This window comes from Meleagris gallopavo, chromosome 29, assembly GCF_905368555.1.
Source record: "Meleagris gallopavo chromosome 29, MGAL_WU_HG_1.1, whole genome shotgun sequence".
NCBI classification, from domain to species: domain Eukaryota; kingdom Metazoa; phylum Chordata; class Aves; order Galliformes; family Phasianidae; genus Meleagris; species Meleagris gallopavo.
The window spans coordinates 425,949-562,791 of record NC_139432.1 but is presented as its reverse complement, the minus strand read 5'-3'; the positions used below and the strand labels follow the sequence as shown (position 1 = coordinate 562,791).

At 48.2% G+C, this 136,843-nt stretch overlaps 14 protein-coding genes, 8 pseudogenes and 1 gene segment (V, D, J or C); 12 read left to right on the top strand and 11 right to left on the bottom strand.

Moving 5' to 3' along the window:
- Window positions 1-1,115: 1,115 nt before the first annotated feature.
- LOC146542548 (feather keratin Cos2-3 pseudogene) lies at window positions 1,116-1,917 on the bottom strand (annotated as a pseudogene).
- Window positions 1,918-11,142: 9,225 nt separating this feature from the next.
- Window positions 11,143-11,942, bottom strand: LOC100543858 (feather keratin Cos1-2). Its single transcript, XM_003214174.3, has 2 exons — window positions 11,846-11,942; window positions 11,143-11,469 (listed from the first exon to the last, which is right to left on the bottom strand). Exon 2 carries the CDS (start codon window positions 11,446-11,448, stop codon window positions 11,143-11,145), a length of 306 nt encoding a protein of 101 aa, XP_003214222.3. The 5' UTR covers window positions 11,449-11,469; window positions 11,846-11,942.
- Window positions 11,943-17,375: 5,433 nt separating this feature from the next.
- On the top strand, window positions 17,376-18,175 carry LOC146542547 (feather keratin Cos1-2 pseudogene; annotated as a pseudogene).
- A 5,933-nt stretch (window positions 18,176-24,108) lies between these two features.
- LOC109364797 (feather keratin Cos1-1/Cos1-3/Cos2-1) lies at window positions 24,109-25,296 on the top strand. 3 transcript variants are annotated; one of them, XM_085210841.1, is made up of 2 exons: window positions 24,109-24,205; window positions 24,970-25,296. In XM_085210841.1, exon 2 carries the CDS (start codon window positions 24,991-24,993, stop codon window positions 25,294-25,296), a length of 306 nt encoding a protein of 101 aa, XP_085066967.1. In that variant the 5' UTR covers window positions 24,109-24,205; window positions 24,970-24,990. The 3 variants fall into 3 exon arrangements, with proteins under 3 accessions (XP_085066967.1, XP_085066966.1, XP_085066968.1); XM_085210840.1 differs by having other exon boundaries at window positions 24,949-25,296; XM_085210842.1 differs by lacking the exon at window positions 24,109-24,205 and adding an exon at window positions 24,563-24,604 and having other exon boundaries at window positions 24,982-25,296.
- Window positions 25,297-30,994: 5,698 nt separating this feature from the next.
- LOC146542546 (feather keratin Cos1-1/Cos1-3/Cos2-1 pseudogene) lies at window positions 30,995-31,822 on the top strand (annotated as a pseudogene).
- Window positions 31,823-36,328: 4,506 nt separating this feature from the next.
- Window positions 36,329-37,167, bottom strand: LOC146542545 (feather keratin Cos1-1/Cos1-3/Cos2-1-like). The gene is made up of 2 exons (XM_085210847.1): window positions 37,069-37,167; window positions 36,329-36,655 (listed from the first exon to the last, which is right to left on the bottom strand). The coding sequence occupies exons 1-2, from the start codon at window positions 37,165-37,167 to the stop codon at window positions 36,329-36,331; spliced, it is 426 nt and encodes a 141-aa protein (XP_085066973.1).
- Window positions 37,168-40,322: 3,155 nt separating this feature from the next.
- Window positions 40,323-40,628, top strand: LOC109364790 (feather keratin Cos1-1/Cos1-3/Cos2-1). The gene has a single exon (XM_019611390.2). It carries the CDS (start codon window positions 40,323-40,325, stop codon window positions 40,626-40,628), a length of 306 nt encoding a protein of 101 aa, XP_019466935.1.
- A 4,521-nt stretch (window positions 40,629-45,149) lies between these two features.
- LOC146542544 (feather keratin Cos1-1/Cos1-3/Cos2-1-like) lies at window positions 45,150-45,988 on the bottom strand. Its single transcript, XM_085210888.1, has 2 exons — window positions 45,890-45,988; window positions 45,150-45,476 (listed from the first exon to the last, which is right to left on the bottom strand). Exons 1-2 carry the CDS (start codon window positions 45,986-45,988, stop codon window positions 45,150-45,152), a joined length of 426 nt encoding a protein of 141 aa, XP_085067014.1.
- Window positions 45,989-49,130: 3,142 nt separating this feature from the next.
- On the top strand, window positions 49,131-49,436 carry LOC146542543 (feather keratin Cos1-1/Cos1-3/Cos2-1 pseudogene; annotated as a pseudogene).
- Window positions 49,437-53,952: 4,516 nt separating this feature from the next.
- Window positions 53,953-54,791, bottom strand: LOC109364503 (feather keratin Cos1-1/Cos1-3/Cos2-1-like). The gene is made up of 2 exons (XM_085210846.1): window positions 54,693-54,791; window positions 53,953-54,279 (listed from the first exon to the last, which is right to left on the bottom strand). The coding sequence occupies exons 1-2, from the start codon at window positions 54,789-54,791 to the stop codon at window positions 53,953-53,955; spliced, it is 426 nt and encodes a 141-aa protein (XP_085066972.1).
- Window positions 54,792-57,947: 3,156 nt separating this feature from the next.
- On the top strand, window positions 57,948-58,253 carry LOC146542542 (feather keratin Cos1-1/Cos1-3/Cos2-1 pseudogene; annotated as a pseudogene).
- Window positions 58,254-62,774: 4,521 nt separating this feature from the next.
- Window positions 62,775-63,613, bottom strand: LOC146542541 (feather keratin Cos1-1/Cos1-3/Cos2-1-like). The gene is made up of 2 exons (XM_085210843.1): window positions 63,515-63,613; window positions 62,775-63,101 (listed from the first exon to the last, which is right to left on the bottom strand). The coding sequence occupies exons 1-2, from the start codon at window positions 63,611-63,613 to the stop codon at window positions 62,775-62,777; spliced, it is 426 nt and encodes a 141-aa protein (XP_085066969.1).
- A 3,151-nt stretch (window positions 63,614-66,764) lies between these two features.
- On the top strand, window positions 66,765-67,070 carry LOC146542540 (feather keratin Cos1-1/Cos1-3/Cos2-1 pseudogene; annotated as a pseudogene).
- Window positions 67,071-71,600: 4,530 nt separating this feature from the next.
- On the bottom strand, window positions 71,601-72,439 carry LOC109365351 (feather keratin Cos1-1/Cos1-3/Cos2-1). 2 transcript variants are annotated; one of them, XM_085210808.1, is made up of 2 exons: window positions 72,341-72,439; window positions 71,601-71,927 (listed from the first exon to the last, which is right to left on the bottom strand). In XM_085210808.1, the coding sequence occupies exons 1-2, from the start codon at window positions 72,437-72,439 to the stop codon at window positions 71,601-71,603; spliced, it is 426 nt and encodes a 141-aa protein (XP_085066934.1). The 2 variants fall into 2 exon arrangements, with proteins under 2 accessions (XP_085066934.1, XP_085066933.1); XM_085210807.1 differs by having other exon boundaries at window positions 71,601-71,935; window positions 72,346-72,439.
- Window positions 72,440-75,584: 3,145 nt separating this feature from the next.
- Window positions 75,585-75,890, top strand: LOC109365291 (feather keratin Cos1-1/Cos1-3/Cos2-1). The gene has a single exon (XM_019611955.2). The coding sequence runs from the start codon at window positions 75,585-75,587 to the stop codon at window positions 75,888-75,890; it is 306 nt and encodes a 101-aa protein (XP_019467500.1).
- A 6,169-nt stretch (window positions 75,891-82,059) lies between these two features.
- LOC109364791 (feather beta keratin-like) lies at window positions 82,060-83,018 on the top strand. Of its 3 annotated transcripts, none has more exons than XM_019611391.2 (2): window positions 82,060-82,231; window positions 82,692-83,018. In XM_019611391.2, the coding sequence occupies exons 1-2, from the start codon at window positions 82,160-82,162 to the stop codon at window positions 83,016-83,018; spliced, it is 399 nt and encodes a 132-aa protein (XP_019466936.1). In that variant the 5' UTR covers window positions 82,060-82,159. The 3 variants fall into 3 exon arrangements, with proteins under 3 accessions (XP_019466936.1, XP_019466937.1, XP_085067022.1); XM_019611392.1 differs by having other exon boundaries at window positions 82,153-82,231; window positions 82,711-83,018; XM_085210896.1 differs by having other exon boundaries at window positions 82,153-82,242; window positions 82,704-83,018.
- Window positions 83,019-90,089: 7,071 nt separating this feature from the next.
- Window positions 90,090-90,862, top strand: LOC146542539 (feather keratin Cos1-2-like). 3 transcript variants are annotated; one of them, XM_085210996.1, is made up of 2 exons: window positions 90,090-90,252; window positions 90,545-90,862. In XM_085210996.1, the coding sequence occupies exon 2, from the start codon at window positions 90,566-90,568 to the stop codon at window positions 90,860-90,862; it is 297 nt and encodes a 98-aa protein (XP_085067122.1). In that variant the 5' UTR covers window positions 90,090-90,252; window positions 90,545-90,565. The 3 variants fall into 3 exon arrangements, with proteins under 3 accessions (XP_085067122.1, XP_085067121.1, XP_085067120.1); XM_085210995.1 differs by having other exon boundaries at window positions 90,154-90,226; window positions 90,516-90,862; XM_085210994.1 differs by having other exon boundaries at window positions 90,154-90,229; window positions 90,510-90,862.
- A 3,552-nt stretch (window positions 90,863-94,414) lies between these two features.
- LOC109364792 (feather keratin Cos1-2-like) lies at window positions 94,415-95,187 on the bottom strand. Of its 3 annotated transcripts, none has more exons than XM_085211125.1 (2): window positions 95,025-95,187; window positions 94,415-94,732 (listed from the first exon to the last, which is right to left on the bottom strand). In XM_085211125.1, the coding sequence occupies exon 2, from the start codon at window positions 94,709-94,711 to the stop codon at window positions 94,415-94,417; it is 297 nt and encodes a 98-aa protein (XP_085067251.1). In that variant the 5' UTR covers window positions 94,712-94,732; window positions 95,025-95,187. The 3 variants fall into 3 exon arrangements, with proteins under 3 accessions (XP_085067251.1, XP_019466441.1, XP_019466939.1); XM_019610896.1 differs by having other exon boundaries at window positions 94,415-94,767; window positions 95,048-95,123; XM_019611394.2 differs by having other exon boundaries at window positions 94,415-94,761; window positions 95,051-95,123.
- Window positions 95,188-102,258: 7,071 nt separating this feature from the next.
- Window positions 102,259-111,044, bottom strand: LOC109365157 (feather beta keratin-like). 3 transcript variants are annotated; one of them, XM_019611837.2, is made up of 3 exons: window positions 111,016-111,044; window positions 103,046-103,139; window positions 102,259-102,585 (listed from the first exon to the last, which is right to left on the bottom strand). In XM_019611837.2, the coding sequence occupies exons 2-3, from the start codon at window positions 103,115-103,117 to the stop codon at window positions 102,259-102,261; spliced, it is 399 nt and encodes a 132-aa protein (XP_019467382.1). In that variant the 5' UTR covers window positions 103,118-103,139; window positions 111,016-111,044. The 3 variants fall into 3 exon arrangements, with proteins under 3 accessions (XP_019467382.1, XP_085067013.1, XP_019467383.1); XM_085210887.1 differs by lacking the exon at window positions 111,016-111,044 and having other exon boundaries at window positions 102,259-102,573; window positions 103,035-103,124; XM_019611838.2 differs by lacking the exon at window positions 111,016-111,044 and having other exon boundaries at window positions 102,259-102,566; window positions 103,046-103,124.
- A 2,270-nt stretch (window positions 111,045-113,314) lies between these two features.
- Window positions 113,315-113,646, top strand: LOC100544787 (feather keratin Cos1-1/Cos1-3/Cos2-1 pseudogene; annotated as a pseudogene).
- A 6,568-nt stretch (window positions 113,647-120,214) lies between these two features.
- On the top strand, window positions 120,215-121,156 carry LOC109365175 (T cell receptor alpha variable 4-like). The segment is given in 2 exon segments: window positions 120,215-120,408; window positions 120,639-121,156. Coding segments are annotated over 2 exon segments (600 nt in total).
- A 1,628-nt stretch (window positions 121,157-122,784) lies between these two features.
- On the bottom strand, window positions 122,785-123,638 carry LOC109365174 (feather keratin Cos1-1/Cos1-3/Cos2-1-like). Of its 2 annotated transcripts, XM_085211128.1 has the most exons (3): window positions 123,556-123,638; window positions 123,354-123,360; window positions 122,785-123,207 (listed from the first exon to the last, which is right to left on the bottom strand). In XM_085211128.1, the coding sequence occupies exons 1-3, from the start codon at window positions 123,636-123,638 to the stop codon at window positions 122,893-122,895; spliced, it is 405 nt and encodes a 134-aa protein (XP_085067254.1). In that variant the 3' UTR covers window positions 122,785-122,892. The 2 variants fall into 2 exon arrangements, with proteins under 2 accessions (XP_085067254.1, XP_085067252.1); XM_085211126.1 differs by lacking the exons at window positions 123,354-123,360; window positions 123,556-123,638 and having other exon boundaries at window positions 122,785-123,222.
- Window positions 123,639-134,395: 10,757 nt separating this feature from the next.
- LOC109365173 (feather keratin Cos1-2 pseudogene) lies at window positions 134,396-134,701 on the bottom strand (annotated as a pseudogene).
- Between the last annotated feature and the right edge of the window lie 2,142 nt (window positions 134,702-136,843).

Sequence of the window (136,843 nt, the reverse complement as noted above, 5' to 3'; positions counted from 1 at the left end):
GATATCTGGGTGTCTGAAATCTCAAATCTCCCATGAGGATGAGAGCCTGTGAGCATGAGAACTCTTGCATCTCAAGCACCAGCATGTTCCCCTTGATCAGGCAACCTGTAGCAAACCCCCTGTCCACCAGATGTTCTTTATTGGTCCAGTCCCTAATTTTAACCTATAAGCTCTCAACTTGTTTGTAACTATTTCTCAGAGACTGCTCTTTGTAGTTTATCCCCTTCCTAACAAAGAGATCCTCCACCTCTCCTACCTTGCCTATCCCTTGTAAGCCTTATAGCCCTGAACGATGGTATTCCAGTTATGTGAGTCATTCAACCACATTTCTGCAATAGCAATAAGATAGTTTTCCAGTTCTTGGACTCCTCATCTACATGTCATACTCTGAGTCCAGGGAAATGTTTCTGGGCCCAAATGCATCAAGGGAAAGGTGATTGTCACTGGCAATAAGTACCCTAAAGTGTCATCCTCAGCTCTAAGGAACAGTGCCTTAAAGGGATTGAATGCACTGAGTCTCACCATTCTCGTCTAGGAATGATGAAGAGGTGCCCTTGTGCACCTTTTTTACCTTTCCCAGAGTAATTCCTTTCTACTTGGACAGCTTCAGAGAGTGCCCACAGATGCAAGGACCACACAGAGCCACAGGCTGTGATGCAGCAGAGTTTAATGAGTCTAGTGGGAAAAGAGATGGCTCCAAGGGGTGGTCTCAGGAAAAGATCGCCATAGGCAGTTAAGAGAGTCAGTGCTCCATAATGAAAAGGGAGTTCTCACAGGATAGACAACTGGCTTCCCTGCAGAAAGAGAGGAACCAGGAAGTGCCACCTTATGCTGACTTTGGGAAACCTCATGGCCCTGAGGAGCAGTAAACAACAAAGAAAAAGGAGGGAAAAGAGAGAGTAGAGTAAGGGAAAGAGAGGCACTGGACATATTTTCAGAGAGTCCAGGCTCATTCTTCTTAATGAGTGACCATCATTTGTAGAAGCAGCAGGGGGTGTTCAGCCTCTCTTGAAAGCCAATGACCTCTCTTGAAATGACCAAGATCTCAGTCGTCAATCCAGCATCATCTTCTGGGTTCCTTGTATGTAGGCATCCTTCTCTGAGCTGTTACAGCTCTAGCAGGGAGGGCACCTTCTGCCACGATAGCAGCTGGTAATACAGGAAAGGTCACAGCACCCAGAGTTGATGGGGACTCCGTCACAGCTGAGGATGCTGCCTACAGCAGCAGAGGTGGAGGATCCCACAGCGGAGTTCTGTGGGAAAGAGGTGAGAATGGGGCCAGGGAAAATCACCACCACAGTAGGGGGCTCAAGAACAACAGTAGAAGATTGGCACTGTCTGACACAGTGCTCACTGCAACTACTGGCAAGAGAGGTTGGGCCACAGCGCAGACATGGCTGACAGGGCTCACACAGCAGGCAGTTGTCAGAGCAGGACATGTCCTGGGACTGGAGGTACACCTGGGGACAAGGGAAGGGAAGAAACAGAGCACAGGATAACTTGAGGAACAGATTGCAACCTACGCCAGTCAGAGAGGAAAGGTAAACATTGCAGCATGTCATGAGGATTTCTTTGTCTGAGCCCACCATAGCCCTTCAAATAGCAACGAGCCCCAGGAATGTTTCTGCCCAGAATCAGCCTTTTTACTATACAGATGATCTCTTGTGTTCCTTCTCCCCTGACAAGGATATCAGAGAACTAACAGAAGACAAGGATCAGCTATTGCCTAAGATGTCCTTGAAGGCTACAGAAGAAGGTGAAGGACAAAGGAGATTCCAACTCACCTGGTTTGAAGGAGAAGGAGGTGAGAGAACTGGTTGAGAGAACAAAGAGTTGGGCTGGCTTTTATACTGGTCCTGCACTGCCTCAGGCCTAAAGGCAACCTTTGCATAAGTGACAATTTTGTAATATGCTCATAAGGAACGGAAAACTTCTCAGTTGATGACATGGAATGTGCTGCTGTTTCCCTCTACGCTGCTTTTGCATTTCCTGGTTTATGTCATGCCCATTCCTTCACGCACAATTTTTTTGAATGCTGCAATGAGAGGCACCAGGATTTCCGGGATATGGATGCGTCAGTGTAGTCAGAAGACATGGATTAAACACTAAGGGGTCCAGAGATATCTGGTCTCTGGTAGGGCTATTTGCTATGCTGTTCACAGTAGGAGGTCCAGATGTTCACAGCCCTGCAATGCTCATTTGGTCACATGAGAAATTACATTGGTTCCAAATCAGAACCATAGAGCATAAAAGGAGAAATAACACTTTGTGCATTACTTTTTATAGTTTCAAATACTTTTTTGTGTATTATTTTTACATCAGCCTTTAGAGAAATACACAACTTCTATGGAAGAGAACATACTGCATTCAGACCTTATCTCCCAAAATAATTAAATGAGGTTTAGATAGGTAGGAGGAGACAAAGTCTTCTAAGCCACACAAGGAAGTCTGGGTCAATGCAAAGATAGATGAAATACTGCAGAAGGCCCAGGAAGGAATTATGGAGAAAATATTTGCTAAGAAGTATGAAAAGAAGGAGAAGCAGGAAAACTTACCTCTCCTTCAAGTGAAAAACTGGCTGCTACAACAGGTCAGTAGAAGATATAGAGACAACTGATGGAGTTAGTGCTTCATGAGATACTGCTGAAAGCAGTATAAACTGGCAGACTGTCGTATGGGTTTTGACACAAGCCTACAATACATGGCATGGATCAGATTTATTAATTTTTTTTAGATTATAAAAAGGGAGATGGATGGTGGGGAAAGGGAAGAGCTGATGTAGTGACAGAGGGATGTATGGTCAGGCAGTATAAATATGAGTTCTCATATCATGCACATTCTCAATGCAGTCACCTTGGTGTGAGACGGCATAATGATGCAATTAAACTTCTCCAGCAACAGCTCCAATCCCTGTTCTAATGGCACATGTTCTGATACATGATGAGTATACCTGAGCCCCTTAAGTGCTACTGCTGGTGGATAGCCACCAATCCAGACTCAGATCTAGGTCAGACTCAGTGAAGTTCTTCTTTGCACTGTCTGCAGAGAGCGCCCTGTCCATCTTTGTAAGCTGAGCCCACATAATTGCCTGTAGTGTGTAACACAAGGGTGCCTTGGGAATGATTATGTCTCTGCTTGACTGGTTGGATCTCTGGTGAATCTGGATCTCTGCCTCCCCATTCTATGCAGCAGAGAGATCATTAAGAACACGCCATGTGACTTTTACAGCTGAAATCAGACTTGAAGTCTTGGGAAATGAGCAAAATGGTCCAGCAAAACTGACATGGGTTCAAAAGGAGACTGAATTTGGGGAAACTGATGATTCGTACTGGAGAGCAGGATCCTTGGTAGGAGATATGATGGTGTTTGTACTTTCCATCCTGCATATTCCATCCTGTTCAACACAACCCAAGGAGGGGAAATGTCTTCCTGGACCTGACATGTGAGGATGAACTAAATCCTTAGCAGATGAGTAAGATCTATGAGCCAAACAGGTGAGAAGATTCCCTGTTCAAACCCTGGAGCTATTCCATGGCTTTTCATATCTCTTCTCCAGCTCTAAGTAATCACCATTTCTTTGTGGGAAGATTCCCTCTGTTCTTGCTTTCTGCTCAAGAAAAAACAGCTGGCTGCCCAGGAGGCCATTTTTTTTTTTCTCCACTCAGCTCCTGTGTTGTAGTGCCTGCTTTGGGAACTGAAGAACTAGCCCTGGGGAGCAGCTGTGGTAGAAGCTGAGAAATCCAGACATGGTCCCTGAAAATTTTTCTTCTCTGAGGGAATAAACATGAAGGCATTTACAGTGAGACATTCTGAGTTGAGGTACATTTCTTTGTGCTGAGGATGGTGGTGGGTATTGAGGAAAAATGTCAGAAGGAGAGACAAGACATTCAGATAAAGAAGCAGGCAAAGCATGAGAAGAAAAAAGAGGGTCTGTGCTTATGGGGGATGGGAAGGTGGGCAAAGTGAGAAAGTGAACATTTGTATCTTAGTCGGAGGTTAATTTTGGTTCTCTGCTTGTGCTTGGGAAACACAAGGAGACAGCAAGACACTAGGATTCAGAGTTTTCCAAGAAAAGCCACTTCAACAATAAATAAACTGGAATATGTGGGCAATACTAATCCCCAGCATAATGATACTTCATATAGTTCCAATGCTTCTTGTACTCAGAGTACCTGTGATAAGGTGATTGTGGAAGATATTTATCTTTCCCTGTTCACTGACCCTTATAACTTCCTGAAAAAATGAATGCCTTAGTCCTCCTGTAGATTTTAGTGGGAGACTATTCAATAGCTTCTCAGTGATGGAGTACCGTGGGAAAAAGATATGAAAGAACCTGCTCAGTTAACATGCTCATTGTTTCTGTTTTCTTTGCCACAGATGGGGCTGGAGAGCTAGAAGAATCTTGTGGCTGAAGGAAACTCAAAGATGAGTTCTTTGTGTGCCCATGAATGTGACTTCTGCCACAGCCTGTTGCCATGAATGGATTATTTTGGCAGATAGCAGTGAAAATTGCTGACCAGAGGTCAATGGCCAGACTTCCTGTCAACATATGATTTTGAAGAAAGTGAGAAACTGCTCAACACAGTACTATCCTCTGAAGGCCTGACTCAAGAGACATGGTTTCCTCTGGGAATGGGTACCTTTCATCTTAATGTAATGCTGACAGCTGCTTCGGGCAGCAGGAGAACAGGAACTGAAGACAGCACTTCTTGGGAAGTATTCCTGTGGGAGGTAATGGGCATCATTTTATTATGGATCCGTGCCAATCTGTAGTCTCAGTCTTCCTGTCCACTGATTTGCTGTTTCCATTCCTGGGACTCCTGTTGTAAACCAAAGGTCCAGGATCTTTCTCTTCCACCACCTTGTATGTCCTCTTGATTTCCCTGCACAGATGTTGAACTTTGTTTTTTTTTTTTCAAGGTGCCGAGGAGCAGAACATCACCACTCATCAAGAAGGACAAATTACAGTAGAGGAGAGGGACACCTTTCATACCTTCTGTAGCTTCCAGCTCTCTAACTTCAATGGCTTGCTCTAAAGGCCTCCAATGTATCCTGCAGTTTGAATGAACAGTTTGTAATAACCTCCTTTTGGATATTTGCAGGTCTGCAAAGGACAAATGCTTGTCAGACATTGGTGTTTTAATCCTGATTGGACCATGCCTGTGTGTGAGCACACCAGACCTGACTGAAGTGTTTGGGGAGCACCTCTTCTCTCAGGGACAGATCTCAGTTGAGCAGGGCTTTTGTTACCATAGAAATGTTGCTGACATCTCAGAAGAGATGTGAAGGATAGCATGGCTGGATGAGGAGCAAAAGAGGACTGTAGAGTATTCTGTTCATGGAGGGAAGTTTCCCAGGAAGGCACCTTCCTTCACTTACTCCCATGGTGGTCCTTCAAGCTGCCAGGGAACTTGTTATCTGATCCTCGAATATCCCCAGGAAGGAACTGCTCCCTTGCACTGTCTGCAGAGGGGCTTAGATCTTCTCCCACTGAAGCCCCCACTTTCACCCTTCCCTTGCCTCAAGGGCCTTTCTTAACACCACTGGTTATGTGGCTAACTTCAGCCCAATACCGTGGGGAGGCAATGGGCAATGCAGGAGTTAGGGGTCATATATGCAATTATTACTTTATGCTTCTTGTTACTTTCTGATTTTCCCTGCTGCAGTGTTTTTGCATGTGTTCCTACTGGTGTGTCTGCTGGAGTATCTGCTCCATGATGCCACTCAGAGGTGACACTTAACAAAAAGATTAAAATCATAAATAACTTGCAATATTCCTCCCTGGAATTACGTGATTACAAAAACTTGGGTTAATTCTCCATATCAACATGTGGACTGCTACTGCATGGCTATGTGCTGGGAGGGTGCACTATCCTCAGTGCACTCTGTCCAGCCCTGGAGTTTTCCTCCAGCACTGCCTCCTGGGGTTCCCCCAGCTCTGCCTCACTTCTTCTGCAGTGACACCAATCTGTATGACTCTATCAAAGACCTCAGTGGGGGATCAGATCACCTGGCAGAGACTGACCGAAGGTCCATACAAGAAAAGAGCTGGATTCAGGGAAACTGCTTCATGCCTGGGAAAAGCAATAGGCACCACATGGTGGAGTTCAGAGAATCACAGAATAACAGAATTGTAGGGATTGGAAAAGTCCTCTAGATATCATCAAGTCCAACCCTCCTGACAAAGCATGTTCTCTACTGTAGGCTACATAGGAAAGTGTCCAGATAAGTCTTGAATGTCTCCTGAGAAGGAGACTCTGCAACCTCTCTGGGCAGCCTGTTCCAGTGCTCTGTTACTTTCACAGTAAGGAAGTTCTTCCTTGTGTGGCTATAGCCTTGGATACTGTCTTAGAAGGCCCTGTCTGATAGGAGCTGGATGTGTGCAAGGGGAGTGAAGGCTCTTGTGTGTGATCTGGATGGCTAATTTCAATTAATTATCAGTGAGTCCTTTCAGCTTTGCAACACTGTTTTACTTCTGGGCTGTGCAGGGCACTCTCTGGGGTGTGGAGGGTACATAGAATCATAAAATCATGTAGAACCATAGAATGGCTTGAAATGGAATAGACCTTAAATGTTATCTAGTCCTAACCCTCCTGCCATGGGCAAGCTCACTACCCACTAGATCAGATTGCCCAGGACCCCAGTCAACTTGGTCTTGAGCATCTCTAAGGACGGAACAACCACAGTTTCTCTGGGAAATCTGTTCCAGTGTTTCACTACCCTCTGACACTGTCCCTTCCTTCTTTGCTCTCAAACCATGCCTCCAGATTCTGCATAGATATGGGAGGATGAGGAGGAGTTAGGGACTGCTGTAAAGAGTGTTTAACGTGCCTTCTACACTTCTGGATCATTTGGTGCTATCTTATGACCGAGTCTCTTTCCCCAGGACACTGCTGTTTAGAGCAGAATTCCCTTCTGCACAAGCTTGTGATGTGCTGGCTCTGGTAGAACTGGAGAACTCTTCCTGAGCTCCAAAGGGCAGTAACTGAAAGGGTTTCACAGCAATGTGTCCTACTACTGTATACCTCCAGGAATGATACAATGTAGAATAGTTTGTGGTGGAAAGAAAATACACTACCATGGGTAGGGATGCCTTTCACTAGATCAAGCTGCTCAAAGAGCACCTCTTAAGCCAGTCAAGGTTCTCCTGAGTGATATCCTTTCTCTCCAGTATGTCAGTAATACCACACAGCTTGGTGTTGTCAGCAAACTTGCTGAGGCTGCCTTCAATCCCATGATCCAAACCCACTGACAAGTTGTTAAATAATGCCACTCCCAGAATTGACAGCTGTGGAACACCACGTGTCACTTCTCTCTACCTGGACATCAAGTTGTTTACCACAACATTTTGAGTGCAACCATCTAGCCAGTTCCTTATCCACTGAGTGACTCATCTGTTAAATACAATTTAGAGATGAGGATGCTGTGTGAGACACAAATACTTTGCACAGCACGAAAGGCCCTCACCCCCTGCCAAAAAGAATCTTCCTTTCCTAGCAACTTGAGATTAAAGGAATTGCATGAAGGCCGAGGCTGGGGCAGAAAAATTTAGTGACTATGAGAAAGGCAGTGAGCTCGCTTCTAGAAGGTGTCTGTCTGTGCAGGTAGCACTTAGAGATGACAAAACTGCACCAATCACACATGATGGAGATGCCATAGAGCATCCATCTTCCTGCTCTACAGAAAGAGAGAGGCCAGCAGATCTCCCAGTTTGCAAATTGAGTACCTTACAGCCTGGAAGAACAGAAGACTTAGAAGAGACTGGAGCTGGTAACAGATACAGAGATGAGCTTAGACCATGATTACAGGTAGTCCGTTCTTCCCTCTTTTGGAAAGGGAACACTGGAAGCTCAGCCCTTCTGATATCAATGACCAGGAGCTCAGTCCTCAGTCCAGCACGAGCTTCTCAGTTCCTGGGGTTCCTTATCTGGACTATCACCTGTAGTTTTAGTGTAAGAAAGACCTTCCTAACCTCATGTATCAGTACAGATTGGGGGATGACCTGCTAGAGAGGAGCTCTGTGGAGAAGGACATGGGGGATCTGGTGGATGACAAGTTGGCCATGAGCCAGCAGTGTGCCTTTGTGGCCAAGAAGGCCAATGGTATCCTGGGGCGCATTAAAAAGAACATGTCCAGCAGGTCAAGAGATGTCAACCTCCCCCCCCGCTCTGCCCTGATCAGGCCTCACCTGGAATACTGCAACCAGTTCTGGGCTCCCCAGTACAAAAAAAGACGGGGATCTCTTGGAAACAGTCCAGTGGAGGGCCACAAAGGGCATGGAGCATCTCCCCTATGAGGAAAACCTGGATGACCTGGATCTGTTCAGCCTTGAGAAAAGAAGCCTCAGAGGGGATCTTATTAATGTTTATAAATATCTTAAGTGTGGGAGACAAAGGGACATGGCCAACCTCTTTTCAGTGGTCCGTGGGGGCAGGGCAAGGGGAAAAGACCATAAACTGGAGCATAAGAAGTTCTGCACCAATATGCATAAGAACTTCTTCATGGTGAAGATGACAGAGCAGTGGAATGGGCTGCCCAGAGAGGTTGTGAATTTTATAGTGACTGCACTCTGTCCCAGCCCAGAGGTAGCCTCTACAGAAGTGACAATTTCCCAGGCAGCTCATGATGAATGGAAAACATCTCAGCTAATGACATAGTATATGTGGTTCTTTTCCCTTACACTGCCACTTCATTTCCTGGCTTATGCTACACCCATTCCTACATGGAGGCTTCTTCTGAGTGCTGGGATTGAGAAGCCCCAGGAATTCTGGTCAATGAGTCAGTGATGGCAGAGAACTCAGCTGCAGTGTCAGATGGTTCCAGCAAAAACAAGTAATGTTTGCCTGGGGCACTCTGGAGGCATTGTTTCTGGCCACAATGGCAGCAAGGGCCCAGCAGCTCCCAGCCCTGCAATCCTTGACTGAACACACAAGAGCTTCCCTGCATGACATCGTGCCATATCTTTGTTTTACCTCCCTCCCAACTTGCTCTAGGAGTCACCTGTGGGCCTGTGGTTGGCTTCCCAGGCAGTTGGGTGGCATTCATTTCTCTTCCTTCCCCAGCTGCTCTCTGGAGAAATTGCTTGACATCCTTGGACTCTTCTGAGCAGTCCCTACACTTTCACAAACTGTACTGTCAACTCATCTGGAGGCTTGTCCTGCTCAGAGCACTGCAGAGATTTGCCCTGCCAGAAAGGTCCCCTGTGTCTACTCAGTCAGCTCCCCATGGCCTCCGTCCATTCCAGAGAGTGAGTGCATATGTGTGCCTTATATGTCTAGGCATGCACGTGCATGAGGTCATGTTTCTATGCACGCATTGTTTGCATATGCATTTGTGTGTTCATTGATGTAACTACACCTGCATGCAGGCGCAGGTATATTTTGTCCTGCCTATGTATCTGAGTGTGCAGTGTTTGTACACACAATGCTAGTGCACATTTGCACAGAATTGTCTTGATCCTATGCCCAGTTCCAGCAAGACCCAGAACATGCAGTGTCACCTCTCTGTGTTGGTGTCAGGTGCTGGTGTAAGCTCATCCATTCTTAGTTTGATGGGATGGAAGAAAGGCTGGAGTGTTTGGATTTCATCTACCCTTTCTCTGGTGCCTTCCAGCAGTTTTCAGAAGCTAATCTGTTTCCATGAAGCAACCCCAGCTCCTGGCACATCTGAAAGGACTTTACTATGAGACTTTGCCAACTCCTTGGGGTGCAGTAACTTCGAATTTCAGAGGGCCCTTTGTCAGGGGATTCAGCAATTAGGAGAGGAGGGAATGCCTAGAGAGACCAATAAGAGGGAGCTGGTGACACTGCATCTGGGATCAATGGCTTCAACGTAACAGCAGTGACACTGTAAATGTTGTGAGCCACCCCTACCTGCAAAAACCATCCAAATCCAGTACTACCATCATCCCGCAAATGCAACCTCAAAAGAGACGTCCCAGGAGAAGGCTTTCCCCATTGTTCACGCTTGGGTGAAGAGCAGGAGGTCTGACTGCAGGATCCCTTTGCCCAAGGGAAAACAGGGGAACCTTCAGTACCAATTTGCATCACCCCGCAGGGAGAAATATACATATGCTATGCTTTGAAAAGTTTTCATTAAAAAAAAAAAAACAAAACAAAAAAAATTGAGACAAAAAGGTTTGGCATTTGCCAGATTTAAGATTTCCTTTGGAAACATTGCATGTACTATATTCAGTGTGATCCACTACTAAGTCCAGTGAGCTTTTGCCAGAGTTGCAGAATTGCCATGCACCATAGAATATCCTATATACCACAGAATTCCACAAACATCAATCAGGATCCCTAGGGGTGTTTGGAAGAATTTCAGATTTTCTGTGAAAGGTATATGTGAGCAGAGCTGCAGAAAATCTCTTCTACACAAACCTGTGATCTGCTGCCCTCAGGCCTAGGTTGAATGAGCCTCAAACCAAGGGCAAACTCTGAAGTGACCCGGCTAGATGCTCCATTCAGCAACTGTCCTAGACTAACAAGGAGCCTGGCGAGGCCTTGTGGGCAATAGACAAGGCTGCTCTAGACGTGGCTCTAGACGTGGCTCTAGACGTGAATGAAGGATGAATGTCTACAGTGTGCCCCACCCTCCAGTGCTTAGGGGAGTGATGGATTTGTGCTAATTCCCATCAGAGCAAGAGTTTTCTCATCTGATCATAGTAAGCAGAAGTAGAAAAAATCACAGAGGGACACAACAAAGGATGCAGAAAAAGTTTATTGAGTCTAAGGAGGGAAATGACGTCACTCCAAGGTGGAGGCCCCAAGTGTGGGGAGCAGCAGGAGCAGCCAAGAATCTGTTCCCCTTTTCCTATGGCAGAGTTGCCAGGGGACAGCTATCTAGGTGCTCATGAATGAGAGAGGCTGGCAGTTCACTCAGTTGGTTTCTGGGACCATCACAGACAGTTTTAGGGAGAGCAGAAGACAACAAAGAGAAGAGTGAGAAAGAGTGAGTGGAAGAGAATATTGGTAGACATTGGCCGTGTTGTCAGAGAAGCCAGGCTGGCCCCTGCTGTCTGTTCTGACAGAGCAAGCCAGTCATGGTCATCTGCTCTGAAAACTGCGGCACAAAGCCTGTTCTGTCCAGCACATGTCCTGAGATCGTGGGGGTCCTTGTCTAGGGCAGTGTCCAGTACCTTTAGCAGGGGGTGCACCTTCTGCCACAGTAGCGGTTAGAAATGCAGGAGAGGTCAAAGCCCCCCGAGGTGATGGGCACGCCCTGACAGCTGAGGATGCTGCCAACGGCAGCAGAGGTGGAGGAGCCCACAACGGTGTTCTGTGGGAAGGAGCTGAGGATGGGTCCGGGCAGGATCACCACCACTGGAGAGGGCTCAATGGCGATGATGGAGTCCTGGCACTGCCTGACGCAGGGCTCATTGCAGCTGCTGGCCAGAGGGGTCGGGCCACAGGGCTGGCATGGCACACACGGGTTGCAGCAGGACATGACTTGGGTCTGGATGTGCACCTGTTGGAAGAGAGGGTTGGGCGAAGAAGGTGGAGAGTGTGGAACAACCTGGTATCCCACAGTGAGGGAACCAAGGCGCATGCAGTGCAGGGAGCTGGAGCCATTCTGGAGAGGGCCAAGGCTATCTTGGCCTCCTCCTGTGAGGACCCAGATAGACCCCCCACTGCCTGTTCAGCTACTGCTGAGACCCCAGCCCAGGAAGCCCCTGAGTGCAGGCCCAGGCACCCTCCCAGAAAAACTCTCTCCCCTCTTCCCTCTTCATTGACAAGCAGTTCCAAGATTTGGCATGGAAGAGAATTGACAGCAGATGAGAGGTTCACAGGGCTCAGACCTCCTTTGGAAGAGTGAGAGAGACAAGAAGGGGATTTGCACTCACCTGGTTCTGAAGAAGAAGGCGGCTAGAGTAGTGGATGAGAAGGCAAGGACCTGGGCTGCCTTTTATAATGGTCCTACTGCCCCATATCCAGAGGCATCACTTATAGCAGTGGTTATTTTCTGACAAGCCCCTCCTGAATGCAGATTGTCCTGCATAATGACATGGTCCATGTGTTTTCTTCCTGTGCTGCTGTGTTTCATTACCAGCTTTAGATCATGCCCATCCCACACTGAAGGCATCCACTGAGTAGCAAGAAGGGAGGCCCAAGCATTTCCGCTCAACAAAAATCTGTGGCTGGGCAACAGCCTCAGTGAACGTGCTGGAAGAGTCCAGCAAAGACAAATGATGTCAGTCTGGGCCACTCCTTAGGGATTCCTAGTTTCCTTTCTGGTAAGACATGTGCCTCCTCCTGAGTGTGACTCTATCCCACCTGCTCTTTGAAATATTTTGCTTTCCTCTTTTGTCTCCTCTTTTTTCCTCTGTACTCTTGGTATGATGCAGGGCGTTTTGTGATGTTCTTTCCACTTTTTAAGAATGACCCAACAATAAATGGCGTAACACTTGGCCTCCTTCAATATGAAAGAGTTAGAGGAGCCACGGATCCACCGGGTGAAACTTCTATCCTTTCTGAGGATGGCAACACTGACTTTGTGAGGAATTGTATAAAGCAACGTAGATTTTTCTGAAATTACAATTGCCTAGATCCTATCCATACGGAGCTCTTTCTTTCTTTCTATATCATGGTGCCTTTTGTTTTTTTTGTACAAGAATATATTGTACATATTTTCCTTAAGTGTTAAAAGCATATTTCTGTGATTATTCCCAGCAGTACTCAGCACAGGTTAGTACAGCTCAAACTGGTGGACCAACAGAGCAAGCATGTCAACATCAGTGGTTCCAATGTTTTCTTCAGGTCTGTCAGTGCGCCCTTCATCTCTGTGCTGTCTCTCAGAGTACCATGCAATCTCATTAACAGATAGAGGGCCATTAGCATACACTTGTGCCTTCTCTGTGTTGGATTTGTGCAAATGTCTGTGAGTGCAGAAATGTGCATGATTCCCTTCTTGTAGGCATGAGCAGGTGCCCTGTGTTCCAGGCTGTAGCCCATGACCTATTGCCACTGCTGATTTTCCAGGTCTGCATAGTTCCATGTGACCTGCATGGCAGCTCATCATACTCTCACCCATGTCAGGCACATCCGAGGGACCAGGGCTCAGCAACACCATCTCATCCCATCTTATCCTATCTCTCTGCTGTCCTTCCAACCCCTCTTGATGGGGATGCTGCAGATGCTCAGCTGCCTTCTCCTTTTCCAAAGGTTTTTTGCAACCATTCCCCATCCATACCCAAAATATGCTGCATGGTGGGAGGAGCAGAGCTCACAGCAGACAAAGCACTGGATGTGCAGACTTGCCCAGCAGTCACATTTCAATCCAACTTTATTAAGAAATTGAGTAAAAATGGCAGGAGATCTGCATGGATGAGAAAGAAATACCAGGAGAATGTGCAAGTCTATGCAGTGTGGAAAAAGAGCCTGACAACCTGGGAGGAATGTATGAATGGTGTCAGGGACTGCAAGGATACAATGATGAAGGTTAAAGTCCACTTAGAATTAAATCTGGTGAGGGAGATGAAACATAATATGAAAGGCTTATTTAAGTATGTCAACAGCAAAAGAAAGATGAGAGAAAATGCGGGTTTTCTGTTTAACAGGGAGACTGCCCTGGTAACAGCGAATGCTGAGAAGGGGGAGATGGTGAATATTGACCTTGCTTCAGTCTTCACTTCTAAAACTGCCTTTTGGACATTCCAGATCATGGTGGCAAGAGATAAAGTCTGGAGAAAGGATGCTTTCCCCATGGTTGAGGAAGGCTCAGAAATCATCTACACAAAATCAATGCACACAGATCCATGGGCCCCGATATGATTCACCCTTGAGGGATTACAGAAGTGGCAAGAGTGATTGCCAAACTGCTCTTTATCACCGTTGAAAGATCTTGGAGAATGGGATAGGTGCCTAAACTTTGGAGGATAGCCAGTATCACTCTAGTCACACAAGTACATTAACATTTGTAGGGTCATCAGCATGCACTCGCATCTTCTGTGTGTTGGATTTGTGCAAATGTCTGTGGGTGCAGGGTTTTGAATTATTCCCTTCATGAGTGCATGAGAAGGTGCACTGTGTCATGGGCCACAACATAGAACTCATTCCTGTGACTGAGTTTCTGTAGTTACAGTAGTGCTGGGTGACCTGTGTCATCCTACATCATCCTGCTCTGACCCATGTCAGGTGCACCCAGGGGTCCAGAGCGCTACACTACTGTTCATTATTACCTAAGAGAGAGTGTTAGAAGGAAGCAGGGCAGATGGGTATGTGTAGAGCAGCCTGGAAATTCTTTCCTAAGGGAGCCATGGCAACTCCTAAAGAAGGAGGTGGAGTCTGTGACATTAAGTCATGTCCTTTTGTCATGCTAGGACCTTACAGGGAGCAGTCTTTTCTTCTCAGCAGTGGCTGTGAGCAAAGACCAATTGCAGCAGGAGCTGCCAGCCAATACCAGTAAGGGAAGTGGCATCAGTATCACCTACTCACTTCCCAACATATAGTCCAGTGATTACATCCACTAGTACTGTCAACTCCGGGGCCAAGGCCTTGCATTCCTCATGAGTGCAGTACAGTATTAGCTGCAACTTAGAGGAGTCCCCATACTCATTAAACATCCACTGAGGCAACAAAAATATTTGTATAACTGAACATCAGCAGTAAGCCACTTTCCTTTCCAAACTAGATAAATAGACATTTAAATTTAAGCATGTTGTAAGAAAAACAAACAAGCAAACCAAATGTTAACAACTGTCCAGATTTTAGAAGGGACAAAGTTGAATTTCTTCAGGGTGTCTCGTGTGATTCAGTGTTTTTACTTCAGAAAAAAAGCAATGTTGATAACGTATCAATGATTTTAGTTGTTGCTGAACAGTGCTGCACAGAGCCAAGGATGTTTCTGTTTCTCAGCTTCTCATACTGTCCTGACAGAAACGGGAGTAAGGGGCATAAGGAGCTGGGAGGGGACCGAACCAGAACAGCTGACTTAAACTGGATGAGGGCTATTCCAAACCGTATGACATCATGTGATGAAACTGTGAAAATGAGACAAGTTGCCCTTGGGGGACAGACGCTTCTCGGGGGCTGGCTGAGCATTGGTCAGTGGGTGGTGAACAATTGCTTTGTGCATCGCTTGTTTTGTATTTATATATATTTTGTTATCTTTACTTTATTTATCTCTTCCTTTACTGTCTAAGTAAATGATCTTTATCTCAACCTACTAGTTCTAACTTTCCTTCCAATTCTCTCCGCTATCCCACTGGGAGTGGGGAGAGTGAACGAAAGACTATGCAGTGTTCAGTTGCATGTTGGGTTAAACCACAACAACAACCAAACACAACAACAAAACAAATATTTTTACTCTTTTTCTCAGTTCAGCTATTACTGCATTGTGTTGCTGGAAGGGTGGGATAAGATGAAGGGACAACAGTTTTAAACATGTACCTCCTCACTCAGAGCGATACTGTTAATCTTTGTTAACAGTAATCTATTTGTTAGATTTTCCAACATAAATTTCAGTATACTACTTCTCAAAAGGAAATGTTAATGTACCCTGATTAGGCCCAGCCTCTCACTCAGCATCTCTATGCTTGACTATGCCTGTATTACTAAAACGGCAAAATACACTCTCTTACCTAGAATAGCTTGGTAATGTCTAGAAGGAATCAAGCATTGAAGAGCTTAGGAAAGTAAATCCTGCTGAGAATACAATCCACAAAACTGAGTGAGCAGATTGTTTCAAAAGGAAAGGAAGAAAATAAGAGCTGCTGGGATAGTGGTAAAGGTGGCCCCACAAAGTTGAGTCAAAACCTTGCATGTCCAGGACGTCAAGTGCTTGGCAGCAGAGCAGGGGAAGAAGGACAACAAATGAGGGATTCACACATGATGCTCCCAAGCAATACCAATGATGTTAGAATCTGCCCACAGAACACCAGCTCAGACTTTCCTGTGCAAGGATGTTGTGGGAGACTATGTCAATAGCTTTGCTGAAATCAATATCCACTGATCTCCTTTATCTTGACAGCTGAGGATGACATTATAGATGGCTATCAGGCTGATCAAGCATGATTTCCACCTGGTGAATCCATGCTGACAACACCTGATAGCCTTCTTTTCTTTCAATTGCTCAGATATGGCATCGAGAACAAGTTGCTCCATCACATTTTTCAAGGATGGAGATGAGACTAATTGATCCATAGTTTACTGAATTGTCCTTCTTTTCTTGAAGTCTGGAGTGCCATAGGCTATTCTCCAGTTTTCAGACACCTCTTCCATTCTCCAAGACCTTTCAAGGATGATAGAGAGTAGTTGTACAATCTATCAGCTCTCTAATCACTCATGGATGAATTCCATTGGGGCCCATGGACTTGTGTGCATTAATTTTGCCTAGATGATCTCTGACCAGCTCTTTCTCAAACATGAGGAAATTATCTTTCCACCTGACTCTCTCTTACCCACAAGAATGTAAGATACGATGGTTGCCTATGAGGATATTCTTGTTCTTTCTCAGTCAGAAATGATCTGCCTGTAATGAAGCAATCCTGGAAGGCTTGGATCAGAATCACAGAATCACAGAATCACAGAATTGTAGGGGTAGGAAGGGACCTCTAGAGATCATCGAGACCAACCCCCCTGCCAAAGCAGGTTCCCTACACCAGGTCGCACAGGTAGGCGTCCAGGCGAGACTTGAATATCTCCAGAGAAGGAGACTCCACAACCTCCCTGGGCAGCCTGTTCCAGTGCTCCGTCACCCTCACCGTGAAGAAGTTCTTACGCACATTCGTGCAAAACTTCCTATGCTGCAGCTGATGTCCGTTTCCCCTCGTCCTGTCTCCATGTACCACTGAAAAGAGACTGGCCTCACCACTATGGCCGCCACACCTCAGATATTTATAAATATCATATATAAATAAATAAATATCATATATTTATCAGCTTTCTTATTGAAACAGCCCTTTTGTTACAGCCTTTATTGCTGTACATTTCTTTAAAGATGTGGAAAGGGCTCTGCAAAATTCTTGCCTCAGATAAAAATCACTGAAGCAAAATGAGTAAAAACACAGAAGGGAAGCAGAATATTCCACAGAGCAGAGTCAAGTAGGATAGGATCACACCCAGGAGCTGCTACAACTCTTGCTGGAAAGGAAACTAAGAATCCCTAAGGAGTGGCCCAGACTGACATCATTTGTCTTTGCTGGACTCTTCCAGCACGTTCACTGAGGCTGTTGCCCAGCCACAGATTTTTGTTGAGCGGAAATGCTTGGGCCTCCCTTCTTGCTACTCAGTGGATGCCTTCAGTGTGGGATGGGCATGATCTAAAGCTGGTAATGAAACACAGCAGCACAGGAAGAAAACACATGGACCATGTCATTATGCAGGACAATCTGCATTCAGGAGGGGCTTGTCAGAAAATAACCACTGCTATAAGTGATGCCTCTGGATATGGGGCAGTAGGACCATTATAAAAGGCAGCCCAGGTCCTTGCCTTCTCATCCACTACTCTAGCCGCCTTCTTCTTCAGAACCAGGTGAGTGCAAATCCCCTTCTTGTCTCTCTCACTCTTCCAAAGGAGGTCTGAGCCCTGTGAACCTCTCATCTGCTGTCAATTCTCTTCCATGCCAAATCTTGGAACTGCTTGTCAATGAAGAGGGAAGAGGGGAGAGAGTTTTTCTGGGAGGGTGCCTGGGCCTGCACTCAGGGGCTTCCTGGGCTGGGGTCTCAGCAGTAGCTGAACAGGCAGTGGGGGGTCTATCTGGGTCCTCACAGGAGGAGGCCAAGATAGCCTTGGCCCTCTCCAGAATGGCTCCAGCTCCCTGCACTGCATGCGCCTTGGTTCCCTCACTGTGGGATACCAGGTTGTTCCACACTCTCCACCTTCTTCGCCCAACCCTCTCTTCCAACAGGTGCACATCCAGACCCAAGTCATGTCCTGCTGCAACCCGTGTGTGCCATGCCAGCCCTGTGGCCCGACCCCTCTGGCCAGCAGCTGCAATGAGCCCTGCGTCAGGCAGTGCCAGGACTCCATCATCGCCATTGAGCCCTCTCCAGTGGTGGTGATCCTGCCCGGACCCATCCTCAGCTCCTTCCCACAGAACACCGTTGTGGGCTCCTCCACCTCTGCTGCCGTTGGCAGCATCCTCAGCTGTCAGGGCGTGCCCATCACCTCGGGGGGCTTTGACCTCTCCTGCATTTCTAACCGCTACTGTGGCAGAAGGTGCACCCCCTGCTAAAGGTACTGGACACTGCCCTAGACAAGGACCCCCACGATCTCAGGACATGTGCTGGACAGAACAGGCTTTGTGCCGCAGTTTTCAGAGCAGATGACCATGACTGGCTTGCTCTGTCAGAACAGACAGCAGGGGCCAGCCTGGCTTCTCTGACAACACGGCCAATGTCTACCAATATTCTCTTCCACTCACTCTTTCTCACTCTTCTCTTTGTTGTCTTCTGCTCTCCCTAAAACTGTCTGTGATGGTCCCAGAAACCAACTGAGTGAACTGCCAGCCTCTCTCATTCATGAGCACCTAGATAGCTGTCCCCTGGCAACTCTGCCATAGGAAAAGGGGAACAGATTCTTGGCTGCTCCTGCTGCTCCCCACACTTGGGGCCTCCACCTTGGAGTGACGTCATTTCCCTCCTTAGACTCAATAAACTTTTTCTGCATCCTTTGTTGTGTCCCTCTGTGATTTTTTCTACTTCTGCTTACTATGATCAGATGAGAAAACTCTTGCTCTGATGGGAATTAGCACAAATCCATCACTCCCCTAAGCACTGGAGGGTGGGGCACACTGTAGACATTCATCCTTCATTCACGTCTAGAGCCACGTCTAGAGCCACGTCTAGAGCAGCCTTGTCTATTGCCCACAAGGCCTCGCCAGGCTCCTTGTTAGTCTAGGACAGTTGCTGAATGGAGCATCTAGCCGGGTCACTTCAGAGTTTGCCCTTGGTTTGAGGCTCATTCAACCTAGGCCTGAGGGCAGCAGATCACAGGTTTGTGTAGAAGAGATTTTCTGCAGCTCTGCTCACATATACCTTTCACAGAAAATCTGAAATTCTTCCAAACACCCCTAGGGATCCTGATTGATGTTTGTGGAATTCTGTGGTATATAGGATATTCTATGGTGCATGGCAATTCTGCAACTCTGGCAAAAGCTCACTGGACTTAGTAGTGGATCACACTGAATATAGTACATGCAATGTTTCCAAAGGAAATCTTAAATCTGGCAAATGCCAAACCTTTTTGTCTCAATTTTTTTTGTTTTGTTTTTTTTTTTTTTTAATGAAAACTTTTCAAAGCATAGCATATGTATATTTCTCCCTGCGGGGTGATGCAAATTGGTACTGAAGGTTCCCCTGTTTTCCCTTGGGCAAAGGGATCCTGCAGTCAGACCTCCTGCTCTTCACCCAAGCGTGAACAATGGGGAAAGCCTTCTCCTGGGACGTCTCTTTTGAGGTTGCATTTGCGGGATGATGGTAGTACTGGATTTGGATGGTTTTTGCAGGTAGGGGTGGCTCACAACATTTACAGTGTCACTGCTGTTACGTTGAAGCCATTGATCCCAGATGCAGTGTCACCAGCTCCCTCTTATTGGTCTCTCTAGGCATTCCCTCCTCTCCTAATTGCTGAATCCCCTGACAAAGGGCCCTCTGAAATTCGAAGTTACTGCACCCCAAGGAGTTGGCAAAGTCTCATAGTAAAGTCCTTTCAGATGTGCCAGGAGCTGGGGTTGCTTCATGGAAACAGATTAGCTTCTGAAAACTGCTGGAAGGCACCAGAGAAAGGGTAGATGAAATCCAAACACTCCAGCCTTTCTTCCATCCCATCAAACTAAGAATGGATGAGCTTACACCAGCACCTGACACCAACACAGAGAGGTGACACTGCATGTTCTGGGTCTTGCTGGAACTGGGCATAGGATCAAGACAATTCTGTGCAAATGTGCACTAGCATTGTGTGTACAAACACTGCACACTCAGATACATAGGCAGGACAAAATATACCTGCGCCTGCATGCAGGTGTAGTTACATCAATGAACACACAAATGCATATGCAAACAATGCGTGCATAGAAACATGACCTCATGCACGTGCATGCCTAGACATATAAGGCACACATATGCACTCACTCTCTGGAATGGACGGAGGCCATGGGGAGCTGACTGAGTAGACACAGGGGACCTTTCTGGCAGGGCAAATCTCTGCAGTGCTCTGAGCAGGACAAGCCTCCAGATGAGTTGACAGTACAGTTTGTGAAAGTGTAGGGACTGCTCAGAAGAGTCCAAGGATGTCAAGCAATTTCTCCAGAGAGCAGCTGGGGAAGGAAGAGAAATGAATGCCACCCAACTGCCTGGGAAGCCAACCACAGGCCCACAGGTGACTCCTAGAGCAAGTTGGGAGGGAGGTAAAACAAAGATATGGCACGATGTCATGCAGGGAAGCTCTTGTGTGTTCAGTCAAGGATTGCAGGGCTGGGAGCTGCTGGGCCCTTGCTGCCATTGTGGCCAGAAACAATGCCTCCAGAGTGCCCCAGGCAAACATTACTTGTTTTTGCTGGAACCATCTGACACTGCAGCTGAGTTCTCTGCCATCACTGACTCATTGACCAGAATTCCTGGGGCTTCTCAATCCCAGCACTCAGAAGAAGCCTCCATGTAGGAATGGGTGTAGCATAAGCCAGGAAATGAAGTGGCAGTGTGCACTGTAGATATTCATCCTTCATTCACGTCTAGAGCCATGTCCAAAACAGCCTAGTCGCACATCTGCTGCTTGTGTGCCTATTTGTTTGGAGGCCTCCTGTTGTCCACAAGGCCTTGCCAGGCTCCTTGTTAGTTTAGGAGTGTTGCTGAACGAAGCATTCAGCCTCCTCACTCCAGAGTCTGCCTTTGGTTGAGCGGTAGTCCACGCTCTCACCCTGGAACTGAGTCAGACTACGCATAAGACATCTCCCCCCTGCACTCCAGCAGAAATTGATAGATGCTTCTCATATGGAATTAACTGACATTCTAAAGCTAATTTCTTGACTGATTGCCTGACTCAAACTTCAGGGTTCCCCTTCTTGTGATAATGGCATGACCTTTTGAATGCCAGAATCAAGATAACTGAGAAAGCTAATCAGTCCAAAAGGGAAGGGAAGAATGAAACACCTGCTTCTATGAAGGTGAGGTTGACTGATCTGCAGTTTCCTAGATTGTCTTTCTTGCCCTTTTGGAAGACTATGGATGGTCAATGGCTATTCTCCAGTCTTCTGATATCACTCCTTTTCACCACTACCTAAGTTAAGAAAGGCTGGTTTGGCAGTCACTTCTGCCAGCTCTTACAATAAGCATGAATTCTTGCCATCAGGGTCCATGTATGTGTTTATTTTGGCTAGACGATCTCTGAGAAGATCCTCTTCAACCAGGATGAAGTCTTCTGTTCTCCGGACTCTCCCTTTTATCTCCATGATTTGGGATTCTTGTGGGGTAGTCTTAGAATTATAGTCTGAATCAAAGAAGATATTCCATTTCTCTGCCTTCTCAGGGTTTCCCATTACTAGAGTACCCATCTAATTCACCACAGTAAACACGTTTCCCTTAGTCCACTTTTTTCTACTGACATACTTCAAAAAGCTTTTCTTGTTATTCTTGACCTCTCTTGCCAGATAGAATTCTCAGTGGGCCTTAGCATTCCTCATTGCATCCCTTCAGACCTTGTCACCATTCATATGTCTTTCCCAAATGTGTAGGTTTTATTTCCACATTTTATGGACCTTCTTCCCTTTGAGTTTCTTCATGAACCTCCTTGCTCATCCATGCAGGTCTCCTGCCAATTTTGCTCAATTTCTTAAAAAAGCCAGACTGGAGTGTGCAGCTGGTCACCTGCTTTCTCCTCAGATGAAAGATCTTTTGCAGTCATTTCCCAGCTCTCCATGCACAATGGCTGTATCCCAGGCAGTTCTGCAAGATGAGAAGAGCACATCTTGCAGCCGACAATGCTGCACCTGTACAGTGGTGCTCAGCACTCACACTCCAATCCAGCTTCTGCTGTGCAGCTGTTTAGACTCCCTCCGCCCAGCTGCCCTGATGCTTAAGGCCTGATGAGATAGGACCAAGACTGGCCAGGGACTTCCATCTTCACCAACCATAAAAAGCACTCTATTTCCCCCTCAGAATCAAAACAAAAGCTTGGAAGAATCGCTGGTTCTCTAGGAAAGGCAGATGTGTACACAACAGCAGGAACTTCCTTTGGCATGAGCCTGTGATCAGACCACTCAGATCCTTCTCTTGGCCGTTGCTGCTGCTCCACAGATTCTGTGGGCACTAGTGCATGTGCATGTGTTCATCTCCTTCATCAACATCGAGAAGGACAAGTAACAGCCTTAATCCAAAATGTGCTATCATGATTTTCTCTGCAGCTCTAGCTCAAAGTCCCATGTCTCATTCTTGGAGAACTTCAGGGGACTAGACGTCTGCACAGGAAAGTCTGACTAGGTGTTCAGAGAATAGATTCTAGCACTATTGGTACTGCACAGGAGATTGATGTGTGTACTTGCATCTCCTGTCTTTTCCCTGCTCTGCTGTCAAGCACTGGATGAATCACAAAAGATTTCAAAAAAAAAGCTAAATGTATCAGGTAACCCATACCACTACCATAGAAGGTGTTTCATTCTTCCTTTCCCTTTTGGGCTGATCAGCTTTCTCAGTTATCTTGATTCTGGCATCCAAAAGGTCATGCCATTATCACAAGAAGGGGAACCCTGAAGTTTGAGTCAGGCAATCAGTCAAGAAATCAGCTTTAGAATGTTAGTTAATTCCATACGAGAAGCATCTATCAATTTCTGCTGGAGTGCAGGCAGAAGATGCCTCTGCACTCTTGGTATGAGGCAAGAAGACTTGCAGTATCCTTTGCAGTTTTCAAGAAATACCCAACAATAAACGGTGTAACAAAAGGTCTATTTTAATTAGAAAGAACATTAAGCATCATATCCATTGCAAGTAAATCTTAAATCCCTTCACCTGATAGGAATGCTGACTGTAGGCAATTACACTGAACTAGGTGTGTTTTTTTTGCCATATTTCACTGTGTTGTCCTATCCATAGAGACATTTTTTTCCCCTTGTATTTCATCTGTAGAAACAGAAAAAAATAAAATAAAAAAATAAATGCATGTATTCCTTATATGATGTAAGCTGAAAATAGGCTAGTGCCTACAGACTCTCTGTGGGGCAGAAGCAAAGGCTAAGAGAAGTATGTGAGATCAGCAGCTCATGCTGAAGAGTGTTCCAACAGCTCTGTACTGATCTGCCCTTTCTAGAAAACCTAGTATTCTTCCAAACCTCCTTAAGGATCCCGAGAGTGAGAAGCTGGATACTCTTTACAGTGGGTTGGAATGGAAGACAACTGCCTGACTTTGGGCTATCTCGTGAAGACAGAGCATCAAAGCAGCAGGGCTAAGGGAGTCTAACCAGCAGCACAGCAGAAGTCAGCAGAAGCTGGACTGGTGTGCAAGTATTGAGCACCAATGCACAGTTAGGGTGTTGCTTGCTGTGAGATGTGCTCTTCCCATCTTGCAGCAGAGTTTGGGGTATGGTCAAGTATCTCCAGGCAAGGGAACTATACAGTGTATTTTCAGAAAAATCTGCCGGGTTCTGTCAAACTCTGTAGAAAGTGCAGAACAGTTTTATCTGCAATCTAAACATCTTTTCTTACTATTTCATGCAAAAACAGCCCTTTTGTTACATCATTTGCAGTTGATGCTTTCTTTTAAAATGTGACAAGGACTCTGCAGAAATTCTTGCCTCATATTAAGATCAAAACAGTTGGACACAAAACAAGGCACAGAGCAGTCAAGCAGGGATAGAGTCACACTCAAGAGCTGGTACAACTGTTGCCAGAAGGGCCACTATGAGCCCCGAAGAAGTGGCCCAGGTTGACATCATTTGTCTTTGCTGGACTCTTCCAGCACGTTCACTGAGGCTGTTGCCCAGCCGCAGATTTTTGTTGAGCGGAAATGCTTGGGCCTCCCTTCTTGCTACTCAGTGGATGCCTTCAGTGTGGGATGGGCATGATCTAAAGCTGGTAATGAAACACAGCAGCACAGGAAGAAAACACATGGACCATGTCATTATGCAGGACAATCTGCATTCAGGAGGGGCTTGTCAGAAAATAACCACTGCTATAAGTGATGCCTTTGGATATGGGGCAGTAGGACCATTATAAAAGGCAGCCCAGGTCCTTGCCTTCTCATCCACTACTCTAGCCGCCTTCTTCTTCAGAACCAGGTGAGTGCAAATCCCCTTCTTGTCTCTCTCACTCTTCCAAAGGAGGTCTGAGCCCTGTGAACCTCTCATCTGCTGTCAATTCTCTTCCATGCCAAATCTTGGAACTGCTTGTCAATGAAGAGGGAAGAGGGGAGAGAGTTTTTCTGGGAGGGTGCCTGGGCCTGCACTCAGGGGCTTCCTGGGCTGGGGTCTCAGCAGTAGCTGAACAGGCAGTGGGGGGTCTATCTGGGTCCTCACAGGAGGAGATCAAGATAGCCTTGGCCCTCTCCAGAATGGCTCCAGCTCCCTGCACTGCATGTGCCTTGGTTTCCCCACTGTAGACAGAAGATTGCTCCATACTCTCCTCTTTCCACTCTCATCCACTACTCTTCCCTTTTTCTCCTTGGGAACCAGTTGAGTGTGAGGTTGATTTCGTCTAATTCATTCACCAATAGGTGGGCAAGGTGCAGAGTGTGTCTCAGCTTTTATGAGCTCTGTTCCATGCCAGATCATCGCACTGCTAGCTATGAGAGAGGAAAGTGGTGAGAAAATTTTTTGTGGATACAATCTGGGTCTGTTCTGAGGAAGCTTGTGGCTATGGTCTACACAGTAGCTAGATGCATCTCTGAGACTCTTCCTGGATTCTGAAAGAATGAAACAAGAAGGCAATAACTATTTCTGCAATACAACAACATTCCAGTAGAATATGTGCTTTGGCTCACTCCTGCCTTCTTGAGAATCTCCTCGTGCATCCCCATATTCAGTATCCACCATACTCTCCCCAGGTGAAACTTGAGATCCAAAACATGTCCTGCTGTAACCCGTGCGTGCCATGCCAGCCCTGTGGCCCAACTCCTCTGGCCAGCAGCTGCAATGAGCCCTGCGTCAGGCAGTGCCAGAACTCCACCATCGTCATTGAGCCCTCTCCCGTGGTGGTGACCCTGCCCGGACCCATCCTCAGCTCCTTCCCGCAGAACACCGCCGTCGGATCCTCCACCTCCGCTGCTGTTGGCAGCATCCTCAGCTGTCAGGGCGTGCCCATCACCTCGGGGGGCTTTGACCTCTCCTGCATTTCCAACCGCTACTGTGGCAGAAGGTGCACCCCCTGCTAAAGGTGCTGGGCACTGGTCCCGGTCAAGGTCCCCCTGGAAATCACAACACGGCAGTGGACAGTAGCACCAATGTTGTGCTGCTCTTTCTGCCCTGCAAGACACACAGCACGGGGCCAGCTGGGCTTCCCTGACCACATGGAGAAAATCTATCAATATTCCCTTTTGCTCTCTCCTCCTATCTAATATCTCAGCTGTCTTTTTGCCTCAGCGATCTCTGTTAGTACCCTCAAAACCAGCCTAAAGTGACCTGCAACCTCTCTTCCTTTCTTGGCCAAGACGTGTGGGCCTGGTGGCAACGCTGTCGTAGGACCGGGGAACAGGCTCATGTCTGTTCCTGCTGCTCCCCACCCTTGCTATCTGCACTTGCAGTGATGTCATTTCCCTCCTCTGACTCATTAAACACTTGCTGCATCCCCTTCTGTGTCCTTCAGTGTTTCTGTTTTTGTCGTTTGCGCACAGACGTCCAAAGGAGAAAGCCATGGCTTTAGTGAGAATCATCTAGGGAGATTCCATCGTTCTTCTAGATATGGGAGGCCAGCCAGCGCACACTGCTGCAATTTCATCTCTCAGGCGCCCTCTTTTGAAGCAGAGGAAGTTATCCGTGATTACTCTTGAACCAATGGCTGTTAGTCCTTGCCTCGATGTGTCTCTGTGTAGACTTATCCCTTCGAGCCTGGAGCACATCATGTGACTGGGAATCTTGACCAATGAGAGCCTGTCTCTGGCCTGGGCTTCTGTTGACCTCCTGGCTTGGCCAGGCTCCTTGTTGGTCCGCTGTAGTCACTGTGTGGAGCCTTCAGCCAGGCCACCCTTGGGCCTGGCCCTGGCCTGGGTGCCAGCTCCTGCTCTCACCCTGGCACCAAAACCTTCCACGCATAACCCACGTGCTGCTTGCCTCAGGGCAATGTCCTGTAGGTGCTCCTGGGCTAGAGTCATCTGCCAGTTAAAACCGAGATCTGTTGTGATGCATCTACAGAATCACATTGTCACCGTTCACCCTTCTCTTGATTATGTCAAAATCCTCCTAGCGAATAAGTTAGATTATTGATGTCGCCTCACTTATTCCCCGTCTGCATCCTGTATTAATTGAAGTATTCTGGGAGACTGTACTTAGGGACACAGGAACTGACCAGAGCAGGCAGTCCTTGAAGGACACCTTTCTGAGAGCAGAAGAGCTCTCCCTCCCACAGGGTAAGAAATGAGGCAGAGAAGGCAGGAAACCAGTATGGCTGGGCAAGGACTGGATGGTCAAACTGGGGGATAATGAGGAAAGGTATAGCCAGTGGAAGCTGAGATGGGTGGCCTAGGAAGTCTACAGGCCTGCTGTCCAGACATTGGTTTCAGAGGTCAGTTACTTCTATCTGAGAAGCATCTGTCAATTATTGCTTCAACACAGGCAGCAGATGTGTTACGTGCAGTTCATCTCAGAGGTGAGGTGAGCAGTGGGACTAGGGCTCAAGCCCGGGCCACACGTGTCAGTTCCCTGGCTGAATACTCCATTCAGCGACTCTCCAGGGCTTAGATGGAGCAAGCCCAGGCCACGTGGATGACACGAGGCCTGCAAATGTACAGGGACACATGCAGCAGAGCTGGGACAAGGCTGCTCTAGATGTGGCCTTCACTGAAGGCTGAATGTCTACAGTTGCCTCCCCATCACATCCCATTCCATCCCACACCGCCCCGCCCCCCCTTCCCACCCACCCCACTAGTAGGGAACTTATATACTTGTGCTTTGTCATTTCAGAGCAAGAATTTTCTCATCTGACCATATTAGCAGAAGAAGGACAAACCATGCAGGGACACAATGAAGGTTGCAGCAAATGTTTAATGAGTCTAAGGAGGGAAATGAGGTCAGACAAAATGGAGATCCCAAGGGCAGGGAGCAGCAGAAGCAGACAAGATTCTGTTCCCCTTTTCCTATGGCAGAATGGCCACAGGACGCCCTCCTAAATGCCCATCAGAGGAGAGAGGCTAGAAGGTCCCTAGGACCTGCTGAGAGAATTTTGGGGAGAGTAACAGACAACAAAGAAAAGAGAGAAAAGTGAGTGGAAGGGAATATAGTTAGACATTGGCCACGTAGTTAGAGAAGCCAGGTGAGGCCCTCCTGTCTGTCGTGACAGGGTAAGCCACAGATGGTCATCTGCTCTGAAAACTGCGGCACAAAGTCTGTTCTGCTGTCCAGCACCGTGTCCTGAGATCGTGGGGGTCCTTGTCTGGGACCAGTGCCCAGCACTTTAGCAGGGGGTGCACCTTCTGCCACAGTAGCGGTTGGAAATGCAGGAGAGGTCAAAGCCCCCCGAGGTGATGGGCACGCCCTGACAGCTGAGGATGCTGCCAACAGCAGCGGAGGTGGAGGATCCGACGGCGGTGTTCTGCGGGAAGGAGCTGAGGATGGGTCCGGGCAGGGTCACCACCACGGGAGAGGGCTCAATGACGATGGTGGAGTCTGGCACTGCCTGACGCAGGGCTCATTGCAGCTGCTGGCCAGAGGGTGGGCCGCAGGGCTGGCATGGCACACACGGGTTACAGCAGGACATGTCTTTGGGCTGGCAATGTACCTGTTGAGAGAGAGGACCGAGTGGAGAAAATAGAGAGTCAGGAGGAGCCTACATCCCACCAAGAGGGAATCACACACATGCAGTCCTGGGAGTTGGAAGCTGTGCAGGGATGATCATCGGCTTCCTGGTCTCTCCCTGCTAGGACCCAGAAAGAAGCACGCGATGCCTATCAAGCTACTTCTCAGACCCTAGCCCAGTAGCCCCCCCAGAAGCAGTGCAGTCCCAGCTACTGTCCAGGACCAACCTTCTCCCCTTCCTTCCAAACTTCCCTTTTCCATGAGCAGCAGCTCCAAGCTTTGTCATGGAACAGAGCTAGTAGATCTGCTCCATCTGCATGGTAGCAGATGAGAGGTCTATAGACCTCAGGCCTCCTATGAAGGGAGAGGGAGACAGGAAGGGGGCTCACGCTCACCTGGATCCCAGGAAGAAAGAGGCAAGAGAAGCGAATGTGAGAGTAAGGACCTGGGCTGTCTTTTATAGTGGACCAACGCTGACCCATATCCTGAGACATCACTTACAGTAGTGATTATTTTCTGACCAGCGCCTCTTGAATGCCAAACATCCTAGCTAATGATATGGACAGTGTGCTGGCTTCCTGTGCAGCACTGTTGAGTTTCCAGCTTTGTGTAATTTCCATTCCAGGCTAAAGGCATCTTTTGAGAGTAATGAGGGAGGCCCAAGCATTTCTACGCCACAGACACCAGCGTGGGAAACAGAGTGAATTAATGTGCCAGAGGAGTCCAGCAAGTGGAAATGTCGCCAGCCCGGGTCACTCCTTTGGTTTCTTAGGGGCCTTTCTTGCAGGAGGTGTACCATCTGCGGAGTGTGACCCGATTCCACTTGACACAAGTTTCCTGAAAATCCTGCCCTCCTGTTTTGTCTCCTCATATTTTGCCTTGGGGATCTTGGAATGGGGTAAAAAGACGTGTAGAGTCCTTTCCAGGTCTCAAAAGAAAGACCAAACGATAAATGGTGTATGAAGAGGGGTTTTCAAAATGAAAGAATCAAAAGGGTTGTAGACAGTGAGTTAATCCAGTATAGGAATGCAGATTCTGTGCAGAGTAACAGGGAATCAAGTGGATTTTCCCCAAGTAGCACTCTGGAGATCCTGTCCGTACAGGGCTCCTTCTTCTTCTTTTCCATACTGTGGAGTCTTTTATGTTCGGGGTGAACAACTGGAGAAAATCTTACATGTTTTCCTTTCCACGATTGAAAACATTCATTTCTGCCATTCTGTGCATAAATTCTCAGCACTGGTGAGCACTGCACACTCCATCTGATTCCCTTTCTAGCACGCCTCGGGATAACAGATGGCCTCCAATGCCTTTTTCAAGTCTCCCGGTGGATTTTTCCTCTCCGTGCAGTCTCACTGAGTACCGGAAAATGTCATTAACACGTGCATACGTTTGTGCCTCCAGTGTGCTGGTTCTGTACAAATGTCTGCCGGTGAAGATTTTTGCACAATTCCGTGAGCGTGTGCGTGTGCTGGGCCACTGCAAAGGAACCATTGGTGGCACTGGATTTCTGGAGCAGTGTCAGGTGACCTGCGTGATATCTCGTCCTATGCTCTGACTCATGTCAGGCACACTCAGGGGACCTGGGCCATTCTCTCCCATCCCGTCCTGTCCCGTCCCGTCCCGTCCCGTCCCATCCCATCCCATCCCATCCCATCCCATCCCATCCCATCCCATCCCATCCTGCACCATCTTGCTGCCCTCTGACCTTCTCCCTTTGCCTGGCACGTTGCAGGCAGGCAGCTGCTTTCTTCTCTGCTCAAGGAGTTTTGCAGCCACTCTCCGGCTAAGCGCACTCATGGCTGTAACCCAAAATGTGCTGCAGGTTGGGAAGAGCACAGACAAAACCCTGCACATGCAGATTTGCCGTGCAGTCACATTCCGATCCACTTTGGTGTAGAAATCAAGCATAAAGGGCAGGCATGGACAAGCATGGACAAGCATGGCACGCATGGAGAAACTCCAGGGGAAAATAGATGGTCTTTACAATGCGCGTAATGAGCCGGGTCTCTTGGGAGGGATATACGACTGGTGTCTGAGTCTGGAAGGATGCAACTAGGAAGGCTAAGGCCCAGACAGAACTAAATGTGGTGAGAGAGATCAAGGATAACATGAAAGTCTTCTTGAAGTATGTCATGGGGACAAGGAAGACAAGAGACAATGTGGATCCCCTGCTTGCTGAGGTGAGTGCCCTGGCCTTGTGGATGCTATGCCCAAGTAGTGGGAAGGAAAGAAGTTCATTGGAAGTAGTGAACATGGAATCACCAAAGGAGAAATCATGCTTGAGCAACCTCACAGGATTCGCGATGCCATCACCCGCTGGGTGGGTGAGGGGACAGCAGTGAATGACGTGTACCTTGACTCCAGCAAGGCAACAAACAGAAACGGCAACATAGGAAATTCCTAGATGATAAGTTCCTCTGAAGATGATCTCTAGAGGTCCCTTCCAATCCCTGCCAATCTGTGATTCCGTGATCCTGCTGGCTTTTGCTGGGCTTCTGTATGAACTCCCTCAGCTCTGATGCCTTGGAGCAGGATCTACACAGCAAAACATGGGAATCATCCTCTTAGTCCTGAGTCTAAATCAGCGTTCCCCGCACCTGGGAGGGTATATGGTTTACCTGCTGTCTGTATGGCTCCCGTCATTTTTTTTCTTATTAAAATAGCCCTCCTGTAACAGCATTTGCTCTTGAGACTTTTTTTTGAGGTCTGGAGAGGACTCTGCGCGACTTGGTGCCCCATTCCATGATCAGTGAGACAAAAAGGCAGGAGACAAAACAGGGCAGCAGAATTTTCCCAAGAGAAGGGTCAAGCGGGAGAAGGTCATACTCAGGAGCTGGTACACCTCTTCCCAGAAGAGCCCCTAAGAAACCTTCAGGAATGACCTAGGCTGACATCTTCCGCCTTGGCTTTGTGGACTCTTGCAGCACATGAAATGAGTCTGTTGCTCTCACTGGTGTTTGTTGTGCAGAAATGCTTGGGCTTCCCTTCATGCCTCCCAAAAGATGCCTTCATTCAGGAAGTGACATGGCATAAAGCCAGAAATGAAACAGAATTGCGCAGGAAGCCAGCAGACCACCCATATCATTATCTGGGATGATTTGCATTCTGGACAAGAAAAGCTTGTCAGAAAATAATCACCTCTATAAGCAGTGCCTCTGGATATAGGTCATCTTAGGTCCAGTATAAAAGGGAGCCCAGCTCCTGGCTCTCTCATCCACTGTTCTTCCCTTCTTCTCCTTGGGAACCAGGTGAGTGTGAAGCTCCTTCCTGTCCTTGCCGCTCAACTAAAGGAGGTCTCAGCACAGCGAAGGTTTGAGATGTTATCACCGCTGTTTCATGCCAAGTTGTGGGACTGCTTGTCATGGGGAAGAGAAGGGCAGAATTGTCCTGGACTCAGAGCCTGTGTGTAGGTAGTGTGGGGGCTCAAATTTAGCTGGATAGGCACGGGAGGGTATTTCTGGTCAGCAGATAGCTGGATACGTGGAGTCCAAGAATCCTTTGACTTCCTCTTCACATCCTTCAGATGCCAATAGTGCATGTGCTTTGGTTTATTCATGGCCGGTTGCACGTCTGTTCCTCATGAATGCCCATGTTGTGCTTCCTTCCTGCTCTCGCTCCCAACAGGTGTACCACCAGTCCCGAGACATGTCCTGCTGCGACCCATGCGTGCCATGCCAGCCCTGCGGCCCAACTCCTCTGGCCAGCAGCTGCAATGAGCCCTGCGTCAGGCAGTGCCAGAACTCCACCATCGTCATTGAGCCCTCTCCCGTGGTGGTGACCCTGCCCGGACCCATCCTCAGCTCCTTCCCGCAGAACACCGCCGTCGGATCCTCCACCTCCGCTGCTGTTGGCAGCATCCTCAGCTGTCAGGGCGTGCCCATCACCTCGGGGGGCTTTGACCTCTCCTGCATTTCCAACCGCTACTGTGGCAGAAGGTGCACCCCCTGCTAAAGGTGCTGGGCACTGGTCCCGGTCAAGGTCCCCCTGGAAATCACAACACGGCAGTGGACTGTAGCACCAATGTTGTGCTGCTCTTTCTGCCCTGCAAGACACACAGCACGGGGCCAGCTGGGCTTCCCTGACCACATGGAGAAAATCTATCAATATTCCCTTTTGCTCTCTCCTCCTATCTAATACCTCAGCTGTCTTTGCCTCAGCGATCTCTGTTAGTACCCTCAAAACCAGCCTAAAGTGACCTGCAACCTCTCTTCCTTTCTTGGCCAAGACGTGTGGGCCTGGTGGCAACGCTGTCGTAGGACCGGGGAACAGGCTCATGTCTGTTCCTGCTGCTCCCCACCCTTGCTATCTGCACTTGCAGTGATGTCATTTCCCTCCTCTGACTCATTAAACACTTGCTGCATCCCCTTCTGTGTCCTTCAGTGTTTCTGTTTTTGTCGTTTGCGCACAGACGTCCAAAGGAGAAAGCCATGGCTTTAGTGAGAATCATCTAGGGAGATTCCATCGTTCTTCTAGATATGGGAGGCCAGCCAGCGCACACTGCTGCAATTTCATCTCTCAGGCGCCCTCTTTTGAAGCAGAGGAAATTATCCGTGATTACTATTGAACCAATGGCTGTTAGTCCTTGCCTCGATGTGTCTCTGTGTAGACATATCCCTTCGAGCCTGGAGCACATCATGTGACAGGGAATCTTGACCAATGAGAGCCTGTCTCTGGCCTGGGCTTCTGTTGACCTCCTGGCTTGGCCAGGCTCCTTGTTGGTCCGCTGTAGTCACTGTGTGGAGCCTTCAGCCAGGCCACCCTTGGGCCTGGCCCTGGCCTGGGTGCCAGCTCCTGCTCTCACCCTGGCACCAAAACCTTCCACGCATAACCCACGTGCTGCTTGCCTCAGGGCAATGTCCTGTAGGTGCTCCTGGGCTAGAGTCATCTGCCAGTTAAAACCGAGATCTGTTGTGATGCATCTACAGAATCACATTGTCACCGTTCACCCTTCTCTTGATTATGTCAAAATCCTCCTAGCGAATAAGTTAGATTATTGATGTCGCCTCACTTATTCCCCGTCTGCATCCTGTGTTAATTGAGGTATTCTGGGAGACTGTGTACTTAGGGACACAGGAACTGACCAGAGCAGGCAGTCCTTGAAGGACACCTTTCTGAGAGCAGAAGAGCTCTCCCTCCCACAGGGTAAGAAATGAAGCAGAGAAGGCAGGAAACCAGTATGGCTGGGCAAGGACTGGATGGTCAAACTGGGGGATAATGAGGAAAGGTATAGCCAGTGGAAGCTGAGATGGGTGGCCTAGGAAGTCTACAGGCCTGCTGTCCAGATGTACAGAGATGCAATCATGACTGCCAGGGCTCAGGTGGAACTGAACTGCTTGAGGGCTGTGATAAATAAAGAGACGAGGTACTAGATGTTCCTCGGTCAGAAGACGCAGCTGAAGTAGAATGTCCTACCGCTGATAAATGAGAATGGTGAAAAGTCTTCAACCAACACCGTAAAGGCTGCGATACTCAGCAAGTTCTTCAGCCCAGTCTTCACTGGTAATCAGGCATCCCAGGTCTCTCACATCCTTGAACCTGTAGGCAGGGGTCGGGGGAGCAAAATCCCTCCGACAGTAAGAGCAGAGCACATTGAAGGCCACCTGATGAGACTGAAAGTGCACCACCCTCTAGCACTGGTCAACGCAGCTTTTAGCTGTGACGTAGATAGTGTGATTGATTGTACCCTCAGCAACTTTTCCAATTGGACTAAGGTGAATGGGGCATGTGATGCGACAGAGGTAATTGATGGCATCCTTAGGGACCCAGACAGGCATGAAAATCAGCCCGTTTGAAATTCATGCAGGTCATGTGCAAGGTATTGCATTTGGGTGATTGCAATCCCAGGTGTGTCCACAGTCTGAGAGAACACACTGAGAGTAGGTCTGTGCAGAAGGACTGCTCATACTGGAAAATGACTTGTTAGCACGATGGGGTATTTTTGGATTCAGTATTTTTTGTCTCATCGGTTACTCTACACTCTTTTGATTGCGTGGGATATTTCTGGTCACTTGGTCACAGGAGAGAAGAATGAACTCCCAGGAGACTTCATTTTTCCGCTTCTGTTTTCTGCTTGGTGGAGGGAAAGCAAAAACAGACTGGGAATCTCAAAACTGCCCTCTTTCCTATCACTGCTCCCTTGTTTTCTAGGCTACAGCATTAAAGAAAGGAGTTTGGTTTTGGAAGCTCTCATTTTATTGGGTGTAATTGCAGTCGTACTGTATTCTATTGTATTATCTCACATTCTGATGTTATACTCAGAAAATTAACTTTATCCCTTAGGGGTTTGCCACTGTTTTCCTCATCTGGGCCCATCACCTTGCGTTTCTCTCCCCTCTTTCCCCCCTTCCTGGGGCCTGGGTCCTAGGGTCTCTTCACTTCCTTCTCTTGGATCTAGCCTGAACCAGGCCACACACTGACATGAATTATTCTAGCTGTGAGAGTTTGGTAAGAAGACCATTAAGGGAACCTTTCAAATGAAAAGGCTATAAGAGTCTGGGATGCAATGTTCTGCTTCCTCTCTACCCTCTCTCCCAACGGGTGCACCTTCAGCCCGATGATTAGACCTGCTGTAACCGGGGCCGGTCATGCCAGCCCTGCAGCCAGACCCCTCTGTCCAGCAGCTGCTGTGAGCCCTGTGTCAGGCAGTGCCCGGACTCCACCATCCTCACTGAGCCCTCTTCTGGGCTTGTGATCCGGCCTGAACCAATCCTCAAAACATTCCCGCCGAACACCCCTGTGAGATCTTCAACCTGCGCACCTGCTTAGAATCCCTCAGCCTGGTACCTCTGAGCTCTGGCCCTGATGCGATGGAGCAGGACTGGTCATGGGCTTCCATCCCCACCTACCATGCAGAACATCCTGTTGCCCACAGGATGCTGGAAACGCACCTCAGGATCCTTGGGGAGTCCTGGAAGAGAATCAGGTTCTCTAGGAGGGACAGATCAGTGCAGAGCTGCTGGAAATACCTTCCGCGTGAGCCCGTGAACTCCTGATCTCTCAAATCCTTCTCTTGGCCTTTGCTCCTTCTCCACAGGGAGTTGCTGGGTACTGGCCTGGGTGCGTATGTTCATCTCTTCCACTCGTATGCAGAAGGACAGAATGCAGCCTTACTGCAAAGTGTTCTCAGCCCTACTGCAAAGTGTTCTGTCAGGGCTTGCCCAGAATCTCTTGCTCAAAGCCCCACGTCTCATTCCCAGAGAGATTCAGGGGCCCTGACATCCGCACGGGAAAGTCTGAGGTGGTGTTCAGGAGGCAGATTCTGGCATTACTCATCTTTCTTGGGCGCGTGATGTGTAAACCTCCTTCTGCAGTCCTTCTTCTTCCCTACTTCTGATGCCAAGCACTGATGTCCTGGACACGGAAGATTTCCTGTCAACTGCTCAAGCATGTGGTCTCCCCTAACACTATTCCAGCAAGTGTTTCTTTCTTCCTTTTCCTTTTGGAGTCATCAGCTTCCAATTTTTGTGGATTCTGGCATCCAGAACAACTTGACCATTATCAAGAGAAGGAAGTACACCCAAGAGTAAGTCTGCCAATTCGTGCCAGACGTTGGTTTCAGAGGTCAGTTACTTCTATCTGAGAAGCATCTGTGAATTACTGCTTCAACACAGGCAGCAGATGTGTTACGTGCAGTTCATCTCAGAGGTGAGGTGAGCAGTGGGACTAGGGCTCAAGCCCGGGCCACACGTGTCAGTTCCCTGGCTGAATACTCCATTCAGCGACTCTCCAGGGCTTAGATGGAGCAAGCCCAGGCCACGTGGATGACACGAGGCCTGCAAATGTACAGGGACACATGCAGCAGAGCTGGGACAAGGCTGCTCTAGATGTGGCCTTCACTGAAGGCTGAATGTCTACAGTTGCCTCCCCATCCCATCCCATCCCATCCCCATCCCATCCCACCCCGCCCCCCCCTTCCCACCCACCCCACTAGTAGGGAACTTATATACTTGTGCTTTGTCATTTCAGAGCAAGAATTTTCTCATCTGACCATATTAGCAGAAGAAGGACAAACCATGCAGGGACACAATGAAGGTTGCAGCAAATGTTTAATGAGTCTAAGGAGGGAAATGAGGTCAGACAAAGTGGAGATCCCAAGGGCAGGGAGCAGCAGAAGCAGACAAGATTCGGTTCCCCTTTTCCTATGGCAGAATGGCCACAGGACGCCCTCCTAAATGCCCATCAGAGGAGAGAGGCTAGAAGGTCCCTAGGACCTGCTGAGAGAATTTTGGGGAGAGTAACAGACAACAAAGAAAAGAGAGAAAAGTGAGTGGAAGGGAATATAGTTAGACATTGGCCACGTAGTTAGAGAAGCCAGGTGAGGCCCTCCTGTCTGTCGTGACAGGGTAAGCCACAGATGGTCATCTGCTCTGAAAACTGCGGCACAAAGTCTGTTCTGCTGTCCAGCACCGTGTCCTGAGATCGTTGGGGGTCCTTGTCTGGGACCAGTGCCCAGCACCTTTAGCAGGGGGTGCACCTTCTGCCACAGTAGCGGTTGGAAATGCAGGAGAGGTCAAAGCCCCCCGAGGTGATGGGCACGCCCTGACAGCTGAGGATGCTGCCAACAGCAGCGGAGGTGGAGGATCCGACGGCGGTGTTCTGCGGGAAGGAGCTGAGGATGGGTCCGGGCAGGGTCACCACCACGGGAGAGGGCTCAATGACGATGGTGGAGTCCTGGCACTGCCTGACGCAGGGCTCATTGCAGCTGCTGGCCAGAGGGGTCGGGCCGCAGGGCTGGCATGGCACACACGGGTTACAGCAGGACATGTCTTTGGGCTGGCAATGTACCTGTTGAGAGAGAGGACCGAGTGGAGAAAATAGAGAGTCAGGAGGAGCCTACCATCCCACCAAGAGGGAATCACACACATGCAGTCCTGGGAGTTGGAAGCTGTGCAGGGATGATCATCGGCTTCCTGGTCTCTCCCTGCTAGGACCCAGAAAGAAGCACGCGATGCCTATCAAGCTACTTCTCAGACCCTAGCCCAGTAGCCCCCCCAGAAGCAGTGCAGTCCCAGCTACTGTCCAGGACCAACCTTCTCCCCTTCCTTCCAAACTTCCCTTTTCCATGAGCAGCAGCTCCAAGCTTTGTCATGGAACAGAGCTAGTAGATCTGCTCCATCTGCATGGTAGCAGATGAGAGGTCTATAGACCTCAGGCCTCCTATGAAGGGAGAGGGAGACAGGAAGGGGGCTCACGCTCACCTGGATCCCAGGAAGAAAGAGGCAAGAGAAGCGAATGTGAGAGTAAGGACCTGGGCTGTCTTTTATAGTGGACCAACGCTGACCCATATCCTGAGACATCACTTACAGTAGTGATTATTTTCTGACCAGCGCCTCTTGAATGCCAAACATCCTAGCTAATGATATGGACAGTGTGCTGGCTTCCTGTGCAGCACTGTTGAGTTTCCAGCTTTGTGTAATTTCCATTCCAGGCTAAAGGCATCTTTTGAGAGTAATGAGGGAGGCCCAAGCATTTCTACGCCACAGACACCAGCGTGGGAAACAGAGTGAATTAATGTGCCAGAGGAGTCCAGCAAGTGGAAATGTCGCCAGCCCGGGTCACTCCTTTGGTTTCTTAGGGGCCTTTCTTGCAGGAGGTGTACCATCTGCGGAGTGTGACCCGATTCCACTTGACACAAGTTTCCTGAAAATCCTGCCCTCCTGTTTTGTCTCCTCATATTTTGCCTTGGGGATCTTGGAATGGGGTAAAAAGACGTGTAGAGTCCTTTCCAGGTCTCAAAAGAAAGACCAAACGATAAATGGTGTATGAAGAGGGGTTTTCAAAATGAAAGAATCAAAAGGGTTGTAGACAGTGAGTTAATCCAGTATAGGAATGCAGATTCTGTGCAGAGTAACAGGGAATCAAGTGGATTTTCCCCAAGTAGCACTCTGGAGATCCTGTCCGTACAGGGCTCCTTCTTCTTCTTTTCCATACTGTGGAGTCTTTTATGTTCGGGGTGAACAACTGGAGAAAATCTTACATGTTTTCCTTTCCACGATTGAAAACATTCATTTCTGCCATTCTGTGCATAAATTCTCAGCACTGGTGAGCACTGCACACTCCATCTGATTCCCTTTCTAGCACGCCTCGGGATAACAGATGGCCTCCAATGCCTTTTTCAAGTCTCCCGGTGGATTTTTCCTCTCCGTGCAGTCTCACTGAGTACCGGAAAATGTCATTAACACGTGCATACGTTTGTGCCTCCAGTGTGCTGGTTCTGTACAAATGTCTGCCGGTGAAGATTTTTGCACAATTCCGTGAGCGTGTGCGTGTGCTGGGCCACTGCAAAGGAACCATTGGTGGCACTGGATTTCTGGAGCAGTGTCAGGTGACCTGCGTGATATCTCGTCCTATGCTCTGACTCATGTCAGGCACACTCAGGGGACCTGGGCCATTCTCTCCCATCCCGTCCTGTCCCGTCCCGTCCCGTCCCGTCCCATCCCATCCCATCCCATCATCCCATCCCATCCCATCCCATCCCATCCCATCCTGCACCATCTTGCTGCCCTCTGACCTTCTCCCTTTGCCTGGCACGTTGCAGGCAGGCAGCTGCTTTCTTCTCTGCTCAAGGAGTTTTGCAGCCACTCTCCGGCTAAGCGCACTCATGGCTGTAACCCAAAATGTGCTGCAGGTTGGGAAGAGCACAGACAAAACCCTGCACATGCAGATTTGCCGTGCAGTCACATTCCGATCCACTTTGGTGTAGAAATCAAGCATAAAGGGCAGGCATGGACAAGCATGGACAAGCATGGCACGCATGGAGAAACTCCAGGGGAAAATAGATGGTCTTTACAATGCGCGTAATGAGCCGGGTCTCTTGGGAGGGATATACGACTGGTGTCTGAGTCTGGAAGGATGCAACTAGGAAGGCTAAGGCCCAGACAGAACTAAATGTGGTGAGAGAGATCAAGGATAACATGAAAGTCTTCTTGAAGTATGTCATGGGGACAAGGAAGACAAGAGACAATGTGGATCCCCTGCTTGCTGAGGTGAGTGCCCTGGCCTTGTGGATGCTATGCCCAAGTAGTGGGAAGGAAAGAAGTTCATTGGAAGTAGTGAACATGGAATCACCAAAGGAGAAATCATGCTTGAGCAACCTCACAGGATTCCGCGATGCCATCACCCGCTGGGTGGGTGAGGGGACAGCAGTGAATGACGTGTACCTTGACTCCAGCAAGGCAACAAACAGAAACGGCAACATAGGAAATTCCTAGATGATAAGTTCCTCTGAAGATGATCTCTAGAGGTCCCTTCCAATCCCTGCCAATCTGTGATTCCGTGATCCTGCTGGCTTTTGCTGGGCTTCTGTATGAACTCCCTCAGCTCTGATGCCTTGGAGCAGGATCTACACAGCAAAACATGGGAATCATCCTCTTAGTCCTGAGTCTAAATCAGCGTTCCCCGCACCTGGGGGGGTATATGGTTTACCTGCTGTCTGTATGGCTCCCATCATTTTTTTTCTTATTAAAATAGCCCTCCTGTAACAGCATTTGCTCTTGAGACTTTTTTTTGAGGTCTGGAGAGGACTCTGCGCGACTTGGTGCCCCATTCCATGATCAGTGAGACAAAAAGGCAGGAGACAAAACAGGGCAGCAGAATTTTCCCAAGAGAAGGGTCAAGCGGGAGAAGGTCATACTCAGGAGCTGGTACACCTCTTCCCAGAAGAGCCCCTAAGAAACCTTCAGGAATGACCTAGGCTGACATCTTCCGCCTTGGCTTTGTGGACTCTTGCAGCACATGAAATGAGTCTGTTGCTCTCACTGGTGTTTGTTGTGCAGAAATGCTTGGGCTTCCCTTCATGCCTCCCAAAAGATGCCTTCATTCAGGAAGTGACATGGCATAAAGCCAGAAATGAAACAGAATTGCGCAGGAAGCCAGCAGACCACCCATATCATTATCTGGGATGATTTGCATTCTGGACAAGAAAAGCTTGTCAGAAAATAATCACCTCTATAAGCAGTGCCTCTGGATATAGGTCATCTTAGGTCCAGTATAAAAGGGAGCCCAGCTCCTGGCTCTCTCATCCACTGTTCTTCCCTTCTTCTCCTTGGGAACCAGGTGAGTGTGAAGCTCCTTCCTGTCCTTGCCGCTCAACTAAAGGAGGTCTCAGCACAGCGAAGGTTTGAGATGTTATCACCGCTGTTTCATGCCAAGTTGTGGGACTGCTTGTCATGGGGAAGAGAAGGGCAGAATTGTCCTGGACTCAGAGCCTGTGTGTAGGTAGTGTGGGGGCTCAAATTTAGCTGGATAGGCACGGGAGGGTATTTCTGGTCAGCAGATAGCTGGATACGTGGAGTCCAAGAATCCTTTGACTTCCTCTTCACATCCTTCAGATGCCAATAGTGCATGTGCTTTGGTTTATTCATGGCCGGTTGCACGTCTGTTCCTCATGAATGCCCATGTTGTGCTTCCTTCCTGCTCTCGCTCCCAACAGGTGTACCACCAGTCCCGAGACATGTCCTGCTGCGACCCATGCGTGCCATGCCAGCCCTGCGGCCCAACTCCTCTGGCCAGCAGCTGCAATGAGCCCTGCGTCAGGCAGTGCCAGAACTCCACCATCGTCATTGAGCCCTCTCCCGTGGTGGTGACCCTGCCCGGACCCATCCTCAGCTCCTTCCCGCAGAACACCGCCGTCGGATCCTCCACCTCCGCTGCTGTTGGCAGCATCCTCAGCTGTCAGGGCGTGCCCATCACCTCGGGGGGCTTTGACCTCTCCTGCATTTCCAACCGCTACTGTGGCAGAAGGTGCACCCCCTGCTAAAGGTGCTGGGCACTGGTCCCGGTCAAGGTCCCCCTGGAAATCACAACACGGCAGTGGACAGTAGCACCAATGTTGTGCTGCTCTTTCTGCCCTGCAAGACACACAGCACGGGGCCAGCTGGGCTTCCCTGACCACATGGAGAAAATCTATCAATATTCCCTTTTGCTCTCTCCTCCTATCTAATATCTCAGCTGTCTTTTTGCCTCAGCGATCTCTGTTAGTACCCTCAAAACCAGCCTAAAGTGACCTGCAACCTCTCTTCCTTTCTTGGCCAAGACGTGTGGGCCTGGTGGCAACGCTGTCGTAGGACCGGGGAACAGGCTCATGTCTGTTCCTGCTGCTCCCCACCCTTGCTATCTGCACTTGCAGTGATGTCATTTCCCTCCTCTGACTCATTAAACACTTGCTGCATCCCCTTCTGTGTCCTTCAGTGTTTCTGTTTTTGTCGTTTGCGCACAGACGTCCAAAGGAGAAAGCCATGGCTTTAGTGAGAATCATCTAGGGAGATTCCATCGTTCTTCTAGATATGGGAGGCCAGCCAGCGCACACTGCTGCAATTTCATCTCTCAGGCGCCCTCTTTTGAAGCAGAGGAAGTTATCCGTGATTACTATTGAACCAATGGCTGTTTGTCCTTGCCTCGATGTGTCTCTGTGTAGACATATCCCTTCGAGCCTGGAGCACATCATGTGACTGGGAATCTTGACCAATGAGAGCCTGTCTCTGGCCTGGGCTTCTGTTGACCTCCTGGCTTGGCCAGGCTCCTTGTTGGTCCGCTGTAGTCACTGTGTGGAGCCTTCAGCCAGGCCACCCTTGGGCCTGGCCCTGGCCTGGGTGCCAGCTCCTGCTCTCACCCTGGCACCAAAACCTTCCACGCATAACCCACGTGCTGCTTGCCTCAGGGCAATGTCCTGTAGGTGCTCCTGGGCTAGAGTCATCTGCCAGTTAAAACCGAGATCTGTTGTGATGCATCTACAGAATCACATTGTCACCGTTCACCCTTCTCTTGATTATGTCAAAATCCTCCTAGCGAATAAGTTAGATTATTGATGTCGCCTCACCTATTCCCCGTCTGCATCCTGTGTTAATTGAGGTATTCTGGGAGACTGTGTACTTAGGGACACAGGAACTGACCAGAGCAGGCAGTCCTTGAAGGACACCTTTCTGAGAGCAGAAGAGCTCTCCCTCCCACAGGGTAAGAAATGAGGCAGAGAAGGCAGGAAACCAGTATGGCTGGGCAAGGACTGGATGGTCAAACTGGGGGATAATGAGGAAAGGTATAGCCAGTGGAAGCTGAGATGGGTGGCCTAGGAAGTCTACAGGCCTGCTGTCCAGATGTACAGAGATGCAATCATGACTGCCAGGGCTCAGGTGGAACTGAACTGCTTGAGGGCTGTGATAAATAAAGAGACGAGGTACTAGATGTTCCTCGGTCAGAAGACGCAGCTGAAGTAGAATGTCCTACCGCTGATAAATGAGAATGGTGAAAAGTCTTCAACCAACACCGTAAAGGCTGCGATACTCAGCAAGTTCTTCAGCCCAGTCTTCACTGGTAATCAGGCATCCCAGGTCTCTCACATCCTTGAACCTGTAGGCAGGGGTCGGGGGAGCAAAATCCCTCCGACAGTAAGAGCAGAGCACATTGAAGGCCACCTGATGAGACTGAAAGTGCACCACCCTCTAGCACTGGTCAACGCAGCTTTTAGCTGTGACGTAGATAGTGTGATTGATTGTACCCTCAGCAACTTTTCCAATTGGACTAAGGTGAATGGGGCATGTGATGCGACAGAGGTAATTGATGGCATCCTTAGGGACCCAGACAGGCATGAAAATCAGCCCGTTTGAAATTCATGCAGGTCATGTGCAAGGTATTGCATTTGGGTGATTGCAATCCCAGGTGTGTCCACAGTCTGAGAGAACACACTGAGAGTAGGTCTGTGCAGAAGGACTGCTCATACTGGAAAATGACTTGTTAGCACGATGGGGTATTTTTGGATTCAGTATTTTTTGTCTCATCGGTTACTCTACACTCTTTTGATTGCGTGGGATATTTCTGGTCACTTGGTCACAGGAGAGAAGAATGAACTCCCAGGAGACTTCATTTTTCCACTTCTCCACTTTTCTGCTTGGTGGAGGGAAAGCAAAAACAGACTGGGAATCTCAAAACTGCCCTCTTTCCTATCACTGCTCCCTTGTTTTCTAGGCTACAGCATTAAAGAAAGGAGTTTGGTTTTGGAAGCTCTCATTTTATTGGGTGTAATTGCAGTCGTACTGTATTCTATTGTATTATCTCACATTCTGATGTTATACTCAGAAAATTAACTTTATCCCTTAGGGGTTTGCCACTGTTTTCCTCATCTGGGCCCATCACCTTGCGTTTCTCTCCCCTCTTTCCCCCCTTCCTGGGGCCTGGGTCCTAGGGTCTCTTCACTTCCTTCTCTTGGATCTAGCCTGAACCAGGCCACACACTGACATGAATTATTCTAGCTGTGAGAGTTTGGTAAGAAGACCATTAAGGGAACCTTTCAAATGAAAAGGCTATAAGAGTCTGGGATGCAATGTTCTGCTTCCTCTCTACCCTCTCTCCCAACGGGTGCACCTTCAGCCCGATGATTAGACCTGCTGTAACCGGGGCCGGTCATGCCAGCCCTGCAGCCAGACCCCTCTGTCCAGCAGCTGCTGTGAGCCCTGTGTCAGGCAGTGCCCGGACTCCACCATCCTCACTGAGCCCTCTTCTGGGCTTGTGATCCGGTCTGAACCAATCCTCAAAAACCTCTGTGAGGTTGAAGATCTCACAGAACACCCCTGTGAGATCTTCAACCTGCGCACCTGCTTAGAATCCCTCAGCCTGGTACCTCTGAGCTCTGGCCCTGATGCGATGGAGCAGGACTGGTCATGGGCTTCCATCCCCACCTACCATGCAGAACATCCTGTTGCCCACAGGATGCTGGAAACGCACCTCAGGATCCTTGGGGAGTCCTGGAAGAGAATCAGGTTCTCTAGGAGGGACAGATCAGTGCAGAGCTGCTGGAAATACCTTCCGCGTGAGCCCGTGAACTCCTGATCTCTCAAATCCTTCTCTTGGCCTTTGCTCCTTCTCCACAGGGAGTTGCTGGGTACTGGCCTGGGTGCGTATGTTCATCTCTTCCACTCGTATGCAGAAGGACAGAATGCAGCCTTACTGCAAAGTGTTCTCAGCCCTACTGCAAAGTGTTCTGTCAGGGCTTGCCCAGAATCTCTTGCTCAAAGCCCTACGTCTCATTCCCAGAGAGATTCAGGGGCCCTGACATCCGCACGGGAAAGTCTGAGGTGGTGTTCAGGAGGCAGATTCTGGCATTACTCATCTTTCTTGGGCGCGTGATGTGTAAACCTCCTTCTGCAGTCCTTCTTCTTCCCTACTTCTGATGCCAAGCACTGATGTCCTGGACACGGCAGATTTCCTGTCAACTGCTCAAGCATGTGGTCTCCCCTAACACTATTCCAGCAAGTGTTTCTTTCTTCCTTTTCCTTTTGGAGTCATCAGCTTCCAATTTTTGTGGATTCTGGCATCCAGAACAACTTGACCATTATCAAGAGAAGGAAGTACACCCAAGAGTAAGTCTGCCAATTCGTGCCAGACATTGGTTTCAGAGGTCAGTTACTTCTATCTGAGAAGCATCTGTCAATTATTGCTTCAACACAGGCAGCAGATGTGTTACGTGCAGTTCATCTCAGAGGTGAGGTGAGCAGTGGGACTAGGGCTCAAGCCCGGGCCACACGTGTCAGTTCCCTGGCTGAATACTCCATTCAGCGACTCTCCAGGGCATAGATGGAGCAAGCCCAGGCCACGTGGATGACACGAGGCCTGCAAATGTACAGGGACACATGCAGCAGAGCTGGGACAAGGCTGCTCTAGATGTGGCCTTCACTGAAGGCTGAATGTCTACAGTTGCCTCCCCATCCCACCCCATCCCATCCCATCCCACCCCCGCCCCCCCTTCCCACCCACCCCACTAGTAGGGAACTTATATACTTGTGCTTTGTCATTTCAGAGCAAGAATTTTCTCATCTGACCATATTAGCAGAAGAAGGACAAACCATGCAGGGACACAATGAAGGTTGCAGCAAATGTTTAATGAGTCTAAGGAGGGAAATGAGGTCAGACAAAGTGGAGATCCCAAGGGCAGGGAGCAGCAGAAGCAGACAAGATTCTGTTCCCCTTTTCCTATGGCAGAATGGCCACAGGACGCCCTCCTAAATGCCCATCAGAGGAGAGAGGCTAGAAGGTCCCTAGGACCTGCTGAGAGAATTTTGGGGAGAGTAACAGACAACAAAGAAAAGAGAGAAAAGTGAGTGGAAGGGAATATAGTTAGACATTGGCCACGTAGTTAGAGAAGCCAGGTGAGGCCCTCCTGTCTGTCGTGACAGGGTAAGCCACAGATGGTCATCTGCTCTGAAAACTGCGGCACAAAGTCTGTTCTGCTGTCCAGCACCGTGTCCTGAGATCGTTGGGGGTCCTTGTCTGGGACCAGTGCCCAGCACCTTTAGCGGGGGGTGCACCTTCTGCCACAGTAGCGGTTGGAAATGCAGGAGAGGTCAAAGCCCCCCGAGGTGATGGGCACACCCTGACAGCTGAGGATGCTGCCAACAGCAGCGGAGGTGGAGGATCCGACGGCGGTGTTCTGCGGGAAGGAGCTGAGGATGGGTCCGGGCAGGGTCACCACCACGGGAGAGGGCTCAATGACGATGGTGGAGTCCTGGCACTGCCTGACGCAGGGCTCATTGCAGCTGCTGGCCAGAGGGGTCGGGCCGCAGGGCTGGCATGGCACACACGGGTTACAGCAGGACATGTCTTTGGGCTGGCAATGTACCTGTTGAGAGAGAGGACCGAGTGGAGAAAATAGAGAGTCAGGAGGAGCCTAGCATCCCACCAAGAGGGAATCACACACATGCAGTCCTGGGAGTTGGAAGCTGTGCAGGGATGATCATCGGCTTCCTGGTCTCTCCCTGCTAGGACCCAGAAAGAAGCACGCGATGCCTATCAAGCTACTTCTCAGACCCTAGCCCAGTAGCCCCCCCAGAAGCAGTGCAGTCCCAGCTACTGTCCAGGACCAACCTTCTCCCCTTCCTTCCAAACTTCCCTTTTCCATGAGCAGCAGCTCCAAGCTTTGTCATGGAACAGAGCTAGTAGATCTGCTCCATCTGCATGGTAGCAGATGAGAGGTCTATAGACCTCAGGCCTCCTATGAAGGGAGAGGGAGACAGGAAGGGGGCTCACGCTCACCTGGATCCCAGGAAGAAAGAGGCAAGAGAAGCGAATGTGAGAGTAAGGAACTGGGCTGTCTTTTATAGTGGACCAACGCTGACCCATATCCTGAGACATCACTTACAGTAGTGATTATTTTCTGACCAGCGCCTCTTGAATGCCAAACATCCTAGCTAATGATATGGACAGTGTGCTGGCTTCCTGTGCAGCACTGTTGAGTTTCCAGCTTTGTGTAATTTCCATTCCAGGCTAAAGGCATCTTTTGAGAGTAATGAGGGAGGCCCAAGCATTTCTACGCCACAGACACCAGCGTGGGAAACAGAGTGAATTCATGTGCCAGAGGAGTCCAGCAAGTGGAAATGTCGCCAGCCCGGGTCACTCCTTTGGTTTCTTAGGGGCCTTTCTTGCAGGAGGTGTACCATCTGCGGAGTGTGACCCGATTCCACTTGACACAAGTTTCCTGAAAATCCTGCCCTCCTGTTTTGTCTCCTCATATTTTGCCTTGGGGATCTTGGAATGGGGTAAAAAGACGTGTAGAGTCCTTTCCAGGTCTCAAAAGAAAGACCAAACGATAAATGGTGTATGAAGAGGGGTTTTCAAAATGAAAGAATCAAAAGGGTTGTAGACAGTGAGTTAATCCAGTATAGGAATGCAGATTCTGTGCAGAGTAACAGGGAATCAAGTGGATTTTCCCCAAGTAGCACTCTGGAGATCCTGTCCGTACAGGGCTCCTTCTTCTTCTTTTCCATACTGTGGAGTCTTTTATGTTCGGGGTGAACAACTGGAGAAAATCTTACATGTTTTCCTTTCCACGATTGAAAACATTCATTTCTGCCATTCTGTGCATAAATTCTCAGCACTGGTGAGCACTGCACACTCCATCTGATTCCCTTTCTAGCACGCCTCGGGATAACAGATGGCCTCCAATGCCTTTTTCAAGTCTCCCGGTGGATTTTTCCTCTCCGTGCAGTCTCACTGAGTACCGGAAAATGTCATTAACACGTGCATACGCTTGTGCCTCCAGTGTGCTGGTTCTGTACAAATGTCTGCCGGTGAAGATTTATGCACAATTCCGTGAGCGTGTGCGTGTGCTGGGCCACTGCAAAGGAACCATTGGTGGCACTGGATTTCTGGAGCAGTGCCAGGTGACCTGCGTGATATCTCGTCCTATGCTCTGACTCATGTCAGGCACACTCAGGGGACCTGGGCCATTCTCTCCCAACCCGTCCTGTCCCGTCCCGTCCCATCCCATCCCATCCCATCCCATCCCATCCCATCCCATCCCATCCCATCCCTGCACCATCTTGCTGCCCTCTGACCTTCTCCCTTTGCCTGGCACGTTGCAGGCAGGCAGCTGCTTTCTTCTCTGCTCAAGGAGTTTTGCAGCCACTCTCCGGCTAAGCGCACTCATGGCTGTAACCCAAAATGTGCTGCAGGTTGGGAAGAGCACAGACAAAACCCTGCACATGCAGATTTGCCATGCAGTCACATTCCGATCCACTTTGGTGTAGAAATCAAGCATAAAGGGCAGGCATGGACCAGCATGGACAAGCATGGCACGCATGGAGAAACTCCAGGGGAAAATAGATGGTCTTTACAATGCGCGTAATGAGCCGGGTCTCTTGGGAGGGATATACGACTGGTGTCTGAGTCTGGAAGGATGCAACTAGGGAGGCTGAGGCCCAGACAGAACTAAATGTGGTGAGAGAGATCAAGGATAACATGAAAGTCTTCTTGAAGTATGTCACGGGGACAAGGAAGACAAGAGACAATGTGGATCCCCTGCTTGCTGAGGTGAGTGCCCTGGCCTTGTGGATGCTATGCCCAAGTAGTGGGAAGGAAAGAAGTTCATTGGAAGTAGTGAACATGGAATCACCAAAGGAGAAATCATGCTTGAGCAACCTCACAGGATTCTGCGATGCCATCACCCGCTGGGTGGGTGAGGGGACAGCAGTGAATGACGTGTACCTTGACTCCAGCAAGGCAACAAACAGAAACGGCAACATAGGAAATTCCTAGATGATAAGTTCCTCTGAAGATGATCTCTAGAGGTCCCTTCCAATCCCTGCCAATCTGTGATTCCGTGATCCTGCTGGCTTTTGCTGGGCTTCTGTATGAACTCCCTCAGCTCTGATGCCTTGGAGCAGGATCTACACAGCGAAACATGGGAATATCCTCTTAGTCCTGAGTCTAAATCAGCGTTCCCCGCACCTGGGAGGGTATATGGTTTACCTGCTGTCTGTATGGCTCCCGTCATTTTTTTTCTTATTAAAATAGCCCTCCTGTAACAGCATTTGCTCTTGAGACTTTTTTTTGAGGTCTGGAGAGGACTCTGCGCGACTTGGTGCCCCATTCCATGATCAGTGAGACAAAAAGGCAGGAGACAAAACAGGGCAGCAGAATTTTCCCAAGAGAAGGGTCAAGCGGGAGAAGGTCATACTCAGGAGCTGGTACACCTCTTCCCAGAAGAGCCCCTAAGAAACCTTCAGGAATGACCTAGGCTGACATCTTCCGCCTTGGCTTTGTGGACTCTTGCAGCACATGAAATGAGTCTGTTGCTCTCACTGGTGTTTGTTGTGCAGAAATGCTTGGGCTTCCCTTCATGCCTCCCAAAAGATGCCTTCATTCAGGAAGTGACATGGCATAAAGCCAGAAATGAAACAGAATTGCGCAGGAAGCCAGCAGACCACCCATATCATTATCTGGGATGATTTGCATTCTGGACAAGAAAAGCTTGTCAGAAAATAATCACCTCTATAAGCAGTGCCTCTGGATATAGGTCATCTTAGGTCCAGTATAAAAGGGAGCCCAGCTCCTGGCTCTCTCATCCACTGTTCTTCCCTTCTTCTCCTTGGGAACCAGGTGAGTGTGAAGCTCCTTCCTGTCCTTGCCGCTCAACTAAAGGAGGTCTCAGCACAGCGAAGGTTTGAGATGCTATCACCGCTGTTTCATGCCAAGTTGTGGGACTGCTTGTCATGGGGAAGAGAAGGGCAGAATTGTCCTGGACTCAGAGCCTGTGTGTAGGTAGTGTGGGGGCTCAAATTTAGCTGGATAGGCACGGGAGGGTATTTCTGGTCAGCAGATAGCTGGATACGTGGAGTCCAAGAATCCTTTGACTTCCTCTTCACATCCTTCAGATGCCAATAGTGCATGTGCTTTGGTTTATTCATGGCCTGTTGCACGTCTGTTCCTCATGAATGCCCATGTTGTGCTTCCTTCCTGCTCTCACTCCCAACAGGTGTACCACCAGTCCCGAGACATGTCCTGCTGCGACCCATGCGTGCCATGCCAGCCCTGCGGCCCAACTCCTCTGGCCAGCAGCTGCAATGAGCCCTGCGTCAGGCAGTGCCAGAACTCCACCATCGTCATTGAGCCCTCTCCCGTGGTGGTGACCCTGCCCGGACCCATCCTCAGCTCCTTCCCGCAGAACACCGCCGTCGGATCCTCCACCTCCGCTGCTGTTGGCAGCATCCTCAGCTGTCAGGGCGTGCCCATCACCTCGGGGGGCTTTGACCTCTCCTGCATTTCCAACCGCTACTGTGGCAGAAGGTGCACCCCCTGCTAAAGGTGCTGGGCACTGGTCCCGGTCAAGGTCCCCCTGGAAATCACAACACGGCAGTGGACAGTAGCACCAATGTTGTGCTGCTCTTTCTGCCCTGCAAGACACACAGCACGGGGCCAGCTGGGCTTCCCTGACCACATGGAGAAAATCTATCAATATTCCCTTTTGCTCTCTCCTCCTATCTAATATCTCAGCTGTCTTTTTGCCTCAGCGATCTCTGTTAGTACCCTCAAAACCAGCCTAAAGTGACCTGCAACCTCTCTTCCTTTCTTGGCCAAGACGTGTGGGCCTGGTGGCAACGCTGTCGTAGGACCGGGGAACAGGCTCATGTCTGTTCCTGCTGCTCCCCACCCTTGCTATCTGCACTTGCAGTGATGTCATTTCCCTCCTCTGACTCATTAAACACTTGCTGCATCCCCTTCTGTGTCCTTCAGTGTTTCTGTTTTTGTCGTTTGCGCACAGACGTCCAAAGGAGAAAGCCATGGCTTTAGTGAGAATCATCTAGGGAGATTCCATCGTTCTTCTAGATATGGGAGGCCAGCCAGCGCACACTGCTGCAATTTCATCTCTCAGGCGCCCTCTTTTGAAGCAGGAAGTTATCCGTGATTACTATTGAACCAATGGCTGTTTGTCCTTGCCTCGATGTGTCTCTGTGTAGACATATCCCTTCGAGCCTGGAGCACATCATGTGACTGGGAATCTTGACCAATGAGAGCCTGTCTCTGGCCTGGGCTTCTGTTGACCTCCTGGCTTGGCCAGGCTCCTTGTTGGTCCGCTGTAGTCACTGTGTGGAGCCTTCAGCCAGGCCACCCTTGGGCCTGGCCCTGGCCTGGGTGCCAGCTCCTGCTCTCACCCTGGCACCAAAACCTTCCACGCATAACCCACGTGCTGCTTGCCTCAGGGCAATGTCCTGTAGGTGCTCCTGGGCTAGAGTCATCTGCCAGTTAAAACCGAGATCTGTTGTGATGCATCTACAGAATCACATTGTCACCGTTCACCCTTCTCTTGATTATGTCAAAATCCTCCTAGCGAATAAGTTAGATTATTGATGTCGCCTCACCTATTCCCCGTCTGCATCCTGTGTTAATTGAGGTATTCTGGGAGACTGTGTACTTAGGGACACAGGAACTGACCAGAGCAGGCAGTCCTTGAAGGACACCTTTCTGAGAGCAGAAGAGCTCTCCCTCCCACAGGGTAAGAAATGAAGCAGAGAAGGCAGGAAACCAGTATGGCTGGGCAAGGACTGGATGGTCAAACTGGGGGATAATGAGGAAAGGTATAGCCAGTGGAAGCTGAGATGGGTGGCCTAGGAAGTCTACAGGCCTGCTGTCCAGATGTACAGAGATGCAATCATGACTGCCAGGGCTCAGGTGGAACTGAACTGCTTGAGGGCTGTGATAAATAAAGAGACGAGGTACTAGATGTTCCTCGGTCAGAAGACGCAGCTGAAGTAGAATGTCCTACCGCTGATAAATGAGAATGGTGAAAAGTCTTCAACCAACACCGTAAAGGCTGCGATACTCAGCAAGTTCTTCAGCCCAGTCTTCACTGGTAATCAGGCATCCCAGGTCTCTCACATCCTTGAACCTGTAGGCAGGGGTCGGGGGAGCAAAATCCCTCCGACAGTAAGAGCAGAGCACATTGAAGGCCACCTGATGAGACTGAAAGTGCACCACCCTCTAGCACTGGTCAACGCAGCTTTTAGCTGTGACGTAGATAGTGTGATTGATTGTACCCTCAGCAACTTTTCCAATTGGACTAAGGTGAATGGGGCATGTGATGCGACAGAGGTAATTGATGGCATCCTTAGGGACCCAGACAGGCATGAAAATCAGCCCGTTTGAAATTCATGCAGGTCATGTGCAAGGTATTGCATTTGGGTGATTGCAATCCCAGGTGTGTCCACAGTCTGAGAGAACACACTGAGAGTAGGTCTGTGCAGAAGGACTGCTCATACTGGAAAATGACTTGTTAGCACGATGGGGTATTTTTGGATTCAGTATTTTTTGTCTCATCGGTTACTCTACACTCTTTTGATTGCGTGGGATATTTCTGGTCACTTGGTCACAGGAGAGAAGAATGAACTCCCAGGAGACTTCATTTTTCCGCTTCTGTTTTCTGCTTGGTGGAGGGAAAGCAAAAACAGACTGGGAATCTCAAAACTGCCCTCTTTCCTATCACTGCTCCCTTGTTTTCTAGGCTACAGCATTAAAGAAAGGAGTTTGGTTTTGGAAGCTCTCATTTTATTGGGTGTAATTGCAGTCGTACTGTATTCTATTGTATTATCTCACATTCTGATGTTATACTCAGAAAATTAACTTTATCCCTTAGGGGTTTGCCACTGTTTTCCTCATCTGGGCCCATCACCTTGCGTTTCTCTCCCCTCTTTCCCCCCTTCCTGGGGCCTGGGTCCTAGGGTCTCTTCACTTCCTTCTCTTGGATCTAGCCTGAACCAGGCCACACACTGACATGAATTATTCTAGCTGTGAGAGTTTGGTAAGAAGACCATTAAGGGAACCTTTCAAATGAAAAGGCTATAAGAGTCTGGGATGCAATGTTCTGCTTCCTCTCTACCCTCTCTCCCAACGGGTGCACCTTCAGCCCGATGATTAGACCTGCTGTAACCGGGGCCGGTCATGCCAGCCCTGCAGCCAGACCCCTCTGTCCAGCAGCTGCTGTGAGCCCTGTGTCAGGCAGTGCCCGGACTCCACCATCCTCACTGAGCCCTCTTCTGGGCTTGTGATCCGGTCTGAACCAATCCTCAAAAACCTCTGTGAGGTTGAAGATCTCACAGAACACCCCTGTGAGATCTTCAACCTGCGCACCTGCTTAGAATCCCTCAGCCTGGTACCTCTGAGCTCTGGCCCTGATGCGATGGAGCAGGACTGGTCATGGGCTTCCATCCCCACCTACCATGCAGAACATCCTGTTGCCCACAGGATGCTGGAAACGCACCTCAGGATCCTTGGGGAGTCCTGGAAGAGAATCAGGTTCTCTAGGAGGGACAGATCAGTGCAGAGCTGCTGGAAATACCTTCCGCGTGAGCCCGTGAACTCCTGATCTCTCAAATCCTTCTCTTGGCCTTTGCTCCTTCTCCACAGGGAGTTGCTGGGTACTGGCCTGGGTGCGTATGTTCATCTCTTCCACTCGTATGCAGAAGGACAGAATGCAGCCTTACTGCAAAGTGTTCTCAGCCCTAATGCAAAGTGTTCTGTCAGGACTTGCCCAGAATCTCTTGCTCAAAGCCCTACGTCTCATTCCCAGAGAGATTCAGGGGCCCTGACATCCGCACGGGAAAGTCTGAGGTGGTGTTCAGGAGGCAGATTCTGGCATTACTCATCTTTCTTGGGCGCGTGATGTGTAAACCTCCTTCTGCAGTCCTTCTTCTTCCCTACTTCTGATGCCAAGCACTGATGTCCTGGACACGGAAGATTTCCTGTCAACTGCTCAAGCATGTGGTCTCCCCTAACACTATTCCAGCAAGTGTTTCTTTCTTCCTTTTCCTTTTGGAGTCATCAGCTTCCAATTTTTGTGGATTCTGGCATCCAGAACAACTTGACCATTATCAAGAGAAGAAAGTACACCCAAGAGTAAGTCTGCCAATCCGTGCCAGACGTTGGTTTCAGAGGTCAGTTACTTCTATCTGAGAAGCATCTGTCAATTATTGCTTCAACACAGGCAGCAGATGTGTTACGTGCAGTTCATCTCAGAGCTGAGGTGAGCAGTGGGACTAGGGCTCAAGCCCGGGCTACACGTGTCAGTTCCCTGGCTGAATACTCCATTCAGCGACTCTCCAGGGCTTAGATGGAGCAAGCCCAGGCCACGTGGATGACACGAGGCCTGCAAATGTACAGGGACACATGCAGCAGAGCTGGGACAAGGCTGCTCTAGATGTGGCCTTCACTGAAGGCTGAATGTCTACAGTTGCCTCCCCATCCCATCCCATCCCATCCCATCCCACCCCGCCCCCCCCTTCCCACCCACCCCACTAGTAGGGAACTTATATACTTGTGCTTTGTCATTTCAGAGCAAGAATTTTCTCATCTGACCATATTAGCAGAAGAAGGACAAACCATGCAGGGACACAATGAAGGTTGCAGCAAATGTTTAATGAGTCTAAGGAGGGAAATGAGGTCAGACAAAGTGGAGATCCCAAGGGCAGGGAGCAGCAGAAGCAGACAAGATTCTGTTCCCCTTTTCCTATGGCAGAATGGCCACAGGACGCCCTCCTAAATGCCCATCAGAGGAGAGAGGCTAGAAGGTCCCTAGGACCTGCTGAGAGAATTTTGGGGAGAGTAACAGACAACAAAGAAAAGAGAGAAAAGTGAGTGGAAGGGAATATAGTTAGACATTGGCCACGTAGTTAGAGAAGCCAGGTGAGGCCCTCCTGTCTGTCGTGACAGGGTAAGCCACAGATGGTCATCTGCTCTGAAAACTGCGGCACAAAGTCTGTTCTGCTGTCCAGCATCGTGTCCTGAGATCGTTGGGGGTCCTTGTCTGGGACCAGTGCCCAGCACCTTTAGCAGGGGGTGCACCTTCTGCCACAGTAGCGGTTGGAAATGCAGGAGAGGTCAAAGCCCCCCGAGGTGATGGGCACACCCTGACAGCTGAGGATGCTGCCAACAGCAGCGGAGGTGGAGGATCCGACGGCGGTGTTCTGCGGGAAGGAGCTGAGGATGGGTCCGGGCAGGGTCACCACCACGGGAGAGGGCTCAATGACGATGGTGGAGTCCTGGCACTGCCTGACGCAGGGCTCATTGCAGCTGCTGGCCAGAGGGGTCGGGCCGCAGGGCTGGCATGGCACACACGGGTTACAGCAGGACATGTCTTTGGGCTGGCAATGTACCTGTTGAGAGAGAGGACCGAGTGGAGAAAATAGAGAGTCAGGAGGAGCCTAGCATCCCACCAAGAGGGAATCACACACATGCAGTCCTGGGAGTTGGAAGCTGTGCAGGGATGATCATCGGCTTCCTGGTCTCTCCCTGCTAGGACCCAGAAAGAAGCACGCGATGCCTATCAAGCTACTTCTCAGACCCTAGCCCAGTAGCCCCCCCAGAAGCAGTGCAGTCCCAGCTACTGTCCAGGACCAACCTTCTCCCCTTCCTTCCAAACTTCCCTTTTCCATGAGCAGCAGCTCCAAGCTTTGTCATGGAACAGAGCTAGTAGATCTGCTCCATCTGCATGGTAGCAGATGAGAGGTCTATAGACCTCAGGCCTCCTATGAAGGGAGAGGGAGACAGGAAGGGGGCTCACGCTCACCTGGATCCCAGGAAGAAAGAGGCAAGAGAAGCGAATGTGAGAGTAAGGAACTGGGCTGTCTTTTATAGTGGACCAACGCTGACCCATATCCTGAGACATCACTTACAGTAGTGATTATTTTCTGACCAGCGCCTCTTGAATGCCAAACATCCTAGCTAATGATATGGACAGTGTGCTGGCTTCCTGTGCAGCACTGTTGAGTTTCCAGCTTTGTGTAATTTCCATTCCAGGCTAAAGGCATCTTTTGAGAGTAATGAGGGAGGCCCAAGCATTTCTACGCCACAGACACCAGCGTGGGAAACAGAGTGAATTAATGTGCCAGAGGAGTCCAGCAAGTGGAAATGTCGCCAGCCCGGGTCACTCCTTTGGTTTCTTAGGGGCCTTTCTTGCAGGAGGTGTACCATCTGCGGAGTGTGACCCGATTCCACTTGACACAAGTTTCCTGAAAATCCTGCCCTCCTGTTTTGTCTCCTCATATTTTGCCTTGGGGATCTTGGAATGGGGTAAAAAGACGTGTAGAGTCCTTTCCAGGTCTCAAAAGAAAGACCAAACGATAAATGGTGTATGAAGAGGGGTTTTCAAAATGAAAGAATCAAAAGGGTTGTAGACAGTGAGTTAATCCAGTATAGGAATGCAGATTCTGTGCAGAGTAACAGGGAATCAAGTGGATTTTCCCCAAGTAGCACTCTGGAGATCCTGTCCGTACAGGGCTCCTTCTTCTTCTTTTCCATACTGTGGAGTCTTTTACGTTCGGGGTGAACAACTGGAGAAAATCTTACATGTTTTCCTTTCCACGATTGAAAACATTCATTTCTGCCATTCTGTGCATAAATTCTCAGCACTGGTGAGCACTGCACACTCCATCTGATTCCCTTTCTAGCACGCCTCGGGATAACAGATGGCCTCCAGTGCCTTTTTCAAGTCTCCCGGTGGATTTTTCCTCTCCGTGCAGTCTCACTGAGTACCGGAAAATGTCATTAACACGTGCATACGCTTGTGCCTCCAGTGTGCTGGTTCTGTACAAATGTCTGCCGGTGAAGATTTTTGCACAATTCCGTGAGCGTGTGCGTGTGCTGGGCCACTGCAAAGGAACCATTGGTGGCACTGGATTTCTGGAGCAGTGCCAGGTGACCTGCGTGATATCTCGTCCTATGCTCTGACTCATGTCAGGCACACTCAGGGGACCTGGGCCATTCTCTCCCAACCCGTCCTGTCCCGTCCCATCCCATCCCATCCCATCCCATCCCATCCCATCCCATCCCATCCCATCCCATCCCATCCCATCCCATCCTGCACCATCTTGCTGCCCTCTGACCTTCTCCCTTTGCCTGGCACGTTGCAGGCAGGCAGCTGCTTTCTTCTCTGCTCAAGGAGTTTTGCAGCCACTCTCCGGCTAAGCGCACTCATGGCTGTAACCCAAAATGTGCTGCAGGTTGGGAAGAGCACAGACAAAACCCTGCACATGCAGATTTGCCGTGCAGTCACATTCCGATCCACTTTGGTGTAGAAATCAAGCATAAAGGGCAGGCAGGGACAAGCATGGACAAGCATGGCACGCATGGAGAAACTCCAGGGGAAAATAGATGGTCTTTACAATGCGCGTAATGAGCCGGGTCTCTTGGGAGGGATATACGACTGGTGTCTGAGTCTGGAAGGATGCAACTAGGAAGGCTAAGGCCCAGACAGAACTAAATGTGGTGAGAGAGATCAAGGATAACATGAAAGTCTTCTTGAAGTATGTCATGGGGACAAGGAAGACAAGAGACAATGTGGATCCCCTGCTTGCTGAGGTGAGTGCCCTGGCCTTGTGGATGCTATGCCCAAGTAGTGGGAAGGAAAGAAGTTCATTGGAAGTAGTGAACATGGAATCACCAAAGGAGAAATCATGCTTGAGCAACCTCACAGGATTCCGCGATGCCATCACCCGCTGGGTGGGTGAGGGGACAGCAGTGAATGACGTGTACCTTGACTCCAGCAAGGCAACAAACAGAAACGGCAACATAGGAAATTCCTAGATGATAAGTTCCTCTGAAGATGATCTCTAGAGGTCCCTTCCAATCCCTGCCAATCTGTGATTCCGTGATCCTGCTGGCTTTTGCTGGGCTTCTGTATGAGCTCCCTCAGCTCTGATGCCTTGGAGCAGGATCTACACAGCGAAACATGGGAATAATCCTCTTAGTCCTGAGTCTAAATCAGCGTTCCCCGCACCTGGGAGGGTATATGGTTTACCTGCTGTCTGTATGGCTCCCGTCATTTTTTTCTTATTAAAATAGCCCTCCTGTAACAGCATTTGCTCTTGAGACTTTTTTTTGAGGTCTGGAGAGGACTCTGCGCGACTTGGTGCCCCATTCCATGATCAGTGAGACAAAAAGGCAGGAGACAAAACAGGGCAGCAGAATTTTCCCAAGAGAAGGGTCAAGCGGGAGAAGGTCATACTCAGGAGCTGGTACACCTCTTCCCAGAAGAGCCCCTAAGAAACCTTCAGGAATGACCTAGGCTGACATCTTCCGCCTTGGCTTTGTGGACTCTTGCAGCACATGAAATGAGTCTGTTGCTCTCACTGGTGTTTGTTGTGCAGAAATGCTTGGGCTTCCCTTCATGCCTCCCAAAAGATGCCTTCATTCAGGAAGTGACATGGCATAAAGCCAGAAATGAAACAGAATTGCGCAGGAAGCCAGCAGACCACCCATATCATTATCTGGGATGATTTGCATTCTGGACAAGAAAAGCTTGTCAGAAAATAATCACCTCTATAAGCAGTGCCTCTGGATATAGGTCATCTTAGGTCCAGTATAAAAGGGAGCCCAGCTCCTGGCTCTCTCATCCACTGTTCTTCCCTTCTTCTCCTTGGGAACCAGGTGAGTGTGAAGCTCCTTCCTGTCCTTGCCGCTCAACTAAAGGAGGTCTCAGCACAGCGAAGGTTTGAGATGTTATCACCGCTGTTTCATGCCAAGTTGTGGGACTGCTTGTCATGGGGAAGAGAAGGGCAGAATTGTCCTGGACTCAGAGCCTGTGTGTAGGTAGTGTGGGGGCTCAAATTTAGCTGGATAGGCACGGGAGGGTATTTCTGGTCAGCAGATAGCTGGATACGTGGAGTCCAAGAATCCTTTGACTTCCTCTTCACATCCTTCAGATGCCAATAGTGCATGTGCTTTGGTTTATTCATGGCCTGTTGCACGTCTGTTCCTCATGAATGCCCATGTTGTGCTTCCTTCCTGCTCTCGCTCCCAACAGGTGTACCACCAGTCCCGAGACATGTCCTGCTGCGACCCATGCGTGCCATGCCAGCCCTGCGGCCCAACTCCTCTGGCCAGCAGCTGCAATGAGCCCTGCGTCAGGCAGTGCCAGAACTCCACCATCGTCATTGAGCCCTCTCCCGTGGTGGTGACCCTGCCCGGACCCATCCTCAGCTCCTTCCCGCAGAACACCGCCGTCGGATCCTCCACCTCCGCTGCTGTTGGCAGCATCCTCAGCTGTCAGGGCGTGCCCATCACCTCGGGGGGCTTTGACCTCTCCTGCATTTCCAACCGCTACTGTGGCAGAAGGTGCACCCCCTGCTAAAGGTGCTGGGCACTGGTCCCGGTCAAGGTCCCCCTGGAAATCACAACACGGCAGTGGACAGTAGCACCAATGTTGTGCTGCTCTTTCTGCCCTGCAAGACACACAGCACGGGGCCAGCTGGGCTTCCCTGACCACATGGAGAAAATCTATCAATATTCCCTTTTGCTCTCTCCTCCTATCTAATATCTCAGCTGTCTTTTTGCCTCAGCGATCTCTGTTAGTACCCTCAAAACCAGCCTAAAGTGACCTGCAACCTCTCTTCCTTTCTTGGCCAAGACGTGTGGGCCTGGTGGCAACGCTGTCGTAGGACCGGGGAACAGGCTCATGTCTGTTCCTGCTGCTCCCCACCCTTGCTATCTGCACTTGCAGTGATGTCATTTCCCTCCTCTGACTCATTAAACACTTGCTGCATCCCCTTCTGTGTCCTTCAGTGTTTCTGTTTTGTCGTTTGCGCACAGACGTCCAAAGGAGAAAGCCATGGCTTTAGTGAGAATCATCTAGGGAGATTCCATCGTTCTTCTAGATATGGGAGGCCAGCCAGCGCACACTGCTGCAATTTCATCTCTCAGGCGCCCTCTTTTGAAGCAGGAAGTTATCCGTGATTACTATTGAACCAATGGCTGTTTGTCCTTGCCTCGATGTGTCTCTGTGTAGACATATCCCTTCGAGCCTGGAGCACATCATGTGACTGGGAATCTTGACCAATGAGAGCCTGTCTCTGGCCTGGGCTTCTGTTGACCTCCTGGCTTGGCCAGGCTCCTTGTTGGTCCGCTGTAGTCACTGTGTGGAGCCTTCAGCCAGGCCACCCTTGGGCCTGGCCCTGGCCTGGGTGCCAGCTCCTGCTCTCACCCTGGCACCAAAACCTTCCACGCATAACCCACGTGCTGCTTGCCTCAGGGCAATGTCCTGTAGGTGCTCCTGGGCTAGAGTCATCTGCCAGTTAAAACCGAGATCTGTTGTGATGCATCTACAGAATCACATTGTCACCGTTCACCCTTCTCTTGATTATGTCAAAATCCTCCTAGCGAATAAGTTAGATTATTGATGTCGCCTCACCTATTCCCCGTCTGCATCCTGTGTTAATTGAGGTATTCTGGGAGACTGTGTACTTAGGGACACAGGAACTGACCAGAGCAGGCAGTCCTTGAAGGACACCTTTCTGAGAGCAGAAGAGCTCTCCCTCCCACAGGGTAAGAAATGAAGCAGAGAAGGCAGGAAACCAGTATGGCTGGGCAAGGACTGGATGGTCAAACTGGGGGATAATGAGGAAAGGTATAGCCAGTGGAAGCTGAGATGGGTGGCCTAGGAAGTCTACAGGCCTGCTGTCCAGATGTACAGAGATGCAATCATGACTGCCAGGGCTCAGGTGGAACTGAACTGCTTGAGGGCTGTGATAAATAAAGAGACGAGGTACTAGATGTTCCTCGGTCAGAAGACGCAGCTGAAGTAGAATGTCCTACCGCTGATAAATGAGAATGGTGAAAAGTCTTCAACCAACACCGTAAAGGCTGCGATACTCAGCAAGTTCTTCAGCCCAGTCTTCACTGGTAATCAGGCATCCCAGGTCTCTCACATCCTTGAACCTGTAGGCAGGGGTCGGGGGAGCAAAATCCCTCCGACAGTAAGAGCAGAGCACATTGAAGGCCACCTGATGAGACTGAAAGTGCACCACCCTCTAGCACTGGTCAACGCAGCTTTTAGCTGTGACGTAGATAGTGTGATTGATTGTACCCTCAGCAACTTTTCCAATTGGACTAAGGTGAATGGGGCATGTGATGCGACAGAGGTAATTGATGGCATCCTTAGGGACCCAGACAGGCATGAAAATCAGCCCGTTTGAAATTCATGCAGGTCATGTGCAAGGTATTGCATTTGGGTGATTGCAATCCCAGGTGTGTCCACAGTCTGAGAGAACACACTGAGAGTAGGTCTGTGCAGAAGGACTGCTCATACTGGAAAATGACTTGTTAGCACGATGGGGTATTTTTGGATTCAGTATTTTTTGTCTCATCGGTTACTCTACACTCTTTTGATTGCGTGGGATATTTCTGGTCACTTGGTCACAGGAGAGAAGAATGAACTCCCAGGAGACTTCATTTTTCCGCTTCTGTTTTCTGCTTGGTGGAGGGAAAGCAAAAACAGACTGGGAATCTCAAAACTGCCCTCTTTCCTATCACTGCTCCCTTGTTTTCTAGGCTACAGCATTAAAGAAAGGAGTTTGGTTTTGGAAGCTCTCATTTTATTGGGTGTAATTGCAGTCGTACTGTATTCTATTGTATTATCTCACATTCTGATGTTATACTCAGAAAATTAACTTTATCCCTTAGGGGTTTGCCACTGTTTTCCTCATCTGGGCCCATCACCTTGCGTTTCTCTCCCCTCTTTCCCCCCTTCCTGGGGCCTGGGTCCTAGGGTCTCTTCACTTCCTTCTCTTGGATCTAGCCTGAACCAGGCCACACACTGACATGAATTATTCTAGCTGTGAGAGTTTGGTAAGAAGACCATTAAGGGAACCTTTCAAATGAAAAGGCTATAAGAGTCTGGGATGCAATGTTCTGCTTCCTCTCTACCCTCTCTCCCAACGGGTGCACCTTCAGCCCGATGATTAGACCTGCTGTAACCGGAGCCGGTCATGCCAGCCCTGCAGCCAGACCCCTCTGTCCAGCAGCTGCTGTGAGCCCTGTGTCAGGCAGTGCCCGGACTCCACCATCCTCACTGAGCCCTCTTCTGGGCTTGTGATCCGGTCTGAACCAATCCTCAAAAACCTCTGTGAGGTTGAAGATCTCACAGAACACCCCTGTGAGATCTTCAACCTGCGCACCTGCTTAGAATCCCTCAGCCTGGTACCTCTGAGCTCTGGCCCTGATGCGATGGAGCAGGACTGGTCATGGGCTTCCATCCCCACCTACCATGCAGAACATCCTGTTGCCCACAGGATGCTGGAAACGCACCTCAGGATCCTTGGGGAGTCCTGGAAGAGAATCAGGTTCTCTAGGAGGGACAGATCAGTGCAGAGCTGCTGGAAATACCTTCCGCGTGAGCCCGTGAACTCCTGATCTCTCAAATCCTTCTCTTGGCCTTTGCTCCTTCTCCACAGGGAGTTGCTGGGTACTGGCCTGGGTGCGTATGTTCATCTCTTCCACTCGTATGCAGAAGGACAGAATGCAGCCTTACTGCAAAGTGTTCTCAGCCCTAATGCAAAGTGTTCTGTCAGGACTTGCCCAGAATCTCTTGCTCAAAGCCCTACGTCTCATTCCCAGAGAGATTCAGGGGCCCTGACATCCGCACGGGAAAGTCTGAGGTGGTGTTCAGGAGGCAGATTCTGGCATTACTCATCTTTCTTGGGCGCGTGATGTGTAAACCTCCTTCTGCAGTCCTTCTTCTTCCCTACTTCTGATGCCAAGCACTGATGTCCTGGACACGGAAGATTTCCTGTCAACTGCTCAAGCATGTGGTCTCCCCTAACACTATTCCAGCAAGTGTTTCTTTCTTCCTTTTCCTTTTGGAGTCATCAGCTTCCAATTTTTGTGGATTCTGGCATCCAGAACAACTTGACCATTATCAAGAGAAGGAAGTACACCCAAGAGTAAGTCTGCCAATTCGTGCCAGACGTTGGTTTCAGAGGTCAGTTACTTCTATCTGAGAAGCATCTGTCAATTATTGCTTCAACACAGGCAGCAGATGTGTTACGTGCAGTTCATCTCAGAGCTGAGGTGAGCAGTGGGACTAGGGCTCAAGCCCGGGCTACACGTGTCAGTTCCCTGGCTGAATACTCCATTCAGCGACTCTCCAGGGCTTAGATGGAGCAAGCCCAGGCCACGTGGATGACACGAGGCCTGCAAATGTACAGGGACACATGCAGCAGAGCTGGGACAAGGCTGCTCTAGATGTGGCCTTCACTGAAGGCTGAATGTCTACAGTTGCCTCCCCATCCCATCCCAATCCCATCCCATCCCATCCCACCCCGCCCCCCCCTTCCCACCCACCCCACTAGTAGGGAACTTATATACTTGTGCTTTGTCATTTCAGAGCAAGAATTTTCTCATCTGACCATATTAGCAGAAGAAGGACAAACCATGCAGGGACACAATGAAGGTTGCAGCAAATGTTTAATGAGTCTAAGGAGGGAAATGAGGTCAGACAAAGTGGAGATCCCAAGGGCAGGGAGCAGCAGAAGCAGACAAGATTCTGTTCCCCTTTTCCTATGGCAGAATGGCCACAGGACGCCCTCCTAAATGCCCATCAGAGGAGAGAGGCTAGAAGGTCCCTAGGACCTGCTGAGAGAATTTTGGGGAGAGTAACAGACAACAAAGAAAAGAGAGAAAAGTGAGTGGAAGGGAATATAGTTAGACATTGGCCACGTAGTTAGAGAAGCCAGGTGAGGCCCTCCTGTCTGTCGTGACAGGGTAAGCCACAGATGGTCATCTGCTCTGAAAACTGCGGCACAAAGTCTGTTCTGCTGTCCAGCATCGTGTCCTGAGATCGTTGGGGGTCCTTGTCTGGGACCAGTGCCCAGCACCTTTAGCAGGGGGTGCACCTTCTGCCACAGTAGCGGTTGGAAATGCAGGAGAGGTCAAAGCCCCCCGAGGTGATGGGCACGCCCTGACAGCTGAGGATGCTGCCAACAGCAGCGGAGGTGGAGGATCCGACGGCGGTGTTCTGCGGGAAGGAGCTGAGGATGGGTCCGGGCAGGGTCACCACCACGGGAGAGGGCTCAATGACGATGGTGGAGTCCTGGCACTGCCTGACGCAGGGCTCATTGCAGCTGCTGGCCAGAGGGGTCGGGCCGCAGGGCTGGCATGGCACACACGGGTTACAGCAGGACATGTCTTTGGGCTGGCAATGTACCTGTTGAGAGAGAGGACCGAGTGGAGAAAATAGAGAGTCAGGAGGAGCCTAGCATCCCACCAAGAGGGAATCACACACATGCAGTCCTGGGAGTTGGAAGCTGTGCAGGGATGATCATCGGCTTCCTGGTCTCTTCCTGCTAGGACCCAGAAAGAAGCACGCGATGCCTATCAAGCTACTTCTCAGACCCTAGCCCAGTAGCCCCCCCAGAAGCAGTGCAGTCCCAGCTACTGTCCAGGACCAACCTTCTCCCCTTCCTTCCAAACTTCCCTTTTCCATGAGCAGCAGCTCCAAGCTTTGTCATGGAACAGAGCTAGTAGATCTGCTCCATCTGCATGGTAGCAGATGAGAGGTCTATAGACCTCAGGCCTCCTATGAAGGGAGAGGGAGACAGGAAGGGGGCTCACGCTCACCTGGATCCCAGGAAGAAAGAGGCAAGAGAAGCGAATGTGAGAGTAAGGAACTGGGCTGTCTTTTATAGTGGACCAACGCTGACCCATATCCTGAGACATCACTTACAGTAGTGATTATTTTCTGACCAGCGCCTCTTGAATGCCAAACATCCTAGCTAATGATATGGACAGTGTGCTGGCTTCCTGTGCAGCACTGTTGAGTTTCCAGCTTTGTGTAATTTCCATTCCAGGCTAAAGGCATCTTTTGAGAGTAATGAGGGAGGCCCAAGCATTTCTACGCCACAGACACCAGCGTGGGAAACAGAGTGAATTCATGTGCCAGAGGAGTCCAGCAAGTGGAAATGTCGCCAGCCCGGGTCACTCCTTTGGTTTCTTAGGGGCCTTTCTTGCAGGAGGTGTACCATCTGCGGAGTGTGACCCGATTCCACTTGACACAAGTTTCCTGAAAATCCTGCCCTCCTGTTTTGTCTCCTCATATTTTGCCTTGGGGATCTTGGAATGGGGTAAAAAGACGTGTAGAGTCCTTTCCAGGTCTCAAAAGAAAGACCAAACGATAAATGGTGTATGAAGAGGGGTTTTCAAAATGAAAGAATCAAAAGGGTTGTAGACAGTGAGTTAATCCAGTATAGGAATGCAGATTCTGTGCAGAGTAACATCAAGTTACAAGAATCAAGTGGATTTTCCCCAAGTAGCACTCTGGAGATCCTGTCCGTACAGGGCTCCTTCTTCTTCTTTTCCATACTGTGGAGTCTTTTATGTTCGGGGTGAACAACTGGAGAAAATCTTACATGTTTTCCTTTCCACGATTGAAAACATTCATTTCTGCCATTCTGTGCATAAATTCTCAGCACTGGTGAGCACTGCACACTCTATCTGATTCCCTTTCTAGCACGCCTCGGGATAACAGATGGCCTCCAATGCCTTTTTCAAGTCTCCCGGTGGATTTTTCCTCTCCGTGCGGTCTCACTGAGTACCGGAAAATGTCATTAACACGTGCATACGCTTGTGCCTCCAGTGTGCTGGTTCTGTACAAATGTCTGCCGGTGAAGATTTTTGCACAATTCCGTGAGCGTGTGCGTGTGCTGGGCCACTGCAAAGGAACCATTGGTGGCACTGGATTTCTGGAGCAGTGCCAGGTGACCTGCGTGATATCTCGTCCTATGCTCTGACTCATGTCAGGCACACTCAGGGGACCTGGGCCATTCTCTCCCAACCCGTCCTGTCCCGTCCCATCCCATCCCATCCCATCCCATCCCATCCCATCCCATCCCATCCCATCCCATCCTGCACCATCTTGCTGCCCTCTGACCTTCTCCCTTTGCCTGGCACGTTGCAGGCAGGCAGCTGCTTTCTTCTCTGCTCAAGGAGTTTTGCAGCCACTCTCCGGCTAAGCGCACTCATGGCTGTAACCCAAAATGTGCTGCAGGTTGGGAAGAGCACAGACAAAACCCTGCACATGCAGATTTGCCGTGCAGTCACATTCCGATCCACTTTGGTGTAGAAATCAAGCATAAAGGGCAGGCATGGACAAGCATGGACAAGCATGGCACGCATGGAGAAACTCCAGGGGAAAATAGATGGTCTTTACAATGCGCGTAATGAGCCGGGTCTCTTGGGAGGGATATACGACTGGTGTCTGAGTCTGGAAGGATGCAACTAGGAAGGCTAAGGCCCAGACAGAACTAAATGTGGTGAGAGAGATCAAGGATAACATGAAAGTCTTCTTGAAGTATGTCATGGGGACAAGGAAGACAAGAAACAATGTGGATCCCCTGCTTGCTGAGGTGAGTGCCCTGGCCTTGTGGATGCTATGCCCAAGTAGTGGGAAGGAAAGAAGTTCATTGGAAGTAGTGAACATGGAATCACCAAAGGAGAAATCATGCTTGAGCAACCTCACAGGATTCCGCGATGCCATCACCCGCTGGGTGGGTGAGGGGACAGCAGTGAATGACGTGTACCTTGACTCCAGCAAGGCAACAAACAGAAACGGCAACATAGGAAATTCCTAGATGATAAGTTCCTCTGAAGATGATCTCTAGAGGTCCCTTCCAATCCCTGCCAATCTGTGATTCCGTGATCCTGCTGGCTTTTGCTGGGCTTCTGTATGAACTCCCTCAGCTCTGATGCCTTGGAGCAGGATCTACACAGCGAAACATGGGAATAATCCTCTTAGTCCTGAGTCTAAATCAGCGTTCCCCACACCTGGGAGGGTATATGGTTTACCTGCTGTCTGTATGGCTCCCGTCATTTTTTTCTTATTAAAATAGCCCTCCTGTAACAGCATTTGCTCTTGAGACTTTTTTTTTGAGGTCTGGAGAGGACTCTGCGCGACTTGGTGCTCCATTCCATGATCAGTGAGACAAAAAGGCAGGAGACAAAACAGGGCAGCAGAATTTTCCCAAGAGAAGGGTCAAGCGGGAGAAGGTCATACTCAGGAGCTGGTACACCTCTTCCCAGAAGAGCCCCTAAGAAACCTTCAGGAATGACCTAGGCTGACATCTTCCGCCTTGGCTTTGTGGACTCTTGCAGCACATGAAATGAGTCTGTTGCTCTCACTGGTGTTTGTTGTGCAGAAATGCTTGGGCTTCCCTTCATGCCTCCCAAAAGATGCCTTCATTCAGGAAGTGACATGGCATAAAGCCAGAAATGAAACAGAATTGCGCAGGAAGCCAGCAGACCACCCATATCATTATCTGGGATGATTTGCATTCTGGACAAGAAAAGCTTGTCAGAAAATAATCACCTCTATAAGCAGTGCCTCTGGATATAGGTCATCTTAGGTCCAGTATAAAAGGGAGCCCAGCTCCTGGCTCTCTCATCCACTGTTCTTCCCTTCTTCTCCTTGGGAACCAGGTGAGTGTGAAGCTCCTTCCTGTCCTTGCCGCTCAACTAAAGGAGGTCTCAGCACAGCGAAGGTTTGAGATGCTATCACCGCTGTTTCATGCCAAGTTGTGGGACTGCTTGTCATGGGGAAGAGAAGTGCAGAATTGTCCTGGACTCAGAGCCTGTGTGTAGGTAGTGTGGGGGCTCAAATTTAGCTGGATAGGCACGGGAGGGTATTTCTGGTCAGCAGATAGCTGGATACGTGGAGTCCAAGAATCCTTTGACTTCCTCTTCACATCCTTCAGATGCCAATAGTGCATGTGCTTTGGTTTATTCATGGCCTGTTGCACGTCTGTTCCTCATGAATGCCCGTGTTGTGCTTCCTTCCTGCTCTCGCTCCCAACAGGTGTACCACCAGTCCCGAGACATGTCCTGCTGCGACCCATGCGTGCCATGCCAGCCCTGCGGCCCAACTCCTCTGGCCAGCAGCTGCAATGAGCCCTGCGTCAGGCAGTGCCAGAACTCCACCATCGTCATTGAGCCCTCTCCCGTGGTGGTGACCCTGCCCGGACCCATCCTCAGCTCCTTCCCGCAGAACACCGCCGTCGGATCCTCCACCTCCGCTGCTGTTGGCAGCATCCTCAGCTGTCAGGGCGTGCCCATCACCTCGGGGGGCTTTGACCTCTCCTGCATTTCCAACCGCTACTGTGGCAGAAGGTGCACCCCCTGCTAAAGGTGCTGGGCACTGGTCCCGGTCAAGGTCCCCCTGGAAATCACAACACGGCAGTGGACAGTAGCACCAATGTTGTGCTGCTCTTTCTGCCCTGCAAGACACACAGCACGGGGCCAGCTGGGCTTCCCTGACCACATGGAGAAAATCTATCAATATTCCCTTTTGCTCTCTCCTCCTATCTAATATCTCAGCTGTCTTTTTGCCTCAGCGATCTCTGTTAGTACCCTCAAAACCAGCCTAAAGTGACCTGCAACCTCTCTTCCTTTCTTGGCCAAGACGTGTGGGCCTGGTGGCAACGCTGTCGTAGGACCGGGGAACAGGCTCATGTCTGTTCCTGCTGCTCCCCACCCTTGCTATCTGCACTTGCAGTGATGTCATTTCCCTCCTCTGACTCATTAAACACTTGCTGCATCCCCTTCTGTGTCCTTCAGTGTTTCTGTTTTTGTCGTTTGCGCACAGACGTCCAAAGGAGAAAGCCATGGCTTTAGTGAGAATCATCTAGGGAGATTCCATCGTTCTTCTAGATATGGGAGGCCAGCCAGCGCACACTGCTGCAATTTCATCTCTCAGGCGCCCTCTTTTGAAGCAGGAAGTTATCCGTGATTACTATTGAACCAATGGCTGTTTGTCCTTGCCTCGATGTGTCTCTGTGTAGACATATCCCTTCGAGCCTGGAGCACATCATGTGACTGGGAATCTTGACCAATGAGAGCCTGTCTCTGGCCTGGGCTTCTGTTGACCTCCTGGCTTGGCCAGGCTCCTTGTTGGTCCGCTGTAGTCACTGTGTGGAGCCTTCAGCCAGGCCACCCTTGGGCCTGGCCCTGGCCTGGGTGCCAGCTCCTGCTCTCACCCTGGCACCAAAACCTTCCACGCATAACCCACGTGCTGCTTGCCTCAGGGCAATGTCCTGTAGGTGCTCCTGGGCTAGAGTCATCTGCCAGTTAAAACCGAGATCTGTTGTGATGCATCTACAGAATCACATTGTCACCGTTCACCCTTCTCTTGATTATGTCAAAATCCTCCTAGCGAATAAGTTAGATTATTGATGTCGCCTCACCTATTCCCCGTCTGCATCCTGTGTTAATTGAGGTATTCTGGGAGACTGTGTACTTAGGGACACAGGAACTGACCAGAGCAGGCAGTCCTTGAAGGACACCTTTCTGAGAGCAGAAGAGCTCTCCCTCCCACAGGGTAAGAAATGAAGCAGAGAAGGCAGGAAACCAGTATGGCTGGGCAAGGACTGGATGGTCAAACTGGGGGATAATGAGGAAAGGTATAGCCAGTGGAAGCTGAGATGGGTGGCCTAGGAAGTCTACAGGCCTGCTGTCCAGATGTACAGAGATGCAATCATGACTGCCAGGGCTCAGGTGGAACTGAACTGCTTGAGGGCTGTGATAAATAAAGAGACGAGGTACTAGATGTTCCTCGGTCAGAAGACGCAGCTGAAGTAGAATGTCCTACCGCTGATAAATGAGAATGGTGAAAAGTCTTCAACCAACACCGTAAAGGCTGCGATACTCAGCAAGTTCTTCAGCCCAGTCTTCACTGGTAATCAGGCATCCCAGGTCTCTCACATCCTTGAACCTGTAGGCAGGGGTCGGGGGAGCAAAATCCCTCCGACAGTAAGAGCAGAGCACATTGAAGGCCACCTGATGAGACTGAAAGTGCACCACCCTCTAGCACTGGTCAACGCAGCTTTTAGCTGTGACGTAGATAGTGTGATTGATTGTACCCTCAGCAACTTTTCCAATTGGACTAAGGTGAATGGGGCATGTGATGCGACAGAGGTAATTGATGGCATCCTTAGGGACCCAGACAGGCATGAAAATCAGCCCGTTTGAAATTCATGCAGGTCATGTGCAAGGTATTGCATTTGGGTGATTGCAATCCCAGGTGTGTCCACAGTCTGAGAGAACACACTGAGAGTAGGTCTGTGCAGAAGGACTGCTCATACTGGAAAATGACTTGTTAGCACGATGGGGTATTTTTGGATTCAGTATTTTTTGTCTCATCGGTTACTCTACACTCTTTTGATTGCGTGGGATATTTCTGGTCACTTGGTCACAGGAGAGAAGAATGAACTCCCAGGAGACTTCATTTTTCCGCTTCTGTTTTCTGCTTGGTGGAGGGAAAGCAAAAACAGACTGGGAATCTCAAAACTGCCCTCTTTCCTATCACTGCTCCCTTGTTTTCTAGGCTACAGCATTAAAGAAAGGAGTTTGGTTTTGGAAGCTCTCATTTTATTGGGTGTAATTGCAGTCGTACTGTATTCTATTGTATTATCTCACATTCTGATGTTATACTCAGAAAATTAACTTTATCCCTTAGGGGTTTGCCACTGTTTTCCTCATCTGGGCCCATCACCTTGCGTTTCTCTCCCCTCTTTCCCCCCTTCCTGGGGCCTGGGTCCTAGGGTCTCTTCACTTCCTTCTCTTGGATCTAGCCTGAACCAGGCCACACACTGACATGAATTATTCTAGCTGTGAGAGTTTGGTAAGAAGACCATTAAGGGAACCTTTCAAATGAAAAGGCTATAAGAGTCTGGGATGCAATGTTCTGCTTCCTCTCTACCCTCTCTCCCAACGGGTGCACCTTCAGCCCGATGATTAGACCTGCTGTAACCGGAGCCGGTCATGCCAGCCCTGCAGCCAGACCCCTCTGTCCAGCAGCTGCTGTGAGCCCTGTGTCAGGCAGTGCCCGGACTCCACCATCCTCACTGAGCCCTCTTCTGGGCTTGTGATCCGGTCTGAACCAATCCTCAAAAACCTCTGTGAGGTTGAAGATCTCACAGAACACCCCTGTGAGATCTTCAACCTGCGCACCTGCTTAGAATCCCTCAGCCTGGTACCTCTGAGCTCTGGCCCTGATGCGATGGAGCAGGACTGGTCATGGGCTTCCATCCCCACCTACCATGCAGAACATCCTGTTGCCCACAGGATGCTGGAAACGCACCTCAGGATCCTTGGGGAGTCCTGGAAGAGAATCAGGTTCTCTAGGAGGGACAGATCAGTGCAGAGCTGCTGGAAATACCTTCCGCGTGAGCCCGTGAACTCCTGATCTCTCAAATCCTTCTCTTGGCCTTTGCTCCTTCTCCACAGGGAGTTGCTGGGTACTGGCCTGGGTGCGTATGTTCATCTCTTCCACTCGTATGCAGAAGGACAGAATGCAGCCTTACTGCAAAGTGTTCTCAGCCCTAATGCAAAGTGTTCTGTCAGGACTTGCCCAGAATCTCTTGCTCAAAGCCCTACGTCTCATTCCCAGAGAGATTCAGGGGCCCTGACATCCGCACGGGAAAGTCTGAGGTGGTGTTCAGGAGGCAGATTCTGGCATTACTCATCTTTCTTGGGCGCGTGATGTGTAAACCTCCTTCTGCAGTCCTTCTTCTTCCCTACTTCTGATGCCAAGCACTGATGTCCTGGACACGGAGATTTCCTGTCAACTGCTCAAGCATGTGGTCTCCCCTAACACTATTCCAGCAAGTGTTTCTTTCTTCCTTTTCCTTTTGGAGTCATCAGCTTCCAATTTTTGTGGATTCTGGCATCCAGAACAACTTGACCATTATCAAGAGAAGAAAGTACACCCAAGAGTAAGTCTGCCAATCCGTGCCAGACGTTGGTTTCAGAGGTCAGTTACTTCTATCTGAGAAGCATCTGTCAATTATTGCTTCAACACAGGCAGCAGATGTGTTACGTGCAGTTCATCTCAGAGCTGAGGTGAGCAGTGGGACTAGGGCTCAAGCCCGGGCTACACGTGTCAGTTCCCTGGCTGAATACTCCATTCAGCGACTCTCCAGGGCTTAGATGGAGCAAGCCCAGGCCACGTGGATGACACGAGGCCTGCAAATGTACAGGGACACATGCAGCAGAGCTGGGACAAGGCTGCTCTAGATGTGGCCTTCACTGAAGGCTGAATGTCTACAGTTGCCTCCCCATCCCATCCCATCCCATCCCATCCCATCCATCCATCCCACCACCCGCCCCCCCCTTCCCACCCACCCCACTAGTAGGGAACTTATATACTTGTGCTTTGTCATTTCAGAGCAAGAATTTTCTCATCTGACCATATTAGCAGAAGAAGGACAAACCATGCAGGGACACAATGAAGGTTGCAGCAAATGTTTAATGAGTCTAAGGAGGGAAATGAGGTCAGACAAAGTGGAGATCCCAAGGGCAGGGAGCAGCAGAAGCAGACAAGATTCTGTTCCCCTTTTCCTATGGCAGAATGGCCACAGGACGCCCTCCTAAATGCCCATCAGAGGAGAGAGGCTAGAAGGTCCCTAGGACCTGCTGAGAGAATTTTGGGGAGAGTAACAGACAACAAAGAAAAGAGAGAAAAGTGAGTGGAAGGGAATATAGTTAGACATTGGCCACGTAGTTAGAGAAGCCAGGTGAGGCCCTCCTGTCTGTCGTGACAGGGTAAGCCACAGATGGTCATCTGCTCTGAAAACTGCGGCACAAAGTCTGTTCTGCTGTCCAGCATCGTGTCCTGAGATCGTTGGGGGTCCTTGTCTGGGACCAGTGCCCAGCATCTTTAGCAGGGGGTGCACCTTCTGCCACAGTAGCGGTTGGAAATGCAGGAGAGGTCAAAGCCCCCCGAGGTGATGGGCACGCCCTGACAGCTGAGGATGCTGCCAACAGCAGCGGAGGTGGAGGATCCGACGGCGGTGTTCTGCGGGAAGGAGCTGAGGATGGGTCCGGGCAGGGTCACCACCACGGGAGAGGGCTCAATGACGATGGTGGAGTCCTGGCACTGCCTGACGCAGGGCTCATTGCAGCTGCTGGCCAGAGGGGTCGGGCCGCAGGGCTGGCATGGCACACACGGGTTACAGCAGGACATGTCTTTGGGCTGGCAATGTACCTGTTGAGAGAGAGGACCGAGTGGAGAAAATAGAGAGTCAGGAGGAGCCTAGCATCCCACCAAGAGGGAATCACACACATGCAGTCCTGGGAGTTGGAAGCTGTGCAGGGATGATCATCGGCTTCCTGGTCTCTTCCTGCTAGGACCCAGAAAGAAGCACGCGATGCCTATCAAGCTACTTCTCAGACCCTAGCCCAGTAGCCCCCCCAGAAGCAGTGCAGTCCCAGCTACTGTCCAGGACCAACCTTCTCCCCTTCCTTCCAAACTTCCCTTTTCCATGAGCAGCAGCTCCAAGCTTTGTCATGGTACAGAGCTAGTAGATCTGCTCCATCTGCATGGTAGCAGATGAGAGGTCTATAGACCTCAGGCCTCCTATGAAGGGAGAGGGAGACAGGAAGGGGGCTCACGCTCACCTGGATCTCAGGAAGAAAGAGGCAAGAGAAGCGAATGTGAGAGTAAGGAACTGGGCTGTCTTTTATAGTGGACCAACGCTGACCCATATCCTGAGACATCACTTACAGTAGTGATTATTTTCTGACCAGCGCCTCTTGAATGCCAAACATCCTAGCTAATGATATGGACAGTGTGCTGGCTTCCTGTGCAGCACTGTTGAGTTTCCAGCTTTGTGTAATTTCCATTCCAGGCTAAAGGCATCTTTTGAGAGTAATGAGGGAGGCCCAAGCATTTCTACGCCACAGACACCAGCGTGGGAAACAGAGTGAATTCATGTGCCAGAGGAGTCCAGCAAGTGGAAATGTCGCCAGCCCGGGTCACTCCTTTGGTTTCTTAGGGGCCTTTCTTGCAGGAGGTGTACCATCTGCGGAGTGTGACCCGATTCCACTTGACACAAGTTTCCTGAAAATCCTGCCCTCCTGTTTTGTCTCCTCATATTTTGCCTTGGGGATCTTGGAATGGGGTAAAAAGACGTGTAGAGTCCTTTCCAGGTCTCAAAAGAAAGACCAAACGATAAATGGTGTATGAAGAGGGGTTTTCAAAATGAAAGAATCAAAAGGGTTGTAGACAGTGAGTTAATCCAGTATAGGAATGCAGATTCTGTGCAGAGTAACAATCAAGTTACAAGAATCAAGTGGATTTTCCCCAAGTAGCACTCTGGAGATCCTGTCCGTACAGGGCTCCTTCTTCTTCTTTTCCATACTGTGGAGTCTTTTATGTTCGGGGTGAACAACTGGAGAAAATCTTACATGTTTTCCTTTCCACGATTGAAAACATTCATTTCTGCCATTCTGTGCATAAATTCTCAGCACTGGTGAGCACTGCACACTCCATCTGATTCCCTTTCTAGCACGCCTCGGGATAACAGATGGCCTCCAGTGCCTTTTTCAAGTCTCCCGGTGGATTTTTCCTCTCCGTGCAGTCTCACTGAGTACCGGAAAATGTCATTAACACGTGCATACGCTTGTGCCTCCAGTGTGCTGGTTCTGTACAAATGTCTGCCGGTGAAGATTTTTGCACAATTCCGTGAGCGTGTGCGTGTGCTGGGCCACTGCAAAGGAACCATTGGTGGCACTGGATTTCTGGAGCAGTGCCAGGTGACCTGCGTGATATCTCGTCCTATGCTCTGACTCATGTCAGGCACACTCAGGGGACCTGGGCCATTCTCTCCCATCCCGTCCTGTCCCGTCCCGTCCCATCCCATCCCATCCCATCCCATCCCATCCCATCCCATCCCATCCTGCACCATCTTGCTGCCCTCTGACCTTCTCCCTTTGCCTGGCACGTTGCAGGCAGGCAGCTGCTTTCTTCTCTGCTCAAGGAGTTTTGCAGCCACTCTCCGGCTAAGCGCACTCATGGCTGTAACCCAAAATGTGCTGCAGGTTGGGAAGAGCACAGACAAAACCCTGCACATGCAGATTTGCCGTGCAGTCACATTCCGATCCACTTTGGTGTAGAAATCAAGCATAAAGGGCAGGCATGGACAAGCATGGACAAGCATGGCACGCATGGAGAAACTCCAGGGGAAAATAGATGGTCTTTACAATGCGCGTAATGAGCCGGGTCTCTTGGGAGGGATATACGACTGGTGTCTGAGTCTGGAAGGATGCAACTAGGAAGGCTAAGGCCCAGACAGAACTAAATGTGGTGAGAGAGATCAAGGATAACATGAAAGTCTTCTTGAAGTATGTCATGGGGACAAGGAAGACAAGAGACAATGTGGATCCCCTGCTTGCTGAGGTGAGTGCCCTGGCCTTGTGGATGCTATGCCCAAGTAGTGGGAAGGAAAGAAGTTCATTGGAAGTAGTGAACATGGAATCACCAAAGGAGAAATCATGCTTGAGCAACCTCACAGGATTCCGCGATGCCATCACCCGCTGGGTGGGTGAGGGGACAGCAGTGAATGACGTGTACCTTGACTCCAGCAAGGCAACAAACAGAAACGGCAACATAGGAAATTCCTAGATGATAAGTTCCTCTGAAGATGATCTCTAGAGGTCCCTTCCAATCCCTGCCAATCTGTGATTCCGTGATCCTGCTGGCTTTTGCTGGGCTTCTGTATGAACTCCCTCAGCTCTGATGCCTTGGAGCAGGATCTACACAGCAAAACATGGGAATCATCCTCTTAGTCCTGAGTCTAAATCAGCGTTCCCCACACCTGGGAGGGTATATGGTTTACCTGCTGTCTGAATGGGTCCCGTCATTTTTTTTTATTAAAATAGCCCTCCTGTAACAGCATTTGCTCTTGAGACTTTTTTTTTGAGGTCTGGAGAGGACTCTGCGCGACTTGGTGCTCCATTCCATGATCAGTGAGACAAAAAGGCAGGAGACAAAACAGGGCAGCAGAATTTTCCCAAGAGAAGGGTCAAGCGGGAGAAGGTCATACTCAGGAGCTGGTACACCTCTTCCCAGAAGAGCCCCTAAGAAACCTTCAGGAATGACCTAGGCTGACATCTTCCGCCTTGGCTTTGTGGACTCTTGCAGCACATGAAATGAGTCTGTTGCTCTCACTGGTGTTTGTTGTGCAGAAATGCTTGGGCTTCCCTTCATGCCTCCCAAAAGATGCCTTCATTCAGGAAGTGACATGGCATAAAGCCAGAAATGAAACAGAATTGCGCAGGAAGCCAGCAGACCACCCATATCATTATCTGGGATGATTTGCATTCTGGACAAGAAAAGCTTGTCAGAAAATAATCACCTCTATAAGCAGTGCCTCTGGATATAGGTCATCTTAGGTCCAGTATAAAAGGGAGCCCAGCTCCTGGCTCTCTCATCCACTGTTCTTCCCTTCTTCTCCTTGGGAACCAGGTGAGTGTGAAGCTCCTTCCTGTCCTTGCCGCTCAACTAAAGGAGGTCTCAGCACAGCGAAGGTTTGAGATGCTATCACCGCTGTTTCATGCCAAGTTGTGGGACTGCTTGTCATGGGGAAGAGAAGGCAGAATTGTCCTGGACTCAGAGCCTGTGTGTAGGTAGTGTGGGGGCTCAAATTTAGCTGGATAGGCACGGGAGGGTATTTCTGGTCAGCAGATAGCTGGATACGTGGAGTCCAAGAATCCTTTGACTTCCTCTTCACATCCTTCAGATGCCAATAGTGCATGTGCTTTGGTTTATTCATGGCCTGTTGCACGTCTGTTCCTCATGAATGCCCGTGTTGTGCTTCCTTCCTGCTCTCGCTCCCAACAGGTGTACCACCAGTCCCGAGACATGTCCTGCTGCGACCCATGCGTGCCATGCCAGCCCTGCGGCCCAACTCCTCTGGCCAGCAGCTGCAATGAGCCCTGCGTCAGGCAGTGCCAGAACTCCACCATCGTCATTGAGCCCTCTCCCGTGGTGGTGACCCTGCCCGGACCCATCCTCAGCTCCTTCCCGCAGAACACCGCCGTCGGATCCTCCACCTCCGCTGCTGTTGGCAGCATCCTCAGCTGTCAGGGCGTGCCCATCACCTCGGGGGGCTTTGACCTCTCCTGCATTTCCAACCGCTACTGTGGCAGAAGGTGCACCCCCTGCTAAAGGTGCTGGGCACTGGTCCCGGTCAAGGTCCCCCTGGAAATCACAACACGGCAGTGGACAGTAGCACCAATGTTGTGCTGCTCTTTCTGCCCTGCAAGACACACAGCACGGGGCCAGCTGGGCTTCCCTGACCACATGGAGAAAATCTATCAATATTCCCTTTTGCTCTCTCCTCCTATCTAATATCTCAGCTGTCTTTTTGCCTCAGCGATCTCTGTTAGTACCCTCAAAACCAGCCTAAAGTGACCTGCAACCTCTCTTCCTTTCTTGGCCAAGACGTGTGGGCCTGGTGGCAACGCTGTCGTAGGACCGGGGAACAGGCTCATGTCTGTTCCTGCTGCTCCCCACCCTTGCTATCTGCACTTGCAGTGATGTCATTTCCCTCCTCTGACTCATTAAACACTTGCTGCATCCCCTTCTGTGTCCTTCAGTGTTTCTGTTCTTGTCGTTTGCGCACAGACGTCCAAAGGAGAAAGCCATGGCTTTAGTGAGAATCATCTAGGGAGATTCCATCGTTCTTCTAGATATGGGAGGCCAGCCAGTGCACACTGCTGCAATTTCATCTCTCAGGCGCCCTTTTTTGAAGCAGAGGAAGTTATCCGTGATTACTATTGAACCAATGGCTGTTAGTCCTTGCCTCGATGTGTCTCTGTGTAGACTTATCCCTTCGAGCCTGGAGCACATCATGTGACTGGGAATCTTGACCAATGAGAGCCTGTCTCTGGCCTGGGCTTCTGTTGACCTCCTGGCTTGGCCAGGCTCCTTGTTGGTCCGCTGTAGTCACTGTGTGGAGCCTTCAGCCAGGCCACCCTTGGGCCTGGCCCTGGCCTGGGTGCCAGCTCCTGCTCTCACCCTGGCACCAAAACCTTCCACGCATAACCCACGTGCTGCTTGCCTCAGGGCAATGTCCTGTAGGTGCTCCTGGGCTAGAGTCATCTGCCAGTTAAAACCGAGATCTGTTGTGATGCATCTACAGAATCACATTGTCACCGTTCACCCTTCTCTTGATTATGTCAAAATCCTCCTAGCGAATAAGTTAGATTATTGATGTCGCCTCACCTATTCCCCGTCTGCATCCTGTGTTAATTGAGGTATTCTGGGAGACTGTGTACTTAGGGACACAGGAACTGACCAGAGCAGGCAGTCCTTGAAGGACACCTTTCTGAGAGCAGAAGAGCTCTCCCTCCCACAGGGTAAGAAATGAGGCAGAGAAGGCAAGAAACCAGTATGGCTGGGCAAGGACTGGATGGTCAAACTGGGGGATAATGAGGAAAGGTATAGCCAGTGGAAGCTGAGATGGGTGGCCTAGGAAGTCTACAGGCCTGCTGTCCAGATGTACAGAGATGCAATCATGACTGCCAGGGCTCAGGTGGAACTGAACTGCTTGAGGGCTGTGATAAATAAAGAGACGAGGTTCTAGATGTTCCTCGGTCAGAAGACAAAGGATAATGTCTGACCTCTGAGAAGTATGAGGAGGGTAATTTCTTCAAAGGACATAATGTTATCTGAGTTTCTCTATAGATTCTTTATCCCAATCTTCTTTTGTAGTCAGACTTTCAATGTCCCTCGTGTCCTTGAACCTGTAGGCAGGGGTTGGGGTGAGAAATACCTCTGATTGTCCATTAAAGGCCATCTGTTGAGATTGAATGTGTACAAGGTTTTGAGGCCAGACTTTTAAGAATGCAAGAAATGTATACACAGGGAACTAGGGGTCAGAGAGCGTCATGTTTGTGCCTGTGGAAATCATAGAGTAGATCCTCCTGGAGTACATTTTAAGGCACATGTGAAAGGTCGCAATCTGAAACAGCTAGCATGGCTTCACCAAGGGAAGATCATGTCTGACCTATCTGGTGACACTGTGTGATGGAGTGATAACAACAGGGTTCCAAGGATGTCATCTGCCTGGTCTTGTGCAAGGCTGTTGTCATGGTCCTGTACCACATTGTTATCTCTGTGCAGGAGAAATATGGATTTGAAGGCTGGATTATTCATTGGATATGGAATTGGTTGAATGGTTTCAGACAGAAAGCTGTGGACAGTGGCTCTATGTCGAGGTGGAGGCTGGCAGTGAGTGGTGTTCCCCAGGGATCTGCCGTGGGATTGATGTTCTTCCAGATCTTTTATCAGTGCAGAATTAAGCGTACCCTCCAAAAGTTTGCTGATGACACTAGCTGTGTTGTGCACTTGATGAATGAAGGGATGCCACCCAATGGGACCCAGGAGAAGCTTGAAAATTGCGCCCATGAGAATTCAGCCCTTTTCCAACTGGGAGAAGAACTCATTGAGAGCAGCCCTGTAGTAAAGGACTTGGGGGGAGTCCTGGTGCTCAAAGAGCAGGACATGAGCCAGCAATGTGGACTTATATCCCAGACGGGCAAGAGTATCCTGGCCTGCATCAAAACAGAAGTGACTAGCAGAGAGAGGAAAAGCGTAGTCCTCTTTGTCTCTGCTCTTGTGAGGCCACATCTGAAGTAATCTGTCCAGGCTTGAGGTCCCCAGCAAAGGAAGGATGTGGAGCTGTTTGTGTGGGTCTTGAGGAGGGCCATGAAGATAGAGGGCTGCAGCATCTCTTCTATGAGGAAAGGTTGAGAGCTGGCTTGTTTCTCTTGGAGAAGAGAAAGTTCTGGGGAGACCTCATTGTAGCTAGAAGAGTACTAGAAGAGATCTTACAAGCGGAAAGGGGATCAACTGTTTATATAATCTGATAGTGATAGGACAATGGGGAATGGCTTTTATCTAGAAGAGTGGAAATCTAGGTTAGAGGTTAAGATGAAATTATTTACTCATAGTGCCTTGAGGACCTGTAACAGGTTGCCCAGAGAAGTTGTGGAGGGTCCAAGCCTGGAAACACTCATGGCCAGGGTGGATGGGGTCCTGAGCAGCCTGAACCAGTTGTTGGGAATCTTGCCCATGTCAAGAGGGCTTGGAACAAGCTGATCTATAAGGCCCCCTCCAACGTCTTTGATTGTACAATTGTTCTCTGCTTTGGTTCTCAAATTTAACTACTCCTGATGCTATCTGAAGTGATATTAGTTATGACTATGATATTGGAGAATATAAAAACTGCACTGATACAGATGTTCTTTGCTCATAACCTGATGCTACTTAAAGATTATGGAGATTATGAAGAGTATGGAATTCTCAAATAAAAGATATGAAACTTCCAAAGCAGGAAAACTGATATTTCAAAAGCCAATTATTTCATACTTTTGTCTGGCTGAGAAAGTTTTTTTAAGGTCGAAGCTCCTTGCTTTAAGTTCCAGATATCCAGCTTAACTAAGATAAAACAACCTTCTTGAATGTTTCTCCTCAAAGACCCCAGATGGCCATAAACAAGAAATTACAAAGACAGTCAGACTGAATTTCCAAGTTCTTACTCCTGTCAGGAAGGTGTCATAAGCTGGGCTCCATCATGCACCACAGAATTTTTCTGGGGACTCTCCTTGCTATTTTTTGGCAAGTGGGTAGTAGCTGTTTGATGTTCAATAGGGATACATTGTAGTTCTATGTATTGTAATTAATGGTGGCCAATGTATACTCAAGGAAAGTGGCTAGTAGATGATACTCTAAATTATAGTGCAATTTTGTAATTCATGTTATTTTGCAGAAGGACAGGCAGTGGACTTTTTAGGTCCTTCCACAAGATTGTCTGCATAGTCCTATCTATTGCTTCAACCTAACAGCTCAAGAACTGGGGCAAATCACCTGATGTGAAGTTACGTCATTACAGTGATGATTTAAGACTAACCTCAGCATCTCTTTCTGCAATAGGATACACTATAGACTCTTAGTCTTCTTATTTACAGGAGAAAGGCTGGGCTATCAATCTTCAAAAGGTACAAGCACCTGGATTATTTGCTACATTTCAGAGTGTTGTATGATTGGGTAAGTCAAAAGTCCTACCCAATGTGGTTATTGACAAGATACAAGCATTCTCTGTGCCAAATATATTAAAACATCTACAATATTTTTTAGGTATATTTGGATGTTGATGGTCATTAATACCACATTTAGCATAGATTTTAAGGCTCTTACACCAATTTGTTACAGAAGGCCTAGTGTGGGTCTGAGGCCAGCAACAGCATTGAGCAGGTGAAGCTAACAGTAAAGCAGGTACAGACATTGGGCATATTTTACCCCTCCTGCTAAGTTAGATACACATGTGATTCATGTGGGACATGGGTGGCAATTGCAGCAATGACAGAGCTCTATTCATGCAACAGTATGGTTTTGGTCCCAGATCTGGCACAGAGCAGGAAAACAGTACAGCATGATGGGTAGAGAGACAATATCCCCATATTCTGCATTACAAGCAGTAGAGCTAGTAACACAGACAGCTGAAGTTATAGTAAAAAAAACCCTGCCTATATAAAGGTATGTGAAAGACATGACATGTTTTCCTAAGACAGGGGTAGACCAATCTCAAAAAGTAGCATGCTGTGTTACGCATTTGAATCAACAGAGTTCTTTGTCCTCTTCTCTATAAAAAGAATTACAGAAAATATTAGGTTCCGTAATTTATCAAAGCCGTTTGCCAGAATGTACTCCAGCTACATCACCAGGAGGAAATCCTGTACGAGAAGGCAAATACCCCATTCCAGTGGGTGCATGGTATGCTGCCAAAGCTAGCAAAGGAAACCCACACCTGAAGCATGTAGTTGCATAACCAACCATTTACTGAAGCAATCAGGTTTGAAATAGGAAATGGACAAAGTAGCTGGTGGGTTGTTACAATCACCAGGCAATGGAGAAGCAGATGCAACCACACCCAGTACCCAAAACAACAGCCCCCTTTCCAGAGGACATAGTCTATTACAGTGATGAAAAATCAATGATAGAGGCTCTTTGCCCCAGTCTGAGGGGGCAAAATACACCTTGACATACATTGATGCTGTAAGTGGAGTTCTACAGGCCTATCTAGTGCCACAAGCTGATCAAATCAACAATACAGCATTGTATGTCACACCCCATGGAAAATGATCAAGAAGAACAATTTAATGTGAGTTTTGTACAGAAATGGGCCAAAGATAATAACACTGAATGACAGTTCTACCTACCATACAATCTCACTGGAGCAGGTCTTTGAGAACATTATAATGACATATTGAAACAGTGCTTCAGGCTGATAGTCCATGAAGGGATGGACAACATGACTACATGAGGTAGTAAGAGGCGTAAATGAAAGACCTTGAGATACCTGAGCCAGTGCTTTATATGTGCTACTCACCATCTAGGCTTCTCTATTAGGACACAGACAAGGGGGACAGAAAAACATGTGAAGTTGCACACTGGTATCATGAATATCTTTCTGCCCCCTGTGCTGGTTGAGCTTGTAACCAAGTAACCACATGGGAGAGTGGCCCTACTTGGTACAGTAACAGCCTAAATATTGTGGCATCCTTGCTCCCTGGGGGACACATTATGGAAAAGAGAGGTTTTGTAACCTCTTGGGTGATCAGTAACTTGCTCACTAAAATACTTGACACACTGATTTTTATTGTATGAGGAAGTTTTTAATGGAATAGGACAGTAAGCAAAAATGGATAGCCGACCTTCGATGAAATGACTGCCAAATTAATGGATGAAGACTGAATGTGGAATTGTGCATTACTTTGTTACCCTTTTGAGAGACTGTCACAGTACGTGGAATAATGTACATTGGCTTTCACCTCTGACAGTGAGAATAAAACATCAGGCACCATATTGTGTCAAATGGGTCTCTTATAGGGGAACTAATGTATGAATAGGACATTCACTCAAGAGCTGGTGTGAGGACATTACTTTGCCCAAATCCTAGAAAAAGAATCCACGTAAATCTTTTGTCAATATGGCTGACAATACCTACCTTTTAACTGGACAGTGCAGTCCAGGAAGGATACCTTGCCACCACAGGGAAGGACATTTGCTGGCCTGCCACCATCAGTATCTGCTGGGAGAAAACCAGAGAGTGGACACTCTACTGGTCAGCCTTCCCCAGTAATGTGAGTCTCTATTTAACAAGTGAATATTAACTTACTTCCATGTACGTTCTTAGAGATAGGTAAAGCATATACGGTAGTGCTGGCTCTTTTGCATTACAACCTTTAATCCCAGCACACCAAAGAAGCCTTCATTAGATAATGGGCATGGCATAAATCTGGAAATGAAAAGGTAGGAAGAAAACCAAACCATGGCCCATATCATTAGCAGAGATGGCTTGCATTAAAGATGAGCTTGTCAGAAGATTAATACCTATATCAATGGTGCATCTGGGCCTGCAGCAATGAGGGATGAATATAAAAGGGAGTCCAATTCCCAGCTCTCCCATCCATTTGTCTTGCCTCCTTCTTGCTGGGAACCAGGTAAGTGTAAAGCCCTTTTTTCTCCTCTTGCAAAGTGAGACTTTGCCTCAATGGGCATTTTATTCAATAGCGACTCCTTCTCGCTGGGAACCAGGTAAGTGTGAAGCCCTTTCTCCTCCTCTTGCAAAGCGAGGCTTTGCCTCAATGGTCATCTTATTCAATAGTGACGCTGTCCTATGCTGGGGATTGGAGCTCCTTGCTATCGGGAGAATATGGAGGGGATAAGATCTGCTCAGAGAGTCTGGGACACGACTTAAATGGCCTGTGATTTATCCATTCAAAGAGAGACTCTTTGGACCAGGCTACTCTCTACAGGGCTCCGACATGACAAAGGGATATGACCTCCTGTCACAGCCTCCATCTGTGTTCTTAATAGTTGCCTTGGCTTCTTTGTGAGAGGCTATTCAGGTTGCCCATCACACAGCCAAATGCTCTCCTTCCTCTTAACCCTCTTTCCTAGGTATACCTCCAGTCTCAAGTCATGTCCTGCTACTCCCAGTGTGTGCCATGCCGGCCCTGTGGCCCAACTCCTCTGGCCAGCAGCTGCAATGAGCCCTGTGTCAGGCAGTGCCAGAACTCCAACGTGGTCATCGAGCCCTCTCCTGTGGTGGTGACCCTGCCCGGACCCATCCTCAGCTCCTTCCCACAGAACACCGTTGTGGGTTCCTCCACTTCCGCTGCTGTTGGCAGCATCCTCAGCTCTGAGGGTGTGCCCATCTCCTCTGGGGGCTTTAACCTCTCCAACATTGGCAGCCGCTATTGTGGCAGAAGGTGCACTCCCTGCTAAAGATGCTGGCCATATTCCTGGAGAAATTCTTCCAGAAACTACAAACATGGTGTTGGATCAAGAAGAAATCTTCAAGCCACTGCTTTCAGAATACTTGGCCATCCATAGCAAATCTAGCAAGTGCCGGCAGGAAGGGGAAGCCTGGTCTTTCCGAAAACCTCATTCATGTCTCTTCCATTTTTCTACATATCTCTCTCTGAATTTTCTTTTTTCTCTCTTTCTTTTCCCTCTATTCTCCTCTTAGCTTTGAGGCTTCTCCAAACCATCCCGTCCTCTGCCAGAAAGTCAGGCACATGCCTTGCATGAACTCAAACATAGGATCAGGCAAATCCTGCACTGTGTTTAGAGTGAACTCGTTTTCCTCTTTAAACAATCATTAAAATTTCTGCATATCAGTTTGGGCTTTTGGTGTTACTTCCCACAGTGAATGCCCTTCAGAGCTGACCGGGGAAAATGACTTTGCTACTGGTGAGTAGGAGATGAGTGTTTAAGGAGGCCCTTCACCACTTCCAAAAGAATGGGAGGTTGTGACACACTGCAGAGGCTCCTCTCTTGGGCACTGTCCCTTGCAGCTTTAGAACATGTCCCTGGCAATGGCACAGAAAGTGGGTATTGGCCTTTGCTTTGCAGTGTTTCTGCCCTCAGTTACCCCCATTCAGGTCTTGGAAATGGAGAACACAATCTCTGCTTTGCTCACAGGAAAACTAGGAGTTTGGAAGTCATGGGGGAAAGCTACCCTGCAAGCTTTTAGTAACAGAACTCTTCCTGCTCTCGTCTCTGCTGCGGTTGAGAAGAAAGAGGGCACAGAGTTGGAGTAGAACTGCGTGGATGTCTCTCTGGTGCCTGACACAGCTCATGCTGTTTAGTTGTGCTGTCTCCCACCCAAGACATCCTGCCCATGTCAGACCCAACCGTGTCTGATTGACCTGGCCTCAGTCAGTGGCTGCTACAGGCCCTGTGCTCATTTTTCTGGAGAACTCAAGGACGCGCACCCTGGTCAGGATGGGTTTTGCCGGCCCTGGATGCAGAGCTCCCTGTCGGCCCAGACGGCACTGTGCCCTGCCCCCACCTGTCCCTCCCGCCACAGCCCTGGCTCTTTTCCCCATCCCCTAAGGGATAACAGGAGCAGTGGTTTCCTCCAGTAGCCCTGGCCCAGGCTCCACCAGCCTGACCACTGGAGCCCAGCTCTATGCTCAGGAATCAAGTGTCAGCCCAGGCTGAGGGGTGCAGCTGCTGCTTTCACCTAGTCATGTGTTTCCAAACTTTTGGCTTCCCTGGGCCATGTTGATTGGAGAGGAATTGTCTCGAGCCACATACACGTAGGTGTCTCTGAAAGTAATGTCTCCTCCATTTTCACAGAAACTGCAACTGATTCAGTGAGCACAGTAACTCCATTTGATAGGGCAAATTTTCGGCTACAAAACGCTATTTTTCAACAGTCACCACCGCTAGCTATGCATTTTCACCAGTGATGAACAAATGCCTGTGTGCCACACTTGTAAATATCTGCGCAAATGGAGGCGAACCACTGATGTCGTCACTACCACCTAAGCACACCATCCACTGCCTCACTGAGCTCACATCCACAGTTTGGTCTCCATGAAAGTTCAGCAATCACTGATGAACACCAGTGGGTATAATTTTTTTCCACATGGAGGAATTTTATGACACCTCCTTGCTTCATAAAGAAGCTTCTGTGTCTGTGGCTATTCTGTCAGATTGCCTCTCTGAGGTCATCTGTCACGCAGCAACAAAATGTAATAGAATACTGTAGGGAAGGTTCAACCTCTCCTACCAAACCACCATCATCTTCCTTGGTCGAATCAAATAAAATAGAGGGCATTAGTTTTGGAGCAGGCCTCATAGTGTATATAATACAGTTAATGCATACAAGTAACAAAACTTATTTTAACTTCTACTGTTCTTATTAAAACGTTCAAAAAAGAGAGCCACACATAGTGGGATGTGTGACCTTGTTTTTGTGATACTAATGCATCAGTTTGGTATGATGGCAGTGACTGCAATACTTAGTGAGTTCCGAAGTTGTTCATAATAGATTTTGGATGAAATTTTACTCTTCCTTTGCTTCACCCTTGACAATAATTCTTCACAAATACGCATGTCACCAAAAAGAGTTGACATAAATAAGGCATGATTGCAAAACAAAAAATATTTCTCTCTGGTAAGATAGGGCTTCTAAAATTCTGGAAAAGAGACATGATCAATCTTTTGTGTTGGATGTCTGATTGCCACTGTATACATTCTATCTGAAAATTCACGGGTAATGTATTTATGTCAAGTGCAAAAGAAATCACAAACATACATTGATGATTTCTTTGAAACCAATTCAGTGCAAGACTGCCTATTTTTCACTGTTCAGAGGACTGTGTTTAGCCAGTATCAAAATGCATAAGATTATTTGCAATAATTCGAGTCAGCACTGCACTGTGCATTCCCTGTGTCCAAGTTTCAGCACAGTCACTGCCAACTGCACACTGATATTTGGTTGTTGTTGAGTGATGGGTACGTGCTCTGGGCTGAGTTGGGTCGTTTGGAGGGGAAGAGCTGCGGCAATGATGGTGCAGGGCAGGAAGAAGACACAGTATGTGATGGTCTGGGCTGTAGTCTAGACATGCCTGCCTTAACTGGATCAACCAGTACTACAGCTGACTACAGATGCACAGGAATGTACAGCCTTAGTGCGGGGAAGACTCAGACACTCAATCCTCAGCCCCAGCAGCCGGCACACAGGCTGTGACTAGTGAATGTGCCTAGATGTGCATGCAGAGCCCCACGTTTGGCTCGTGTTTGGCAATGTCCACAGTAGTTGGCTTTGGGGACAAAACCTGCCAGTGTCACATGGTCCAGCCTGATGTCACCGACGGCGATGTTCTGAGGGAAGGAGCTGAGGATGGGTCCGGGCAGGGTCACCACCACGGGAGAGGGCTGGATGACAATGGTGGAGGGCTGGCACTGCCTGACACAGGGCTCAGTGCAGCTGCTGGCCAGAGGAGTTGGGCCACAGGGCTGGCATGGCTGGCACTGGTCACAGCAGGACACGTCTTGAGGCTTGAGTTGCACCTGAGTGAGAGAGCAGGGAGGAAGCACAACATGGGCATATATGAGGAGATGAATGTCAACACACTATGAAGGAACCATGAATTGCTGGAAGCCGGAGGCTGTGCATGGATAGTTAAAGCTGTAGTGTTATCATGCTGCCCAAGCTCAGAATGAGCCAGAAGTACCTACCTATCCAGCTCATTTCTGTACTCTAGTTTGCAAGCTATCTTCTTACCCATATTCCTTCCATGACAAACCTCCTTCTTACTTCCCTTCCCTATGACAAGCAGTCCTACGATTTGGCATGGAACAGAACTGATATCAGCTGTGTCATCCACTACTGTGTAAGCTTCCTTGGCAGAATGAGGGGTACAAGAAGGAGCTTCACACTCACCTGATTCCAAAGAAAAGGCAATGGTGGATGAGAGAGTGATGAGCTGGGCTGTCTTTTATAGTGTATGTAAGCTTCCTAAGCTCCGAAGGCATCACTTATAGCAGTGATTACTTTCTGACAAGCTCCTCTTGAATGAAAACATTCCAGTTAATGATATAGACTGTTCATTCACTTACTATGCTGTTCAATTTCATTTCCAGTTTTTGCTATGCCCATTCCTCACTTTTGAGTGGCAGGAAGAGAGGCTCAATCACTTCCAGGTAATGAATATTAATTTAGGCAAAAGGTTCAGCTTCCATGATGGAAGAGTCCAGCAAAGTCAAATGGTGATCCCAGATAATGTTATAGAATGTACGTCATCTTCCTTTGCAGTTGTGTTTCATTTCCAGCTTTATGTCATACCCATTCCACGTTGAAGGCATCTTTTGAGTGGCGTGAAGGGAGTTCCTAGCATTTCCATACAACAAACACCACTGCAGTCAACAAATTCAGCTCACGTGCTAGAAGAGTCCGGCAAAGGCAAGCGATGTCAGCCTGAGTCATTCCATAAGGGTTTTTAGGAGATCTCCTGGCAAGAGAGGTACCATCTCCTGAGTCACACCCTATCCCACTTGACATTTTTCTCTGGAAAATTCTGCTTCCCTGTTTTGTCTCCTCCTGCTTTGTCTCAAGGATCTTGATACGGGGCAAATGGTGGTGCGGTGTCCTTTCCAGATCTCAAAAGAAAGGCCCAACAGCAAACGGTGGAACAAAAGGGCTGTTTCAGTAAGAAAGAATGTGAAGAGCTATATAGACGGCAAGTTAATCTTATATCCCTTCATGTGATAGGAATGCCGTTTTTTTGCAGAATAGTACAAAATCAGGTAAATTTTTCCAAAGCTTCACTGCATAGGTCCTTTCCTCAGAGAGCTCCTTCTTCCTTTCCATACTGTGGTGTTTTTTATTTTCTGAATGAACAACTGAAAAAAATCTTACGTATTTTCCTTTCAGTGATGGAAGCTCATTTCTATTATTGCACCCATTAATTCACAGCACAGGTGACTACAGCACCCTGCAGTAGATTCCCTCTCTGCAGCTCCTCAGGATAAATAACAGGCTTCTCAAGTCTTAAGCAGAAGGCCCAATAAAGCAGCAGCATCAGTAGCTCCAGTGTCCTCTTCAAATCTCTCAGTACATGTTCCCTCCGAGTAGTATCTCTGAGTACCACACAGTGTCATCAACACATACAAGACCATTAGCATACGCTCGTGTCTTCTGTGTGATGGATTTGCACAAATGCCTGTGGGTGCTGATTTGTCCCTCCATCAGCCATTTCCAGAGCATTGCAGAGCCTCCAGCCAGCCCCTAGCAGCACCCAGAAGATCCTTCACCACCTCTGTCTCTCTGTCTCCACTTCCCCACACTTCTAACCACAATACAAGGAATTGCCTCCATCAATGTCAGAGTGCCCTTCCCAACCACATTTTTTACCTCATTATCTCATGGCGCTCGGTAGGCTTGCATAAGGCCAGTTACTCTATCTGCACAGGTCAAGGCATACTTTCATAGGATCACAGAATCGCTTGAGTTGGAACGGACCTTTAAAAGTCATCTAGGGCAACTCTGCTGCAATGAACAGGGACATCTACAGCTATATCATGTTGTCCTTCTCTCAAGTGCGTTAAAAAGAAATAACGGAGGAGAAAGTAAAATTTAAAAATAGAATCTGAGCTGCTCTGGATGCAGTGATTATAGCTGCTCCCAATTCCTCCATCAGGAACATAGAACAGGGAAGCAGTGTGGCCCTGAAGGCAGAGTTTCATAGGAGAGCAGAGAAAAAAAGAATCTGAGAAAGCAATAATTTTTTGAAAAGATGCAAAATCTTGAAACTTATTTCATTGCCTCTCGGAGGATAAATCAAAGGTCAGATATACTACGATGTTACTGCTTTCCCTGCCCACACCCAGACCAGTCACCACCGGCATTTGAGAGCAGGGAAAGCCCTAGGGGAGGAGAAGAGTGAGCCCTCCGTGTAGTGGGAAGCCTGTGGGTCCAGGAAAACCAAAGGGACTGTCACAGCTCCTGCGTCACACCCTCAGAGGGCTAGCATGGTGCCAGCATCATTTCTGTGCACACAGGAGGAGGAGGCCTGGCGTGCATAGCCTAGACTTAGTGCTTTCTTCTGAGCAGCTTCTGAAGAAGACAGCCTACAGCTGTTGTGCTTTCCTGTCATTATTCCTCTCCAGATGCAAGGCCTTTCTCCTACTCCTGTTGAAAGACCTGTGATTCCAGCCCGGGTGTTTCTCCAGCTTGTCCTGGTCCCTATGACTAGCAACCCTGCCTTATAGCGTCCTGACTGCTCTTCCCAGCTGTGGGTCCTCCACACACATGCCACTCTTGCACACTATCCCATCATCAGGCCATTACTGGAACCATTAAACACTATTAAGTACTGATCTCTGAGATACACTTTCATAGATACCAGTCCCCAGCTGTACTTTGAATAGCTGGTCATGGAAGTTAAAGCCCAGCAGATCGTCATCTTTTTCAGCTACCTTATTGTTCTTCCTCCTTATAAGGTGGAAGATAAGTGTGGTGCCTGTTTTGTTGTTGTTGTTTCCTAGCTAGGAAGGCCATCCCTCAACCATCATGACCTTTGAGAGATGACAGAGAGCAGTCTCACAATGGCATCACCCGATCAGATACCCTTGGATGCATCCCACCCATCTCACGGACACAAGTCTGACCAACTAGGACAAATGTTCCATAAGGTTTTCTTCCTTTACAGGCAGTATTTTTTCACTCCCTAAAATTCTGTGAAGAGCCTCAAGGACCCAGTAGGCCTGAGGACAAGCCTTACCCATAAAAACTGAGGAAAAGACAGCCTATAGTATTTCAGCCATTTCCATTTTCCTTCTCATCATTTCCTCTGTCTCATGTCAATGGGCATACACTCTCCTTAGCCAGAGGATTGTATCTTTGCCAGACGCAGGACAGGCAAGTGCACAAAAGTGGGGGACACATTCAGAAACATGTCACATGGTATACTTAGCCAAGAAACCATTTCAGCAGGGATTCTGGGGAAATTTCGTTTGAAGACAATGCCCTAAATGAGCTCATTGTACTGTATCCAGAGAGACTGCAGAGAGTGGAAGTATACTAAGAGCCTTGCAGAAGACATAGAAGTCACTGATCTTGTCAAGATGATTCTGCTCTGTTGGGCCTTGTATCTAAGGCTTGAGAAGCCATGTTATCCTGAGGAGCTGGAGAGAAGGAAACAGCTGGAGTGCACAATGCCCAGCAATACTGTGGGCTGGTAGGAATAATGACAGAAAGAGTTCCATGCTGTAAGACAGGTATGTCCAACCCACTGGCTTCGTGCAGCCCAGCTCACTCATCACTTAGCAGCAACCAAAATGTTGGCATGCAATTGGCAATGTCTGAGCTGACGACATGGCATGGGCAGGACACAGAACAGTGCTAACTTCAGAGCTGAATCTTTTTCCCAAATTGATGTCTATTTCCCAGAAATGTTTGGGTCTCTGTTCCTGCTACTCAAAAGATGCCTTCAGTGAGGAATGGACATACTAAAACCGGAAATCTAATTAAACAGCACAGGAAGCCAACGCACAGCCTATATCATTATCTGGGATGATTTGCATTCAAGAGGGGCTTGTCAGAAAATAAACACAGCTGTAAGTTATGCCTCTGGACCTGAGGCAGTTTATATCCATTATAAAAGGCAGCCCAGCTCCTTGCTCACTCATCCACCACTCCTGCATTTTCTCTGGAACCAGGTGAGTGTGAAACTCTTTCTTTTCTTGGGATTGCTCGTCATGAGAGAGAGAAGTAGGGGCAAGATTCATTGTGGAGGGCACCAGGGCCTGTGAGTAAGTAGTTTGTGGACTAGAGTCCAGAGACTACCTGGATATGTTCCAGGGGCTATTTTCAAGCTCGGGCAGGATGAAGCACGTATCAATCCCTTGCACATCCTCCAACTCCTAGTGCATGTGCCTTGGAAGCCTCAGGGAATGTTGACAGTCGTCTCCTCATATATGCCCATGTTCTACTTCATCTCTGCTCTCTCACTCAGGTACAACTCAAGCCTCAAAACATGTCCTGCTGTGACCAATGCCAGCCCTGTGGCCCCACCCCTCTGGCCAGCAGCTGCAATGAGCCCTGTGTCAGGCAGTGCCAGCCCTCCACCATTGTCATCCAGCCCTCTCCCGTGGTGGTGACCCTGCCCGGACCCATCCTCAGCTCCTTCCCGCAGAACACCGCCGTCGGATCCTCCACCTCTGCTGCTGTTGGCAGCATCCTCAGCTGTCAGGGCGTGCCCATCACCTCGGGGGGCTTTGACCTCTCCTGCATTTCCAACCGCTACTGTGGCAGAAGGTGCACCCCCTGCTAAAGATGCTGGGCACTGCCCCAGACAAGGACACCCAGGAAATCAGATCACGGCACTGAATAGAAGAAACGTGCTGCTGTTTTTGCCCTGCAAGGCAGACAGGAGGGGCCAGCCTGTCTTCATGGGCAGGATGGAGAAAGTCTACTGATTCTCTTTTCAGTCTCTCTTCCTGTCTAATATCTTTTTGTTTTTGTTTTTCCCCTCTGAGATTTCTGTCAGTACCCCTCAAAACCAGCTTCAAGTAACCTGCTCACCTTTCTACAACTCCTGGCTGATAAGTGTGGGCCTGATGGCAACTCTGCCAATAGGAAAGGGGAACAGATTCTTGCCTTTTCCTGCTGCTCCCCACACTTGGTGTATGCACTTGGGGTTACAATATTTCTCTCTTCAGACCCATTAAACATTTTCTGCATTCTTTAGTGTGTCTTTCCATGTTATTTTTCCACCTGCATATAGGTGGTTAAAGGAGAAAGCCATGGGTTTGGCTGTGAACACTCCATCACTCTTCTAGATATGGGAGGCCAGTGCACACTGCAGAGATTTCATCTTTCAGGCATCCTCTTTTAAAGCAGAGGAAGTCATCCCTGGTTAGTCTGTATCCAATGGCTCAGTCCGCTCAGTCCTTTCCTTGATGTGTCTCTGCTTAGACATGTCCCTAGACCCTGAAGCACATCATATGAATGGGAATCTTGACCAATGGCAGCCTATGCTATTCCTGGCCTTCTGTTGACTTCCTGTCTTGGCCAGGCTCCCTGTTGGTTCACTGCAGTGACTGGGTGGAGCCTTCAGTCAGGCCACTCTTGGGTCTGGACTTGGTCTGCATGCCAGCTCTCACTCCAACAGTGAGTCCTTCTTCACATAACACACACTTTGCCTGTCTTCAGACAATTTCCAGTAGGTTCTTCTGAGCTGGAATTACCCGTCATCTAAAAGTGAGGTCTGTGATGAAAAAACAAACTCACATTTTGGCAATTCACCCTTCTCTTGAAAATGGCAAAATCCTACTATGGAATAGGTTAGACTGTTGATGTCATCTCTCCTATTCCTTGCCTTCAAGCTACACTAATTGAGGAGAACCAGACTAATACTTTGAAAAGAATCTTCTTTTCTCTGAAAAGCATAGATACACAGAATCATTGGATATCCTGAGATAGAACTGATCCACAGAGGTCAGTGAGTCCACTTGCAGTATCAACACACTAAACCCTATGTCTGGGAGCATTGCCTAACACCTCTTGACCTTCAGTAGGCTTGGTAATGTGGCTGATTCACAATGACATAAGCTGGTTTAGCAAGTGGGATCAGTATGATGTTTTCTCCAAAGGCATCAATGAGTGCTGATTCTAAAACTTTCCATTTTAGCTTTGCTTGTTGTGTCAACAGCCTTGTTTTTCTCAGTGATTCTGCTTCACAGGAGAATAGACTATTTTTGTCTTTGCGTCCACCTAGTGCAAGGAGTTTTTCCTTAAATTTCACATATATTGTTTTAGATTCAAGTGCACTAAGAGAGGAAGTTGCTTATTATGGTCTAACAAGCAATAGAAATCTGCCAAACTGAGAAAAAACAGCAAGGGTCATGGAGAAGAAACTGAAGATGAAATAAAGGGGATGAAGTACATGGTCTTAAGACCACCAGAGGCCACACTGTGCATGCTCAAAGGATATTATCATATGTTAATGAGTTCTTGTAAAAGAATGATGTCTATGGCAATGTAAGTCTTAACTGTTTAATTGTAGAACTTGAACTCTAAGCATGCAAGTTTGTTTTGTCAAATTGCCTGGTACGTATCGTGAGGCATAAAGGAATGCTACTTTCTGATACTATATTAGAGTAAGAGTGCTCTTTCCAGATTTTGGATGACAGTTTTGGTGACCCAGATGGGACTCTGCTACAAAGATCTTGTGAACTGAAGGACTGGATGGGACTTCTAGTAAGTGTGCATATCAAGTGATTCTTCCCCCTATCCCAACCCCATTGGATCTGGTTGCGAGTTCCCTGGAACATGATAAGGCATTCTTTCTACTGCCCCTGGCAAATCATGACAGAAGTGCATATCGTTTATAGAGAGCAAGTGAAATGGGATCCCAGAGCAAGGGTAGATAGTGTACCCATCATACACTATCAAGGGGTGCACCCTTATATATGAGTGAGCCTACAATTTAAGTCCCTGGCTTGAAGGATCAGAGTGTTTTAATGTCCCCCTAATTATTTTGATAAAGTGATACTTGAGATATGCAAGCTTCCCTACGAGAAACTGAAGTACTTACTGGTAATTGTATTGTGTTGTGGTTGCCAGCATTATAATTTCATATGTGAGCACATGTACATGAGTATTACTGTAATGGTGCTGAGCTTTCTACTTTTTGTGTAGTGTGTGTGGTTTGAATCTGTAGATTGTGTTAAGCTTTACTCTTTATTCTTGTAGCTGTGGTGTGTGTCTTTGTTACAGCATGTGAATTAGCACATTCCAGATATTCTAGACATTGAGGGGGGCAATCAGTTGTTGAAGTACCTAATTGCTCAGCATTAGGATGCATTATCAAACACTCGAGAAAGTTAGGAGGAGATCCATTCAAGTGGATGAAACTGGTTGAATAATGTAATTATTGTTGACCGATGTATAAATTAGAAAATCATGAAAAATCATCAGCAAATGGATCACTTAATTAAACTCTGAGTATGCTACCTGATTTGTCAAGTTGCCTGGCATGTATCATGAGGAATTAAGGAATGTCAGCTTTCTAACACCACACTGGAGTTAGAGAGTTTTCTTCCTGGATTTTGGATGATAGCCTGAGACTGTAAATAGGAGTATGATTCCCATCTGTGTCATTTCCAGGTGAAATCTTGTAAAAAAAAAAACAGTGTTAAAGGGACAGTAGATACTCTTCATAGCACCCTTGCTACTGAGTGACACCTGGAGATCTCGCATCAGTGAGTGCTGGTCACTTATTTTCTAACGTTCTATTCCCTTTTGCCTACATACAAACATACAAAGGCCCCTGATATGACAGCAGTTGGAATGTCTAGATTACTGTGAGGCTGCTCTGAGGCAGAGAGATGACTATTTCCAGCTTGTTACACCTTTAGATCCATGCTGGGAAGGGCCTTTTAAGTGAATAACATGGAAAGACACACTAAAGAATGCAGAAAATGTTTAATGGGTCTGAAGAGAGAAATATTGTAACCCCAAGTGCATACACCAAGTGTGGGGAGCAGCAGGAAAAGGCAAGAATCTGTTCCCCTTTCCTATTGGCAGAGTTGCCATCAGGCCCACACTTATCAGCCAGGAGTTGTAGAAAGGTGAGCAGGTTACTTGAAGCTGGTTTTGAGGGGTACTGACAGAAATCTCAGAGGGGAAAAACAAAAACAAAAAGATATTAGACAGGAAGAGAGACTGAAAAGAGAATCAGTAGACTTTCTCCATCCTGCCCATGAAGACAGGCTGGCCCCTCCTGTCTGCCTTGCAGGGCAAAAACAGCAGCACGTTTCTTCTATTCAGTGCCGTGATCTGATTTCCTGGGTGTCCTTGTCTGGGGCAGTGCCCAGCATCTTTAGCAGGGGGTGCACCTTCTGCCACAGTAGCGGTTGGAAATGCAGGAGAGGTCAAAGCCCCCCGAGGTGATGGGCACGCCCTGACAGCTGAGGATGCTGCCAACAGCAGCAGAGGTGGAGGATCCGACGGCGGTGTTCTGCGGGAAGGAGCTGAGGATGGGTCCGGGCAGGGTCACCACCACGGGAGAGGGCTGGATGACAATGGTGGAGGGCTGGCACTGCCTGACACAGGGCTCATTGCAGCTGCTGGCCAGAGGGGTGGGGCCACAGGGCTGGCATTGGTCACAGCAGGACATGTTTTGAGGCTTGAGTTGTACCTGAGTGAGAGAGCAGAGATGAAGTAGAACATGGGCATATATGAGGAGACGACTGTCAACATTCCCTGAGGCTTCCAAGGCACATGCACTAGGAGTTGGAGGATGTGCAAGGGATTGATACGTGCTTCATCCTGCCCGAGCTTGAAAATAGCCCCTGGAACATATCCAGGTAGTCTCTGGACTCTAGTCCACAAACTACTTACTCACAGGCCCTGGTGCCCTCCACAATGAATCTTGCCCCTACTTCTCTCTCTCATGACGAGCAATCCCAAGAAAAGAAAGAGTTTCACACTCACCTGGTTCCAGAGAAAATGCAGGAGTGGTGGATGAGTGAGCAAGGAGCTGGGCTGCCTTTTATAATGGATATAAACTGCCTCAGGTCCAGAGGCATAACTTACAGCTGTGTTTATTTTCTGACAAGCCCCTCTTGAATGCAAATCATCCCAGATAATGATATAGGCTGTGCGTTGGCTTCCTGTGCTGTTTAATTAGATTTCCGGTTTTAGTATGTCCATTCCTCACTGAAGGCATCTTTTGAGTAGCAGGAACAGAGACCCAAACATTTCTGGGAAATAGACATCAATTTGGGAAAAAGATTCAGCTCTGAAGTTAGCACTGTTCTGTGTCCTGCCCATGCCATGTCGTCAGCTCAGACATTGCCAATTGCATGCCAACATTTTGGTTGCTGCTAAGTGATGAGTGAGCTGGGCTGCACGAAGCCAGTGGGTTGGACATACCTGTCTTACAGCATGGAACTCTTTCTGTCATTATTCCTACCAGCCCACAGTATTGCTGGGCATTGTGCACTCCAGCTGTTTCCTTCTCTCCAGCTCCTCAGGATAACATGGCTTCTCAAGCCTTAGATACAAGGCCCAACAGAGCAGAATCATCTTGACAAGATCAGTGACTTCTATGTCTTCTGCAAGGCTCTTAGTATACTTCCACTCTCTGCAGTCTCTCTGGATACAGTACAATGAGCTCATTTAGGGCATTGTCTTCAAACGAAATTTCCCCAGAATCCCTGCTGAAATGGTTTCTTGGCTAAGTATACCATGTGACATGTTTCTGAATGTGTCCCCCACTTTTGTGCACTTGCCTGTCCTGCGTCTGGCAAAGATACAATCCTCTGGCTAAGGAGAGTGTATGCCCATTGACATGAGACAGAGGAAATGATGAGAAGGAAAATGGAAATGGCTGAAATACTATAGGCTGTCTTTTCCTCAGTTTTTATGGGTAAGGCTTGTCCTCAGGCCTACTGGGTCCTTGAGGCTCTTCACAGAATTTTAGGGAGTGAAAAAATACTGCCTGTAAAGGAAGAAAACCTTATGGAACATTTGTCCTAGTTGGTCAGACTTGTGTCCGTGAGATGGGTGGGATGCATCCAAGGGTATCTGATCGGGTGATGCCATTGTGAGACTGCTCTCTGTCATCTCTCAAAGGTCATGATGGTTGAGGGATGGCCTTCCTAGCTAGGAAACAACAACAACAAAACAGGCACCACACTTATCTTCCACCTTATAAGGAGGAAGAACAATAAGGTAGCTGAAAAAGATGACGATCTGCTGGGCTTTAACTTCCATGACCAGCTATTCAAAGTACAGCTGGGGACTGGTATCTATGAAAGTGTATCTCAGAGATCAGTACTTAATAGTGTTTAATGGTTCCAGTAATGGCCTGATGATGGGATAGTGTGCAAGAGTGGCATGTGTGTGGAGGACCCACAGCTGGGAAGAGCAGTCAGGACGCTATAAGGCAGGGTTGCTAGTCATAGGGACCAGGACAAGCTGGAGAAACACCCGGGCTGGAATCACAGGTCTTTCAACAGGAGTAGGAGAAAGGCCTTGCATCTGGAGAGGAATAATGACAGGAAAGCACAACAGCTGTAGGCTGTCTTCTTCAGAAGCTGCTCAGAAGAAAGCACTAAGTCTAGGCTATGCACGCCAGGCCTCCTCCTCCTGTGTGCACAGAAATGATGCTGGCACCATGCTAGCCCTCTGAGGGTGTGACGCAGGAGCTGTGACAGTCCCTTTGGTTTTCCTGGACCCACAGGCTTCCCACTACACGGAGGGCTCACTCTTCTCCTCCCCTAGGGCTTTCCCTGCTCTCAAATGCCGGTGGTGACTGGTCTGGGTGTGGGCAGGGAAAGCAGTAACATCGTAGTATATCTGACCTTTGATTTATCCTCCGAGAGGCAATGAAATAAGTTTCAAGATTTTGCATCTTTTCAAAAAATTATTGCTTTCTCAGATTCTTTTTTTCTCTGCTCTCCTATGAAACTCTGCCTTCAGGGCCACACTGCTTCCCTGTTCTATGTTCCTGATGGAGGAATTGGGAGCAGCTATAATCACTGCATCCAGAGCAGCTCAGATTCTATTTTTAAATTTTACTTTCTCCTCCGTTATTTCTTTTTAACGCACTTGAGAGAAGGACAACATGATATAGCTGTAGATGTCCCTGTTCATTGCAGCAGAGTTGCCCTAGATGACTTTTAAAGGTCCGTTCCAACTCAAGCGATTCTGTGATCCTATGAAAGTATGCCTTGACCTGTGCAGATAGAGTAACTGGCCTTATGCAAGCCTACCGAGCGCCATGAGATAATGAGGTAAAAAATGTGGTTGGGAAGGGCACTCTGACATTGATGGAGGCAATTCCTTGTATTGTGGTTAGAAGTGTGGGGAAGTGGAGACAGAGAGACAGAGGTGGTGAAGGATCTTCTGGGTGCTGCTAGGGGCTGGCTGGAGGCTCTGCAATGCTCTGGAAATGGCTGATGGAGGGACAAATCAGCACCCACAGGCATTTGTGCAAATCCATCACACAGAAGACACGAGCGTATGCTAATGGTCTTGTATGTGTTGATGACACTGTGTGGTACTCAGAGATACTACTCGGAGGGAACATGTACTGAGAGATTTGAAGAGGACACTGGAGCTACTGATGCTGCTGCTTTATTGGGCCTTCTGCTTAAGACTTGAGAAGCCTGTTATTTATCCTGAGGAGCTGCAGAGAGGGAATCTACTGCAGGGTGCTGTAGTCACCTGTGCTGTGAATTAATGGGTGCAATAATAGAAATGAGCTTCCATCACTGAAAGGAAAATACGTAAGATTTTTTTCAGTTGTTCATTCAGAAAATAAAAAACACCACAGTATGGAAAGGAAGAAGGAGCTCTCTGAGGAAAGGACCTATGCAGTGAAGCTTTGGAAAAATTTACCTGATTTTGTACTATTCTGCAAAAAAACGGCATTCCTATCACATGAAGGGATATAAGATTAACTTGCCGTCTATATAGCTCTTCACATTCTTTCTTACTGAAACAGCCCTTTTGTTCCACCGTTTGCTGTTGGGCCTTTCTTTTGAGATCTGGAAAGGACACCGCACCACCATTTGCCCCGTATCAAGATCCTTGAGACAAAGCAGGAGGAGACAAAACAGGGAAGCAGAATTTTCCAGAGAAAAATGTCAAGTGGGATAGGGTGTGACTCAGGAGATGGTACCTCTCTTGCCAGGAGATCTCCTAAAAACCCTTATGGAATGACTCAGGCTGACATCGCTTGCCTTTGCCGGACTCTTCTAGCACGTGAGCTGAATTTGTTGACTGCAGTGGTGTTTGTTGTATGGAAATGCTAGGAACTCCCTTCACGCCACTCAAAAGATGCCTTCAACGTGGAATGGGTATGACATAAAGCTGGAAATGAAACACAACTGCAAAGGAAGATGACGTACATTCTATAACATTATCTGGGATCACCATTTGACTTTGCTGGACTCTTCCATCATGGAAGCTGAACCTTTTGCCTAAATTAATATTCATTACCTGGGAGTGATTGAGCCTCTCTTCCTGCCACTCAAAAGTGAGGAATGGGCATAGCAAAAACTGGAAATGAAATTGAACAGCATAGTAAGTGAATGAACAGTCTATATCATTAACTGGAATGTTTTCATTCAAGAGGAGCTTGTCAGAAAGTAATCACTGCTATAAGTGATGCCTTCGGAGCTTAGGAAGCTTACATACACTATAAAAGACAGCCCAGCTCATCACTCTCTCATCCACCATTGCCTTTTCTTTGGAATCAGGTGAGTGTGAAGCTCCTTCTTGTACCCCTCATTCTGCCAAGGAAGCTTACACAGTAGTGGATGACACAGCTGATATCAGTTCTGTTCCATGCCAAATCGTAGGACTGCTTGTCATAGGGAAGGGAAGTAAGAAGGAGGTTTGTCATGGAAGGAATATGGGTAAGAAGATAGCTTGCAAACTAGAGTACAGAAATGAGCTGGATAGGTAGGTACTTCTGGCTCATTCTGAGCTTGGGCAGCATGATAACACTACAGCTTTAACTATCCATGCACAGCCTCCGGCTTCCAGCAATTCATGGTTCCTTCATAGTGTGTTGACATTCATCTCCTCATATATGCCCATGTTGTGCTTCCTCCCTGCTCTCTCACTCAGGTGCAACTCAAGCCTCAAGACGTGTCCTGCTGTGACCAGTGCCAGCCATGCCAGCCCTGTGGCCCAACTCCTCTGGCCAGCAGCTGCACTGAGCCCTGTGTCAGGCAGTGCCAGCCCTCCACCATTGTCATCCAGCCCTCTCCCGTGGTGGTGACCCTGCCCGGACCCATCCTCAGCTCCTTCCCTCAGAACATCGCCGTCGGTGACATCAGGCTGGACCATGTGACACTGGCAGGTTTTGTCCCCAAAGCCAACTACTGTGGACATTGCCAAACACGAGCCAAACGTGGGGCTCTGCATGCACATCTAGGCACATTCACTAGTCACAGCCTGTGTGCCGGCTGCTGGGGCTGAGGATTGAGTGTCTGAGTCTTCCCCGCACTAAGGCTGTACATTCCTGTGCATCTGTAGTCAGCTGTAGTACTGGTTGATCCAGTTAAGGCAGGCATGTCTAGACTACAGCCCAGACCATCACATACTGTGTCTTCTTCCTGCCCTGCACCATCATTGCCGCAGCTCTTCCCCTCCAAACGACCCAACTCAGCCCAGAGCACGTACCCATCACTCAACAACAACCAAATATCAGTGTGCAGTTGGCAGTGACTGTGCTGAAACTTGGACACAGGGAATGCACAGTGCAGTGCTGACTCGAATTATTGCAAATAATCTTATGCATTTTGATACTGGCTAAACACAGTCCTCTGAACAGTGAAAAATAGGCAGTCTTGCACTGAATTGGTTTCAAAGAAATCATCAATGTATGTTTGTGATTTCTTTTGCACTTGACATAAATACATTACCCGTGAATTTTCAGATAGAATGTATACAGTGGCAATCAGACATCCAACACAAAAGATTGATCATGTCTCTTTTCCAGAATTTTAGAAGCCCTATCTTACCAGAGAGAAATATTTTTTGTTTTGCAATCATGCCTTATTTATGTCAACTCTTTTTGGTGACATGCGTATTTGTGAAGAATTATTGTCAAGGGTGAAGCAAAGGAAGAGTAAAATTTCATCCAAAATCTATTATGAACAACTTCGGAACTCACTAAGTATTGCAGTCACTGCCATCATACCAAACTGATGCATTAGTATCACAAAAACAAGGTCACACATCCCACTATGTGTGGCTCTCTTTTTTGAACGTTTTAATAAGAACAGTAGAAGTTAAAATAAGTTTTGTTACTTGTATGCATTAACTGTATTATATACATTATGAGGCCTGCTCCAAAACTAATGCCCTCTATTTTATTTGATTCGACCAAGGAAGATGATGGTGGTTTGGTAGGAGAGGTTGAACCTTCCCTACAGTATTCTATTACATTTTGTTGCTGCGTGACAGATGACCTCAGAGAGGCAATCTGACAGAATAGCCACAGACACAGAAGCTTCTTTATGAAGCAAGGAGGTGTCATAAAATTCCTCCATGTGGAAAAAAATTATACCCACTGGTGTTCATCAGTGATTGCTGAACTTTCATGGAGACCAAACTGTGGATGTGAGCTCAGTGAGGCAGTGGATGGTGTGCTTAGGTGGTAGTGACGACATCAGTGGTTCGCCTCCATTTGCGCAGATATTTACAAGTGTGGCACACAGGCATTTGTTCATCACTGGTGAAAATGCATAGCTAGCGGTGGTGACTGTTGAAAAATAGCGTTTTGTAGCCGAAAATTTGCCCTATCAAATGGAGTTACTGTGCTCACTGAATCAGTTGCAGTTTCTGTGAAAATGGAGGAGACATTACTTTCAGAGACACCTACGTGTATGTGGCTCGAGACAATTCCTCTCCAATCAACATGGCCCAGGGAAGCCAAAAGTTTGGAAACACATGACTAGGTGAAAGCAGCAGCTGCACCCCTCAGCCTGGGCTGACACTTGATTCCTGAGCATAGAGCTGGGCTCCAGTGGTCAGGCTGGTGGAGCCTGGGCCAGGGCTACTGGAGGAAACCACTGCTCCTGTTATCCCTTAGGGGATGGGGAAAAGAGCCAGGGCTGTGGCGGGAGGGACAGGTGGGGGCAGGGCACAGTGCCGTCTGGGCCGACAGGGAGCTCTGCATCCAGGGCCGGCAAAACCCATCCTGACCAGGGTGCGCGTCCTTGAGTTCTCCAGAAAAATGAGCACAGGGCCTGTAGCAGCCACTGACTGAGGCCAGGTCAATCAGACACGGTTGGGTCTGACATGGGCAGGATGTCTTGGGTGGGAGACAGCACAACTAAACAGCATGAGCTGTGTCAGGCACCAGAGAGACATCCACGCAGTTCTACTCCAACTCTGTGCCCTCTTTCTTCTCAACCGCAGCAGAGACGAGAGCAGGAAGAGTTCTGTTACTAAAAGCTTGCAGGGTAGCTTTCCCCCATGACTTCCAAACTCCTAGTTTTCCTGTGAGCAAAGCAGAGATTGTGTTCTCCATTTCCAAGACCTGAATGGGGGTAACTGAGGGCAGAAACACTGCAAAGCAAAGGCCAATACCCACTTTCTGTGCCATTGCCAGGGACATGTTCTAAAGCTGCAAGGGACAGTGCCCAAGAGAGGAGCCTCTGCAGTGTGTCACAACCTCCCATTCTTTTGGAAGTGGTGAAGGGCCTCCTTAAACACTCATCTCCTACTCACCAGTAGCAAAGTCATTTTCCCCGGTCAGCTCTGAAGGGCATTCACTGTGGGAAGTAACACCAAAAGCCCAAACTGATATGCAGAAATTTTAATGATTGTTTAAAGAGGAAAACGAGTTCACTCTAAACACAGTGCAGGATTTGCCTGATCCTATGTTTGAGTTCATGCAAGGCATGTGCCTGACTTTCTGGCAGAGGACGGGATGGTTTGGAGAAGCCTCAAAGCTAAGAGGAGAATAGAGGGAAAAGAAAGAGAGAAAAAAGAAAATTCAGAGAGAGATATGTAGAAAAATGGAAGAGACATGAATGAGGTTTTCGGAAAGACCAGGCTTCCCCTTCCTGCCGGCACTTGCTAGATTTGCTATGGATGGCCAAGTATTCTGAAAGCAGTGGCTTGAAGATTTCTTCTTGATCCAACACCATGTTTGTAGTTTCTGGAAGAATTTCTCCAGGAATATGGCCAGCATCTTTAGCAGGGAGTGCACCTTCTGCCACAATAGCGGCTGCCAATGTTGGAGAGGTTAAAGCCCCCAGAGGAGATGGGCACACCCTCAGAGCTGAGGATGCTGCCAACAGCAGCGGAAGTGGAGGAACCCACAACGGTGTTCTGTGGGAAGGAGCTGAGGATGGGTCCGGGCAGGGTCACCACCACGGGAGAGGGCTCGATGACCACGTTGGAGTTCTGGCACTGCCTGACACAGGGCTCATTGCAGCTGCTGGCCAGAGGAGTTGGGCCACAGGGCCGGCATGGCACACACTGGGAGTAGCAGGACATGACTTGAGACTGGAGGTATACCTAGGAAAGAGGGTTAAGAGGAAGGAGAGCATTTGGCTGTGTGATGGGCAACCTGAATAGCCTCTCACAAAGAAGCCAAGGCAACTATTAAGAACACAGATGGAGGCTGTGACAGGAGGTCATATCCCTTTGTCATGTCGGAGCCCTGTAGAGAGTAGCCTGGTCCAAAGAGTCTCTCTTTGAATGGATAAATCACAGGCCATTTAAGTCGTGTCCCAGACTCTCTGAGCAGATCTTATCCCCTCCATATTCTCCCGATAGCAAGGAGCTCCAATCCCCAGCATAGGACAGCGTCACTATTGAATAAGATGACCATTGAGGCAAAGCCTCGCTTTGCAAGAGGAGAAGAAAGGGCTTCACACTTACCTGGTTCCCAGCGAGAAGGAGTCGCTATTGAATAAAATGCCCATTGAGGCAAAGTCTCACTTTGCAAGAGGAGAAAAAAGGGCTTTACACTTACCTGGTTCCCAGCAAGAAGGAGGCAAGACAAATGGATGGGAGAGCTGGGAATTGGACTCCCTTTTATATTCATCCCTCATTGCTGCAGGCCCAGATGCACCATTGATATAGGTATTAATCTTCTGACAAGCTCATCTTTAATGCAAGCCATCTCTGCTAATGATATGGGCCATGGTTTGGTTTTCTTCCTACCTTTTCATTTCCAGATTTATGCCATGCCCATTATCTAATGAAGGCTTCTTTGGTGTGCTGGGATTAAAGGTTGTAATGCAAAAGAGCCAGCACTACCGTATATGCTTTACCTATCTCTAAGAACGTACATGGAAGTAAGTTAATATTCACTTGTTAAATAGAGACTCACATTACTGGGGAAGGCTGACCAGTAGAGTGTCCACTCTCTGGTTTTCTCCCAGCAGATACTGATGGTGGCAGGCCAGCAAATGTCCTTCCCTGTGGTGGCAAGGTATCCTTCCTGGACTGCACTGTCCAGTTAAAAGGTAGGTATTGTCAGCCATATTGACAAAAGATTTACGTGGATTCTTTTTCTAGGATTTGGGCAAAGTAATGTCCTCACACCAGCTCTTGAGTGAATGTCCTATTCATACATTAGTTCCCCTATAAGAGACCCATTTGACACAATATGGTGCCTGATGTTTTATTCTCACTGTCAGAGGTGAAAGCCAATGTACATTATTCCACGTACTGTGACAGTCTCTCAAAAGGGTAACAAAGTAATGCACAATTCCACATTCAGTCTTCATCCATTAATTTGGCAGTCATTTCATCGAAGGTCGGCTATCCATTTTTGCTTACTGTCCTATTCCATTAAAAACTTCCTCATACAATAAAAATCAGTGTGTCAAGTATTTTAGTGAGCAAGTTACTGATCACCCAAGAGGTTACAAAACCTCTCTTTTCCATAATGTGTCCCCCAGGGAGCAAGGATGCCACAATATTTAGGCTGTTACTGTACCAAGTAGGGCCACTCTCCCATGTGGTTACTTGGTTACAAGCTCAACCAGCACAGGGGGCAGAAAGATATTCATGATACCAGTGTGCAACTTCACATGTTTTTCTGTCCCCCTTGTCTGTGTCCTAATAGAGAAGCCTGGATGGTGAGTAGCACATATAAAGCACTGGCTCAGGTATCTCAAGGTCTTTCATTTACGCCTCTTACTACCTCATGTAGTCATGTTGTCCATCCCTTCATGGACTATCAGCCTGAAGCACTGTTTCAATATGTCATTATAATGTTCTCAAAGACCTGCTCCAGTGAGATTGTATGGTAGGTAGAACTGTCATTCAGTGTTATTATCTTTGGCCCATTTCTGTACAAAACTCACATTAAATTGTTCTTCTTGATCATTTTCCATGGGGTGTGACATACAATGCTGTATTGTTGATTTGATCAGCTTGTGGCACTAGATAGGCCTGTAGAACTCCACTTACAGCATCAATGTATGTCAAGGTGTATTTTGCCCCCTCAGACTGGGGCAAAGAGCCTCTATCATTGATTTTTCATCACTGTAATAGACTATGTCCTCTGGAAAGGGGGCTGTTGTTTTGGGTACTGGGTGTGGTTGCATCTGCTTCTCCATTGCCTGGTGATTGTAACAACCGCTACTGTGGCAGAAGGATCTAATATCTTTTCTGTTTTTCCCCTCTGAGATTTCTGTCAGTACCCCTCAAAACCAGACTTCAGTGACCTGCTCGCCCGTCTTTATCTCTTGGCCAGTAAGTGTGAACCCTGTGTCAACACTTCCATAGGAAAGGGGAATAGATTCTTGCCTGCTCACCACACTTGATGTGTGCAGTTGGAGTAACATCATTTCATTCTTTAGACTCATTAAACACTTACTGCAACCTTTAGTATGTCCTGACGTGTTTTTGTTTGCTTGTTTGTTGATTTTCCATCTGCATAGGGGTGACAAAAGGAGAAAACCTGGGTTTAGGAGGAGTTAGCTAGGTAGACTCCATCACTGCTGTAGATATTGAAGGCCAGTGGCACTGCTGGCATTTCATCTTTCAGGCATCCTCTATTAAAGCAGAGGAAGTCATCCCTGGTTATTCTGTATCCAATGGCTCTCAGTCTTTGCCTTGATGTGTCTCTTCTTAGACATGTCCTCTAGAGCCTGGAGCACATCATGTGAATGGGAATCTTGACCAATGGCATCCTGTCTCTGGCCTGGCCTTCTGTTGATCTCCTGGCTTGGCCTGGCTCCCTGTTGGTTCACTGCAGTGACTGTGTGAAGCCCTCAGTCAGGCCACTTTTGGGTTTGGACTTGATCTGGATGCCAGCTCTCACTCCAGCTATTTTCTTCACATAACACACATTGTGCCTGCCTTAAGGCAATTACCAGTATTGGTTGATACATTTAGTTGATACATTGGAGGGAAGGGAAGCCATTCAGATGGACCTAGAGAGGCTGGAGAAGTGGGCCCATATGAACCCAATGCGGTTCAATAGGGCTAAGTGCAAGTTGTTGCACTTGGGCCAGGGCAATCCCAAGTACTTATACAGACTGGGCAAAGAACCCCTTGAGAGCAGCCCTATGGAGGAGGACTTGAGGGTCCCAGTGCACAAAAAGCTGAACATGTGCCAGCAGTGTGCACTTGCAGCCCAGAAGTCCAACTATATCCTGGGTTGTATTAAAAGAAGAGTGGCCAGCAGGGAAATGGAGGTGATTGTCCCCCTCTACTTGACTCTTGTGAGGCCCCATCTGGATTAATGCGTCCACACCTGGAGCCCCCAGTACAGGAAAGATGCAGAGCTCTTGGAACAAGTCCAGAGAAGGACAACTAAGATGATCAGGGAGCTGGAGCACCTCTCCTATGAAGAAAGGTTGAGGGAACTGGGATTGTTCAGCTTAGAGAAGAGAAGGCTCCGAGGAGACCTCATTTGTGGCCTTCTTATACTTGAAGAGAGCGTATAAACAGGAGGAGGAATGGTTGTTTACGAGGGTGAATAGTGATAGGACAAGGAGGAATGGTCTTAAACTGAGAAGGGGGAAGTTTAGGTTAGATATTAGGAGGAAGTTCTTCACTCAGAGGATGATGACACACTGGAACAGTTTGCCCAAGGAGGTTGTGGATGCTGCATCCCTGGAGGCATTCAAGGCCAGGTTGGATGTGGTCTGGTGGTTGGTGATCCTGCACATAGCAGGGGGTTGAAACTGGATGATCATTGTGGTCCTTTTCAACCCAGGCCATTCTGTGATTCTATGATTCTATGATTCCGTGATTCCGTGATTCTATATCAGTAGATGCTTCCAGGCTGGAATTACCTGTCATCCAAAAGTGAGGTCTGTGATGGACTAACAGACTCACATTTTTGTGGTTCACCCTTTTCTTGAGAATGGCAAAATCCTCCTAGAGAATAAATTAGATTACTGATATCATCTTTCCTATTTCCATGCCTGCAGAGTATGTTAATTGATGAGAAAAACACATCTTATTTTCTCTGAAAAGCATAGAATCACAGAATTATAGGATATCTTGAGATAGAACTGAAGTCTCAGCACATGGCTAATGCAAAACTAAACCATGTGTCTGAGGACATAGTCCAAATACTTCTTGAGCTCTAGAAGGCTTGGCGCTGTGCCTATTTCACAGGAAAGACTGTTCCAGTGCCTGAACAATGCTAGTGTCAACTGCAAAACAAATTTTAGCAAATATTGCAAGAAAACTATTCAGAAAATGAGAACGACAGTGACATATGAGGCACAAGTGGAGAATATTAACATAAAAAGCTGAGTGCTTTGAATGATGAGGATAAGAACCATAAATTCAAGGATTTAAATCAGCACTGATTGTAGCCCCACATGCCAGCCTCAGAAGAGGCACAAAATCATAGTAGAGAAAGTGATGTTCCTGCTACCCAGTCTGTGCCAGTACAACAAGAAAAAGAGCAAGGAAATTGAGATCTTCAGGTGCTGGTCACTTACCCCTTTGACAAAGATGAGGCCATCAGGATTAAGAAAGTAATGGAGCAGATAATCACAAGTGCCACCTAGGATGGTTTGTTTAGCCCAGGAGAATGAATTCACAAATATCCTGTTCTCTTTTGCCATGGCTCTACGATTTCAGGAGATGATGTCAGAATGAGGTTTTATAGTTGAATAAGAGCAGCAACAAGCTTCAAACAGGATGTTTTTCCTGGCTTATGTGGCTCTTTTCATGGCCTTTACTGATCACTGCTGGTATTGATCTCTCCATTCTCTGTCTCCTCACTTCTTCCACGGACACAGATACAGAAAGATTTGACCATCCTTCTCCAGACATTCATTCATCTATTCTTTATTTCATGACCATTCTGGAAGTGAGCTACAAATTACAGTCTCTCAAGTACAGTATATTTTCTTGTTCCTGACTTTTTCTTTTGTATCAGTTTCCAGTAATGAAGAAAGTTTGATTAATTTTCTGTGGCATAACTCTGTCTTGCAGTGTAAGACATAGGAATGCTTTCTGTTACTGTCTTTCTCCATGTTGATGGAACAGATGAACACACACACACATGCAAGCGTACACAGATTTCAGGTGGGGCAGGAACAAAGACCAAGGTACGGATGTGAGAGATGAAGCTTGTGTAGGCGGGAGATCTTCCACTTCTGCACAAAACTTCCCTTCCCAGAGAATTTTGGCTTCTTCCAAGCCTCTTTAATGCTTCTGAGGAGGTTTTTCCAGCATCCTTTGAGGAAAATAATAGGTGTTGTATGATGAGTGGGAAATGTAATTGGGGCCATGACTGGTCCTGGCTACATCTCTTCAGATTCAGAACATCAAGGCAGCAGGGTTGAGGAAGTCCAAAGAAAAGCACAGCAGAAAATGTGTGCGTGATCATTTTTCGTGGAGCAGTACATGCATTTGAGGAAGCTGGGATTTTAGGCGGTTTGGCAACAGTAGCAGAGGATCAGTCTGTGGAACTCAGAAATATGATTTGTAATGCCTCCAAAGGAAAACTTTCATCTGGCAAATGCTAAATCATTTTGTCTAGGCATGTTTTTTAAGGGAAAGCTTTTCAAAGAAAAGAGTGTCTGTTTTCTCTGTGGAGTGATAGAAAATGATTCTGGAGTTCCCCTGATTTCCCTTGGGCTCTGGGGTCCCACAGAAAAATCTGCACTTCATCCAAGATTGAATGAAGGGGAAGGGCTGTTCTTGGGACATCTCTCCTGTGAGGTGGTATTTTGGAAATGATTTCCTAGATGATTTTGAGTGGTGATGCAGCTGGAGTTGCCCCAGGACGTTTCCAGTGTCACTTGTGTTTTGTTGAAGCCATTGGCCCCAGACTAATCATCAAATCCCTCCTACTGATCTCTCTAGGCATTCCCTTCTCTCCCAGTTGCTGAGAAAGAGCTCTGTGAATCTAACAGCTACTTCATCTCAAGAAGCTAGCAGAGTAGAATCATAGAATTGTTCTTTTACCTGTTTCAGGAGCCAGGATGACATCATGTAAAGGGATGAGCCCCTAGCAGCAGCCAGAAGGAACTAAGAAATGACTAGGGGCTGTGGGCCAGCATCAGTTGCCTCAACTGGACACACCGGACAACAGCAAATGAGTCTTCTGCAATCACTGTCTCATTCCTGGAACAGAAATTCTGGGGCTTTTCTATTTTGGCACACAGAAAAAGAATTCAGCAGGGAATGGGTGTAGCAAAAGCCAGAAAATGAAAAGGCAGTGTAAGTGGAAACAGACACACAGCCTATGTCATTAGCTTGGATGTTTTCCATTCATTGTGAATACTGCAGGTGATAATCACTTCTGTGTATGATACCCCCAGGCTCAGGGCTGTTCAGGGCCAACATATTTTTAAAAAGTATCTGAAGTGTCATAATGAAGCCAAGAAACACTTTTGCCTCTCTGTGACATGCTCTGCTATGGCCAGTGCCTGCCATGCCCATCCTATGGTACGATCTCACCAGCCAATAGCTGCAAGTAACTCTGTGTCAGTCAGGGTAAAAACCATACTGTCATCATTAATCCCCTTCCCATGACAGTGACCCTGCTTGGCCTCATCCTCTTACCTGCAGAACACGATTGTGGTATACTCTACCTCTGCTGCAATTGGCAGCATCCACAGCTATGATGGAGTCCCTATCACCTCTGAGTATTTCAACCTCTCCTGCATTTTCAGACATTACTATGGCAGAAAGTGCTCCCCATGCTAATGCTATGTTCCCAATCTTCTACTCTTTTCCTTATATTCCCTTCTTCTGAGTGTACAATTCCCTATAGCCAAATTGAGTGATATGCTATCCTCTTACTCAACGGGACTGACAGATGGATGTCCTATAGGATCTTCACCATCGGTGATGGGCACCGATTTTTGGCAGCTCCGGTGCTGCCCACACAACAGCTCCCTTTGGAAGAAAACTCATTTCCCTTTTCAGAGTCACTAATGTCTCCTGCATCCCAACCTCTGCCTCCATGTGATCCTTTTTCATGGTGGTCTCAAGTTGCTGGGAATGAAGGGCAGTCCTGGACTGCACATAATAAGGTGAGGACTCATGGGAGTCTTTCATCATGTGGAAAGCATTTGACACTGTCCTCAAGACATTCTTGTCACTAAATTGAAGAGACATGGATTTGACAGATGGCCCTCTGAGTGAATAAAGAATTGCCAAGATGGTCACACTGAGAGAGTTGCAGTCAATGGCTTGATGTCCAGTTTGAGTGACAAGTAGTGTACTCCAATTGTCCATATTGGGACCAGTAGTATTTAATGCCTTTTTTATTACATGGTAATGGGGATGAGTGCACTCTCAGCATGTTTTCAGGCAACACCAAGTTGTGTTGTGCAGCTGACATGCTGGAGGTAAGGGATGCTATCTAGAAGAAGCTTGACAGGTCCATGCAAGCCTCATGATAATCAAGAAGGCCATATGCAATGTGGGTGGTGGCTGTCCTAAGAACAAATATAGGCTGGGCAGAAAAATGAATAGAGGGCAGCCCTGAGGAGAAGAGTTCAAAGGTATTGGTTGTTGAAAAACTTGACATGAGCCAGCAGTGTGTTCTTTTAGCCCAGAAAGACAGCAGTGTACTGGGCTGTATCAAAACAAGCATGATCAACAGTTCAAGGGAAGCGATTCTCCCAGTCTACTTCTCTCACAGGAGACCCTACCAGGAATACTATGTTCAGCTCAGTGATAGTCAACATAAGAACAACATGGATCTGTGGGAGCAAGTCCAGAGGAGGGCCATAAGTATGATTTGAAGTGGCTGGAGCACCTCTGCTGTGAAAAGAGGCTGAGAGAGCTGAGGTTGTACAGTCTAGAGAAGGTTCCAGGCAGACATCATTGCAATATTCCAGTATCTAAACGGTACAAGAAAACAGAAGAGGGACTCCATATCAGGAAGCATAGCAATGGGACATGGGGTAAGAGCTTTTATCTAGAAGAGTATAGGTTGTATTAGATATTAGGAAGAATTTAAGAGAATGGGGAGGCACTGGAACAGGTTACCTAGAGAAAATATGAAAACTCCATTCCTAGCAAGGTTCAGGGCAAGCTGAGAAACATGGTTTAGTGCAGGATGATCTTCAGGGTCCTTCCAACACAAAGCATTCTATGATTCTGTGATCACATTGGCAATTTCAAGAATGGTCACCGAGACCTAGATAAAAGTACATATTTGGTATATCCAAAGATACACACACAAATACTTGTGCAAAGGTTACTTGACAATTCGCCTGCTTCAGACTTCTCTAACAATAAAGGTTAGATCAGTTTCATTTTCCCTGAGGTTTTGGTGATCAATATGAGGTAATACTTAGATATCCACTGCAATATTACACAGCAACAGACAAAAGCTAACATTACTAGAAATGCGGTTATGACTTTCTTAATCAATAAACTTAAATCAATCTACCAAGAACCAAGCCTTCTTCAAATGCAGAAATATTACCTTTTTGAACGCCATACAATATTTTTGTCTATTTCCGTATTTCTTTCAAATCTATAGAAATCCTACCTCTTCAATCTACATAGAAGCAATAATTAGTGTTAACTGTCTCAAAACCTCTTTCTTTTGATGCCAGATTCTGTGCTCAACATGTTCCAGAAAATGAGAACAAGCCCATTAATTGCTCTTATTAACAATTTGAAATGCCTTTTGGATGAATTTATGAATTCTGATCCCATGAGTTTCCTGGTACACTTTCCAAAGGCAACAGGGAACTGTGTCATGGTTTTATGATTTTTGTTATAAATATTCCACATCATAATATCATGTAGTGCACTGGTAGTTAAAGAGTTAATGCTGCACACTACCATGGTTTGTTGATAGTTCCGGGTACCTTTCACAGAAGAGAAGAACTGCATCTCCCAGAAGATGTTACTGTTCCATTTCCATTTTCCATTCAGAGGGAAAGGTTAAACTGCTTGGGAGTCATGAGATTGCCCCTTCTTTTTCTGCTTGTCTCTTTGGTGTGTCCTCATACAGCTTCCCCTCTAAACCCTTCAATATCATTGTAGTCCCTCTTTCGACATTATATAATAGTTTATGTCCTTTTTGTATCGTGGCTCTCAAAACTGCATGCAGTACTCAAGGTGAGGCAGCATCAATGCAGTGGCCAGTGGGACAGTCACTTTCCTTGACTGTCTAGCAATGCTGTGCACGATGCACTCTAGGATATAGTTGGTCTTCCTTGCTGCCTGAGCACAATTTTGTCTTGTGTTCAACTTGCTGTTGACCTAAATCCCCAAATTTCTTTCAGTGTAGCTGATCTCAAGTGTCTCATTCCCCATTCTCTATGTACAACCAGGGTTGTTGTCCCTTCCCAGCTGCAGAATCTGGCATCTGCTCTTGATAAACTTCATGTGGTTGGTGATTGGCCAGATCTCTAATTTGTCTAGAACTCTCTGCAAGGCCCCTCTGTTGATGGAGTCAGCAGTTCCTCCCAATTTAGTATCATCAACCAAATTGTTCAAAGCAACTTCTAGTCCTACATCCAAGTCATTTATGGCGTGCCCACCTTTTGAATTTGACAGGATGCCTTTGGATGGCATTCCTTTCTTCTAACATATGAACTGCATCACTCAGCTTTGTAGTGTTGACAAACTTGCTGAGAAATGTACTAGATCCAATCACATATGTCATTGATTAAGATGTTTCAGACTACCGGTCCACATATGAACCTCAACCTGGACACAGAGTCATCGACAACAACACTTTGGCTATGACCATAAAACCAATTCCTCATCCATCAAATATTCCAACATTTGAACCCACATCTCCCTGATTTAGAGATAAGGATGTGCTGAGGGATGATGTCAAGGACCTTGCATACGTCCAGATAGATGACTGTTGCTTTCCATCTTCAGATCTTCTCTCAGCAGGTCTGTTACGTCATTTGATATTGGGCCTTTCTTTTGAGATCTGGAACAGATACTGCACAACTTCCTGCCCCATACCAAGGTCACTGAGGCAAAACAGGATGAGACAAAACAGCGTGAGACAAAACAGGACAGAAGAACTTTCTAGAGAGCAGTGTAGAAAGGGTCACATCCAAGAGCTGGTACACTTCTTGCCAAAAGGGCCCCTAAAAACCACAAAGGAGTGACTCAGACTGACATCATTTGCGTTTACAGGACTCTACTACCATGTGAGCTGAATGTGTTGCATACACTGATGTTTGTTGTGCAGAAATGCCTAGGCCTCCATTCTTGCAACTCGAAAGATGTCGTCAGTGAGGAATGAGCATGACTTAAAGCTGGAAATTAAACACAGCAGCACAGGAAGCCAGCACATGTCCCATATCATCATCTGGGATGTTTTGCATTCAAGAGGAGTTTGTCAGAAAATAATCACTGCTAGAAGTGATGCCTCTGGTCAGCTTGGGTCCACTATAAAAAGGAGTCCAGCTCTTTGCTCCCTCATCCACTACTCTTGAATCCTTCTTTTTGGGAACCAGGTGAGTGTGAGGCTCCTTCTTGTCTCTCTGAATCTCCATCAGAAGGTCTGAGATCAGTGGACCTCTTATTTGCTACCAGCACGATTCTGTGCAAAATTCCAGGGCTGTTTCTCAAGAGGTTTGGCATGGAGGGAGACTGGGCCTGTACTGAGGGGGCTTCTGGGCTAGGATCTAAGAAGTAGCTTGATAGGCATTGGGTTGCTCTTTCTGGGTCCTGGCAGGAACAGGCCAAGAAGCCCTTGACCATCCCTGCGCAGCCTCCAACTCCTGGCATTTCATGTGATGTTTCCCTGGTGGTGGAATGGCAGACTCCCCCTCACTCTCCACTTTGTTTGCCTAGCCCTCTCTCTCAACAGGTACACATCTGGCCTCAAGACATGTCCTGCTGTGATCAGTGCCAGCCATGCCGGCCCTGTGGCCCAACTCCTCTGGCCAGCAGCTGCAATGAGCCCTGCGTCAGGCAGTGCCAGAACTCCACCATTGTCATCCAGCCCTCCCCTGTGGTGGTGACCCTGCCCGGACCCATCCTCAGCTCCTTCCCGCAGAACACCGCCGTTGGATCCTCCACCTCCGCTGCTGTTGGCAGCATCCTCAGCTCTGAGGGCGTGCCCATCAACTCTGGAGGCTTTGACCTCTCCTGCATTTCCAACCGCTACTGTGGCAGAAGGTGCACCCCCTGCTAAAGATGCTGGACATTGCCCCAGACAAGGACCCCCACGATCTCAGGACACGGTGCTGGACAGAAGAACAGGCTTTGTGCTGCTGTTTTCAGAGTAGATGATCATCTGTGGCTTACCCTGTCACGACAGACAGAAGTGCCAGCCTGGCTTCTCTGACAACATGGTCAAAGTCTACCAATACTCTCTTCCACTCATTCTTCCTATCTCTTTCCTCTGTTGTTTTCTACTTACCCCCAGAACTCTCTGTGAAGGCCCCAGAAACCAACTGAGTGACCTAGTAGCCTCTCTGGTTTGATGAGCAGTTAGATGGATGCCCTGCGGCAGCTCTGCCATGAGAAAAGGGCAACAGATTATTGTCTGCTCCTGCTGCTCCCTCCACTCAGGGTCTCCACATGGACTGACATTATTTCTCTCTTTAGACTCATTAAACATTTGCTGCAAACCTCATTGTGTCCTTCTGTGGTTAATTCCTTCTTTTTAATATGGTCAGGTGAAAAAACAACTACTTTGAAGAAATTAGCATAGATCCATCACTCCCCTGGGCACTAGAAAGTGGGGCACACTGCAGACATTCATCCTTCAGTCAAGGCCATGCCTAGATCTGTCTTGCACCTGTTTCAAGCAGGCAGCTGCTGCAGACCTTTTTGCAGCTCTTCAAGGTAGGGTACATGCTTTTTAAATCTTAACCTAACAGAACAGACATATGTTGTCAGCATCAGTATCTCCAGCATCTTCAAGTTTCTCAGTACATCTTTCTTCTTTGTGCAGTCTCTCTGAGTACCACACAATGTCATTAACATATACAGGAACATTAGGATATGCTTCTGTCTGCGTGCTGGATTTGTGCACATGGTGGGTACAGATTTTTGCAGAATTCCATTCATATGTTCATGAGCTGGTGCTCAGGTTGCTCAGGCCCATGACCTTTTCCAGTGGCCAGCTTCCTGGGCTGTGGCAGTGCTGGCTGATCTGTGTGATGGCTCATCCTGCTTTGACCTGTGTTGGGCACAGCCATTGTACCAGGGCTCAGCAACACTGTATACTACATCCCATCCTGTTCCGTTCTGCTGCCCTCCTGCCTACCCTTCTTTCAGCATGGTGGGTGGGGATGCTGCATGCAGGCAGCTGCTTTCTCCTCCACCAAAGGAGCTTTCATAGCTCTTCCCCAGCTCTCTGCACACATGCCTATCCTGAGCAGTAGGATGGGAAGAGAACAGCTTTCAGCAGACAAAGCCTGTGAAGAGGTGCCCAGCACTCATATTCCAGTCCAAATTCCTCTAGCTTCTTCTTTGTTTCGGTTTAGAATCCCTCAGCCCTGCTGAGGTGGGTCAAGAACTGGCCATTGGCTTACATGCCCCCCACAATATAGTACATGCTATTCCCCAAAGGATACTTGGAAGATCCGGGTAATTACAGGCCAGTCAGCTTCACCTCTGTCCCTGGAAAGGTGATGGAACAGCTTGAGCTGGATGCCATCTCCAGACAACTGGAAGAAAAGGAGGTTATCAGGAGTAGTCAGCACGGGTTCACCAGGGGGAGGTCGTGCTTGACCAACTTGGTGGCCTTCTATGATGTTGTCACTGGCTGGGTGGATGGGGAGAGAGCAGTGGATGTAGTCTACCTTGATTTCAGCAAGGCATTTGACACTCTCCCACGACATCCTTATAACAAAGCTGAGGAAGTGTGGGATAGATGAGTGGAAAGTGAGGTGGGTTGAGAATTGGCTGACTGGCAGAGCATAGAGGGTCGTCGGTGGTGGTGCAGAGTCCAGTTGGAGACCTGTAACCAGCGGTGTTCCTCAGGGGTCAGTGTTGGGTCCAGTCTTGTTCAGCATCTTCATCAATGGTCTTGATGATGGCCACTCTCAGCAAGTCTGCTGATGATACAAAGCTGGGAGGATTGGCTGACACACCTGAAGGCTGTGCTGCCATTCAGCGAGACCTGGACAGGCTGGAGAGCTGGGCAGTAAGAAACCGGATGAGGTTCAACACAAGCAAGTGTCTTGCATGTGGGGAAGAATAATTGCATGCACCAGTAGGTTGGAGGATCACCTGCCGGAGAGGAGCTCTGCAGAGAGGGACCTGGGCGTCCTGGTGGACGACAGGTTGGCCATGAGCCAGCAGTGTGCCCTCGTGGCCAAAAAGGCCAATGGCATTCTGGGGTGCATTAAGAAGAGCGTGTCCAGCAGGTTGAGGGAGGTGATCCTCCCCCTCTACTCTGCCCTGGTGAGGCCACATCTTGAGTACTGTGTCCAGTTCTGGGCTCCCCAGTACAAAAAAGACAGAGGTCTCTTGGAAAAAGTCCAGCAGAGGGCCACAAAGATGGTGAAGGGCCTGGAGCATCTCCCCTTTGAGGAAAGGCTGAGTGAACTGGGTCTGTTTAGCCTTGAGAAAAGAAGGCTGAGAAGGGACCTGATCCAGGTCTATAAATATCTAAGGTGTGGAGGGCAGAGTGGTGAGGCCAGACTGTTTTCAGTGGAGACAGGGCAAGGGGGAACGGCCAGAAACTGAAGCATAGGAAGTTCCGCACAAATGTGCACAAGAATTTCTTTACGGTGAGGTGACGGAGCACTGGAACAGGCTGCCCAGGGAGGTTGTGGAGTCTCCTTCTTGGAGATATTCAAGACCCACCTGGACACCTACCTGTGCGACCTGGTGTAGGGAACCTGCTTTGGCAGAGGAGTTGGATTTAATGATCTCTGGAGGTCCCTTCCAACCCTACGATTCCATGATTCTGTGATTCTCTGTGCAGAGCTGCAGGAGTTCCCCTGTGCAAAAGCCTCATACCATTCTCTTGTCTTCTCTCCTGCTCCACAGGGAGCTTGTGTGTACCAGTCTATCTGTGTATGTTCACCTGTTCCATTAACACTGATAACAACTTTACAGTAAATTGTTCTGTCATGACTTGCCCTGCAGCCTAAGCACAAAGTCCCATGTCCTGGGGAACTTCAGCAGCCTTGACATCTGTACAGGAAAGTCTTTGCTGGTATTCTGTGGGGAGTTAGTGGCGTTACTGATTTTTTCAGGAATGTGATCTATAAATCCTCATCTTTGATTCTTCTTCTTCCTCTCTTCCACTTCAAGAACTGGATGTCCATGACACGAAAGGTTTCAACACAACTCTTTAATTTTCATTGTCACCCATACCACTATCCTAGTAGCTGTTTCTTTCTTCCTTTTCCTTTTAGAGTTATTGCCTTCTCAGTTTTGTGGATTTTGCCATTCAGAAGCATTTTGCCAGCACCAGGAAGGAGGAAAGGAATAAAATCAGGCAAAGCTTTTAGAGAAGAGTCTAGGGGCAACATTCTAGGGTGAGCCTGATAGCTCAGCTGAAGTGCATCTACACTAATGCACTCAGCATGAATAATACATATGAGGAGCTTGAAACCATGGTGCGACAAGAGAACCATTGCTTGGTTGTTCTCAAGACTAAACTGAAGCGTGGTGGGATTGTTCTTGTGACTGGACTGCTGCAATGGAGGGCTATAAGCTCTTTAGGAGAAACAGACAATGGAGAAGAGACAGTAGAGTGGCTTTCGATGTTAAGTGTTTTTGTGATTATGTGGAGCTTGGTACTGGGAATGACAACTTGAGTTGTTATGTATGAGAATCAGGGAGAAGGCCAACAGGCTGACATCCTTGTAGGAGTCTGTTATAGAAGCAGTCTAAAATGTTTCTGGAGTGTGTTGAAGACAACATTCTGGCACTGTTTGTAAGAGAGTCAAATGGGGGAAGCACATCATTAGGTCTGTTGTTTACAAACTGAGAAGCACTAGTTGGGTGTTGCGATGGTTGGAAACTGTCTTGGGCATAGTGACCATGAAACAATTGAGTTTTCTATTCTTTGTGAAGTCAGATGGAGATCAAATCAAAACTGGTGTCTGGTCTTCTGGAAGGCAGACTCTGAACTGTTTAGAATGTTGGTTGAGAGAATCCCTTGGGAGTCAGTCTTGAACAGCAAAGGGGTCCAGGAAGACTGGATATTTCTCAAGCAGAAAATGTTAAAGATGCAGGATCAGGCTGTTCTACAGTACTGTAAGATGAGCCAGTGAGGAAGAAGACCTGCTAGGCAGAACAGGGGAGCTTGTGCTGAGACTCTGGGAATAAAAGAGAGTTTATGATTTTCGAAAGAAGGATAAGGCATCTTGGGAAGAGTACAAGGCTGTTGCTAAGTTATTAAAAAGGGAAAATTAGAACAGCAAAAGCCCAGTGCCTTTGTTTCAACACCAAGTGTGAGCTAAACCTGACCACCACTGTTCAAGAAAATAGAAAATGTTTTACAAATATAGTAACAAAAAGAGGAGAGTCAAAGAGCATCTCCTGCCTTTACTGGATGCTGTGGAGAATATTATCAGTGAGGATGAGGAAAAGTTGAGGTTCTCAATGCCAGCTTTAACTATGTCTATAACAGTCAGGCTAGTTATCTTCAGAGTACTCAGCCCCTGAGCTGGAAGACAGGGGTGGGGAACAGAATAAAACTCCCATGATTCAGATTCACCCACAAAACAGTCAGTGACCATTCTACTCTATCTGACTGTCACAAGCCCATGAAGCTGGATGGGATCCACCCAAGGGTACTGATGGAGCTGGCAGGGGTGCCTACCATGCAGCATTTCGTTATTTGTTGGCAGTCAGTCCTGGTCAAATGAAGAGGTTTCAGATGACTGGAAGCTTGTCCATGTGACAACCTCCTATAAGAAAGGTTGGAAGAAGGATCTGGGTAACTACAGATCTTTCAGCCTGACCTTGGTATGGTCGGGGAAGGTAGTGGAAAAGATTACTTTGACTGTGACCATGTTGCATGTGCCAGCATGGGCTCAGGAAAGGCAGGTCCTGCTTGACCAACCTGATCTCCTTCTATGACCAGCTGATCAGCCAAGTGGATGAGATGCAGTTTACCTAGAAAGGCCTTTGACACTGTCTCCCACAGTATTTTCCCACAGAAGAAGGCAGCCAATGGCTTGGAGAAGTGTACTCTTCCCTAGATAAAAAAAAAAAAAAGACGACTGGAGGGTGGGGCCCAGGGAAGAGTGGTGAATGAAGTTAAATCCTGCTGACGATTGGTCACAAGTGGTGTTCCCAAGGAGTCAGTACTGGGGCCTGCTCTGTTAAATATATTTATTATATATTTGAGGGGATGAAGTGCACCCACAGTAAGTTTGCAAATGATACCAAGTTGGGGGAAGTGTTCAATCGCCTGTGAGTAGAAAGGTCCTACAGAAGGAATGTAAGAGGATGGATCTATGGGCTGAAGCTATTTGTATGAGTTTTAACAAGAGCAAGTGCTGATTCCTGCACTTTCACCACAAAACCCCCCTGCATCACTACAGGCTGGGGATGGACAAAGGATCTGTTAGTGTTGCTTGACACATGGTTGAACACAAGCCAGAAGAGTGCTCAGCTGGCCAAGGTCAATGGCATCCTGGCTTATTTCAGAAAGAGTGTAGCCAGCAGGATGAGGGAGGTGATTGTTCCTATGTACTCAGAAATGATGAGGCTGCAACTAGAGTACTGTGTTTCATTTTGGGCCCCTCCCTACAAGAAAAACATTGAGGCCCTGTTGTGTGCTCAAAGAAGGGCAACAAAACTGGTAAAGTATCTGGAGCACAGGTCTTACGAGGAGCAGCTGTGGGAACTGGAACTGTTTAGTCTGGAGAAAAGGAGGCTCAGAGAGACCTTATTGCTCTTTACAATTACCTTAAAAGAGATTGTAGTGAGGTGAGGATTGGCCTCTTCTCTAGGTAACTAGAGGTAACACAGTGGTTTTAAGTTTCTTGAGGTGTTAGGAAAATTTCTGCTACAATAAGCTTGCTCAATCATCTTTATTAAAAAAGATACAGAGGAGAGACTTCAGTTCTCTTCATTCAAATAAAGGGAGAGTCTGCTGGGACATACCCCTCTGGGATCTCAAAGTATTGGGGTACACAGCCCCCCTTCTATCCCTGTACCCTGACGCTGGAAGGCCCTTTCCCATTCGCTGAAGTACTTGGGGTTCACGTTATTCTCTGTTTACTTACCAATGCTCATTCACCCCTAGCAGCTGCTCCCCTTCGTTTCCTTTATTTATACATACATTATAATCTGGATTCAGAGTTTGTTGTTTCACCCAACTAGGACTATATTTGTATCCTGTAAATTCCAACAATCTTTTTTTCTCTCCAGTAGACAAGATTTACTTGCAGGTGCTAAGCTAGCATGCCCTGCCATATGCTTGCAAGATAAGTTGGTTTAACCAGATCCTTCTGACCAAAACATTTCTTCTAAACTTTATCTTGTTTTGCAGGAATGCCAATCCTTACTTCGTTCTTTCCAAATTTTATTTGCAAGGACTCTTTATCTTTGTTTTTCCGTCACAGGGAAGGTTCAGGTTGGAACTAGGAAAATATTATTCTCAGGAAAGGTAGTGAGTTATTGGAACTGGGTGCCAGGGCAAGTGATGGAGTCTCTGTCCCTGTAGGATCCCAAGAAAAAGATGCGTAGAGCACAGCTCCCAGCAACCCGAGCCCCGCAACCAACGCACAGGCGCGCAGCACTGGCAGGGCTGTGCAAGCCCGAGTGACGCGGCGCAGGGCGCAGCCCCGGGGCGGAGCTGGCGGCGGCGGCGGGAAGGAGGCGCCGCGGGCGGAGCAGAGCCGGGGCTGGCGGGGGCAGCGGAGCGGCGGAATGTGGCAGTGCCGGGCCGCGGGGCCGCCGCCGGCGGGGCCGTGCCGGGCCGGGAACTGCTGGGGGCCGGCGCCGGCCTCGCCTCTGTCCTTCCGGCTTCTTTCAGATCTCGTGGTACTCTCTAGTCCCCGCTTCATTCAACCCAACTGCTTCCTGCGAGCCCAAGCTACCTATCCTTTCCGACCGGCCTCTCTTCCTGCGCTATTCCATTCCTTTAAAAATCACTCCCCTCGCTGCTGCCTCTTGTACGGCCTTTTGCTCTCATTCCATTCACCTCCTGGATTGGATCCCTGTGACATTAGGAGGAAAGGGATTTTCTGACTTTGTTTCTTCGTTTCTTCTAGGTAGTGGCTGTGAGCAGAGCCCAGGTGCAGCAAAAGCTGGCAGAGACCAGCGAGGGCACCGGCATCAACATCACCTGCTCACACCCCAATATACAAGCCGGAGATTACATCCACTGGTGCCGTCAGCTCCCGGGCCGAGGACCCGCATTTCTCGTCAGCGCTTTTAAGGGCTCGAAGGAGATTCGGGACCAGGCGGGCCAGGTGTCGGTGTCGGCAGACCGCCGCTCCAGCGCTCTCTGGCTCGCGCGGCCCCGGCTCGGCGACGCGGCGGTGTATTACTGCGCCGTGGACGCACAGGGAGAGGAGCCAGGGCTGCGGCCGGGCACGAACTGCTTAGGGCGGGGCGGAGGCGCAGTGCCGTCCGGGCCCGCAGGGGGCGCTGCCTGCATGGCCGCCAAACTCCATCCTGACCAGGGTGCACCTCCCTGTGTTCTCGACAGAAACAAGCACGGCACCCGTAGCAGTGATTTACTGAAGCCAATGTGAGACAGACACACCTATGTTTGAGGTGAGCAAGATGGCATAAATGACAACACAAGCTGTGTTAGACACCTCAGAGACCTCCACACAGTTCTACTCCATCTTTTATCCTTTCCTCATTTCCCAGTGAATGCAGATGAGAGCAGTAGGAGCCCTGTTCCTAAGTGTCTACAGAGTGGCATCCCCCATGCCTTTCACACACTCATGGCTTTTCCTGTGAGCGCAGCAGAGGTTGTATTCTCCATTTCCAGAAACTGTGGAGGCAGTTGAGGGCAGAAACACCTCAAGGCAGAAGCCAATATCCTCTTGCTGTGCAGTAACCAGGGATATCTTCAGCTGCAAGGTAAGGTGCACAAGTGAGTAGCCTCTGCAATGCATTGCAATCTCCTATTTTTCTGGGAATGGAAAAGATTATCCATAAACACTCATACCCACCAGGAGCAGAGCCATTCTCTCTGGGCAGCTCTGGAGGCTGTACACTGTGTAAAGTAATATCAAAAGCTCAAACTGAGATGGAGAAATATTTAATTAATATTTAAAGAGAAAAATGAAGTCACCCCAAGAAGAGGCTCCACAGCGCAGGATTTGCCGGATCCCATATTTCAGTTCATGTGAGGCATTTGCCTTCTTTTCTGGCAGAGGATCAGCTAATTCTGAGGAGCCTCTCAGCTAAGAGGAGCATAGGAAAAAAAAAAGAAAAAAGAAAAAGAAAATGAGAAAAAGCGGTGAAAGAGGCAGGTATGCAAGTAGATAGAGAAATAGAAGTAAAGATGTGAGTGAGATATATAGAAAGTCCAGGCTTGCTCCATCCCGTAAGTGTTTTCTAGAGTAGCTGAGGGTGGTCAGGTATTCAAAAAGCGGTGGCTTGAAGATTCCTTCTTAATCTAGCACCATGTTCGTGGCTTATGGACGAATTTCTCCCAGGACCACGGCCTGCGGCTTTAGCAGGCCGAGCACCTTCTGCCACAGTAGCCACTGCTGAAGCCGGATACAGCAGGATGTCTTGCACTCCTCACAGTATCCCACACAGTCATAGCTTTTCCTCTAGGCAGAACACAGGTTGTGTTATCCCTTTTCAGGAACTTAGAGGGTAGTTGTGGGCAGAAACACTGCAAGGCAAAGGCCGATAGACAATTGTTCTGCCATAGCCAGGGATATCTTCTTCAGCTGCAGGGGACAGTGACCAAGGAAGCAGCCACTGCAGTGTATCACATCATCCCATTCTTCTGGGAATGGAGAAGGATCTCCTTAACCACTCATCTTATACCTGCCAGGAGCAGAGCCATTCTCTCTCGGCAGTTCTGGAGGCCATAGACAGTGGAAAGTAACATCAAACGCTTAAATGAGATGCAGAAATCTTTAATGAATGTTTACAGAGGAAAAGGAGTCACTCTCAAAAGAGGCTTCGCAGTGCAGGATTTGCCTGATCCCATGTTTAAGTTCAAACAATGAGTTCATGCAAGACATGTGCCTTATTTTCCAGCAGTGGATGAGATTGCTCTGAGTAACTTCACATATCAGCGGGGCACAAGGGAAAAAAAAAAGAAAGAAAAAGAAAAACTGGAGAAGGAGGTAGGTAGGTGTGTAGAGAAACAGAATCAAAGGAATGAGCCAGCGTTACTGGAAGCCTAGGCATGCCTCTTTCTGCCAGCACTTCCTAGAGTAGCTGAGGAGGGTCAGGTATTCTGAAAGCAGGGGCTTGAAGATGTCTTCTTGATCCAGCACCACGTTCATGTTTTCTGGACGAATTTCTCCCGGACCACGGCCAGCGGCTTCAGCAGGGCGGGCACCTTCTGCCACAGTAGCGGCTGCCCAAGCCGGACAAGTCAAAGCCCCCCGAGGTGATGGGCACGCCCTCAGAGCTGAGGATGCTGCCAACAGCAGCGGAGGTGGAGGAGCCCACAACGGTGTTCTGCGGGAAGGAGCTGAGGATGGGTCCGGGCAGGGTCACCACCACGGGAGAGGGCTCGATGGCAATGGTGGAGTTCTGGCACTGCCTGACACAGGGCTCATTGCAGCTGCTGGCCAGAGGGGTCGGGCCGCAGGGCCGGCATGGCACACACTGGGAGTAGCAGGACATGTCTTGGGACTGGTGGTACACCTAGGAGATAGGGATAGAAGGAAGTAGTACATGTGGGTATGTAAGGGGCAGCGTGGATAGCCTCTCACAAAGGAGCCAAGACAAGTAGCAAGATGGAGGAGGCAGTGGCAGAAGGTCATGTTCCTTCATTGTACCGGGGCCCTTCAAAGAGCAGTCTGGCCAGGGCGACTCTCAAAGTTTGTAGAAATCTAAAGCCATGTAAGCTGTATTCTGTGCATTCTCTGCACAGACATTGTCCCCTCTTTGGTCTCCCATAGCAAGGAGCTTCATTATCTGATTAGATTCCTATTGAGGCAAACATCACACTTTGCAAGAGAAAAAGAGAAGGCTTTATACTTACCTGGTTCCCAATGAGAAGGAGAAAAGAGAAGAGAATGGGAGAGCTGGGATCTGGGCTGCCTTTTATGCTGGTCCTTCATTACTGCAGGCCCAGAGACACCCTTGATACAGGGAATAATTTTCTGACAAGCTAACCTGGAATACATGCCATCCCTTCTCATCATATGGACTGTGTTTTGATTTCCTGCAGTGCTACCTTTTCATTTCCAGATTTTTTGCCATACCCATTCTCTAATGAAGGATACTTTGAAGCAAAGAAAGACCCAAAATTTTGTATTGCAGTATTGCATGGTCGTAGAATTATAGAATCACAAGGTTGGAAACAACCTATAAGATCATCTAGTCCAGCCGTCTTCTCATTACCACTGCTACCGCAAGCTACTAAACCATATCTCGCAGCTCCTCATCCTGACGCCTCTTGAACACTGCCATGGATGGCAACTCCACGACCTCTCTGGGCAGCCATTCCAGTGCCTGGCCACTCTCTGAGAGAAAAAGTTTTTCCTCATGTCTAACCTAAACCTCCTCTGATACAAATTGCAGCCATTTCCCCAGGTCCTGTTTGTTGCCTGGGAGAAGGGATCAAACCCCTCTTCACCCCAGCCTCTCTTCAGGAAGTTGTAGAGTACAATGAGGTCTGCCCTGAGCCTCCTCTTCTCCAGACTAAACAATCCCAGCTCCCTCAGCCGCTCCTCATAAGACTTGTGCTCCAGATAACTCACCAGTTTCGTTGCCCTTCTCTGGACACGGTCCAGGTCCTCAACATCTTTCCTGTAGTGAGGGGCCTAAAACTGAACACAATACTTGAGGTGCGGCCTCACCAGTGCTGAGTAGAGGGGGATGATCACCTCTCTGCTCCTGCTGGCCACACCATTTCTAATGCAGGCCAGGATGCCGTTGGCCCTCTTGGCCACCTGGGCACACTGTCGGCTCATGTTCAGCCGAACATCAACCAACACCCCCAGGTCCCTTTCTTCTTCACAATCATCTAGCCACTCGTCCTCAAGCCTATAACGCTTCATGGGGCTGTTGTGGCCAAAGTGCAGGACCCGACACTTGGCCTTGTTGAACCTCATCCCATTCATCTCAGCCAAGCGATCCAGCTTATCTAGATTGCTCTGAAGGGCCTCCCTACCCTCAGGCAGATCAACACCACCTCCCAGCTTGGAGTCATCTGCAAACTTACTGAGGGTGCACTCAATCCCCTCATCTAGATCATCAATAAAGATATTAAACAAGATGGGCCCCAGTACTGACCCTTGGGGGACACCACTTGTAACGGGTTGGCAGCTGGACTTAACTCCATTAACCACTACCTGTTGGACACAGCCCTCTAGCCAGTTCCTTACCCAAAGAAGTGTATACCTGTCCAGACCACGGGCAGCCAGTTTCCCCAGAAGAAGCCTGTGAGAGACCGTGTCAAAGGCTTTGCTGAAGTCTAGGTAGACTACATCAACAGCCCTTCCCTCATCTACCAGATTGGTCACCCAGTCATAGAAGGAGATGAGGTTGGTCAAGCACGACCTGCCTCTCATGAAGCTGTGCTGGCTGGACCTGATCCCCTGGACACCACGCACGTACCATGTGATCTCACCCAAGATGATTTGCTCCATTACTTTCCCCGGTATTGAGGTCAGGCTAACAGGCCTATAGTTCCCCGGATCCTCCTTATGGCCCTTCTTGAAGATGAGAGTCACATCACAAGCCTCCAATCCTCTGGGACCTCTCCAGTTGACCAGGAGCGCTGATAGATGGCGAGAGGGGCTCGGCAATCACCCCCGCCAGCTCCCTCAGCACCTGAGGGTGTAGCCCATCTGGTCCCATGGACTTGTGACAGTCCAGATAGAGGAGAAGCTCTCTGATTGTCTCAACCTGAATCGCTGGGGGTATATTCTGAGTAGTGTCCCAGACTTCCAGATCAGGGCATAAAATGCCCAGAGGATAACTGATCTGACTATTAAAGGCAGATGTAAAGAAGGCATTGAGGACCTCAGCCTTCTCCTTGTCCTCAGTGGCCACATGGTGAGGCAGATGACTCAGCTCAAGAGCTGTACAGATCCAGAGCAAGCAAGTTGAGCCTGGTTTACTGTAGTGGGGTTGTTGGAAGTGCCATCCGCAGGATAAGGTTCAGAAAGCATCAGCTGGATACCCAAGATTTCCTGTACTTGATGTGTCTTATCCTTCTTTTTCCCTGCCTCCTCAGCTCACTCATGGCCACTTGTTTTGGCTTTCCCATATGAGTGGGTTTTCTGCTGGGATTTAACCCTATCCCATGTAACAATGACCTCTGGAAAAGATTCTAGACTGTTTTGAATTGGTCCTTCTCTGTGCAATCTGTAAGTTCACACACACACACACACACAAAAAAAAAAAAAAAAAAATTGTTGTAGAATCATAGAATAATTTGTTTTGGAAGGGACCTCAAAGATCTATTCCATCTACTTACATGAGTAGGGATACTTTCCATTAGATCAGATGTTTTGGAGTCCCATCTTGTCTGACTCTGAACAGTTCCAGAGATTGAGCATGCAGAACTTCTCTGGGCAACGTGTTCCAGTGCTTAACCATCCTTATAGTAAAGAACTTCTTCCTACTATCTTTCCTAAACCTACTACTTTTTACTTGATAGCCATTACACCTTGTCCTATAATTGATAAAAATCTCTTCCCATCTTTCATGTCAGAATTCTTTACATATTGGAATGCTGTTCTAAAGTCTCCTCTCTAGGCAAAACAACACCAGTTCTCTTATAGGAGTTCTCCAGCTGTCTGATCACCTTTGTGGCCCTTCTCTAGATTCATACCAACAGGTCAATGTCTTTCTTATGCTGGGAGATGCACAGCTGAATGTTGCCTTCCCTGTAATGTCTCACAAGAGCAGAGTAGAGGGGGAAATTCATGTCCCTTGATCTCCAAGTCACAGTTCTTTTGATGTTCTCTCATACTTGCTGTGGGTGCCCATGTCACGGAGAAGCTGTTTAATAATAACATAGATGTTGGGATCGAGTGCATCCTCAGCAAGTTTGCAGATGACATCAAGCTCAGTGGTGCAGTTGATATGACAGAAAGAATGGATGCCATCCAAAGGGACCTGCACAAGCTTGAAGGATGAGCCCACAAAAACATGATGAGGTTCAACAAGACCACGTGCAAGGTATTGCACCCATGTTGGGGAAACCCCCGATATCTATACGACTGAGAGAAGGATGCCTTGACAGCAGCCCTGCAAAGAGCAACTTAGGGATCCTGGTAGATGAAAAGCTTAATATGAGCCTGCAGCTTGCACAGGCAGCCCAGGAGGCCAAAAGTATCCATGAGTGGATCAATAGAGAGGTGCCCAGCAGGACAAGGGAGGTGATTGTCAGTCCCAACTGGAGTACTGTATCCCGATCTGCAACCCCAGATATACATTTCAACTGTGGGAGTAGTGAAGTGCTGGAACAGGCAACCCAGAGAATCTGTGGGTGCCCTATCTCTGGAGACATTCAGGACTAGCTGAGATGGAGCTCTGGCAACTTGTTCTTGTGCCTGATTTAGCAGTTGTCATTCCTGGTATTTGAAACTAGATGACATCTGAGGTCCCTTTCATCACAAGGAATTCAGTAATTCTACGATTTCATAGTCACTGGAGCCAAGGCAGTCTTTGACATTCACATTTCTAACAAACCCATCCTTGCTGATGAGAAAGTGTCCTGCATAAGGATATTTTCTTTCACATAACACAGTGAGGTAAGGACTGATGATTTTTCCTTATAGAGTAACTAAGGATTTTTTCCTCTAGTGGCCAGGGGAGTGATAGAGTGCTCTCGGCAAATTCCCACCAAAGCAATGGTTTTCTCCAAAAGCCATCTATAAGCACTTATAAACATCACATGGAGAAACACTCAAGAATGCACCAAAATGGAAGCCTCAGGTGTGGAAAGTAGCAGGAGAAGCCATTGCTTCTCCACTGAGCGATCTATCTATCAAATCCCTATCTGTCCTGTATTTCAAAGAGATCACTGGACACTCAGTCTTTCTGACATTAGTGGCCAGGATCTCAGTCCTCTGTTCAGCAACACCTTCTGGGTTTCCAGAAAACCTAGCCTGGGCCTTCATCAGTGGCTTTAGCACAGTGGGGACCTGTCTGCTGAAATAGCATCTGTAAATGCAGGAGAGACCACAGCACCCGGAGCTATGAGAACTCCATCACTGCTAAGGATGCTGCCAATAGCAGCAGGGATGGAGGATTTCACAACAGCGTTCTGCAGGAAAGAGCTGTAGATAGGGGCAGACAGGGCCACTATTGCAGGAGAGGGCACAGTGATGACAGTGGAGTTCTGGCACTGCATCATTGCAGCTTTTGACCAACGGGGTCAGGCCACAAGGCCAGCATAGCAGGTACTGGGCATGGCACGCACTGGTCATATCAGGACATGGATGAAGGCTGAAGCTCCTACCTGGGAGAGACTGCAGGGAGAAAAAGAGCACAGGGGCATATGAGGAGTAGTCCATATGGAGTAGTCCTCATATGTCTCTGTAGCAGTAGTCCCCAGGTGCGTGCCAATGAAGTATTTTTGTTGGCTGGTAGAATGACAGAATTGTAGGGTTTGGAAGGGATGTCTGGACATCATCTAGTCCAACTGCCATGCTAAAGCACAGTCCGTAAATCAAGTCAAACAGAAAAGCATTCAGGTGGGTTTTCAATATCTCCCAAAAAGGAGATTCCAAAGGCTCTATGGGCAGCTTGTTCCAGTACTCTGCTCTCTCATGCTCAAAGTAAAGCTCTTTCCCATGCTTGGATGGAGTTTCCTGTGTATGAGTCTGTGCCTGTTCCCATCTGTTTTGTCACTGGGCACCACTGAAAAGATCCTGGCCCCATCCTCTTGACACCTGCCCATTATATATTTATAAGCATTGATATGATCTCCTCCTCGTCTTCTCCAGGCTAAACAGTCCCAGGACTCTTAGCCTTTCCTCCAAAGGAAGATGTTTGTGGCCCTATAAAAGAATAAAAAGGGTCAAAATATTGTCTTCACTTCATCCAGAAATTATCTGAAGAGACTGGCCAGATGCAACAAGGCTGCTGTCTCTCTCAATGGAAAATCCATCTCAGCCAAGCCCAAGACAGGCATGATCAGAAAAGGATGTGGGAGAAGGGCTTCAGACTCATTTGGTTACCAAGAAAACCAGGTGAGAGATGTTGATTAGACGATCAAGGACTAAGGCTGCCTTTAATGGTGACCCTGCCCTGCCCCAGGCCCAGGCATAGCCTTCATGGAAGTGACAATTTTCTGTGGTGCTTGTGACAAATGGAAAACAACCAATGGCATGAGCTGTGTGGCTGCTTCCCTTAATACTGTTTATTCATTTTCTGACTCATACCACACTCATTTCCTCACGGAGGCTTCTTCTTGAGTGCTGGGATTGAGAGGCCCCAGGACTTCTGGGCCAGGAATGAGTCAGTGATGGCATAGGACTCACCTCAAATACAGAGATGGATCCATCTCAAGCAAGTAATGATGGCCTGGGGCTACCCTGCACACAGATCTGCCATGTCTTCCTCTTTTCCTCCATCCCAACTCATTCCTGTGGTCTCATGTGATCATAATGTCCAGGCAGGTGGGCTGGACTGCTGGGTTTCATTTCTCTTCATCATCAAGATGTCCTTTGAATAAGCTGTGTGACCATCTTGGGCTCCTCTCACTGGGCTGTCCCTGCACATCTGCAGACTGTGCTATCATCTCATCTGGAGCCCTGTCCTGCTCAGAGCACTGCAGTCTTGCCCTACCAGAAAGGTCCTCAGTCTCTCCTCAGTCAACTCCCCATGGTCTCAGCATCTGCCTCTCCATCTATGTGTGTTCACAATCATGGGTGATCTGTGCATGTACCTTAAGTGTGCATGAGCTTTTATTTCTATGTGCGCACCGTATGCATATACATTTGTGAATGCATTGTTGTGACAATGTGTGAAGGCACAGGTATGTTTGTGTGCGTACACACATCTTGTGTGCCAGTGCACAAGTGCACAGAATTACACTGACCAAGTGCACAGCTGCAGCATGTCCCAAGGCCCACAGTGTTCCTTCTGTGTACTGGTGTCAGGTGCTGATGCAACCTGGGCACCTCATAGTCTGAAGAGGTTTCGGGAAGGCTGTTGTGTTTGATTTTAAGTGATTAGTGTCTTCAGCCTACATCTAGTCTTTTTCTGAATCCTTTCTGCAGCTCCCAGCACTCATCTGCTTTCATAAAGCCATCCTGTCTCCTGGCTCAGGTGGAAAGAAGTTGATCACCTCCCTCTTCCTGCTGGCCACTCCTCTTTTAATGCAGCCGAGGATATAGTTGGCCTTCTGGGCTGCGAGTGCACACTGCTGGCTCATATCCCGCTTTCTTTTAGTCCAAAGAGCTCTGCTTTTCATGGTAGTTTCTGACATCTGCATCATCTTCAGAGTTTTCTCTGCTCCCTTTCCTTTCATTCAACAGAAGACATTCTCCATTTGTGCTTCCATCACATCATGCTTCCCATTTTTTTGTGAGACTTCTTGAAATAGGCACAAAACATTATGTTGCAACTGAAACAGGACTCAAGAGACTTGTTGTTCATTAAGCCTGTGTGGAGAAAGTATATGGAGTCAACGATTCTTGTCTGTTTGCCTGTTCTACCTCAGGGTATGCTATGATTCTATGATTCCTTGCATTTCATAATTGATGAGATAATCTGTGGACATTGTAGTGGTTTTTTGTTTTTTTTTTTGTTAAAAAAAAAAGAAAAAAGAAAAAAGAAAAAAAGGACCCATGAGTGGCCTGGCTGAAGGTATGATTTAATGTTGCTAAGTGGAAAATAGCAGGAAAGGCAAGGTGCAGGGAACCTATGGATTCTCTCATCTTGCGTACAACTGGGCCAAGCAAAACATTATGCTGAAGAGTGCTATGGTTGGGACACCACTACCTGTAACAGACTCAAACCCAGATTTGCCATCACCCGCAAATACAGCTTCACCAGAGACCTCCCAGTAGTAGCCCTTCTGCACTGTTGAGGCTTGGATGAAGCACAGGAGATCTGATTGCAGGTGTAAATAGCCTGGGGAATGCAGGGGAATTCCAGTATCAATTTACATCACCCCACAGAGAGAAGCACACACTTCCTATGCTTTGGAAATCTTTCCCTTAAAAGGCATGGTGAAACATAATGATTTCACATTTGCCAGATTTAACTTTTCCTTGTGAAACATTACATGTGTTTATTTTAATTATCCACTGAGATCCTCTACTAAGTCTAATCAGCTTTTGCCGCTGTTGCAATATTCCTAGAAGCCACCCTTCTTCCATGGATTGTACTGCAACAGGAAACATCTTCATGCACACATTTTCTGCTGAGCTTTTCTCTAGACTCCATCAGTCCTGCTGCCTTGATGCTCAGGCCCTGATGAGACAGGGAAAAAACATGGGCTTTCATCCCTACCCATCATACAGAATATTTTATTTCCCACAGGAATTATGCTGAAAACATGCTCTTTCAGTTTGGGACCAGTGAATAGATGCTTTCTGGGTCAGTAATACACCCCATGCACTCCTGAGTCTCCAGCCTCACCCAGACACAGAACTCTCCCTTCACTCTGTTCCTTCTGTACTTGTAATGCACAAGTGGCCTATGAAAGATGGCAACTCATCAAAACTTACTGGAATTGGGAAAGAGAGATCTCATCAGAGTAGATGAAACTATGAAACTGCTGTCCCAGTGACACGCAGGAGTGCTAAGGCTGTTCTGCTTCCCCTGCTGCCAACATATCTAGAGGCCTTGGGTCCTCCCTGACCGTCTCTTGCCCAGCTTCTCCCCTCTGGGGTGCAGTTTTGTTTTGTCACTGCATTTCTGGCATGCTCTTGGGGAAAGAGAATCTTGCTGTTTCTGACTGAAGTCATTACATCTTGTCTTATTGCTAGTTACCTGTGAAAAAAGGTTACCTTCACCTTGCTACAACCTCCTTTCAGGCAGTTACAGAGAGTGATAATGGATAAGGTCACTCCTGAACCTCCCATTCTCAAAAATAATCCCAATTCCTCAGCTGTTCCTCATAAGGCTTCACAACTTCACTGCCCTTCTTTGGACATGCTCCAGGACCTCAAGGTCTTCCTAGAAGTGAGAGGCCCAAAACTGAACAATGTATTCAACGTGCAGCCTCACCAGTTCTGAGTACAAAATAATGATCTCCTCCCTCGTTCCACTGATGACACTATTTCTGATGCAAACCAGGATACTGATGGCCTTCTTGGCCTTCTGAGCACACTGCTGGCTAATGTTAAGCAACCTGTCAACCAACCCCCCCCCCAGACCGTTTTTACTACACGCAGCTTTCGGTCCCAAACCTGTAGGCATTGCTTTGACAAAAGACTTGGCCTGTAGTCTTGTTAGAGCTCATGCCATTGGTCTTAGCCCAGTGATCCAGACTGTCCAGGTCTCTCTGTAGTAACATCAGGCAGATGAGCACTTTCCCCCAACTTGCTGTCATCTGCAAAATTACTGAAAGTGCAACAATTCCTTTATCCAGATCAGCAATAAGTACATTAAAGTAGATATGCCCCAACACTGGGGAACACACTCTTGACTAGTCCCCAGCTGTATTTAACTCCATTCTCCACCACCCTCTGTGTCAGTTTTTTATCAAGGAAAGAGGACACAAATCCAAGCCATGGGCTGCCGGATTATCAAGGACAATACTGTGGGAGATGGTGTCAAATGCTTTGCTGCATTCTAGGTAGACTGCATCAACAGCCTTTCCCTCATCTACAAGGTGTGCCATATTGTAATAGAAGAGATAAGGTTGATCAAGCATGAATAGTTGCCAAGCCTCTTGTCATCATCTTTTAGAAGTTATAGCTGTTCTGAATTCCCCAGTGACTGGAAAAATGGAAACATCATTCCTGAAAGTGAGAAAAGAGGACCTGATGAATTATAGGCAAGTGAGCCTTATGTAAGTGTTTGGGAAGATTATGAAGCAGATCCTTCTATAAGAGATGTTAATGAACATCAAGTGCTGAGGAGGTGATCCAAAACAACCAGCATGGCTTCACCAAGGGTTGATTGTGCCTGACCAATATGGAAGTCTTTTGTCATGGAGAGACCACATCAGTGGAACAAGGAAGGGTAACTGATGTCATTTACCTGGACTTCTGCAAGGCCCTTGATATAGTCCCACAAAACATTTATTTCTCTAGACTGGGAAGATATGAAGCGTGGAACATTCAGTGGATAAGGAAGCAGCTGGGTGGTTGCAACAACTCTGTTGAAGACACTGAGCATAGTGATGCAGGGAATGCAACGGAACTAAGGGGTGGCATCCAATGGGATGTGCACAAGCTTCTAAAGTGGGCCCATTAGAATCTAATGAAATTCAACAAGGCCAAGTGCAAACTGTTGTGTTTGAGTTGGTGCAATCTCAGCTATGTGTACCGATTGGAAGAAGAACTCCTTGAGAGCATCTCTGCAGAGAAGGTCTTGGGGACCTTGGTGGATAAAGAGCTTGACATGACACAGCAGTGAGCACTTGCAGCATAGACATCCAATGGTATTCTGTTCAAGTGAGTTCCCCTCTACATTGCCCTTATGATTTCCCATATAGAGAAGTGCATCCAGCCCAGAGACCCCAGCACAAGAAGGGTGTAGAGCCATTGGAGCATGTCCAGAGGAGGGCCAAAAAGCTCAGCGGACATCTGAAGCACCTCTCGTACAATGACAGCCTGTGGGAGATGTTCTCGTTCAGCCTGGAAAAGAGAATGCCCTGGGGAGACCTCACTGGGACCTCCCAGTGTTTGGAGGGAACTTATAAAAAAGATAGACCAAAGTTTTACATGGACAATTATGAAAGCACAAAGGGGAATAATTTTAAACTAAAATATCAGAAATTCAAGGGGCTAGACACCATCGTGGGATTCAGACCATTGAATGCAGTGCATGAACTATTAGCTGAGGCATTTGAGATGTATTTTAACATTGTCAAGAGAAGAGCGAATCCCCAAAGTGTGAGTGTGTTGATCCATCTCAGATCTCGTTTTTAGAAGGCAGATAATTTCAGCACATGCTAATTATTGTCTTAAGGTAAGCAATACATGTGTTATGTGTAGTGAATGTCACTGCCAGGGTGAGAGCTGAGGCTAGGATCCAAGTCCAGGTTAGCCAAGAGTGGCCTGGCTAAAGACTCCACCCAATTAACAGAGTGGACCAACAGAGAGTTTGGCCAAGCAAGGAAGTCAGCAAATGACCTGGAGCAGGTTCTGGCATTTGACAGGTTTCTCATTCACATGACATGCTCCAGGGCATAGGGGACATGTCTAAGCAGAGATACAGGAAGGCAAGGACAGACTGCCATTAGTTACAGAGTAACTAGGGGTGATTTCCACTGCTTCAAAAGACAGTAACTGAAAGATGAAATCTCTGCAGTGTGCACTGGCCTCCAGTATCTATACACAGACGGTAAAAAAGGAGAGAAGGACACAATAAAGGTGCAGCAAATGTTTAATGAGTCTGAAGGGGGAAATTATGCCACTCCAAGTACATACACCAAGTGTGGGAAGCAGGAGGAACAGGCAAGAATATGTTCCCCCCTTCCTATATTAGGGCCCCAAGTTCCTGGCCAAAGATTGTAGAGAAGTGAGGTCTCTTGAGGCTGGTTTTCAGGAGTGCTAACAGAGATCAATAAGGAGAAATGATAGCAAAATAATTAGATAAGAAGAATGAAAGAAAGCGAGGATTGAGAGACATCTCCACGTTGTCAGAGAAGTCAGGCTGGCCTCTTCCTTAGTTTCTTGTCCTGTCCAGTGTCATGTAAGAGTTCCAGTGTGTCCTGGGGCAATATTCAGCATCTTTAGCAGGGGTTGCACCTTCTGCCACAGTAGCGGTTGGAAATGCAGGAGAGGTCAAAGCCTCCAGAGTTGATGGGCACACCCTCAGAGCTGAGGATGCTGCCAACAGCAGCGGAGGTGGAGGATCCAACGGCAGTGTTCTGCGGGAAGGAGCTGAGGATGGGTCCGGGCAGGGTCACCACCACGGGAGAGGGCTGGATGACGATGGTGGAGGGCTGGCACTGCCTGACACAGGGCTCATTGCAGCTGCTGGCCAGAGGGGTTGGGCCGCAGGGCCGGCATGGCTGGCACTGGTCACAGCAGGACATGTCTCAGGAATGGAGGTACACCTGGGAGAGAGGACAGGGAGGAAGTAGAATGTGGGAATGAATGAGGAGAAGCCTATCATCACACTTTGAGGGAATCAATGCACATGTAGTGCTGGGTGCAGAAGACAGTCCAGGGATGTCCAAGGAATTCTTGGTCTTATCCTGCTAGAGCCCAATGAAAGCCACTGAGCTGCATCCAGCTACTGCCTTGAACTAAAACAAAAGCCACCTCCTTACAGGCCCAACCTCATCCCATGAAAATCATTCTCTCCACTTCCCTCTCTCATGACAACCAGAGCCAAGCATGAGACACAACTAATAGCAGCTGAGAGTTCTACTGAGCTTAGAACTCTTGGAGAATGAAGAGAACAAGAAAGGGCAACACACTCACCTGGTTCCCAAGAAGATGGAGGTGAGAGAAATGGATGAGGGAGAAAAGAGCTGGGCTGGCTTTTATAATGGACCCAAGCAGCCTCATTTCCAGAGGCACCCCTTGCAGCAGTGATTATTTTGTGACAAGATCCTTTTGAATGCAAAACATCCCAGCTAATGATATGGGCTGTGTGTTGGTTTCCTGTGCTGTTGCTACTTGTCACATCCTGATTTATATCACTCCCATTGCTCACGAATGGCATCTTTTGAGTAGCAGGAAGAAAGATCCAAGCATTTCCAGGCAGCGCAAATAAGTGTGGGCAGAACACGCAGTTCACATGCTGGAAGAATCTAGTAATAGAAATGATATCAGCATGCTTAGTGGGGCATTAGTGTGAAACAATTAGAGCCTGTGTGCTGGATTTATGCAGTTGCCTGTGGGTATAGAGGTTTGCATGATTCCATTGTGTATGCATGAGCAGGTGAGTGTTTGTGTGACTTGTGTGTCCCGCATAACAACAAGTGTTCTGGTCACATCAGGGGCACTTGAGGATACCAATAGATGCTGTTAATCTCTGTCTTCCTGCTAACAGAGCCAATTGGGAGGAGAGGAACTGGAAGGCACTTACAAATGTCATCAGGTTCAGTTGTCTGATTTCATTAGTGCTAGCCACAAGGAAAAGCATGTTAATGTAAGCATTATCAAAATGTCTGTCAACACTGACAAGCATGGGGCATTATCCACATCTCTAGAAATTCTGTTCAACTGTTTGACCACCTTCACATTAACCTTTTTTTTTTTTCCTAGTGGTAGAAGTTGTGGCATTATTCTTCAGCTTGCTAATGCTCCTTGATGGATACCCTGGTGTTTGTTTAGATAACAGAAAGAATCTGTACTCTTGTACCATCTAGAGCATGGTGATATTCTGAACTGCTTGTATCGAGTAGGCAAGGGAAGTTCTGCTTTGAATCAGCTCGTTTTGTGAAAGCAAATATTGTGTGAGTGAGGCCAGGAGCTAACTGAGCACTGTTGGATATGGGGTTCATGCGGTGAACAGTTGAGGAAGAGTGCTGACTTCATTCAGAGGGTTGTGCGACCACCACCACAAAAAGACTGAACATGTGTGACAAGACAAAACCCAATGTTAATGATTTTATGTGGAAGTACGGAATATCTCGATACTGTATGGGAAAACATTTGCATGTGTAACATAAGTAATGAATATAAGCTGAGGATCTTTTGTGCAACATGTGCATATAGGTGGAGTTCATCCCCCATGCGTCCGGCACCAAAAATAAAGTCTACCTCCTTTCTAACACTCCAATTTGAGTCCTAGGGTGTTTCATGCACCAACGATTTACAGTATCACTACTATCTGGTCTGAACATCTCCTGGTGCAGTTTTGTGCCATTCCCACACATGTCCGGTCATCAGTTTCCAGAGTGAGGAGACCAGTGTCTCTGTCTCTGCTTTCCCTCCTCGGCAAGCTGTAGAGAGCATGAGGTCATCCCTAATCTTTGTGTTCTCCAAACCGGACAACCCACGTGTCCTTAAGGCTCTCCTCACAGGATATGCCTTCCAGCCCAACTATCAGCTCTGCTGCCTTCCTCTGGATGCCTTAAAGCATCTTGGACACGATTCTTACTTTGTGGAACCCAGAACAGCCGAATAGATTCCATGTGAAAATACACCGAGGCTAACTGCAATGGGAGAATAATCTTTTTTGACCAGTTGGCTGTGGAGTGTGTAATGTATTCTACATTTGAGTT

Coding starts and splice junctions, on each gene's coding strand:
- LOC109364503 (XM_085210846.1), bottom strand. CDS start 54,791: ATGTCTCAGGATATGGGTCAGCGTTGGTCCACTATAAAAGACAGCCCA. Junction 54,280..54,692: donor TCTTTCTTCCTGGGATCCAG/GTGAGCGTGAGC, acceptor CTCTCTCAACAG/GTACATTGCCAGCCCAAAGA.
- LOC146542545 (XM_085210847.1), bottom strand. CDS start 37,167: ATGTCTCAGGATATGGGTCAGCGTTGGTCCACTATAAAAGACAGCCCA. Junction 36,656..37,068: donor TCTTTCTTCCTGGGATCCAG/GTGAGCGTGAGC, acceptor CTCTCTCAACAG/GTACATTGCCAGCCCAAAGA.
- LOC109365157 (XM_085210887.1), bottom strand. CDS start 103,124: ATGAGGGATGAATATAAAAGGGAGTCCAATTCCCAGCTCTCCCATCCA. Junction 102,574..103,034: donor GGGAACCAGGTAAGTGTAAA/GCCCTTTTTTCT, acceptor GTATACCTCCAG/TCTCAAGTCATGTCCTGCTA.
- LOC146542544 (XM_085210888.1), bottom strand. CDS start 45,988: ATGTCTCAGGATATGGGTCAGCGTTGGTCCACTATAAAAGACAGCCCA. Junction 45,477..45,889: donor TCTTTCTTCCTGGGATCCAG/GTGAGCGTGAGC, acceptor CTCTCTCAACAG/GTACATTGCCAGCCCAAAGA.
- LOC109364792 (XM_019610896.1), bottom strand. CDS start 95,123: ATGCCTCTGGACCTGAGGCAGTTTATATCCATTATAAAAGGCAGCCCA. Junction 94,768..95,047: donor CTCACTCATCCACCACTCCT/GCATTTTCTCTG, acceptor TCCTCATATATG/CCCATGTTCTACTTCATCTC.
- LOC109365351 (XM_085210807.1), bottom strand. CDS start 72,439: ATGTCTCAGGATATGGGTCAGCGTTGGTCCACTATAAAAGACAGCCCA. Junction 71,936..72,345: donor TTGCCTCTTTCTTCCTGAGA/TCCAGGTGAGCG, acceptor TCGGTCCTCTCT/CTCAACAGGTACATTGCCAG.
- LOC146542539 (XM_085210994.1), top strand. CDS start 90,154: ATGCCTCTGGACCTGAGGCAGTTTATATCCATTATAAAAGGCAGCCCA. Junction 90,230..90,509: donor CTCACTCATCCACCACTCCT/GCATTTTCTCTG, acceptor TCCTCATATATG/CCCATGTTCTACTTCATCTC.
- LOC109364797 (XM_085210841.1), top strand. CDS start 24,991: ATGTCCTGCTGTAACCCGTGCGTGCCATGCCAGCCCTGTGGCCCAACT.
- LOC109364790 (XM_019611390.2), top strand. CDS start 40,323: ATGTCCTGCTGCGACCCATGCGTGCCATGCCAGCCCTGCGGCCCAACT.
- LOC109365174 (XM_085211128.1), bottom strand. CDS start 123,638: ATGAAGGACCAGCATAAAAGGCAGCCCAGATCCCAGCTCTCCCATTCT.
- LOC109365291 (XM_019611955.2), top strand. CDS start 75,585: ATGTCCTGCTGCGACCCATGCGTGCCATGCCAGCCCTGCGGCCCAACT.
- LOC100543858 (XM_003214174.3), bottom strand. CDS start 11,448: ATGTCCTGCTGCAACCCGTGTGTGCCATGCCAGCCCTGTGGCCCGACC.
- LOC109364791 (XM_085210896.1), top strand. CDS start 82,153: ATGAGGGATGAATATAAAAGGGAGTCCAATTCCCAGCTCTCCCATCCA. Junction 82,243..82,703: donor GGGAACCAGGTAAGTGTAAA/GCCCTTTTTTCT, acceptor GTATACCTCCAG/TCTCAAGTCATGTCCTGCTA.
- LOC146542541 (XM_085210843.1), bottom strand. CDS start 63,613: ATGTCTCAGGATATGGGTCAGCGTTGGTCCACTATAAAAGACAGCCCA. Junction 63,102..63,514: donor TCTTTCTTCCTGGGATCCAG/GTGAGCGTGAGC, acceptor CTCTCTCAACAG/GTACATTGCCAGCCCAAAGA.